A 126,150-nucleotide genomic window follows, 5' to 3' on the forward strand; every position below is an offset into this window, starting at 1 on the left:
CGGTTCAGACGGGATGCGGGTGGGATATTAAAGCAGCTTCTGAATGGTGATTGAGGTTCTATGGGAACCCCGGCAGATGACAGGATCTCAATTTGGTATTCTTATTGTTAATGGCGAGCAGCAGCAGAGATCGGATTCAGACACATTTTGTGCTACTTAAAAATTCCTGCGTAGGGGCCGAGATTTTTGTTTCCTTTCGGCCGGCCTCAATTGGAGGCGCAGATCGCGGCACGGCGCATTCAGCGGCCGTCTGAAGCCGCCTTTTAACCGGGCTCTCCCCCCGCAGCCCCCGGCGCATCTCTCGGTTCTTTCGGTTGACATGGTGCAAATAAAAGTCAGTCAACTTGTTGCTGAATTGCAATGTTTCGGTGTACCTTATAAATTCATACCTTTTCTCCCTCGATCGCCTCAGAATGAGCCCCTGACTCAATTCGATTTTCCTTGCTGCTGGGCACATTTAGGAGAGGGTCTATTTGTGAAGTTCATTTCTAGGCAAATGTATTCAAGAGCTGATTGGGATGAATAGGACCGTGTGTCAGCCGCCCCTAATTGGGATTAAAGCACTTCGGACCATATGCAGAGAGTGACAGAAATTCTCAGGTTTCATTGTGCTCAGACTTCCACCCGCCTGGACACTGCTCCGGGAAAAGCAGCGTTTGTGAGGGCTGCGGGGAGGAACTGGGAAGGGAAGGGAAGGGAAGGGAAGGGAAGGGAAGGGAAGGGAAGGGAAGGGAAGGGAAGGGAAGGGAAGGGAAGGGAAGGGAAGGGAAGGGAAGGGAAGGGAAGGGAAGGGAAAGGGAAGGGAAGGGAAGTATCCTACGCCAGGCACTGAAGTTCTAAACTCAGAGATGTCAAGGCCTATGCCCACTCGCCTTCAGCTCCACACAAGTGACCCTGCTGCTAAGTGCCCCATGCCGGCTGCAGCCCCAGAAGAAGCAGCAGTGAGCATTTATGAGCAGCCCACTGCGAGTGCCTTGAATGCGGCATAGATGCTTTCAGCATCACTCGGGTTAACGACTTAAAAACTCTGCCGTCGCTTATAAAAAAATATATCCTTAATCCCCGAGGATAGAACTCCAACTAGACGAGGAGCCCGGACCGCCGGCAGGACCTTTGTTCCCAAGGGCCGCTTAGTCCCGGGGAGGCACGGGAGCTGCCGCCCGTCACAGCCCCGGGCACAGAGGTGCGGTGCCACGCAGCGCCTTCCGTCCGTGCTGGACACGGGGTGTGGAGCTGCGGCTGCCCCGGTGGAGCTTTCCTGCACCGCCTCGGCCCTCCCTCCCGTCCTGCTGCACCGAAACCATCCCCCGGGGCACAACGCGAGGAGACGAGCTCCCCGTCCGTGCTCTTTGGTGAAGACGATGGTGGCACCAAACCGATCACACGGTTCTTCGGCCTTTGGGAAAGCGCTGAGCTTCCATTTCAGCATAGGCTATATTATTATTATTATCGTGATTATTATTATGAATTATTATCATTAAAATGGAAGCTCTGCGGTGCTCAGAGAAATCATCGGGAAGGAAGGGAGAGGGATGGGCTGCTGCGAGGAAGATGTCAGTGCAGCGGCACCAGGGAGCAGGGCAGGGCTGGCTGGTAGCGATGTACGCGAGAGGGAGATGGGCTCTGCCCGTGCGGAGGAGAAGGGCTGCGGGGGGAGCAGACTTCTTAATGAGAGCGTCTAATGCTGTAAAGGCTTTCATCATCTTCTGCATTTCGAGATACGACTCCGAGCAGAAAAAATATAGAACTTTAGCAAAGATGTGCCCATCAGAAAGTGTTGGTTACACTCTGATAAACATCCCCTCGTGGTGAAATTGGTGGTGAGGGAGAGAGGCGGGGGAAGAGAACCCATCTGCCCCCACGGTGTATGCAGCTCCTAATTAGTGCGTCTGACAGATTGAAATGTCTTCCCCTGGTGCCTGTTTCAAATGACTTCTTCCCAGTAAAGATATTCGAAAGTATATACAGAAGAGTGGAGCTTAAACTCACGCTCACATGGACTGATGTTAAAACACATCACGAAGTCCTTCTCTTCATTTCGGCACTGTATATTGCAAAGTCGAAATATGCGTCAGCTCTGACAGCTTCAGAGTTACGAAACCAAAGAAACGTGTAGGTGTCAGCTGTCGGAAATAATATTTTTTCGTTACAGTCTGTGGGTTTATTTTATTTTTTTCCTCTTCATTGTTTGTGCTATTAAAATAAAATCTAAATAAAATTATTCCGTATTTCTGCGCCGCTGCCGCTGAGCGCTGCCCTCGGCTCCCTCGGTGTCACCGGCTTTAGGGCTGAAAAATCAAAGAGTGCGTTTGAGAGAAGGCGATGCATTAACCTCAGAGTTTCCCTCTCGCAAGGAAAAAAAGGGGCCACACATATACGGAGGGGTTGTCTCTTCCCAAACTAGCAGGAAACACACTATTTCTATTTGAATATTTGTATCATGGATTTTTTTCTTTTTCTTCTTTTTTCTTCTTTTTTCTTCTTTCTTCTTCTTCTTCTTCTTTTTAAGGGAAAGACGGCATCTTTTTAATTAACTGACCTCTCTAAATCGTTCTCAAAATGAACTCTCCTAAAAAATCGGATTTGATTTAAGCCTCATCCAAAATATCAGAATGAAAGTAACTCCTTGTGATAAACTGCACAGCTATTTCTGCCCGAGAAAGGGCAATTGTCACCGTTGTGTTTAAACGCGTACCTCGAGGGGTTTGAAGCCAACCTCGGGCGCGCACATTCCGCTGCCTATGGGGAAGGGTTTCCCGCAGCCGCGTTGTCCCGAGCATCCCCCGGGCTTCGGGGCTCGCCATGAGCACGGATACCGCTGTCGGCTGCGTGCCGTGCCCGGACTGCGGGAAGCCCCTGGCACCCACCACGGCTCTTTCTGCAGCTTGAGCTGTGCCGAGGTTTACCGCTGATGCAAAAAAGAAAAGAAAAAAAAAAAAAAAAAAGGTGAGGGGGGGGGGGGGGGGGAGGGAGGGGGGAATTGAGAGAGACAGAGAGGCCGAGCACGCTTTTGAAATTCCGGGAGAGCAAAAATCCCTATGTCTCCGGGGCTGCGCTCCCGGGTGGGGCAATATCGGGGTTTTCGTCACAGAACACCTGAAGCTGTCACTCCGTACCGCTATGCGGCGAGCCCCGCTCCCTCCGGCCCTCATTTCCTAAAAGATCAACGTGATCGGCACTCAGCCCTGGGGGAAGCCGCCCCCAAGCTGCGCGCAGAGTTGCGCGGAGCGGCTGCGGGCTGCCGGCGGGGAGAGGGGAGCGGGCTGCGCACTGCGGGCGGCGGGCTGCGGGCTGCGGCCGCTCCGTCCCGTCCCTTCCCTCGGCTGGGACCTCGGAGGCGGATAGCGCATCGTCTGGGGCCAGTGGAAGGCAAACGGCTAAGTCTTCATTCAGGGGGTAGGCGTTTGGCGCCGGGAACTTGCTCCTCCCAGGAGGGAAAGCTCTCTCCGACGGGACGGGGACGGGTGTCCCTGCGAGCGAAGAGCCGACGGGTGCCCAGCCGGCAGCCCGCGCTCTTCACTCCCAGGGCAGCCCCGGGGACCACGCGAGCCGGGCTCCCGTGTGCGGCCCCGCACCGATCCCCTCGAGCCGCCGGGCCGAGGAGCTATCCCCAGGCGAGCATCAGCCCGACGTAAGGCTGATGCGATGCTCCGCGCCGCATATGTTCCCTCCGTGTGCGCTTTAGTGAGAGGAGGTGGGGTTAAACGCCGCGCGTTCGTGACCCAGAAATGGAAACCCCCTGCAATAACAGGCTGCTGTTGCTGCTGCTGCTTCTGCTGCCTGGGAGTGCGGGACGTTTTTTAAAATGATTTTACACGCAGGTGGCTCCAAAATTGCTGCCTTCACCAAGGAGCTCTCACCACGAAGCTGAGGGTTTTAATCATGACTGTCTCTTGTTTTTGCTTTTTTTTCCTTTATGTGGTGATCTTTTCATCATCTAATGAATTTATCCTGAATGTCTTCCAAACGAAATATTGAATAGCTGTCTTTGCTAGGTTCTCTTTTTCCCCTTCTGTGTCCATGTGTTGGGTGTGAGGGTGCTTCAAATAAAGGAGTCTTCCATATAAATCATTCTTGCCTAAAACTGCTGTTTAAAAAACGAAACAAAACAAAACAGGGTGTGTTACTGAGATGCTGAATTTTTGTTTCACAAATATATATATCTAAACATTATTCATGGATACTTACTACCGGTTTGACATGGGGTCACATCCAGAGCCAGCACTCAAGTCCACCTCCTTCACTGCAAAACATAGCCTAAAAGACCACCATTATTGGGAAAAATAGCAGACAACTGTCACATTACCTAACTTAGTGAAGTCGTAACAAAGGCTTCCATGAGAAGTGACATAACAGAAGCTGGAAGGGGTTTTCAATTCCACTTACACTTCTTTTGCAGTTTCCCTCTCCTTCCCCGCAATGTCTCACATTCTCGGCTTGTTCTGTGGAAGCTTTATTAAAGTCAGGAAAGCTGAGTACCACTCATTCATTTCCCGAGGGGGTATTAAACAGAAGAGGGCAGACACGAATGCTTATTGTCAGATCTGTGAGGAGATACAGACTGTTTTTAGTTATTACATGAATACATAAACATGTAGAAAATCCTGAGAGCATTGGTGACAATGTTTTTGTGTGTGTGCAACTAAGGGAAAGTGCTAAAGGAAATGCTGTGCTTTTTTTTTTTTTTTTTTTTTTTTTTTATTGTGGAGGAGGACTTGTAGAGTGGAAAGAAGTGCATCATCCTTCACTCATTTTTATGCTATTTACCACACATGGGTTGGAAGGAGCATGTATTCTGTCAGAAAAGAATCTACACAACTGTTCTGTGTATTTTTATATCCAGTGATGGACTAGTCAGCATATGCAATGTGTTTGTGATGGGCTTTATTCAGTGGGAAGGCAGGGAACAGATCAGCCAGAGCTGACAGATAATTTCATCTCACAAATACGACAAAGTATAATTTTACCTGCAGGTTCTTGGCTGTGCTTTCTTTCATCCCATGTCTGGCTGTCCCTCAGAGCAGCAGCCAGGTCGGGGGCTGAGCTGGAGACATCAGCACACACAGCAGCACTGCACGTCTGTTTCATGAAATCTTCGTTCTCCTGTTTTGACAGAAACACATGGAGAGGACATGGTAAATAATGTGATCTCCTAGAAGAGAAAGGCTGCAAAGCATTGTCCTGTCTGCCCCTCGCAATGTCCCTTCCCAGGCATGAACTTCCCAACTGGGCCTCCAGGCACACAAAGCAGTGTCAGCATCTGTCTCCTCCAAGAAACATGGATGGAAAACTGTATAGGGCTCTCAAGAGACTCTGCACCATGTTACATGGCCCCACAGCACCCATGCTGCTCTTCTGGGGTCTCCTGCATCTTTGGAGAGGGACACATTGGAGGGCTGGGAAGGGCACCTCTCAGCACTACGCTTGGTGCCATGCTTCATTGTGGTGGGATGTCCCTTTGTGGGGCACCGAGACAGAGGCTGAGTGGGGCTGCTCTCTGGGTCTGTGGGGCAGGGAGGGTTTGCTGCTCCATACCTCAGTGCTGACGTGGTTTGCTGCAGTGCTGTGAAATGGGGTCAGGCAATACAGTCTGTCCTGCTGAGAAAGGAAGACTGGTAGAAGGGCTGGCAAAGTGCTGCAGCACTCCTGTTCCTGCAAGCCCTGTGCAGTTAGGTACAGAGCAAGCAAAGCTGTCCTCTATGCCTGGGGTGCAGCATAGCAGTGATATTTATAACAGCTGTGGTAAGTCTTCTGCGCAGTCCCTACTGTTTATTTCCTGCAACATTGCAGCACATAGAAGCACAAATCACCACCATAAAGTGGCAAATCACAGGTATTGGAGCAGACTAAGAAAAAGGCAACCAGGCAGGTAGAGGATGGTGAGACAGAGATGCCTGCTTGATGTGAGAAGCAGCAGCATGAGTTCTGCTGCTATTTTTGTTACTTCAGTGTGTTGAGTGAAGCAATGGCAGGCTTCTCTCCGTGCTATCTCCTGGCTGCTGTGAAAGGTAGGTATGATGCAGCTGTAGGTGGCTGCAATCGAAAGGCGCATGCTGGTGCTGGCAGTCTGGTTTCCCTCTTTGCAGTTGTGGTGCTGGAACAGTGAAATAAGGGCTTTCCCATTTGCATTTTCACATCTTCAGCAGGCTCTGCAATGTCTGGCTGGCTTTTTTGAGAAAGCTGTAAAGTCAGAGAGCCTCTATAGAAAGCCTGTGGAGCTCAAGCTTCAGCTTTCCACTATGTCTGCTTACACAGTGAAGGGAGAAGGGAAATATAGCCAGGGCTGTATGCAAATTCTGCTTCCTTACCTAACTCCTCATCTCACATTCCTGCATTTAAATAATATCTCAATTCCAGATTCTTTCTGACGTATCTAGAAGCGTATCTAATTCCCCCATTGACGCCCAGAATTTGGAAACACTGCTGTCCTTGCAGAGTCACATGCACTGCCTTCCTCCACTTGGTAACTCCTCAAGGCACCTTCAGCACCTCAGCTATATACCAGCAGCAGAGCAGTGCACAGTCTGGTGAGCCTGGGCTTTCAGGGGTACTTGGTCAGTGTAGGGACAAACACTGAATTTGAATGAATAGGGCTATCCCCCAGATACTCAGAAACACATTTATTATATTCTCAATGATTTGCATATTGTGAAAAGTTTGTTACATTTCATTGAATGAAGCCATTTCCTGATGAAAGGTGGTGGTGCAGAGATGTTCTATGGCTCTGCAAACAGCCTCTCAGCTCAGGCTACCAGAGCTCAGGGAGACGTTTCAAGAGGTAGATGGAGATGGAAGAGAGTGCACAGCATGAAGAGAAGTCCTATGGTGTGCACACAGCCAAGGCAGACTTAATTTTTGGAACAAATAAGTTTTGTCAGACTGCACAAAGACAGCCTCCATGTGCTTATGGGTCCTGACAGCTGTTAGCAGCACAGAGGGCCAGCCAGGAGTTCACCCATCTTGCTGAGGCCCCTGACAGATGTTCTGCCAGCTTTTGTGGGCACACGGACAGGCTGAGGCTGCTGGTGGACCAGAGAGGCTCTCCCATGGCTGCTGCCAGCTGCTGTCCGTCTGTCTGGTGTCCAACCATCCTTCCCCCTTGCGCTCACCCTCAGCTTGCTCGGGCTTGCAGGAGGGACGAGTTTATACACAGGCAGACCCGCAAACTGGCTGGGTGCAGGAAATAAACCCCCCAAAACCTTCCAGGCTCTGAAATCATCGCTCCCTTCCCCTGAGGCCTCCACCACCGTACCCACGCGCAGGCCCAGGCCCAAACACACGCCCCACACCGGCCCGGTGCCGCCGGGCACGTTGGGGGCCTCCCAACGCTGCCCCGCCGGGCGGAACCCGCGTTCGGGGGAACGCTCCGCAGCACCGCGTGTTGCCGCCCGGCGGCGGCGGAGCGGGCACGGGGCGGCAGCGGCCGCCTCCTTCCTGGTGCCGGCGCGGGGGCGGCGGCGCGGCGGGGCCGGGGCAGCGCAGGGCCCGGGCGCCTCCCACGGCTCCTCATGGCCGGGAACTTCTGGCAGAGCTCGCACTAGTGGGTGCCGCGGCCGAGGGGCGGGCGGGGAGTTGCGCCGCGCCGCGTTTTGGCCGTTCGTTGCCCGGCCCGGGGATGCGGGGCCGTTGGGGGCCTGCGGGGCGGGCGGGAGCCCGGAGCCGGGCCCGGTTGTTGAGGCGCGGCGGTGAGCCCGGCCTGCGGCTGCGAGTAGCCTCGGCTGGAGGTGGGGGTGGCCTGGCTGGGTGGAGGTCAGCGACAGTGGTGTTGGAGCGGTGGTCGGTGCCAGCCGCGGGGTAGCTGGAGACGGCGGGTGGGATATATTTATCTTCAGTTGTGGCACACTGAGGGTTGGGCTGTGTCAGAGTACCGCATTCTGAGTGCGTTGGGCTTTAAATGGATGCCTGGGGTGGACTAAATATAGCATAAAGCTTGCAAGTAATCAGCAGTGCACAACTTCTCTGCAGTCGGTTTGATTCTCTAAAACTAAAGGCTGATCTCAGTCCGTGCTGGTGTTTTTGCAGATGCCTAACCTGTAAACCCCTAGGGATTATTTGCTTGTGGAGTTTGTCCGCGGCTTGGCTAAAGGTCACTGGGCCTTAGCCCCCAGCTGTAGTCTGTCGGTGCGGGAGGCAGTGTAGCATTGATAAAGAGTTACTGAAGTTATTTTCCTTCCCTTCAGTTTACAATGGATTTTGGATAAACAAGATCTATTGAAGGAACGCCAAAAAGACTTGAAATTTCTGACTGAAGAAGAATATTGGAAGCTACAAATATTTTTTACTAATGGTAAAATTGTTTTACTTTTATTTGTGCCATATTATTGTATAGTATCTGCTATGTCCAGATGTAAGTGGCTTAGAGGATGTGGTTTTCTTTACTACATTGCATATACTTTCACAATGTGTTTTAACAAAGGCTTGGAATGCCTACAGCATTTCTTGTTCAGTTAACTCTGTTAGCTCAGGAGGAATTACATATAACCTGGCTGCATATGTAATATGTTAACTTGTCGTAGGGCAAAACACAGTACAGTTCTGATTTTCAGGACTTTATAAAAAAAAAAACAAAACAACAACTAAGAGAAGAAAGGGGAAGCTGCTAAGCTAGCATATTAAAGGTTGTTGATGAACAGTAATAGTCAAGCTGTGATCTTCTGGGGGGGTTATGTAGTAAGTATTTTAGCCAATGTGTGCAGTCCTATTAAAAAACAAAGCTTGCAATCTTGTTGTGTTCACTTATACTCTTTGAAACCTGCACAGTAGCCCATGTTTTGGCCCATGTGGCTGATTCCTCAGTAGTGGGTGGCTCTCAAATTGCACAGTGTTGTCTGCAGCCTGTTCTTCTAAAGAGTTTGAGGCTTGTCTATGAAGTTATCTAAGACATGGTCCTGCAAAGCATTTAACCCTATGAATAGCTGTATTGTAGTTTATCAGGTTACACAGACAAACTCTTTCCTATGCAATTGTCTGACATTTAAGAAAGAAAAAAAATCTCCTTAGGAGAAGGATATTGCAAAGCACTAGTTTGCTTGCAAACAGCTATTTGAACACTTTTCATAGCTGTACATAGGAAGTGCAGAACGTTTATCTTTTCAGCTATCTAGTCAGGCATACTTTAGACAGAAAAGTTAGATGACTTTGCCAGAGCTACTGGAAGAACTTACCTATATACTGAACTGTAACTGTGAAAGACACTTAGCCCAGCCTCTTTCTTAGGTTAATGGTTTCTGCAATAATTGGGTATGCTCCAAATCTGATTTCTGTTGATATATTTTCATTATTGCTTATATAGCATCAGAAAGTCAAGCAAACAGTGATTTATCAGTTTGATCAATTCTTGATGTTCCTTGAGGTTAAAACAGTTTCATAGCTTCCTAATGCAAAAAGAAGGAATAGGATACTGATATTTTTAAAACTGTATTTGTGTTAATTTTCACTATCATTAATTATGGAATGTGCCCTTTTTTATGTTCAGCTTCAGTGATTTTCCCGAGTAAACACTTACAAACTGCATAGGTCACTCTGAAAGTGATATCTCCTATTTATTTCCACGGACACTACAATAGATACCAAGAGCACAATAACCCTATTTGATAGAGCAAATTCTCAGCTACAAAACACTGTTTTTCAATAGTCACCACTATTAGTTATGCATTTTCACCAGGGATCAACCAAAGCTGGATTGTCACACTTGTAAAAATCTGCACCAGCAGGATGACCCACTGTTTCACAGCTGCTATGATGGCATTGTTGCTAAGGAAAATGTTGCCCATGCAGTCCATCTTTCATCCATTTGAACAGGTGGAAATTAGAAGCTACGAAATCTGGACTATATAGTGACTGTTGTAGGACCGTCCAGTCAAGATGGCACTCCATAAAACTGGTATGGGACCTAGCATTATCATATTGCAAGAAAAAAATTGATTTCTTTGTCCTGACTATGGAAGTTTGAGCCTTCAGCTTAGTTAGCTCACAACATAGCAGTCAAAGGTGATGGTTTCTGCAGGAAATCCATGAAGATTACCCTTTTCCTATCCCAAAAGACAGTGCACATCTCTTTACCCATTGGCACTGTATCTTGAACTTTGATGGGGAATTCATATGTCACTGCATGGTAACTGCTGAGTCATGGCCTGAACCACTGATTGAGCACCTGGGGAAAGGACTGGTCAAGCCCTGGGCGGACAGGTGAAGGCAGTTCAGCTGTGTGACCAGAAGGGGTGGAGCCTGGCTGCACCTCTCTTAGACCTCATTTAAGGGCTGACTGCTACTGTGGAAGGACTTCTGGTTGGAGATTGCTCCCTTGTGGAGTTTCCTTTGTGAGCTTAGATCTTCAGAGATAGGTGAGCACTTTTTCTTTGTAACACCTTTTCATCATGTTTTTCATCATGTTGATCTTTTTGGTTGTTACAGTCACTATTCCATGGACTTCCTTGTTGACTGTGGCTTGTAGTGGTGACACCACATCTTGTTACCAGTAATGACGCAGTCTGGGAGATGGTCACCCTCAGCCTCATATTGATTCAGTACGTCCTAACAAACTTGCATAATGTGCTCTTTCTGCTCTTGTGTGAGAGCATTTGTGGGGTCTACCTGGTGCTAATTTTGTGATATTGCACCGTTGCTTCCAGTGCCTTGAAGCCAATATTCAGCTTTGTACACCATTCCCTCTTTGTAATCTGTCAGTTAATGCAAGTGTGCTGGTAGAGATGCTTTTCATTTTGTGGTGTGACAGCCGTACAAGGCAGTCTGGAACGTGGCTGGTCGTAGAATCATAGAATGGCTTGGTTTGGAAGGGACTTCAGATATCATCTAGTTCCCAACCTCCTGCTGGGGTAGGGCTGCCAGCTGTTAGATCAAGTAGTACATCCTGCATGTCACTGATGAAGTGCACCAGCCACTGCCACGCTGTGCTCACATCCAACATTTGTTCTCCATAAATGTTCAGCAAGTGTCAGTGAATGTCAGTGGGTGCCATTTTTTCTTCATGGAGGAATTCAGTTCCACACCTTTGCTTCATACGCACTTCCACGTCAGATGCCATTGTGTCAGACTGCCTCTCTGCTGCCATCTGTCACATGGCAACAACACGTAACAGAATATTGTTGGGAAGGTTCAACCTGTGGTATATCACTAATATCTACCTTAGATATCATAGGCCAATGTAATAAAATAGGAGAAGCAGCCCTCATAGATAAGTTGAATCGTTTGTGGTTCTCAGAATCTTTTTCCTTCGCTCTTCTTGCCTTCTCTAAAGGAAGGATCCTGACCCATGCTAGCTGGAAGAAGGCTTTGCTGCTGCCTGCCCTGTGCATGCCTGTATGTATGAACATGGCATGCCCTAGGGGCGATGGTGATGCTAAACTGTTGCCCCTTCTGTGACCTAGAGGCATACTTTCATGGAGAGGACAGTCTGGGGGTGTACTATGCTGATAGAAACTCATACAGCAGTTGCCATATTTGAGCTCTCAGTGTGTGTTGTGTTTCTTCACCTGTTTCTGAATTGGGGACCCTATTTTAGATATACTGAGCTTCTCTCCCATTCTGCATTATCTTGATATGGCTGTGAGTCTTGGCTGTGATATGTTGATTCTGCTTCAGGAGATGGTTGTTTCCCAAAGCAATCTGAAAATTACCTGAAGGGATAATTTCCTGCTGCCTCCCCATTTGAAAACAGTTGCTGTAGATCAGTAACTGATTGTGTGGCCATTAGAGCTATAGAAAGGGAAAACTATCATCTTCTAACTCAATTCAAACATGAGAAATTAATGTTGACTTCTTTCTTTAGATCACAGAGTTTTAATTGAGTTTTTGGAAGAAAAGCCTATTAAATGATTTCTCTTTCTGGTTTGGTGCAGAAGCTGTAATGTTTGCATTATGGGCTACTCAAGACTTTTGAATTGAAACCAACATTTTTTTTTAAAAACCAAACAAATAAAACCCCTGAAACTATGTATTTGGTAAACATGAGGGAATAAATAATCCGATGGCTTTTTTTTTTTTTTTTCCTAAAAATTTATTACAAGTACTGGAATTTTTCCTGGCATATAGAAGCTTCCATTTCATTTAATCTCTCTAGGCTTTTGTCCATTTTTTTTCCCTAAGCCTCACTTGATTTTTCTCTGACAGCAGATGGCCTAACTGCTCCTGAAAATCCCATGGGAACAAGAAACATATTTGGAGAATTCTGTTTAGCTTAATATTTGGATTATTCTGATGCCCTAGTAGTAGGACAGCTTTGTAGCCCCGTGGTCAAATCCAAGTGAAAAATCCTTTAAGACCTCCCAGGATACGCTGATAAGTATTTTAATATTTGTACAGGCATTCCATAGCGGACTTAACCTCCTTTCTGCAGTGTTGCTTGTGAGTCCTACTGTCAGTGGCAAGCTAGTCTCAATTTGGCATTCTTTATTTTTAGGAGAAGAGTGATATGACAATGAAAGGGACTTAAGTGGCTTTGAGTAATTATGGTGGGTAACAAATTAATTTTTGTGTTAAAAAAAAACACAAAAAAACAACAACAAAAAAAACCCAAACTGTGTTGCCAATAGTCAGTGTTAGTCAGGGTGGTTCTTCTCCTACATTGGTCCATTTTCTAGCCAACAATGTTCTCAGTATTTGCATGTTTTAAATTTCTGCAGTGCTCATTAAATGAGAGCACAGTGTGTACCAGGATATTCCCAAGGAGGAAACAGTGGGGGGGGTGGGAAAGGACTTCTAGGAGTTTTTGTATACTTAAGGGGAGACTATCTGTAGTGTTTATTGATAATGGAATTGTTGCTTTTTCCATCAGTGGTTGCTTCCTCGATGCTTGCATATACACTTGTATACTTGTATATTACTTGTACTTAAGTGTATATTCAAAGATTTTTTTTTTTTGGACGTTTCTGGTGAGGGAGGACAACAAGAGTCTTCACACAGCCAAGTCTTTCTCAGAGTAATGGCTATGAAAAAATATGGGAAAAATAACAAGTAACAACCTTGTGTTTGTCTGTGTTTCTCTCTGTCATTCTCTATATCCAGCCCCAGCTCTTAATCCCAGCTTGATGCATCTAATTTGCTTGGCACCTTTCCTTTGCCTGGGAGGCCAAACAAGAGCTACCTGCACAGATGACACCAGGATTGTTTCTTGGCCAACTGGCAGAGGACCACTATGATGGAGCAGCTGACTGCGTCCTCTGGTCTCCCACCCCCTCTCCCTAGACTAAATATGTCATTTCTTTAACACCTGCTGCCTCTGCCAAATTTAATGACCATGTTTGTGTTGGCAGCTTTAGTTGTTTGAAAAACACATCCATTTCGCATAGCCCTGAAAAGCCACAGACTTACGTTTCAAGTATTTGGATTTCTTTTGCTATGAAATGGAATACTCAATATTTTACCCTTTTAGATTTGCATTGCCATCTACTTAAAATTCATGCTCACTTTGTATACGATGAAGTCAAGTCACTTTTCCTTTTTTAAAGGTGTCCACAAGCTTCACGATGTGGTAGTACTTCTTCACCTGCAGGTCTGTAGGTTTGCAGCAACATATCGTCTCACCCGAGCAGTGTATCGGAACACAAGGAGAAGGCTGTGTTGCTGCTTCTTAGAATCCTCAGTACTATCCGTGTTTTGAAATCCTTTGCTGTTTGGTGTCGAATTTTTTGTAAAAACACAACTCAAGCTTTTTTTTTCTTTTAAGTTATCCAGGCTTTAGGTGAACATCTTAAATTAAGACAACAAGTTATTGCCACTGCTACAGTCTACTTCAAGAGATTCTATGCCAGGTAGGACTGTTTATTATGATGGTACAGGAATGAAACATGTCAGGCACATTTTGGTAGCCCTTTTAAATTTTGTATTAAAAAATAGTGCCACTTTTGTTTTCTGGATGGTGTAAAGCTTTTATGCTAGTAAAAGTTAACTTAAGATTTCAAAAGGAAGTGTGGTGCTCTTAATAGATTAATCGTTCTACGTGTGTGAAACAACATATTATAATTTTGTTGTAACATTTCAGATATTCCCTAAAAAGTATAGATCCAGTATTAATGGCTCCTACGTGTGTGTTTTTGGCATCCAAAGTAGAGGTATGAAGTATTACAATTTTTTAATGTGAAATTATGTGATGTATGAGAGTGGAAAAAACATTCAGGACTTGCAGAATTTTTTGTCATTCTTCATGCTGTGGGGGTTAAACCTTCTGGGTATTTTTTTGTATGGATTTCTATCGCAATTTAAGAAAAGGAGACAGAAGGCCTTCAAACATTTTATTTAATATTTGATCTTTCACATTTTTGTCTGAATTACTAACCCTAAAGAGCCTTTGGAAATTGGGAAGATTACTTTAAATGTGTGTTTTGCTGTCAGTGCTTACATATTTATGTACAGTGTATCTTAAATTGTGCAGTTTTTGCTTGAGTCTCCTTTCTCGTGTGGTTTTCCTTCTTATGCTTATTCAAATTTTAAAACAAATTTGATTTTTTTTTTCCTAATTATCTTTTCCTTTTCTTATAGTGAGGGATCTTCAGAGTTTACCACACTTTCATTACTTGAATTAAAAGCATGTTGTAGCTCACGTGCTGTGTTTGAGAAAGAACCGGTCCGTTAGGGATAGTGGTGAGAAAGCCTGAGTCCTCCACCAATGGAGATGAAGGTCCACTTTGAGGGTGGCTAAAAGTTAGCATCATCTAGGCCCTGTTCTAGTTTTCTAAGAAATGGGAGAAGCTTTTCAGCAATTTGAGGAGGGTCTGCATAATGGAAAAAAAAAATAAAAAAATCATATTGGCAAATCTGTGCTATATTAGCACATACGAATTTTACAGGAGGAACCCAAATACCTTGAAGTGGTCCTACTGAACTGATGTTTATGTGTGAGACTGTTATCTGTACAAAAGCTCTGATACCTTCCAGTGTTTGAAAGTCTCTTCCTTTGTCTCAAATGAAAGGAGAAAGACAGAACATTGGGGAAAGTATTTTTTTTTATCAACGTGTTGATTAAGCCTTTGATGAAGTCTACTTGCGTAAGGAAAATCTGTCCACTTATACTCTGTATTACAGCAACTATTAGAAGGCATTGCAGCCTTCCTGATGCTAAGGCTTCTGCATCTTCAGAAGGCAGATGTAGCGGTAATGATTCTGGTATGTGCATTTCCAAAAGGAAGTTCTAAGTAGAAATTTTTGACTTGCTATCTGCCTCAGTGGAGAACCCAAGGCTTCATGGAAACATAGAAAAGTTAGTTAACGACACCTTTATAAACGTGATTTTCTTTCCAGTTAGGCTAAAACCAGCACACCTTATTGAAGCTCTTTTGACTGTTTTATGTGTAGGTTGTTAGCAAACTAATCTTCAGGTATTGTGGCTGTAGTACCTTTCATATACGTTTACTATTCTTCATTCTTTATAACTCAAACAACAAAGTAATAAATGGAAAAAACTTTACCTAGATTATGTAATTTACTCTGTTTACTTTAATTAAAAAAAAAAGGGTGGGGAAAAAGGAAATACTGCATAAAGAAGCCCAATTTAGTAAGAGGCTATTTTAATTTAATAATAGTGTGGATAAGCAGTATTTCTGGTGGTTCACATCATTTAACCTTCTTTTTCTTCAGGAGTTTGGTGTTGTTTCAAATACAAGGTTGATTTCTGCTGCTACTTCTGTGTGTAAGTATTAGTGATTTTCATTCTACCATAGTTAGGTATCTCTTTAGGGAGGTTGGACTTTTTTTAATGATAGCTATTTTTATTAAGTCATGGGTGGTTACATGTTGGCTGCTTGAAGTCAGTTAAATCCATTTAGCATAAATAACTTCTGTTTTTAAATATGGAAACAGAAGACTCTCTCCTTTATTAGTTCTTGTTGATTCTGATACGAGCTTGTAAGAAACATAAGTAAAAATAAAAATTAAATACTGAGGCTTATAAATAGTCTAGGGTAGTGAATAGACTTCTGAGCTACTCAAAGATAGAACTAGGAACTTAGGTCTTTATTTGTTTATTCTATCAGGTATGTTTCCATGGAAGCACCTGTTTGTAGAAGTTTTGGTAGGCTTCATGCCTCCTAAGGTTTTTAATCCTTTTTTTCCCCCGTCATAAAATTAAATTTCACACAATATTTATTTCTAAATATATTTAATAACCTACGTATTGTTCACAAATAAAGATGCAACAAAATCACACTGTAGTTACTTTATTTTCTCTCTTTCTTGCTTGCCTTATATTTCTCATTTCCTGTAAATGTCATGTCAACCACCAAGGTCTTAAAGCAATGGCTTCCTTAACTAAATGCTGTAATTTGACCCAGAAGGTCCAGCTGCTCTCAAAAGGGAATTCCTCATTATGCTCTTCAAAATGTAGGTCAGTGCTTTCAAAATAGCTCTTAACTGCTGAGGGGACAGGTGACTGGCTGCATCTGTAGCCTCCACATGCGGTAACTATATCAATCCATGGGGCTGGCTGTATGACAATTCTACCACCAGAAACTGAAACATGTCTTCAGTGCCAGCCTGACCAAGACCAGTACTAGATTTAGCGAAGTGTTGCTATTTTTATAGCAGAAGCATCTCCAAGCACAGATCTGTGTGGCTATTTTGATGCATGAATGAGAAACTTAGATGGATTTTAGTCGATTTTACTTAGTCTTCTGCTGCTGAGCTGTGTTGTTTCTGAAAATTGCAAGGCTTGGAGTCCTGTAGAAGCTTATCCTCATGGTTTTTCCTTCAGACCTAGGATTCCTGTGTATCCTGATGGGCACTTGGTGTTTCTTGGAAGTGGGAACAAAAAAGCAACAGGCTTTATCCTTGCATTTTTGTGCTTTTATTCTACCTACTCTTCCTGTACTACAGCTGCTTCATCAGTACACATCCTTTTTTTTTTTTTTTTTTTAACAGAAAAGGAGTAAAAAGATGAGAATAGTCAAAGAAGGCTGTTTTCCCTTTTGCTAGCTTAGTTGAGGTTGACTTGCTTTTTGTTAGGTAAAAACATTGGAACTAGTAGCACAAGCTTCCTTTGTAAGGAAGATATCTCGAATTTCTTGCAAGTTCTTCAAAAGCTTTTCCCTCTGTTTATACAGCTGACTGAAAGGACAATTTCGTATGGTTGTATCTCCAGCTTGCTGTATGGGAAAAAAATGGAAACAAAGTAGTTTATTTTTCACTATTTATCTCTTTAACTTGCATGCTACTTGAGATTTCTGTTTTATTCATTCTTCTGTTATCTTGAAATAATGAAAATTTCCAACCAGTGGACTAGTCTTACTGCCCTACAGCAATTTTTCTAGTAAAGTCCACAACAGATCTACATGTTGAAGTTTTCCATCCAGAAGACTGATGTTATCTTCCAAAGTGAGTGGCATATGGATTCCCTGGAAGTAGCATCAATTCATAGTTCACTGTCTGTCACTAACATAAGCAGTACTGTCCATTTCCAGGATTTCCAGGACTTAAAACCTTTAAGTTTCACTTGTTGAAATCTCAAATCTACATCTTCAAGAGTACTTAATTTTCTTTGCTTGGTAATCTGATTTTACTCTGTTTTTACCACTTCAGATAATTCTTAATAGTGCACTGAATACCTATTCTTGTAAAATGTATGAGGTTACTTAAGTATCTAAATGATCTAAATTGGGGTTGATCATAAGCTAGAACACTGAGGATATAGATGTTTGGGCATTGTCTTGAAGGCACAAGCTTCTTGAATTGTCATATGCCTAACAGCTGCTTTTGAGTGGGAAAACTCAAGGAGAAAAACACTTGAAAAGTGATAGTCCAGTGCTTAAGGCATTTATCTGCAGTGTATGTTTAATTGGCTTTTTGATTTGAATTTGAGCCTGTTTTTTGCCTATGAACATCCTTCTACTAGGTGTTTACAAGATCTCTCTCGGCTGGGTTCTCTTTCTCCTTCCTTCTCCACACCCCATCTTACTTTCCGAAGACTTTGTCACATGATGTACAATCTTGCTTGTGGAAGGATCAAAAAAATTGCAAAGGAAAATTCCATTTGAATTTAGTTTTGGAGGAGGTGAGATCCTAAAGTGATCTTTAGATTGCAGTGACATTGGTGGGCAGGCAGCCCTGTGCGAATGGTAACTTGCAGGAAGTTAGTGAACTCATACGTCTAGTAGCAGTAGACCAGAAGATTTAATTGTGCCCAAAAATTAGACAAATGTCTGACTGAGTACCTGTGAAAATGTGGGTTTGAGATCTATTTCTCTTGTTCTTTCAGAACCTTAAATTTTATGACTAAATTTTTCTCTTTCAAAACCACATTTTTATATTGCAAGCAGTTGTGCTTCCAGGTGGATTTGAAGGGCTGGATTAATAGAATGGGAAAGAAGTTAAAGCGCATCATTTTTAACACGTTTTGTCTTTACTGTAGTGAAAACTAGGTTTTCATATGCCTTCCCGAAGGAGTTTCCTTATAGGATGAACCATGTAAGTATGCTGTACCAACTATAACTTGATCAAAATGGATTAAAACACCAGTAATTCTGAGGAAGAACTGTCCTTTTAAGTTCTGAGACAGAAATATTTTCACACTAATATATGGAGTTGCTTGTAATTAATTTTGGATAGATTATCAAGGAAGATATTGTAATAAATTCTGTATAACTTCCTTTCTTGAAATTGCTGAAAGGAACACCATAAAGTGAATAAGTGTTTAAATACCGATATCATACAGTGTGATGATAAGAGGTTTGGCCTTGCCTCCGCAAAATATTCTTGTTTACAAGTACACTGCTCCACAGAAGTTAAATAGTCCTTGCACCTGAGATACTTCCAAGCTTATATGCAGGAACAGTTGGCTTACAGGAAGCTGTTTTGTTTTTGCCTATAAAATATAATGTTTTTTAAAAAATAATTTTTTATCTATTATTCAAAATTTAGATTTACTAGTGGATTTCGAGGCATTTTCAGTCTCAGTACTAATGAATTCTATACAGCTTTTCTTGAAACCAATATTGATTTATGCCGTAGTGTTTGGGAAGAAAATACTTCTAATTATTCTTTAGATTGTGATAAATGCTACCTGTTTGTGATTTTTGCTTTTCATCCTATTTAGAAAGCCAAATAATGTATCAGGATATAAAATATTTTAACTGCTTTGAGTAAAACCACACTGCATTTTTACAGATGAAGGCAAATGGAAATATATTTTGGGATACTGCTTTCCCTTAGCAAAAACAGCCCCGTCTTTTGCTCACTGTCACTAACTCTTCACTGCCTCTATGGAAAAGTTTTTTTTAAAATTGCTACAATTGGACAGAATATTTCGTATGAAATTAAATATGAAAACATATGAAAAGGCCATTTGGCATGTTAGTAGCCTGCTGAAGAGACTCTAATTCTACAACAGGACTTCTTGTATTGCTGTTAAATATTATAAACTGTGAACAAATTTCTATCAGGTGTTAAAGCAAGTCAGACAACTATAGTCATTCACAGTAAACCGGATATGAAACATTCAAATGGATTGTTATTATGTCTGGGGTTCAGTTATAATGACAATGCATAATCATAATTTCATTTTGTTTGCTTTTGTATATTCAACACTCCTGAATGCACTTCATATGAAACTACAGGTGCTGAGAATTCCTTTGCATTCATGATGTTAAGCTAGATGCCAGTTAGTTCTTTCTACTGTCTGAAACATGCTGCTGTTTAATTGTGATTTTACTTCTTTGCAGATACTAGAATGTGAATTCTATCTCTTAGAATTAATGGTAGGTGAGTTTATTTGTTTTCACAGACACCTTGGTTTATTCTTTATTTAAAATGTTTTTAATTTTTTACTATGGAATGTGCATTATGCTGTCATCTTTTTTTCTTCCCTTTTCTTTTTAGAATGGTGCTCATGCAAGTCTAACATTTATAGCGTTCTGATGAAAATGTAATTGCTCAACAGAAATAATGCAGGTTGTAGTAGTGGGGATAGGAGTATGTATTGCTCATTTCTGGGAAGAGTAAAACATAAATTCTGTTTTCAGAACTGCTTTTTATATAAGAGAGGTAATTGTATATTATGAAGTCCTGGAACAGAGACCAAGGTGTTGGTGTCAGTATTTGCCTAGATGAATGGCAAGTCAAGAGCATAGAGTTGTATTCCTACTCTGCCCTCTTGCTTGGAGGGGAAAAAAAAAAAAGAGTTATGCAGGAGACCAGCTTCAGAAGAAGGTGTAGGCAGTTGCCACTCAGACTGGTCTATAACTTGGTATTCAGAGTAACCTGCTAGTAAGTCAGATGCGGGTTTGAATGTTGTGAGCAAGAAACTGAGTGTAGGTCCTCATGCTTTCTGAGGTGGTGCTGTACCTATTAGAGCAGTGTGTGAAAGGAGTACAGTACATTTTCTTGCAGGCACTTAAAAGGAAAGGAGCTATACCTGCTTTTAATAAGGGTTACTGTCCCACTGCTCTGTTTTATGGGAAAGCTGAAAGGATACGGCCCAGACTTAGGGGGCTCAGGTAAAGAAGCACCAAGTTTCCACAGTTGGATTTGAATGCATGCAGCTTTTCCCTGTAACGTGCATACAGTTGGCTGCTTTCAGTCAGGGTTATTCCTTCTTGCATACACCAACATGGACCCAGAAAGGAGGAATTCAGAGACCTGGAAAATTTTTTTCCGCTTTCCAAACTAGTGTCAATTATTTTGGCATGCTTTCCATGTATGGTATTTAGCGACAGACTGCTTTCTGGCAGTGTTTTGTATTTCCAAGTGGGAATTACGGGTTTGTAAGCAAATGAGGTTTCACTGTGCTGCAGATGTGGCTTTCTGTGTCTCTTGGGGAAAAGACATTGACAGACTGGCATCCATGCTGTGTAATGGTATTCTAGGGAGAACAGTGCCCTCATTATGGTAGGGTTAGGTGTCATAATGCTGCTTTAAAAGTACAGTAATTGATTTGTAAATCAAATGTTTTTAACATGATCCGACAACACATTCTGCATTGTAATTTAAGTTTTATCCTGACATTTTTCCTAGGACTGCTGTTTGATAGTGTATCATCCTTATAGACCTTTGCTCCAATATGTGCAAGATATGGGCCAAGAAGACATGCTGCTACCTCTTGCTTGGTAATGAAGACAGTGGTTGATTTTAGTGCTTCCTTTCAGCAAGAAAGCAAGTGTTTAACAGTTATGCCTCAGCGATGGCTAAGCAGGCTAAATAATACAAGGGGTATACGAGTTAACCTATGCACATATATGTCACTGGCTTAAATTATTGTTTTTAACCTGTAATGGTTTTTACTTCGAAATGCTCTAGTTTTTATTTTTAGAACAGCTCCAATAACACAGTTTTTTTACACTGTTACATGGTGACTTCGTATAGACATAGCTATTTTTCTGTTAACGTCAGCTTTTGGTAAAAGCAGTATGTAGTTTTGTTTCTTAGATTGGTTAAACAGAACTCCTTAAGCATTTTAATTGTTTCTCAAATACAGGCAATAAAAATACTACCTTTATTTTTGCTCTAACTTGCTTACTTATGAAACAGGGATACCTATTTTATGATGGAGGTGAACACATTGAAGGATTACATTGATGATGTTACAATATAGTGTTTCCAAACAGACTTCTGCTGTGACTACAAAGAAAACAATGATGTCTTTAATAGTTTTTTTTAATCTCTTCCTCTTTACTGAGGAAGACATCTTAGTTTCTCTATTTTTGCCCTGCAGGCTCGCAGTTCCTACCATTTGGGTAACTGATAAAATGTTCATAAACTGGCAGCAGTTTATGAATCATGTAGTCTAAAAGAAGTATTCTGCTTTCTTTGTTTCACACAGGAGGATAGTGAATGACACATATAGAACTGATCTTTGTCTGCTGTACCCTCCTTTCATGATAGCTCTAGGTAAGTAACAAAAGTATTGTCTCTGTCACCTTTAAAAAGATGCCTTCTGTACTTTGTCCCATCAACAAACATTCCTTAAAACACTCTCATAAGCTTCTCCAGTTTGTATTTCATACAGTACTGACAGCATAACTTCGCAACTTAGAAAGTCTTGAAGAAAAATCAGATTTATCTGTTGAGTACTGGCTGAGATTGTTTGCAGAGAAAAGTGAAGAACTCCAAACTCTATAGAAATTTGCCTGACTGACAAAAAATAGCGTTTCTAAATGTATGAAGAGCGAATCATTGAGCATCTCTATCACCTGATATTTGCAGCTTGCCTACACGTGGCCTGCGTTGTCCAGCAGAAGGATGCAAGGCAATGGTTTGCTGAGCTATCTGTTGATATGGAAAAGGTACTCTCATTTTACCTCCTGCCCTTTGCTATGGACTGACTAGAAATGTTAGCCGTGGTTAAAACCTGTTTTGCATGTGTGGAATACTGATTTGAACTTCATTCAGCACTTGTATTATGGACTATTAAAATTAGGTAGGAGAGAGGAAATGTCTTTCAGTGCAGGGTGATACCCAAATGACCTGACAAGACTGAACCTCTGCATAAGGGCAGAGCATTGCTGCTGTTGCCATTTTACAGACTGAAATAGAAAACAAATATCTTGTGTATTTTTTATTTGCCAGAAGAAAAGTAATTCCCAATATTTATCGTTCCAGATTGAACTATATTATAATTTTTAAATTTTCATGCACGTAATTTTCTGATTTGCCTTTCAGCATTGTGTCTATGAATTGTCCTTTTCTTCCTTTCATTGTATGTATAAAACATTGATGCTTTCAGGATGATGGGGACTATGACTTCATTCAATGTTAAGCAAGCAAGGGTATTCCAAGATCATTCAGATGAGTTCCCTGATCCTGCAAGTTGCATATCAAATAATCCACTTCATAAATGTATCAGATTTTAAAGTGCAGTTGTTCTCATACCAATAATCTTCTTCAACTTAACTACTTCCTTTTAAGACTTTGTTGACTTCCTGAATGCATACATCTATAACCTATGTTTTGCTCATGCAAGAAAGTCATACTCAATATATGCTCATTCTCATTCCCCTTATCACACTGTGTCACTCTGCACGTATTTTTCAGTCTAAGTTTACCTTTTTTGATCCCGAGTGTTCAAGATGGAATGGCAAATTTAAGAGAAGGTTTATGATTGCTCTCTGTGCCCTTAATTATTGCCCTTCATCTTACTGGTGATGTCCTGGCTTTGGATTTGTCTTCCAGAGGTTGCCTTGTATTGAAGTACAGTGTGAATGCTATGATGAATCAAATCTCTGTGAACTACACTGTCAGGCATGCAAAAGCAGAGTGGTAATAGATTGGCAGCACAGGAGAAACAACCTGTGTTTGACATGTAAGGTTATCATAAGCTTGATGTTGAATGTATTTGAACGTTTAAATGTCTCTATTCTCACAGCAGTGATTACAATCTAAGCTTGAATTTTATTATTTTTATATTATTATTATTATTAATGCTTAACACCATGGACCTCCTAGCCAAATGTAACTTCTGTTTCAAGGATATATGTTGTTCTAGCATTTGATCAAAATCCATAAACTGGAAAGAAATCTACTTCATTAACTTAGTAAGTGGTGAAACAAATAATGAAGCAAACATGGTTTGATTTTTTTGGGTGGTCCTGTATGAAGCTGGAGTTCAAGTTGATCCTTGTGGGTCCCTTCCAACTGAGGTTATTCTGTGTTTATCCACCTTCTATGTAAAATATTGCACTAGAAAATTAACAGGAAATTAACGTAGCCTCCAAACTGGTGGAGAATATTTACACTTCTGGAAATTGAATTTGAAAATTCAACAATTCTTATTACAAAGTGTTGAGACCCTCCTTCCCTCCTTCCCTCCTTCCCAAGAATTCAGAGCAGTGTTGGTTTCATTTGTTTTTTACACTGTGCCCCTGGTTGGTATAGAACACAGACAGTAATCAGTTACTTCATTTGTAATCCATGATCGTTTAGCTACAGACATGTTGCCAAGTGTCCTTGTTTTCCCAGCAGTATGAAGTATAAGCAGCCGTTCGGCTTTAGGAGGAGAAATGGTTGATACAGTGGGAGGGAAATGGAGTGGGAGAGAGAGAACGGTTCTGTTCAGGCTTCAGTTCAACAGTTAAACCAAAAAACTCTTTACAGAAATGATTGATTGCCAGACCGGATAATATGGGAGGCAGCTCTTTTCCAATGTGAAAATTGTGCTTCTTAATTTGAGGAATGGTGAATTAACTGTACACTGCAAATGATTATATAAATACAAAAATCACTCTTGTGATTGACCTAAAATCTACTTTCTTTCAAATCAGATTTTAGAAATAATCAGGGTTATTCTGAAGCTGTACGAGCAGTGGAAGAACTTTGATGAGAGGAAGGAGATGGCTACTATTCTTAGCAAAATGCCTAAACCAAAACCACCTCCAAACAGGTACTGTACCTCCATTACTTCACCTTTCATATGGAAAAAATAAAATACTATCTTATGTATGATGATATGTTTGAGGTATAGTGTATGACAGTGCACAGTCTGATTGTTCAGGAGGAGAATATTTGCTCTTTCATGGAAAGCATTAATGTAATTAGAATCTGATCAATGCAGTTTAAAAAGAGAGTGTCAGGTCCAATGACAGAGCCTGGTTCTTTAGAACAGTGCCTGTTTGATGTCATGTTTAATTACTGTGATTAATTATCAGTATTTGGAATCTGCACATGCAAATTCCTATGCACAAGCTTCTGTTATGGGAACTTTGAAATGTTGATTTCAGGAGTGAATTCAGGATGGAGCTGCATTGGAATATTTTGAAAATTACTGTTCAAATACACAAATGTTTTTCATTTGCAAAAGACAGAAATGCAGGATGGTGCTGTTGTTTTGAGATGTCTGTTTTTCTTCCCAACAGTGAAGGAGAACAGGGTCCAAATGGTAGCCAGAACTCTAGTTATAGCCAATCTTAAGACATTCCAAAGAATTTCTTTACGGACCACTTTGACTCGAGACATCCTGGGATCTTTCCTGTGTTCATGAAATGGACAGAATTTTTTAATAACATCTTTGACAAAGAACTTGAAAAGTAAATAGCTTGTTTGTGTCAAGCATTTTGGAAGTTTTTTCTTTAAAACTGCATCATTTTCTCTGACGCTGGAGCAAATGTACTAAGATTTCTCAGTGTAAGGAATCAAACGTTAAACCAAGCTGCAAAAGGGTAACACTATCCACTCAAAACAAATAGTTCATTACTGGTTTGGTTTGCTTTGAGAAAATTGTGGCTTGCCATTAAAAGTGACTTTTTTTTTTTTTTTTAAAGAGTGTTCTTGAAGCCTAAGTGTAACTATATTAATGACCTGTGTTGTCTTCATTTTGTTTGTGACTGAAGGAGGATAGTGCACTGTATGTTAAACCTATTAATTACCTAGGGTTTTGGTGATTTTTTTTTTTTTCCTAACATCTGGATTTTCTAACAAGTGAAATGGTCCTTCAGGAGCAAAGCACAGAAGAATCTGCAAAGAATGGTGGTAGAGTTTTAATGAAAACTGCAGGGAAGAAATTCAGTTCATTTTTGGGGGTTAGAAAAATGCTTGTTTTACTCAGTAGATGTACTTGGATGTTTTTGCCTTGAAGTCTAGAAGCCCAACTTACCAGAAAAGTGCAATATGTATAGTGATTCTGCAGTTTTCCTAAGCATTTCAAGCATTTGGAATTCAAAAAACAAAACACCAACAATTATTTTTTTTGCATGTACTGTGTAGTACAATTGGAGTATTTCACAAACAAATACAAATCTGGCTATGATTGGTATTTTTTTTGATTTTTTTCTTTTGTATAAAAGATATACACTGTTAGTCTGCCTTCACTGTTAGCGTGAATTTGTGTGGCTCGTTAAAGAGGTTATTTAAGAGGATCAAGCTTTTGGTGAGCTGGCTAATTTTAATTGTGATCTTAGGAGCAACTCTTTAGAATAACTGAAATGGGATTCCTTGGTTGACTGTGTGCTGGAGAAAATGAGATTCCTTCAAATAGAAGGCCATATCCTGTGTTCCTTACTCAGGCAGATATCCCACTGAAGTCAGGAATTGGCCTAAATTAAATGTTATGATTTTTAGATAACTTCATTTCTAAATAATTTCTGTACAACTTCATTTTCAATAAGAATGCTGATTTGCCCAAGTATAAAAATTGAACAATAAAATAAAGTGAAGTACCGTTGTTGTCCAGCTTCTCCTTTCCTCAAACACCGCATCTCACTGGTTTAAAAATGCCAGGAGGGTTCTACAAAAGATTTTGTGATGTTTTGACTCAAAAAAACGACTCGTTTAAAAAAAAAGTGAACTCTGTTTTTGTAGATAATATCCCTCTGCAATTTGCACCTCATTCACTGAAACAGAAGTGTATTTGTATGCAGCTGGCTAGGCTACTTGTGTTTAGTACTGTTCTAGTCGTTTTTGTAAAAGGTTAGGTTAGTAAAATCCAAACCACTTTAATAAAATAGAAAAAACACTGTGGCCTTTGCTACTGCTGTTGCCATTTAGCTGTACCTTTATAGACACCTAATTGATGAAGTGGGTTTGGATATTTGTCTTTGGTGCTCGAAGCCTAGAATGTTCTATTTGTAATGTGCACTTGGCAAGTAAAAATACATGCACATTGACTGCTGTATGGAGTTTGTAAATATGAGCTGTTCTTCAGTTAAACATCAGTCTTTTCACATCTATCACATATCCCTCAAGCTTTTTTATTTATTTATTTAATTGGGAATTTTATACAATTAAGAATGGTGGGCAGAGTGGTGAAAAGTTTTCTCACTGCCTTTGCAAACTTTTCTTCACAACTTTATTATCTATATGATCTAAATCTCAGAGCTAAAGTATTGGGCACTTCTTGATGATAACTAGAGGAATCTGAAGTAATTACTGCCAAGGTGACAATGGTATTGCCATTTCTGATGCCAATGTAAAAGGCAATAGAAAGGCAATAGAGTGAGGTCAAAGGGTCTGAATTCAGTGATGAGAATTACAAAAGCTGTTTAGATAGCTTGGAAACTGTTAGACTACAGAGAAAAAGGTTGGTAAATCTATTTCAGTATGTTAGTTGTATGTTTCATCCTTTTAAATTGCCTTTAAAAGGTGTTTAACAGTTGAAATAAAATCCACTACTAAGCATCAGAAAACTTATGTTAACATTTCTTAATGCACTGCATTAATTAATTCCACAAACCTCCCACTCGGTTTCTCATCGTCATCCAACGAGGCTGGATTCTGGGAAAGGCTTTCTTCAGGAGCAGAATGCTTCTGCCCTTTGTGCTCTGTCCCTGCCTGCAACTTAGTGAAGTAACAACGTACTGAAGAACTCCACTGTGCAGCTGCTAAAATGCCAACTGGTCTGTGCCAAAGAATGTGATTTTTTTTGTTTTTTTTTCCAGTTGGTAACAATTCTGCACTTACTAAGAGGTTTGTATTTCTTTTAGCCTCTTTCTTCCACAATTTAATTTCTTAATAGAATTTAGTTTTCTAAACCCAGAGAATATAGGTTCTCTTGTTATGATTGGTTTGGTTCCCAAACAAAATTTGAAGGTTTTACCATATATGGGATTGGCCAATAGCATATGAAGAGTCAAAAATTCTCAGAATTGTTTAAAGATGCCAGCTGGAACTGATCCTCTCATAACCGGCACATGAAAAGCTTTGGGGGATGGAAGGCACCCAAACTTGTCCACAACAAATTCCCTTCTAGGGAAATAGGATAAACAGTGCGGGTGGCAAAATGGTGCTTTGGGAAAGCTGAGTTAGAGTTTAGGTAACGAAAGGGGCCTCTTAACATAGGTAGAGTTCTGGTGTAGAACTACATTCAAGTATTACATATGTATGAATGTGCATTAATGAATCCCTGCGTAACTCTGTATTACCAACAGTTTCAGCAGGCTACTCTGAGTCATACAGAAGAAATTTGTAAACAGATGATGCTACATTGAACAAATGTAATTTACCCACATTTAGACACATACCTGTCACAGAGGTGTGGCAGTTTGTTGCTAATTCTCAGAGCAGAACCAGAAATCTTGCTCCCTTTTTCCAGACATCCCGCAGAGTCGTGGGCTTCTGTAGTTTTCTATAGGCTTTAATTCAGTTCAGAGTAATTCAGCTTTGCTAGTTCCCTTGAACTGCTAACAGCATTAAAACAAGCAAACAAAAAACCCCAATCCTTAGAATTATGACTATGCAACTTTATAGGTGGGGATGGGATGTTTTTTTTTAAACATTTCAGATATACAAATTAATACACAGAGAAGAAAGCAGGGAGTTAAGTAGCTTCCTTAGACACTTCACATTTTCCAGCTTAAGATGATTACATCTCCATAATAACAACTTCAAGTAAATATAGACAAGTTCTCACTTGATACTGAGCTGCTAAGGGAAAAGAACAAGTTGACTGAGTGCTATTGCATTTTGTGCTCAGAAGCAGACCTGTGGATATAAATGGACATACTTCTAAAATAAGGAATCACACATGTTTTGAACAGCAAGTCAGTTTCCCATTGTATGCTCTTGATAACATGGCAAAAACTTAAAAATATAGCTATACATGAAGAATAATACACCTGTGCTTAGGACACTTACACCAATTCCATTAAACTGCAGTTATTCTAAACAAGATACTCAATGAAGTTTTTTGGGAAGGATAATTTTATGCATACTATCACCATTTATTTAAAGTCATAAAGCAAATCATGCAAAAATCCTAGTAGCCAAAAACATTAAAATTCTTGTCACTTTCTTCCAGCAAATAACATAGTGTAAATTAAAGGCTGAACAAATTTAACATCTTCTGTTCATCTAGTAGTCCTCAATTTAAACAAAGCAGTTAATATGCATGGCTAATGAAAAGCCCATGAGGAAAGGGGAAAGGTTTGTATTCTGAAAGTGGAATGTGGGTAGTTCGAATGCTAAAATCTACAAAGCACTCTGAAGGTGGGGCAGGAGCTGGAGGATGTCATCTTCATTTTTTCTCTGGAGATTCATGTTTTGCCCAGTCCTCAAAGCCACCAGCATAGTGCTGAACTCTGAAAGTATGCAGAAGATAGATATCACAAAAGACTCTCCTTTATCAAGGTATGTAGGAAAAGATAGGAAAGAAAAGTCACAGAAAAAAAGCACAAAGAAATTATCTTAAACACACTTGTACGTTATACAATGAACCAGTCAGAAATAAGAGAAGTCAAACACTGCCTGCATCTAAACAGTATATTCTGTAAGCCATTTCTTCCAAATAATGTAATGCTGGAGATCAAACATCAAGCAAGTAGTAGCAGATGGATCAATTTTGCCAATGATCTCACTGTAATGGGACATTATGTAATATTATGCCTAATACTTCAGATGTCATGAAATAGAAGGACACAGGTCTTTAGTCTTTTGCAAACATACATGCTATACAGATCTGACATAATCCTGGGAAAAAACAGTCGTGATTAAAAAAGAAGCACTATGCAAAACAATATAGATTCCTTCAGTTAGGCAGTATGAAAAACAGGTGATAAAGGTTATTTTGCACTTATTTAAACCAACAGATTTATAAAACAAGAGCATGGATCCATACTTTTATGGTTCCATAACTGGCAGGGATGCTCCACTTCTTGAATTGCTGCTTAGTAAAAACATGGGCAAACAACCAATTTTTGAAATTTCTGCAGCCTTCAAGTCAGCGAGATGCCTTCTGTTGAGACCCTAACAATTCTACCAGTCAAATACTACTGTTTCTTTCACTCTGTCAATCTTGTCTTTTTCACTAGTCCCTTCACCTCTTTGTAAACAACACACTGCTTTACTGAAAGCAAAGTCATATTTTATCAGTGGTGAACTGTATAGATGGAACAGCAGTTTCACAAAGGATATGGTTTCATAAACTATCTAAGATTTTACTTCTATCAAAATAAAAACTATTCTACCTTTCCAGTCATCCTGCATGTGAAGATTAGCGTTTATGATGCTGTACAAGCGGCATCTCAGCAAGGAATAAGTAAGAAGTAAGAAGTCCTTCCAACACCAATGTGGTCCTGCAGCACATGGAATCACCTTCAGCATAAAAGCAAAGTTGCTGGGGGTTATTTTACAGGACATCTCACTTTGCTGTAACACCAAATACCATCTTTCAAGGTTCAGTGGGGACATGAAGAGGTACTGTTTGGCAGTTCTCCACCTATAAGATTAATCTCTTCATTCATGTTCCACGTTAAAATTATTACTCACATCCATTGGAAGTTGAGAGAGAGTTCTACTGTACTTACTGGGAGAGATCGTAGTAACTTCATCCTTATGCATGATTTCATGCTTACCTGCTGAAACCCAGGGATGCAGCAAAACTCAGTGCTTGTCTACTTCTTGTTCCTGCAAAGCAGGAGAAAACCACATGGTCTGACTTGGCAGGCATCTTCTGATTGTACTGCTCCTTAAAGTCTGCTGGATTCATCTGCAGAGCTTCCACTAATTCATTCACTAGGAAATACAAAAATAAAACAATACAGAAAGTCTCACTTATTCTCTGTCCAACAATAGATCTGCATTCTAACGTTTCAAATTCCTCTGGGAAGATCTGGACTCCACTGCTCAAGAAAGATGGGAATTTTCTAGACAGAATCCAGTGGAGGGCCACAAGATAATTATGGGCCTGGAGCACCTCCCTTATGAGGAAAGGCTGAGAGACCTGGGACTGTTCAGCCTGGAGAAGACTGAGAGGCAATCGTATCAACACTTACAAATATCTTAAGGGCAGGAAGCAAGAGGATGGGCCCAGGATCTTTTCAGTGGTGTCCAGCACAACTGGCACAAAACCAGAACACAGGAAGTTCCATAAAAATACGAGGAAAAATTCCATAACTGTGAGGGTGACAGCACTGGCACAGGCTGCTCAGAGTGGTTGTGGAGTCTGTTTCTCTGGAGAAATCCAAGATCCACCTGAACTCCTTCCAGTGCCACTTGCTGTAGGGAACCTACTTTAGTGGGAGTGAGACTAGATGATCTCTAGGTCTCTTCCAAACCCCGGGGTTCTGCAATCATGCGGCCATAGCCTTGCTCACCAGCTAAACTGCACCAACAAACATTTCCAGGCAGCAGTGCGAGTATCTTACATGGTATGTTGATGGACGCCGGGATTTTCCCATCTCTCTCAATCTCCCACCTCTCTCGAACATCGATGTGGAGGACGTTTGCTTTCTTCAGGTCCTTGAGCTCCTGGTAGGACACGCTACTCTCCCTCTTGGAGCAGAGGCTGGGGGAGGTGACATGTACCGCCCTCGGCTCTGTAAAAGCAGCACAGCCCGTGAGCCTACGCCGAGCTCCCCCCGGCTACCGGCAGCAACAAAGCGTGAAACACTCCCTCAAACTCCGCGCCTCGGCTGTCACCGGGCCCGGCCAGCCACCCCCGTCGCCCCGGTCCGGGCCCCTCAAGCCGCGCCCTGCCTCACCGGGTGCCGCCCCCCGCCGCCCCCAGTGGTTGCCGCCCGCCGCCCGCAGGGCCAGCGCCGCCCGGCACCGGCACCAGCCGCAGGCCGCCATCCGCCCGAAGATGGCGGCGACGCCGGCCCGCCCTGCTCTGCCCTGCCCTGCCCGCTCCGTGGGGCCCTCCCCGCCGGCGGCCACCACTTCAGAGTGAAGAGATGAGGGACTCCCTCTCCTTCCACGTGCCTTTCTATGTACACCCCATAGCGGTAGTGCCCGTCCTCAGAGGCAGGTGTGCTGATCATCCCCCTTCCTAAAAGAGGACTGTGTTTTGAGGGCTACAGTCTTCGCTAATGAGACTTTTCTTTTTCCAAATGAGAACAAAGTGTTCCTCAGAGCTGGAGAGTGTGACAGATCGAAGCTGGCACAAGAGCTGGTTCCCCAGCCGCCCTTCTGCCGCCTCCCATATGGCCCCGTGACGGGCATTCGCAAATGTCTCTTTGGAGCAGTATAGCTATCTGTGAGTTAAAGCTTTATGCGCTTTCCGTTTTTAACAGAATACGGGAGGATGGAACGCTTCCTCTTTCGAGTCTTGTTTCATGTGTGTTCTTCTAAAACAGCCACCCAGGTTTCTCTCTGTGTGTTGCAGTTAGGACCATAGGTACGAGTGGTGGTGCGTCAAAATGGTTTGCGCATGAGATACAAATCCGCATCAGGTTGTATTTGTATGTTAGTTTGTATGGCTTTAGCGTGACCCAGGATCACACACACAGAACACACTGCCCTGTGCAAAAGCTGGAACAACCCAGAAGCTGGCTTTTGAGGGGTTAGTTTGAAGTCAGAGTGGCTCGAGGCACTCATGTCCCATGGTTACTGAAGGGACAGGAGAGGGGATAGCAGTAGCCCAGCCGACGCTCTGTGCTGTGGTACTGCATGAATCACCATTTCCAATAACTTTTCCATCTTTTCTTCAAAAGCAGGTATTTATTGTCTTCTCACCTTCATGGTACTGCCATTAGCACGCACCCACCAAACTTACCCACCTTCCCACTCTCCTTAGCACCATAATCGTGCTTTACTGAGTGCTCTTGGCTTTCCCTCTCTGCTTTCTCTTTACTTTTCTCTCTGGCTCTGACGGATAGTGCTGTTCACATTTCATCCTTCCTCACCCCTGGCCTTTCGTTTTCCCTCACTACACGATATCTATAGCAAGTCTTCCTACTGCACAGCTGTAACTTACCCGTGTTTTTCCTGGGATGGGCATAAAGCCTTCTGACCTCACTGCACAGAGTTCAGTCTGTGCTTCCCTAACCATACCCTCAGCCTGTGTGCAACGCAGCCGCTGCAGGTCCTTGTTTTCGAAGAGCCCCACAGCGCAGTCCTTCCCCCCAGTGTTTCTAGAGCCATATTCCCTGCACGCTGCCCGCCCCAGGCCGGCTCCTGCCCCGCTCACCCAACACAGGGCCCGGCCCCTCTGGCGCAGGAGGCGGCCGGACCGGGTCCGGGGGCGGGCCGCGCCGGGCGGAGCGGAGCGGCGGGGCCCTGGCTGCGGCCCAGCTTCCTCCGCCGCTTCCTGCCGCCGCCGTGCCTGCGCGCCCGCCGCTCGGTGAGTGCGGGCCGCGGGGTGGCGGGGAGGCCGCCGGCCGAGCTCAGGAGGGCCGTGCCCGCGAGCGGCTCTTCCTGCCGAGCGGGTGGCGCGGGGCCACGGCGCGGGTGCGGACTAGGGCAGGCCGGGACCGATCCGTTCCGCCACGGCGGCGGCCGGCGCCGAGACCGCGGACTGGGGGAGGGGGAATCGCGGCCCGGGGAGACGAGGCGTCGGGTTCGCGCCGCGGGGCCGGGCCCGGACCCCAGGGCGGCCGGGCGGAGATCCCCGCTCCCGAGGTTCCGGGCGGCGCTGCCCGGCGCCACTCTCACGTAGCGGCGGAACGCGGCTGGTGTGGGCTCGTGCTGCCTCGCCAGCTGCCGGCTGCTGGTGTCCGCCAGCCGTCAGCGGCCCGAACGCGCTGAGCGTGCAGCGAGGTGAAAATAGCAGCATCGGGCCGGCCTGCCGACCTGCGGCTAGCTCCTCTGCGAGATGCCTGCGCGGTGAGAGGGAACCAGCCGCCGCGCAGTTGGTTGGGCTTAAGCATAAGCTGCGGTCACTTCGCATTAGGCGAGTGAGCGGGCGTGCTCCGCAAACGCGGCTGTGACATAGCGCTGCGGTCCCGTATCGCGATGCCGTCAGGCGGGCTGTGCGCGGCACTGACAGCGCGGCGTGTGCCGGCACGGGGGTGGCGGGGGGCGCACCGTCCCTGGCCGGGCCGCCTGGGCCGAGGTGGGCGCTGGGGGCCGGGCGGCAGCCTGCCGGTGCTCTTCGTTCGTCGGGGTTTTGGGGCTGCAGACTCGTAGCAACGGCTCTGCAGGGTGTATTTGGGTTCGCATGTCGATTTTTATTTATTTATTTATTTATTTATTTATTTATGCGTGGGTGTTTGCAAAACTTCAATCCTTTGTTGTCTGTAGGCTTTACTTCAGGACCTCATCCTGTTCTTGCTGTGGGAGTGTTGCCACTAATAGGATGTGCATGTGGCTGCATTTTAAGCACAGGAGCAAGAGAATAAACGTATGCAAAGTAGGAGCTGATAGCATTCACTTCAGGTGTACAGTGGCATGTTGTCTTTAGGTACAAGTGAATTCTATTAGACGAACCTTTAGTACATGAAGACTCAAACATTCCACCCCCCCAATTTTCTAGCATTTTAAATGGAAGGACGGTAGTGGCACACACATACACCAGACTGATGGCAGAGCATGCCTTGTAAAACTGTTCTGCAGCTTACTATGGTTGTAAATATTTTGTCAGATTTCTTCATGAAATATTGAAGAACTTGTATTCTTTAGTTTTGTTTCTGCCTGATTCGCAGAAATGCAGCTGGCATCGCACAGTTCTGCTGTGGTACATCAAGGACAAGTCGTTCTACTTTAGGTGTGTTAGCAAAACAAACTGGGGCAATTTGTCTGTAGGAGGGAAGTAGAATGAAATGCTTTGCTCTGTGCAGCAAGACTTTGACTTTCAAAGAGCTCAGACTAGTTTTTCATAGTCCTTTATGCTGTCTGTTCTACCACATCAATTAGCTCACTCCCACAACTTCCAAGGTAGATGCAAAGCTTTGCGTGGTCTTCGTCTTCCTGGGGCCTGCTCCAGCTCAGCCCTTTAGGCTGGGAGGCTGCATGGCTCTGTGATACCAAGGCCTCTCAGCTTGTAGTGTGGGCTTCAGCCTGCCCTCTCAGGCAGTGTACTACAGACACAATTCCTTTCTATTATGTGACTTTTTAAAAAATTATTTTTTAATTTTTCTAAGACTCCACAGACATTTCATCACAGTTCACCCTTTATTGGTATTGCCCTTCATTTTTTCTTTATTACATCTTGAACTACTTTTTTGCAGTTTTTGTCTCACAGCCCTGCCGGGGTGCCATGAGCTCCCTGCTGGTTCTCTGGTTGTTTTGGCTGTTATTCCTCATGTGTTTGTGATGACAGCACTGCTCACGTCGCTGCTCACACCACGTGGCTGCTGGGGCTGTCAGCGCTGCCAGCACACTGTTGCTTCACAGGGGAAGTTCTCTCTGGTCGGCCAGCATAATGACTTAGAAGCTACAGGTCTTGCTAAGATACTTATGTATTTCTGTTTCTCAAGGATATTCATGGATCTGTAGGAAAATCCATGTTAGGCACTGAACGTGTCAGCCCAGATGCTTTTCCCTCTTGGTGTATTCATTATGAGGCTGGATATTGGCAGGAATCCCTGATTTTTTTTTCTGTCAGACACTAGCAAAACTTTTGGTATAAAATGCTAGCAAAAATATGTCATCAAAGAACTGTTCCTTTTACTCACTCAGTCCTTTTATTTACTTGGGTCATAAGCCCAGTTTTTTTTGGGGCTCTTTCTGTTCCTGTTTCAGGGCACATCTTGTTTCTCTTCATCATTAAAAGCAGGTTTTTGGTTTTTTTTTTGTGGCAGTTAGATTTCAGTGGTGCATGCATGGAGGATTGTGTAGGAGGCAGACATGAACATTGACAGACTATGTTTGGCATGGACAGATGAATAAAAAAGATTAGTAAAAATAAGAAACGCCATGGGATTTTCACTCTCGCTTGGGAAGTTGTATCCAGTGGTCAGAAGGCTCTGTCCATCTGATGTGCAAAAAGTACATCTGTGTCTCACTCTATGAGGACTCCAATCTGGTGTCAGGACTGGCATTTGAGCTCCAGTGATGGTGTAGGATGTGTGATGTGCCTTTGGGCTAGGAATCTGGGAGATGACACTTTGAGAATTTCAAACGACGTTTTCCAGGGGAAGAAGTGTTGCTGCCACTACCAGTCAGCAGTTCTGGTCCTATTACTGATCCAGCAGGCAGTGAGGGCTTGTTTGCTGTGCAGGTTTTGGTGGCTGTCAGAATGCACAATGTCCTGGCGGCTGATTGATGGCACTGCCCAGTTGCTGACCGTGATGGATGCGGTTCTCGCTGCGAGTGGGTGACATTTGATCTAGCAGTGAGTGAGCCAAAATGCCACAGGTAATGCTCTGAACAGACATCCAAAATAGATCATCTTGCAGCTTGCATCAAAACATGTCGCAAATGTGCTCGCAGGGAATCTGGCATTACTGTCCTGGGCAAGTCAGTCATTTTACTGTTAGAAGGAAGCTTGTAAAGTGCCATTGCAAATGTGCTACAGAGCATCTTGACCTTTTGGTTTAATCTGATCAGCGGCCCCGTGCTTTGGTGATAGGCTGCTGTTGGCAGCTGTGCCATGAAAGCCCTCTGCTGATTTTTGGAATGCTATATTTAGTTCCTTTCCAGTATGATATAATGCTTTTTTTTGTGCTAGCAACATAAAATGATATAGTTTTAGTTGGTAAGTTTGAACACAAATGGTGAAGCGGTTGGCATTTAGGATACCTGAGATGAATTGAGGTCCCAGCTCGTTTGAATCCAGGTGCTCACTGTTTGGGTAATTCACTGTACTGGTTTCACAGTTAATGGCCATTTCTTCTGGGAGAGTCTTTGCCATATCCAGAATAGTACCTGTAAACCATCTGGAGACTCTTCGTTCTATTATATAAGTGTACTTAGACAAGCTGATGGTTATTAAGTCGTTTTTATCTTACTGTTTACATTCCAGATATGCAAGTGTTATTCTCCCAGGTAATCATGAAATAGGAGGAGTGTGGTGATAGGCTTTATGCAGATAAGAACACATAAATACAGCACTTGCCTGGAAGATCTGGCACACTAATTGTAAGATGGGAAAAAACGTAGATCTTGACAGATGGAATGGAACATTGGTATGGGAGCCGGCAGTGTGTCAGGCTATTGCTGACTTGCTGGTGTGCTTCAGGTTTCTTACAAATGCCATAGTGAAGGTACAGCGTAAGAAAACACACTACTAATGCAGTGAGTGAGTTTAGGAGCTGTGGGAGGAGATACTCAACTGCTAAGTACAGCGTGCAGGATAAGATGGGAGTAAGTTTTGAGGAGTATCAGCAATGAAGTTTGTATCTTCTCCTCTGTTACATAAAGATCTTGTGGAGAGGAATGACTAGTTTGTTTATTTTTTCCCAAAAGAGAAGTGGAACACTAGCCTGATAACATGTATTGGTCCTAGCTCTCTAGAGTTTCAATAAAACATAACGTTTAAAAAATAATATTTAGGAATTATATCCAACTCTTTGAAGTTTCTAAATATGTACTTCATTGAAAGGGCTATGCTAAATATAGACTATTTCAGGCATACCTTACATTAAAAATAATCTAGGCGTACCTGAAGTTTAAGTCAACAAATTTAGCACTGTTACCTTCTGTTGCTTGTTGGCACTTTATCAAATCTGAAGCTTTTAAAATTAGGCAGGCAGATTGTTCTGCTGCTTTTGAAGTGTTTTGATCTTTCTAGAAAGGTGGAAATTAGCAGTTAGAGCGAGGTGCTTTTGATCTTCATCAGCTTTTTGTAGGCAGACTGCTATTACGAGTCATTTTAAAAGTAAAAAGTAAACCAAGAATAGCAATGATGGTTACTCTTCAAACTCTTGTATGCTGAGCTCAAAGCGTCTGAGCAAGTTTGGCAAGAACTATTTCCTAGATTTGTGTGGAAAGATTATTGAAATGGAAGAAATTTGGCTCTTTCTGTATTTATTTTTTATTTTTCCACAAAACTGAATTATTTTTATTTAAAGAGGCTGGGTTGGAAAGAGGCAAATTGTGTGAATATTGCCAAGATTTTAATCCTCAGTGTATCTAATTCATTTTGTGTTTACTTCCCCCTTGCCTGCTTGTCTTGAATGGATTGTGCCTATGATCAAAAGAAAAGTAGAGAGTTTCTTTCTTGCTTTCTTCTTAGCTATATTTTTTTTGTTTTTTTTTTTTGAGGGGTTCTATTTTTGTTCAGGGTTTTCACTCCTATAAATTATCAATCTTTTGTTTCACATACATGGAATCATTTCTGAGGAATAATTTCTGAAGCACCTTACAACTCTTCTATCTCTCAACTAAATACAATAATCAAATTCCTTGCATAATCACTTTGGTCCTACATTGTTGGTTGCGATTTAAATTGTTATATTCAATTTTTTTCTTGTAATGTTTTTAGTCCCCAAACGTGTGGGAAGAGGTTGGGCAGTGCTGTGTATGTACTGTGCTACTTGCATCTCAGACACTTGCTGAACGGCTCCCTTTTCTTAGCCCTTCATCCCACTTCTGTGGGATGATTCAGAAATCAGACACAAGCCCTGTGTGGTCAAGTCCTGATACTCTGTGGCTTTTCCAAGAACTCTGGAGTCAGTAAACATTGTCTGATGGACGCCTCTCTGTTTGTGTTTGTGAAAACTGACTCATCTGCTCGTCCTTGTTACCTTTTGTTCTGCCTGCTCTTACTCAATGAAGGCAGAAGTGTCTCCAGATTGGTTGGTGGATTGCCAAAATGTGCACTGTCAGTGCTTAGATTTTATGTCAGCATTCGTTTCTGATACTACGTCGATTATATTTTGTCAGAAGTGCCTCCTTTCCAATTATTCCAGGTCTGATGCTCTTCCTTCCCCACATGTCCCAAAGGCCTGCTGAGATTGGGTTCCAGCAGCGAGCTGCTCCTGTCTGTTCCATGTGGTGTCCTCTGGCCTGTTGGCCGCAGAGGTTCAGAGGAGGAAGAGATGTGCTTGCATTTCAGCTAGTCAGGTGCATAATTGTTCTTTCATGAAGATATCTGGGGAGTTGAAATAGTCCAGTGTGAGCATGACCATCAGTTGGGTGAAATCTGTGGTTTGGGCAGTCTTAGGCAATCTGTCCAAACAGTTACAAGAAATTCTCATGCTGAAACAAAGCAGTAGATAATTACATCAATGTTGAATAACCGAAGCACAATTGTGTTCCTTTAGGGAAGACATCTTGTTGTCTTCATTATTGGCTCTTTACATAATGTAGTGTAAAATGATCAGTTTTCTGACAGCAGCTGTATCAGCCTTACTGCCTGATGAACGTCACGATGAACCTTGTGCTTGGTTAAGCCACACTGCAACTAGTGATGGTGTGCAGTTTCACATGAAGCTTGTTTGAGTATCAGACGATGACAAGGTAGAAATGCACACTTGAAGTTGCTTGGCTTGAAAGCACCTTTCTCTGTTCTGTGATACATGTGTTGATGTACATCAGGGATTTTAAATTTACTCAAGTATAAGTAGTCAAGAGCTGGAATAGTCAAATCTTTCTTACTGTGTGAGCACAAACTGCAAATCCGCCAAGCAACCTGAATTTAGTAGCACTGCTTACTTGAATGTCTAAGCATTTGAAGCTTAATATTGTTAGGTACAGAAAATTTAAAGATCTGTAATTTAAGGTCTTGATGGTATGAATTAAATGCCGTTATATATTATGGCCAATTACAAAAAAAAAAAAAAAAAGTGTTTTAACAGGCTAAAGAGATGTGAAGTTACCCGTGCAAGGAAGCAGAGAACAGAGGTTATTCTTACTCTGCAGAATCCCAATTCTTCCAAAATACTTCTGTAATTGGTAGTGAGATGTTTCTGCAGGAACCTAACAGTAGTGTTACATGCAGAAGTGTCTGTCCAGGTTTGTAGGAAGCCTGAAGAAGTAGCTCTAAGGCATACCTTGCCTACTTCACCCCAGTGAGGGCTGCTCACATGCTAACAGCAGTGAGTTCCAGTGGCTTTCAGGGTTGCAGAAGTACATAGAAGATTTAAAAACTTGATTAGACAATGGCAAACGTATCTACTAGATCTATAATGAGAATGTATCTTTTGCTGTCCCTAAATGTAAAGTGTTGCACAGGTTTATTACACATCAGTGTGGTAGCACAGCTAAAAAAATGTTTGGTATTGGTGGACCAAGTGACTTTATTAACCTGTATGTGGTACCACAACAAGATGTCATTGCTTTTCCAAGCAGAATGCCTCACAGATTTGCTGTGTTTGAGTATTTGACTGTCTCACATTGATATGTTTTTGTACATTTATGTACATAAATTTATTTGTTTTTATGAAGCATGTCATTAAAAGACATCCTGCAAATGAAACCACAGAAGCTGTGCGATGCACTGCCTTGCTGATTCATTGAATTAAGATTTGGATTTTGATTAAGTAGCTGGTACACTCCGATAAATTTATTGGTTTTCAAAGTTTAGTGTAAAATATTTATCATTCAGTTCTTTGTCTCTTAAGACTCTCTTATTAATTTCTGTGATTGTTCATTTGTGTGGATTCTCTAATGTTTAACAAGGGGGTCAGCTCACATTGTAGTTGATCCACGCTTACAGCTAATGACAGTTTTGTAAGAATTGGAAGACATTTGTCTTTTATTAAAACCATCTGAAATTGCTCAAAATGTTTTCAGGAACATGCACAGGTAAATGATGACAGAAGCCTTTCTTACAGGAGATACGTTATAGAAGAGATGTGTTAAGGAAGGAAGCTTTTCTGGTAAGATGTGAGCTGGGACTCTGTAGTTGTTTAAAATGGCAAAAATAAATAAATCTCGGTATCTCAGATATTTAACATTGCTGCCTGGAAGCGCATGTCCCCTGTAGCTACAGAGACAATTTATAACATCGTGTAATACAGCTGATCTTACAGCATTCCTTAGAGTTCATTCCTGACATATTCATGTTTTTTTATTGTCACAAAGTGGGTGACATTAGTCAAAGTCTAAAAACTATGTTCCCAAGGCTTGAATACATGACGTGCTCACATGCTAATAGAGGTTAAACTTAACAATATATTTAGACAATAAGTAATTCCTTTTTATCCTTTCTAGTAAGTAACAGATGCGGGTGAAAGATCCATCAAGAGCTAACCCTGAGAAAACGAAGAGAAGCAAAAGGCCTAACAGGCCACAGGATGAAGACTCTTCAGATGATATTGCAGGTAAATACATTAAGTGATGTTTTGCTCTAAGGTTGAGGGCTTGCAATTTCCATGTTGACTGATGAAAACCACAACTCATTGGTACCAGGAAGTACTTTTACTGCTTGAATTCATAACAGAGCATCTTCAATCAAGTCTTTACTTTATGGTTGTTACACTGCATGACTGTCCTGAAGGGTTGGTCTTCCATGACAATCATTTCAGAACACAGTGGCAGTCTTTTCCCATGCACGGAAGATCAGATGCACGGCAGGGGGATGTGTGGCTGAGCAGGAAGCTTCTGACTGAGCTGGGAGGCAAAGATGAAGCATAGAGAGAGTAGAAGCAGTTGAATTGCAATCTGAGGGGCTTTGGTTATGTAGGGATGAGATTGGGTAAGCCTACATTGGTTAGAGTTGAATCTGATGCAGGAAGTGATGGTTGAGAGGGGCTTCTTTTGGTATTGTGACATCAAAATGAAGGCTAAGGTGAGTGTGAATGTGCAGCTTGAGGGTGCAGGGCACCTAGGGACAAGGGACATGGAAGAAAACTGAGGAACTCAATCTTTTCTTTGCATGTCTTCACATGTAACAATGTCTGCACTCGATCTCCTCTGGTCTTGAGCCTAATGGCAGGCTCTGGATTGAAGTATTATCTGGAATAAAAGAGAGCTCTTAAGCAAATTGGACATACATGAGTCCATGGGATCAGGTGAAATGCATATGAAGCTGCTGAGAGCTGTATGATGTTCTTGTGAGGCTGCACTCATCTTCATAAATATCTTGACACCAAACTGGGGAGAGGAGTTGATATAATGGAGGGTAGGTCGTTTATTGAGATTGGCTTAGACTGCTGGAGAATTGAGCTGAGAGAAACTTCATGGAATTCAACAAAAGCAAGTGGAGAGTCCTGGGCCAAAATAATTGCATGTAATTACAGTGTGGGAACTTTTACTGTTGCTGAATTGTTAAAGATTGTGCTCCTTTAATGTACATATGCTCTCCTTCCTAACTGTTATTTTCAATTGCTCAAAGTGTCATTTTCTTTAGGCTTAACCTGCCAGCACGTGAGCCAAGCGGTGGATGTACACCATGTGAAGAGAGCGGTAGCTCAGAGCATTTGGTCAATATGTTCAGAGTGTCTGAAGGAAAGGCGGATGAGTGATGGTGAGCCTGTGGCACCTTCAGACATATGGCTGTGTCTCAAGTGTGGCTCTCAGGTAAGCACCTGTTCTGAACTCAAGGGTGGATAGGCCCTGATTTTCTGAAGGACATTACAGGTATGGATCCTGTTGGCATGGCATCTCATTACTTTCAGTGAAACAGTGCTACTTAAGTGCTTAGTTGTGAGAACTCATGCTCACATAGTTTTTTAAATAGACTGGGATGTGGCCTTGTGTTCTTTGCTGTTTTTTGGCAGTATTTTGGGGTAGCTTTATTTAGGTTCTGTAGTTCTGTACTTACAGATAGTAGTTCCACCTCTTCTCTGTACTTCCTCTGCGTGCTTTTGCCACGTATGGAAAATTAGCTCCAGGAACTGTACAGTTGCAAAATACATCAGTTGAGCTGGCTCATCTGGCAGAAGATAATGCAAATTCAAATGAATGAATAAGTGAATTTGCAAATTGCTGAATTGGTTTATAGTACAGACACTCAATTGCTAGATTTGATTGAACCCAAGAAGAAGGAACTGGCTGGAAGTGAGAATGCTGCTTTCTGTTAATTTTCTGTTTATGCTAATAGTATGGATCAGTTACAATGTCACATTGTGGCCTCAGAGTTTAAAAGTGAAGGTCCTGGCCCCAAGAGCTTGTCTAGGTTTCCGGCCTGTGACTGAAATAAAGGCTGATACTGAAAAATGGAGTTTACAAGCAACGTCATGCTTAGTTCAGCTGATAGTTGCCTAGAAAGAACATTTTACAATTGTGTTAAACAACCTACTTACAGATCTTTCTCTGAAGTAAAGCCAAATGCCAGCTTCTACCGGGATTATCTGAATAGATTTAATTTTGCAAAGAAGCATGCTATTACCAGGCTTTGGAAGGCAGTTAACTAGATCTGAGGAGGACCTGTAGATTATCTCTGAAAAACTGTAGCTAAGGACATCTTTTAAAGGAGTTAAATCAATGTGCTTGTTCATGTTTATGCAGTCAGTGGACTCTAAAATTCATGTCTTATTCAGAGACCAGTATTCCTCCTAAGTCTTCTAAGTTCCACTCTGTAGATACTTGAAAAACTACACATTTTCTCTTGAATTTGCTGTACATAAGTGTTTTATTCTGAGTAGTTTTTTAGTGGAAAAAAAAGACCGAAGAACAACACAACAATTTATATGTCTTTTGCATTTGCTGTTTGGAATGCATGAGCAATCTTGAGCAGTGAAGGTTACCTTGTTATTCCATGGACCAAATGAGCTACACAATTATTCACTTTTTTTTGGTAAACCTTTGTAAGTGGCATAATTGGCTTTATATTGACAATACTCATTCAGAAGATAGGAGTTATTTCTCTTAATTCAAAACAAGTTTAATAATTTTCCTAAGTAGAAAATATGAGATACTATTCTTGTGTTGTAATGAGTTTTCTTGTATTAGAAAAAAAAAAGTGTGCTTTTTTTTTTTTTTTTTCCAAAAATGATAATTATGTCTTTGTCATATTGGATTATTTTGAATGTTAAACCCTCTCAGTTGTTGAGAATGAATATTTTTATGCATTATAGCTTACTGCTTGATTTTGAAAAGTAAAGTTTTTGTAGTTTATTTAACAAATAATATACTCTTTTCCCACTTCTCTTTTGTTCTCACTATATTAATGTTTCCATTTTTAGGGATGTAGTAAGAACTCAGAAGGACAGCATTCTCTAAAACACTTCCAAACAGCACGCACAGAACCTCATTGCATTGTTATCAGTCTCAGTACTTGGATCATATGGTAAGAATGAGTAGGAAGGTGTTCATTTATGCTTGTATATAAGGGTTACTCCTAACTAAGAGCACTGTCTTTTCATTATAATGAATATTTCTGGAAGATAAAATAAGCTGTTTGTGTAGATCTCTGGAGAGCAAAGAAGCAGGTTTTCTGTACAGAAAATTAGTTTGTCCTTAGGTGTGTAGAGAGGTCACAAATCAAGTAAAATAGAAAACAGTTTTGGAAAGCTTCCTGCCTGCCTGTCCCATGAGAGCTGCTTTTTCTTTTTATCTTCTTAGTCCAAACACAGGTTTGTTCCTGTCAAGCGATATTCATCACATCACCCACCTTTTTCTTGTATGTCAGTTGTTTTTAAGTAGACAAAATGTCCATTGAGTTGTGGGCTGAGATGTGATTTTTGCAGTGGGCAGTGTACTTAATTGCCAAGAAGAAGATTACAGCGTACAGGCATAGTAGTTTGAGAGTCCATTGTGTTGTGTAGAGACGTGATTGATTTTAGGAGTTGGCTTTTCCTGCTTGTTTCTATCTGGCTGCTTGCAGGGTTTTTAACTGACATTAATTAAATCTGTTAATTTTGAAGTGAATTAGGACTGATCTAAAGATGAGTGTGTATGGGATGAGGGGATTTAATTTTACTTCTCTTTTTAGCATGAAGATTTGAGACCTAGAGCTTAAGTAATTTGTGTAAGATGTTTTTAAAGGTCAGTTAAAACTTAGAAGTGAATAAGATATCCTGAATTCCAGTGCATTTCCTCTTTTATTTAGGTGTTATGAATGTGATGAAGAGCTGTCAACACATTGCAACAAAAAGGCTTTGGCTCAGATAGTTGACTTTCTTCAGAAACATGGTTCCAGAGCTGAACCAAGTAAGTATACACAAATAACTGTATCTGGAACATCTGTGATGTACTGTCTCTAAAAATGAATATTTCAAATTTTGAGTCATATTAAACATTTAATTCAAAAAGTATGTATGAGTATGGGAGTATAATGCAATTTTTAACTGCACGACTATTTGGGCAAGTTATGCTTATCATAGTGATTTTTGTAAACAATTGAATTTCTTTTATTCAGCACAATTAATTTTTTCAAGTATTTTGGGCACTGTAGGATGGTTTTCCCAAGTTTTATCTTTAATGAAGAAGTACCAGTTGGTTGTAGAGAAAATATTATACCTTAAGTAAAATGCCATATGAATTAATGCACAAAAATTATCTGGAGGAATTAATGAATTGAATTTATACAGTGTGGATGTGTAACATCTGAATTTTTTTTCTGTTTCTGATCTGTTTTCTGTAGTTAAATAAATTTGTGTAAGGGCATCTTATAGTACTCTGTTGTTGAGTGTAATGCTTACTGTTCTTTGATGTAATTGGATTGTGATGCTTTTTTCTGTTAATAGAAAATTATGTTAAATTATTTTCTTACTTTAGGAACTTCCTATATCTATCAGTACATATGATTATAGATAGAACTTTGTATGTGTGGCCCTCAACTGTCTGCTCTTGAGAATCCCTATTGTTCATCCCTACCGTAACACACACTGGAGCATTTCTGGCTTTTGACTTATGAGAGACATCAGATTCCAGGTTATACACACAGACACACACACACACACCACACCACATCACACCACACCCCAGTCAACTGGTTGGAAATATGATTGGAAAAGAGTGCTTTACTGGATTGGACTGTATTCTTCTAGCTGCATGTGCACAAATCCTGCTAGTTCTAATGGGTGATAGGAATTCTGGAGGGAAAAAAGTCTAGGTGTCACTCAGAAATTCATATTTTGTATTTTGTCTGGTCACAAGTTTCTACGTTGAGTAATTTATTTGTAATAAATTTATGAATTGCTCCTTTTTGCATCATTTTGCCTGGAATGATGAAAATGCAGTGTGTGATTTCACTTTCACTCGTAGCTACAGTTTCAAGCTTTCATGTAGACATAAATTGGTGTTGCAGCTCTCTTGGAGAGTGAGTGTTTGTTTCAGTTAATTTAATGGAAACAACTTCATTCTAGCTTAGAGCTTCTGGGTAAGACTTTCAGAAGTGATAGGATTCTTTGTGCTTTGTGTTTTGGAATATTAATTTGTGAAATTCGAATATATCTAAAGCTTTCAGAGTTGGGGGCTTAGAAAATTACTTTTCTGTGAAATGTCTTAAATTAAGCAAGCACAATTCCAAACTAATTCAGAAGTAGGGTTGTCTTTACAATCAGGGGATTGTATTAGAGCATGGCAGAATGTATTTCCTTTCTATATGTATTTGTGTTTCATTTTGATACTCTGTTTTGTAGAAACATGTATTTCAGTTAAATACTTGCTAGAATAGATTTAAAGGAAATACATTTAAAGGAATCTGTGAAAGGAATAGATTTTTTTTTCCAATTTTTTTTCTGTTTGACTTAAACCAATTTTTTTTCCAGTTTCCTGAACCAGGGATTGAAATTAAGATCTAGCCATTGTCCAGCTTCAGTCTTTGGTTACATATGTTGTGACAGGATTGTACGGAGTCCTCCCTGCTTGCTCTAATGCCTTGAAACACAAGGTGCTGTGGCAGTGACTGCTGTGTAGCTCTAGTAATCAGTATGAGTGGTGAGGTCAGGCTGGCTCTCACTGTGAGCACAAGGCAGTGAGCGATGTAGTGCAGTTTTACATCATTGACAGCCTAATGAGTCTGCATTCCCGCTGCCTCACACCACGTCTGTGAGGTTTTTGTGTCAGTGCTGCCTCAGAAGCAAGACCCCACTGCTTGTTCCTGCTCCTCCTTTCCCAGTCTCCTTCGCTGGTCCAAGCCTAAAAGGTACAGGGAATTGGTGTAGAAAGCTGAGAGGGTCAGGATTTCTGCTGGCTTTGTTCTGGCCTGGGTCATTTCCCTGGTGTACCCCACTGTACATGCTCATTTCTGCAGCAAAAAGCTGCTCCATGTGTGGGGATGGCTGCTGCTGGAGGGCAGTCGTGTTGCCTGTGCTGTTCCAGACAGACTGAGGCTCACCTACAGTAAGCTGATGCAGAAGTAGGAAAATATGTGCTCTGAGCTGGGACGTTTGCAGCCTTCAGGAAGGTAGGAAGCGGCTGTGCCAAGCTGTTCAGTTTGAGCTCTGGCAGTATTGGCCCAAAGGTACGTTGTTGGGCTTCCTCAGGCGGCAATTAAAAGAGGAAGAAGCTGTTTGACTCGCATAGTTGGTTGTTTTGGTCCCAGCTACCCCTGGAAGATGCTAGGAAACACTGATGCATGGATGAATAAGTAATAGGTGTGTAAGCAGGAATTTCCTAACAGATCTGATGTTCTAGTTTTACTTCCATAAATTCAACAGCATTCTTTTACGTCACATAGTTAATCTGAAGCACTAGGTGCTTGCACTAGAGAAATGTAGCTTAAGAGTTATTTTTTTTTTAAAGCTAGAATACCTTCACAGAGTCACAGAATCACGAATATGTATTTTAGTAGAATCAGAAATCAAAGCATAACTTGTGCTGTTCAGAAAGCAAAGGACACAGCAGACAGCAGTGAAAATTAACTCTACCATTCACGACTTAGCTTTTATTTTGTTTTAGCATTTCATTTCATGTTACAGTGATATTTTCAGTGTAAGTTGTCCTTTAAATTCTTTTTGGTTTAGATTTAAAAAAAAAAAAATATATATATAAAAATATATAAATATATATATTTTGTATATTAGTCAATACTAAACTACTGATTTTAAACCTGGAAATACAAACTATTGTCAGTTTTACAGTGCTTGTTTCTCACAACTTTTTTTTCATTTATTTAAAATTAATCTGATGCTTCATCCCATTGCTTTTCTGTTTCTGCCTTCAATTAAAAAAGGCCTAATTGAACATATTTACTTGCTTTTCATACCCCAGTGTTGCACTGTAATAAAAATGCATCTTATATCTGGATTTCTTTATATTCTAATAACTGTTTGGCGGGGTGCTTCATTACAATTCAAGTAGCATTGTGTAGAAAATTCTACAGAAATGCAGTATGAGCATAGATATAAGTAACAGATGAAGGCTGGGGTATTTTTTTTTTTTTTTAATTCTTGAGAGCACGGGAGTCATTTAAAGATAAAAGAATCAGCTTCAGTGTGTAAGGGAGAGTTATATAGATTTCTTAATTAATGCAGCCTGGAAAATAAACAAAAGCAAAATGCTTGTCATTTGGTACTAATGTGGTGGAATAGTGTGGCAGCAGGATCCCTGCTTTTCACTCAGCCTCTCATAAAGATTCGACTTCACTTCAGCTGTAAAAATGTGCAAATTACATTACTACTACATGACTGACTTTTGTAATTACATTAAGCGATTGAGATAAATCCCAGTGCTGGGTTCCCAAAAGAATGCTTGCAGCTGTGTGATTTTCGCATCTGATCCTATGGTTTGTTGTACCCAGCCATGCCTGCTTTTTTTTTTTTCCTTTCCCTTTTTTCTTTTATTTTTCTCCCCCTCTCTGTAGAGGAGTTTGTTTGGTTAAGAGGTCATGTTGGGCACAAGATGGAAGAATAAAGCAAGATTGCTTTCTAGGGTGTACCACCCAGAAATTTGTTTTGTGGAAAAGGTTAGCAGGCCATGATGATTTTCACAGAAAGGCAGGTGCAGTATTGTCAGTGTGGCACACTTGTGAGCTTCACATGGACATAATGCACATGTAGTACACAGAAACCATGCTGAGACATTGCTAGCTGGGTGCCTGCTCATTTGCTGGAGAAAATAAATTGTTTTGAGATTTTAAAAATGCATATTTTCCTTTATAAAAGCCAAACTAGACATTGGTGAAGACATAGGATTGCATACTGAATTTCTTTATAAAGCAGTTAATTAAATTTGTTTGTGTGGCAATAGAATGAGAAGGAAGAATATCTGTTCTCAGATTCTGTAGTTAATTTTGTTGTTTGGAAGGTAAAGCAGAGGATTAAGATTTTGCTAGTAAGTTCAGCTGCCCAGCTTTTGCCAACAGATGAAAGCTGAAAACTTGGTTTTTGCTTTAGTGGATATAACTGATGGAAAAATTAAAAATACATAACTTTACAGTATGAGTACTGGGTGTTAACGTGCCTGGAAAAACGAATAGTATGAAAAAAATGTAACTAAATGTAACTAGCAAAATAATGCAGAATATGTTGACTATCTGAATTTGAAGTATACCTCAGCAAAAAGACATTTCTGTTGTCTGTCCTAATTTTTTCACATTTACTTAACTTGTTATAATAAAAAAAATTTTAGACATTGCCATTTTTAGCCGTAGGTTTTTCCCTTTCCTGTCTGTGTGTTTGCTTACTTGTTTAGCACCAGCCATCTGAGCACGGAGCATCAGCACTGATGGCTGAGTAGGTTACTCTTCCACTCTATGTGCATGAGTTTTTTAGTTCATAACAACCTGGCAGAATCACAGAAATAAAGTTGGTAGGACAGTAACCCCACAAGAGGAATCAGTCCTTTAGAACATGAATCTAGTGATCATTTATGATTAGTACAATGCTGTTTTTCTAAGGGTTGGATTCTCATTGTGGTACGGTGTTGGAAAAAAAACCAAAAATTTTAAATGAAAAAGGAATGCCAGACAATTTGGTAGCATTTTGTAAAACATGCATGAGGAGAACTTGGTAAAAGAAAGGAAATCTATTAACCTTGCTTTTGCTATGAAGACCTTCAACTGAAGTACTGCAGTTCTATTCAGTAAAAAAGGCTTGACCTTGGAATAAAAGTGCATATTCCTGGAACCCTCATTTTTAATTAAAAAAAAAACAACAACCAACAACGCAGCAACAGTTACATTGAAAAGATGAGCAAAAATGCTTACTCCCCCAGCTGAAAGAAACATTGGATGTCATTTATATTTTTGCTTGCATACCATCTGCACCCCTAGGCACGTTTCGCTTTCAGCAAGAGAGATATATAAAAGTCCACATAGGCTGCAAGTGTTTGTAGTGCTGGAGGACCACCGGTAAGTTTTCTGAACATCTTTTGCAAGTGATTGTGCCAGCACTATGTTGCTTTTGCACCTGGGTTGGTGACTTGTCATTTATGAGCTGAACTGTTCTCTGCATCAAGGTAGGGCTTGAGCTCTGTCACATACCTGTAAGGCCAGTGCTGTGCAGTTGTGATGTTGCCTTCTCTCAGAGCCTACAAGGTGAGATATAGATGAGCAGAGGGAGCTAGAAAAGCTGAAGAAAACAGTGGCACAATATTAATCGTCTGCAGTGCTGTAGGAGAGAAGCAGGTCCTGATGGCTGCTGGGGCCAATGCCCGCCCTGTCTGAGAAAGGCAAAGAGGCTGATGGCACCTGTGTGAACTCTAAAAGATGTGCTAGTGAATTGCATACAGAATACTTTTCATCCACCTTGCTCTTGGTAAGGCTGGCAGGAGTTCCTCTATAACAGTTACTGCTGCCCATGGCTGGGTGGATGGCAGTTCTTCCTTTCACAGAATGCAATTCAGCCAGGAGTTGTAGGTCCTCGTGTACAGCAATAGATTTTTTTGATAGAGTCCTTATCTTAAAATTCTTTTTATCTATACTGGCTTGAAAAATCACTTTTCATATCCCAGAGCACTTCTGTGAAAACATTACAGAATTGCAAGATTAGGTCAGGAGGAATCTGAAACAGTTCAGTGCAAATTCACTTTAAAAAATTACGTATTGGTCTTCTGATTAATAACAGGCTTGTAGCCGTGGGTTAATATTGCAGAAGGACCCTCCAGCCCCAAGCTGTAGAAGTACTAGCTATCGCAGGCATCACCAGCATCTTCTATTAAGACTGGCCAACTCATCACATGTCAACTAAACATTCAGCTTTAGGCCTGTCTGTCATCTATCCTCAAACAAGGGACGCTGAACTGAGTTCAATTAAAAACCGCTGTCCTTCCTCTGGCTCTTATGTCCCTAAAAACGTCTGTATGGAGTGAGCTAGATGGCAGATAGTGACTGTAATGGCAAAGCACTGTTTTTTTTCACAGATACAAAAATCTAGCGAAATACTGTGTGGAATTAGCTTGTAAAATGTACTGAAAAATGAAGAGATGATAATTAAAGCCTTTTTAATAAAAGGAGGTACCTAGATTTCTCTAACGACATACAGGCCTTTTCTTAATTTATTGCTCCTTCTCACCCCTGTGCTAATTATCCAGCTTTGTGACATCGTATGGCTGGTTCTCATGCACTGTGCTTTGCAATTGCGTTTTCTCTTAGCCCTTATCACAAAACTGGATGCTGTTGCTTTGTTTTCCCCCCTTAAATAATTCATATGTGAGATTCAGCAAATGGAGCCTTGCTACTTGTGTGAAGTTTCCATTTAACCATGAAGTGAAATGCTTTTATCGAGTTTGCCCTGCAGATATGGTCCGCTGTGGCAGTGCTGTCCATATTTGGTGGCTGTGCAAGGAGAGCCAGGTGGTGCTGCAAAGCGTAGCACAGTGAAGCGTGGACAGATCTAGGTTTGACATTTGTCATCCTGTACTGCTAAAGGGAAGAGAAAAATCTGCTTTTCCATATGCTTATGCTTTAATTTTTGCCTGCAGTTTTGTCCAGATGGCCTTGTGAACATTGTTTACTTTAAGATGCTGTCCCAGATGTTTTTGAATGCCGATGGATAAATGCAACAACTGTGGTATACTAATACACAAATTATTTACACAATTTTGGCTTTTTTTTTTTTTTTTTCTTTTTAACCATCTCTTCTCTCCAGCACTTCTCTGTGTCCACACTTTTCCAAAAGGAAGAAGTCTCCAATAATATTATCAAATTTCTGAGAGTGAGGAGTGCCTTCAAGCTGCATATACTTGGGGCTCCCTTTCTCCTTCTAAGATGCTTTTGGAGCTCTTTGTGGATGAAGGAACATCAGACATTGTAGAATAACCCCTTGCAATGTAAATTAAAAAGTGTTACTGCACACAGCCCATGAAACAGTGGCTGTTTTTGGGTGTGAGCAGCTTTCAAGCCGTTTGTTGTTTACTGCATTCAAAAACACGCTGCTTTTTCAAGGACAATTTAGTCTCTTTCTTTGCCCTTCTCTTGTGGAATGAAGAATATTTTAAAGCTGTGTAAGCAGTGTTACTGGGAACATTTAAAAATATCTTTAAACAGCAAAGCACCTCTTGCTGCATTTTGACAAACTCAGATGCAGTTCAGAGAAATAATTATGCCTTGATGGCGCTGCAGGGTGCAGGCAGACTGCATCAGAGGCTTGTTGCAGATAAAATATTTTAATGACTTGTTTTTTATTTAATTATATTTTTTCATCTTGTAAGCAAGAAACTATGCAGAACCTACGTTAAAGAACCTCTTGGCATGAGCATTTCATTAACGTAAATAGGCTGGTTAGTTATTTCCCAAGAACACTTTAATGAGATTTCGATGTGAAACTCATTAGAACAAATATATGAATTCATATGTCAAGGCATAGATTGCAGCATCACGGTTCTTGGCATCTATTAAGTCCATAACTCGTTTACATTGACATGCATTGTTAATCAATATTTAAGACACTGCAGATGTCAGTAATGTTCATATTTAGTCCTGCAACCATGACAATATGAAAGTTGCTAGTAGAATTCCAGGCTAAATATTGTTATCTCAAGTCTTTCTGTTACCTCTAGGCTACAAGTTAATGACTGTCTAACTTTGCTGCCCCAATCTATTTAAATAATAAGAGAAACAGGAAAATGCACGGATGTTATGCTGGTAGCATATTCCATTGCAGCTTTATCAAATTCTTGTGGTTTGAAATTAAAATAATGTTGTATCCATTTGGGTTTTACTAGCAACTCCCCAGGCTGTTACAAAGGGAGGTGGGTGCGGGAGCAAATGTAGCATTTGAGAAAAACTGATAACAACTCAAATTGAACTGCCTTGGCCAAGTTGTACCAGACAATTTAAGGAAAGCATAAAAATTGGTAAAGATGTGCAATATTCAGTTGGTAACCGTTGGTTAGCTCTCCATAAATGCACCAAAAAATAGCCCTTGTGTGGTGTTTCCAGTGCATCTAAAGAACATACCTTAAACTTCTTGTTGTTAATAGACTAACAGAACCTATTTTACTTCTTTATTTTTTACATAATGAAGAAGCTAAACTCTTAGGAGATGTTCGAATTATTGTGAAAGGCACTTGTTGGATATATGTAGTTGGGGGAATTTTTTTTCCCAGGGTTTTAACTGTTGATGTCTCATGTTTTTTAAAGACTTTATAAAGTGGCTTAGAGTGCCATTGGGATGTCTTTCAGCTCATGTCAAAAATAATAAACGTAATCCAAAGAAGGACTGAGTTGTTTTAACTATCCAGTTATCAAGTAATGCTAATCTGTAGTTTAATTACAGGTTCATCAAAAATCATACGACTCCGTGATGAAAGCAGTGAAACAAGTGAAATTCTGAAAGGGAAAAGTTCTGGTAATGGTACATCAGTTCCAGTTAAAGGAATAAATAATTTAGGAAATACGTGCTTTTTTAATGCTGTCATGCAGGTAAGATGGAATGCTCATACAGTTTTCTCTTTATAGACTTCAGAAACTTCAGGAATGTTAATTTTTATAAACCATGGGCTTTGTGAAAGGTTCTGAAGGTTACCACTTTTTGCTTTCAGGAGGCCCTTTTCAAATTCTTTCCACTCCTTTCTATCTAAGCAATATTTCCTTTTATTAAAAAAAAAAAAAAAAAAAAAAAAAAAAAAAAAAAAAGTTCCTGGATCAGTAGCATTTTTCAGAATATTGAGACAAATGAAAATGTCGTGTGTTATATGCTGCATATGTGTGTGGGTTGTACTCCAGCATATGGTTTTATTTGTAAGTTCAGCATCAGGCAGTCATGAGTAATGCTCGGTATTTAACGTACTTGTGGGTGTGAAAAATGGTACTTCATGCATATTTTTATTGATTATAGGTTTTTTTTTTCCTAACCAGAATGAACTATCTGAGTAAACTTTTATTGATTTGGATGTATAACAAATCCAACATCCTAAAAATAGCAACAGCTTTACTAGCTTTTATATTGGAACATCTTAATGCCCGCTGGTTGGACAGAGATATATATATATATATATATCTGCAGTCAGGAGTAAGCATATGAAATTAACTTGCTTCAAAGGTGTTCTGAACTGGCACACTTCACTTAACATTTATGATTGTGGCTATAAAAAGTAAATTTTTAAGTGTATAATTACTACAAATTGTTCTCTCAGCAGACATAGGGCTTTGAGGAAACCTAAGTCATCTGCAGCAAACATTAACCAAAATAAAAGAAAAAAAAAGCTATGGTGCTATTAGGAAGGCTGCAAATTTTAACAGAAACAAATGCTTTTTCTTACTAGTGTTCTCACCATCAAAGAAACAAAAGCAAAACAAACAAGCTAACAAAAATGTTGTTCAGCAATAACAATGTTATTAATAGGAAAATACTTGGAAATTGTAGGAACAGAATTAGATACAATTTTAGAAACAGTCTGAGATTAGTGATAGCTCTTGTAAGGGTGGCATCTGCTTTTTCTACTGATTTAAATCTCAGTTGCACATTATTAAATATGTCTGGTTTTGTCTAACCCTGAATATAGAATTTTTAACTAAAGAGAGCTGGGTAGTAAAAAAATGGGTGTGTTTTCTTGGATTTATTTTTTCTTTCAGAATTTGGCACAGACTCACATACTAAATGAACTGATGTATGAGATGAAGGAAAAAGGAACAAAGTTAAAAATCTGTCATACTTCAGACTCCCAGTTGGTAAGTATGCAGTGAGAAATACAGATTTGGGCAAATGTGGGAAGAAACTGGTGCAAGGAAATCACGTCTCTGCTAAAGATGAGCTCTTACTCTCCTGTTTCTTTTTGTCTTTGAATTGTAGACAAGATTGGCCATTGTCAGGGTGGTATGGCTATCTTTTAGTAGTTCAGCCAGTTTATGATGTCTGTGAATCATAATCTGTCACAAAACCAATTGTTGAGCCCTGAAAGAAGGAGAATAGTCACTTCCTGTCATATTTTCTAACACTGAAGTAGCAAATAATGCTTGACCCTAAGAAGAGTGGCTTATGTTTATTTCCCATTTTGTTTCTTCAACATATGTGTATAATACAGAATAGAGTATTTGTATAATACAGGATAGAGTATTTCTGGCTCTATAAAGTGTTGATGAAATATTTTATTCTGGCCTGCCTCAGCAGTACAGTGATGGGGCTTGTAAAATGTAATGCATGCTTCCCAGATGGAGTGTTAAACTGAGGGTAACAAGATTCTAGTGAAGACTAAACGTCTTGTCCTCAGAGGCCTATGGGAAAGAAACAATTGTCATTATGATCAACATGCTGTTGTTCCTTGTTGTTTCTTAGAGATGCTTATTTTCATAATATATTGTTGGCAGGTGGAGTAAGGATAGTATCCCTTTTCCTCTGGTAGTTAAATAAAGCAGTTTGCAGAGTTTTTTTTTTCTTTTTTTCTTTCTTTCTGCTGGTTGCTGGGAGCTTTCTGGTGGTGGTAAGGATTGAGAGGTGGGAATCTTTCAGACACTGCTGAAATTACAAAGATTTCTGTATATTGTTCTCAGTGGTGCTCATAGCTTCTCCAGGCGAGAGCAGTGTGAAATTCATTGCACTGTTATCTTTGTTACTGCTAATGGCAGTTCTGAACAGCAGCATGTTTCACCAAGTTATTCCCCAGCCACAACTGAAGTCTGGAGCTTGTTTGTGCCCGGAGGCTTAGAAAAGCAGTGGTATGTTGGCTTATGTGTGATGTGAACCTTACACAGCCATAAGGTTGAAAGATTTATTTTCTCTTTAATGACAGTGCTTACAAAGTAAGTAAGCTCTTTGGAGCACAGAATGTATTTTGTGGTCTGTGTACGTCAGCAGAGGATCAGAAGACTCCAGTAGCCTAACTGATTGTAATGGAGAAACTGCTAGCTTTGTGCTTGGTAAAGTTTTGACAGTGCATGTAATGTGATGCGCTTACTTTATGTTTGTGTGTATCTGTAGAGCTTATATTTTGTTCAGTTCTCTTTTTAGAAGAGGCACCCTCTCTAGTTGTTTGTCTGGAAATTGTAATCTGTTTTTGTGAGGATCAGGAGACCAGTAGACACTGGGACCAAGGATGAACCTAGGGGCATGTGAAGGAGTGCTGATGGCTTGCAGCTTTCTGAACACAAGTAGCCCCAAAGCAACTCAGAAGCATGTTTTGGTCTAAGACATGGCTGCAGGTCAGCTCCCTGCAGCCCTAGGACCTGCTGGGAGGTGTGAGTCTTAACCTGGAGAAGATGATGCCATGTCCTGTAGGTTGCCCCAAAAATGGCTGATCTGCACTGGTCTGCTGTCAACCTCTGCTTGTGAACTGCAGCCTGAGCCTTTCTGGTGCTCGGTTCCTGGGAGAGCAGGGTGGGATTCTGTGGCTGCTGGGTGTGTGAAAATTTCAGTATGCAGCTCTCAGCTCAGTACACGTGGGAAGAAGAGTAAAACAGATAAACCAAGGGGTATATGAGGCAAACTTCCACTTGGCATTTATATTCTGAAAAACAGATCGAATAAAATAAGATTTCATTATGTTTGTTACTAATTAGTTTCAGAGAAAAAATGGGAGAAAGTTCCCTTACGGATAGCTTTGATGAACCATAGCCTGGCAAAAAGACCTCACTGTATAAGAACTCATTACTCTTTCTGTAAGCACTCCTATATTTCACTTAATTCTGGGAATAACGGACATGGCTGTTCAAAACAATTACTGGTTAACAGCCATTTTGTTCGCTGAGAATTTCTTGGTATTGTTACTATTATGGTTTAGTTAATAAGTTTGCTCTTTCACTGTCCTTAGGTCACATCAAGCTTTCTTAAAAAGAGTGAAACCATCTAAGACTAAAAGTTACTTTGTTCTTTGTGATAAATGTATTAACCTGAAATAAGACTTGTGTGTCACTCATTTTGAAGTTGATGCATATTTTACTTTTACTTTGAAGGATCCTTTGGTGGTAAACCTCTCCAGCCCAGGACCCTTGACTTCAGCGATGTTCTTGTTCCTTCACAGCATGAGAGAAGCTGGAAGAGGTCCTCTTTCTCCCAAAGTACTGTTCAGCCAGCTTTGTCAGAAGTATGTATTGCTGGTATCTTGTCAAGATCTGTTTTTTTTCCCCTAAATTTACTAATTTACTATGATATGTTTCTAAGTGTACCATGTCTGTTATGCTTTCTGGTATGCTCTTGGCTTTTTACTGAGTGGTCCAGAGAATATCATCTTTGTGTTTTAAAGTTGCCGGATTCCTTGTTGCACTCCAAGTTGTAATTGCTTTTCATGAAATGTATGTCTCAGCCCTTAACTGCTGACGAGCAATGGGCTTCCACTGGGGTATAAAGAAGCAGAAGAAGACTTGCTAAAACAAAAGCTATTACCATTATCTTTCAGGTTTTTGTTGAAGGCTGTATATTAGATTGAAGTTGTGCTAGTACTGTGAGAAGTTCAGATGCTTTGGGGGAAAAAAAAAAAAAAAAGTCAACTTTTAAATGGGAAACCTCTGCTGTGATGTCTGTCCTTAGCATCATTTCAAAATTAAAAAGATTCTAACAAGTAAAGATGTAAAGCAGTACTGAAATGGCTTATGACTCCAAATTGCAAAGAGCTTAGAAGCCCTAAAGAAGCCCCTGTTTCTTGGTGTGAAAAATGCTTACAGTGGTGCTTTGTAGGTATCTTCAATTATGATGCAGAAAGTCTTGCTTTCTAAAACACCTGTGGAAGACTCATTTAAAAGCTTTTGCAAATATTTTAATATTGACTTTACAAGCAAAATAAGCTGTAAAAACAGCTTAAGCATAGCTGTGCAAACATGGGTTTAAAATATGCGATAAAGAAACATTAGCTTTTAGGCTGGAGTGGAGACCATTTAATACAGAAACAGAAATCACGTAATACGCTTAATTTATCCTCCTTAATATGATGCATTTTTTTTCTGTTGTACTTGACTTATTTTTGGTTCTTTTGAGTTGTAAAAGGAAGTGTATGTAAGATGTCCTTACAGTGGCTTTGAATCAAATAGTAGTGTTCTGTATTTAGCAGCATCTGCTTGAAAGAAAAATATACAAGGAAGTTAAGATATGTTCTTTGCTCTCATGTTTTGAGGATGACTCAAAAAAGTAATTATAAATACAAAACTTGGTAAAGAAGTGGAAGGGAAATTGTCAAATAGGAATAGTAGCTTTTTCTCTCTAAATACTCAAAGTAGAAGAACAATATTAAACATGTTTTGAAGACGAAGTCAGAAGACTGATTACGAAGTAATAACAATGCAGTGCACTTCAGATGACATTGCACTCTTGAAATCACAGCTGTTTTGTATTTGCCCTCTGTGTTTATATTTGTGTAGTCATCGGGTGATGAAACTGTTAAACTTTAGATATCTATTTTTTCTTTTATTCGATTATATTTTGATCTTTAAGATGAGCATACACTGACAGTGTGGTAAAAGTTCAATGTTTTTTATATGAGCAGCAGACATTTATGTTTAGATATCTATGTGTCAGCTTCTGCCATCTCATATTTTTATCCCTACTTCTTACTTTCATTAGCCTTGCAGAACAAACTGAAATGAGTCCTTTCCTGACTCATCTATCAGTAATGAAGGCCGCATCCTGTTAGCATGAAGTTAAGTGTACAGGAACTGTAAATGCCTGCTCGATTAGGATAGAAGGTTTTGATCTCTTGATTCTTTTGTTGTTGATGGTGGGCAAGAAAGAAGAAAGGGAGAATTTCAGCAAATTCAGCAGTCGGCATTGTTAGTAGCAGGAGAAATGGGAGTTTTTGCAAAATGAATACATTTACTGTCTATAACTAAAACAAGATGCATGCAGTGTTCTGTCATGCCATTTTTATGAAGTCTTTTTTTCATTTTTTGAAGTTTGGCTTGCTAAGGAGTGGAAAGAAATAGGATAGCAAAATGATGGGAGTCCTAGCTAGAAGGAATTCTGCATTGCTGCAGCATTCTCCTCAAGGTGCTTTCTGAATCCTGCTAAGACATTGTGTTAACAAAGCAATTTTAAAGACCTGCATTAGCACAAACTCTTTTTATTTAACAAGCAACTCTGTGAGCAGCAGTGTTGTCCTTCTGTGTGGATTCTCTGCTGTTTAGAAAGGTTCAACTTGCTAAAGGGACACATTATCTATACTTTCCCTTATATTACTAACTAGGCTCTTACTTTCATAAACTTTAAAGAAATATTTATAATTGTCATCAGTTTTGCTTGAATTCGTCTATTAGCCTCAAAAGTTATGAAGATCAGGTGAGGGGAGCATACATGGTGATCATGATGAAGATCAGGTGAGGGGTGCATGTTCTCACATGGATCCCCAGTCATGCATGTTAGAAAACCAAGTGCGTGGGTGAATGGATTGTCCTTTACTTCCTGCTTCTGACAGAATCCTTGACAATTCTCATTAGAAATATTATTTCTGTTGTTATTTAAATGTAATCCATTTGTCTTACAAAACTAAGGACTCAGGGAATATAGCCTGGTGTAGTGGTTGGTGGCCCTGGACATAGCAAGGGGGTTGAAACTAGATGATCATTGTGGTCCTTTTCAACCCACGCCATTCTATGATTCTGTGATTCCGTTTGGTCTAGAATTTAGGTTGGACTCTGAATTTTATCTCCCCTTTGACCACTTACAGTTCTTATATGGTGACTACTAGGTGAAATAATTTGAAGATTTCAGTAACAAGAGATTTTTACCTCATTTTTACTTTCTCTCTAAAAAATACCATCATTTGTACTTCTGCAGTTCTAGATAAAAAGTTCACGTGTTTCGTTTCAACTGAGATTTTTAAAAATGTTGTCTATTGTATTTCCAGCAACTTTCCATTTTCAGTTAGAATGACTTATGTCTGTACATCCTTAAAATAGGAGCAGGGGTTACATTTTGCATCTTAGAGCTAAAAGCTTCCAGGAAGGTAAAACCTCAAACAACATCTCTGCTAAAGAGACAAGAAGATGAATGTGAAAAGAGAATAACTGCATTGAAAAAATATATTGATATTTCAAAGAGAGTTGTCAGAGAAAGACACATCAGCTAATGCCAGGGGAGAAGAGCGCAAGTGAAGGACATCTAATGCTGTTGTTTTAGTTTTATATATTGCACATAGAAGATTTCTGAGTCCAATTGCAGCTTGGTTTCAGTTTTTTTCCCCATCAAATATCTAAATATCTCACTGTCGCAGTTTTACTATGCAGAATATGACCTTTCTTCAGTAAAGAGTTTATAAAATACATTAGAGAGAGTCTAAGATGCACTTGTCTGTGATAGTAGGAGTTGGAGTCAGTGACTGAGGAATTGTCTTTCCTGCCCTGTATTTGTTTTTACCATGACATTAGTTTGAGAAGTTGCTTATAGCATACAAAACAGGGAGACACACTGAGTGATTGTGCAGAGTTTAGACTTTTGAGTACGACAGTAATTTCCCAGTAACAATTTTATCATGTGTTGCAGAAGACTGGTCCTTCAAAAATGATTGCTTTTCCATAGTAGCACAATTTGGATATTTGTATTTATATATATATTATATATAAACACGCTAATTTATCTAGCTATCTAGATATCTCAGGTAAAGGACTACCGTGCCTGGAAGCTTGGAGAAGAAAAGCGTATTTCAAGCTTTTTTAAGCATATCTATATTTACATGTATTGAATAAATCTGATCTGATGGGTTTGGGATTTTTTTTTTTACACCCCTAGCAGAGTAATGACATATTTTCATGTTGGATCAATTGATGCGAGATAGAATCATAGAATCCTTAGAGTTGAAAGGGACCTTTGAAGGCCATCTCGTCCAATTCCCCTGCAATGAACAGGAACACCACAGCTAGACCAGGTTGCTCAGGGCCTGAGCCAGCCTCGCACTGAAAGTCTCAAGGGGTGAATCATCAACCACATCTCTGGGCAATCTGTGCCAGTGCCTCACTGCCCTCACTGTAAAATACTTTTTCCTTATATCTAACCTAAATCTACTCTCTTTAATCTTGAAAACATTTCCCCTTGTTCTATCACAACTTACTAAATAATCGGTCCCCTTCTTTTCTGTAGCTCCCTTTTAGATATAGAATGAAAAATAGAAGAGATACGGAAGCTGTATAGTTTAACACTTGACACCTGCCCTCATTTGCAGTTCAATTCCTGAAGAACTTCTGAATTTGGTATTTGGGGGGGGCACTTGTTCTTGTAGGATTTCAAGAGTTTGTCTGCTTCAGCTGTTCCAGAATGAGTTTGAATGCCAGCACTTGAGTTGGACATCCTTACTCAAATCATTTGAGATGTGCTCAGTGGGAAAAGAGCAAAGAAGCAGAGAAGGAAGGAAGAACATAAAGGAACAGGTGAAGTCACTTAGAAATGAGGCTAGGTATGGACAGGGAGCTTGTAAAGAAAGGGAGCAGATGCTGCCTTGTTCAGTTGACAGCCCTGTAATGACGCTGAGTGGAATCCCACAGCCCATAAATGGGAACACACTGCAAGTGGATGTATATTTTCTGCTCAAAAGAAGAGAACTGGGGACATAGTCCTTTCAGCTGCAAGCTGCGTCTTTAAGAGTCTAGGGAGATCGCAGAGTGAAGTTCATCATCTTGTGTATGAAAGGGTATTTATGGTGCGTTTTTTTTTTTTAATAACAAAGGAAAAAAATGATACTGAGTGTTAATTTTGTCAAGTGGTGGGGTAGCCAGGTTGAAGAAGAGGGGAAGAAGAAAAGAAATGGATGAGTCTTTCTATAGCAACTGTTTAGCGTCTGGTACTAATTCTTCCACTGTTAATTCTGTTAGTGTTGCAGCTGTCAGATGTTTTGCTAGGACAGATTGCGAACATAGCTACAGGGCCCTTCTGTTTGTTTTCCACTATTCTGAATATTAGGATTGCAGACTTCTGACTTATCTGGAGACTTAGTGACTAATGCAACATTTATGTATTAAGAGGACATAAATTTTATTTCCCTTATTTGTTATCAATAGGTACTTTTGTTGGTGGATGAAAGCGTCAATTTGTGTAGCAAGTAAATCTTGCAGTATATAAATTAATAGTCCAGGAAGGAGTTATATAATGTTAGAAAAGCTGCTTCAAATTAAATAGTTATTTATGGTACTATGGTACAATATTGCTGCATTAACACTGGGGAAAATATTTTCTTAACAGAGATTTTATTGGTGATGACTAAATCCACAGAAGTTTAGTTTTTAGTTACTTGTTTTTCCTGATGATTATTAATCATTCCTTCTCATGCACAGAAGATAGAGCTCATGGTTGAGGTTTATATGGAGCTGACGGAGCTGAGATCATAGGCATTTAGGACTATTGATTAGTTTTGGAGAGAAGCCTAAAAATGTTTGGCGCATTCCACATTTGTCATTTCTGAGCATTTCTGCTCAGAAGAAACAGGTAATTTTGTACCAGACTTTAGAAGTGAAGAAAAGGAGACTCACTATCTAGAAATCTTTTTGATACTTTTCTTTTAATACTGTTGCAGAGAAAAATATTTCTTAAAAAAATATGTCCAACTACTAATTTTGGCTATTTGACTTTTAACCCTTTAAAGGCAGTAGCAGCAGAACACCAGGTTCGTGTTTTCTTGACCAGTAGTGAAGCATGACTTTGGGTCCCAGTTGTACCATTGTGTTCCCTGCTGATAGTGCTGCCTCATGTTTCGGCTCTCTGACAGAGGGCCCTCTCTGACAGAGGAGTCTGCATTGCCTCCTACAGCAGAATGTGAGAGGTTGCACACTTTCAGTACAGTTTGTTGGTTTCCACAATTTCTGAACACATTAACAAGAGAACATGGATGAGATTTATGACTGCAGCATAGACTAATTGCGTAAGTAAGTCATGTGCATTGGTAGGATTCATCTGCTTTTGCTCTTCAGTTTTGAGTTTGCTTCTTCCATTCAGGAGGAAGAACTGTGCAGCATTTTGAACAGCAGAAGTGTTTGTATCTTGTGAGGTCTTGATGAACTAAGTAAGCACTGATTGTAGATACAGCAAAGAAGGAAAAGAATAATTTCGTTAGGTCTGCCAGAGGTGCATCTGCAGCTGGAACACGCATGTTAACCAGAACAGAACATTGCAAGATAAGGCCCTTCCAGAGCTTTATGGAGAGATGACAAAGATAGCAACACTTCAAGTGAATAGGGACTTAAATATCAGGAGATCAGATAGAAGAGGAAATTAAAAAATGTTACCGCAAGAGAACACAATAAATGATAGAAGATAAATTAGTGATACTTATTTAACTGCCCTCATAAGAGTTCAGGGAGCTGCATGAAACTGAAAGGCAACAGATTTAGAGCCAGAGGGGAAAAAAAAAAGTCTGTGGGTTTTTTTGTTTATTTGTTTTTTGTTTTTTAGGTGTTTTTTAAATTATTTTTTGATATATAACTAACCTGTACAATTTGCTATCATGGAATGCTATTAAAAATATCAGTAATTAAAGGAAGAAGTAAGAAGGGGATGTTTATATAAAGAGAACTTTTCTGTAAGGTCTTATAACTTTATGCGTGGACCTCGTGTACAGAGGCATTTACTTGGCTACCAGCTGGTAGACAAGAAGAAATTTCTACAGAAAAGGAAAAGAAATTTCCATTACTTGGTAAGAGGAACTGTATTTTCTCTCTGGTGGTCAAGTGGGAAATGGATCTGTTCTGGCATGTCAGCTATTCCCTCCATTCAAAGATAGCTGTAAGAAGTGCTTTTTGCTCATATATTGGAGTTCTTGGTACACTGTAGTAAGGGAATGATACTGCATTTCCTTTGAAGGGAACGTAAGGCAGAAAAAGATGAAGCAAGTCATGCAGTACATCAGAATGAGAGCTAAATCCTATCCATGCCATCAAGATGAGACAGGCACGTCTCTTGTTTTTTATCTGGGTTACATGTGCCAAGCCTGTGTTTTTTTTTTCCTGTGCAGCACCTCATGGTAGCAGAATGTTTGCAACTCTGTGTCAGATCGGAGATAATAACTTAATTTCCCTTAGCAGATAGAAGATAGGAATTAAAAGTATAAATATTTAGAGGACTTCACTTTTTTTTAGCTACGTATGTTGTGGTGTAGTTTTTGTTATTAAAAACGTTATAGGAAGTTAGATCATCATGAAAAATATTTTGGTAAGTAATAAGCAATTGTAACTTGTCTCCAGATGAGTAGTGAGAGGATAGATAAGTAGCATGTATGTGGATGTCACAGTTGTCCTTCAGCACTTATGGCCATTAGCAGGAGTTCAACCTGTTCTGTCATTATACTGCTGACACTGTACAACAGGTTGTATCGCATTGGCACTGGCTTCCATATGTCAGCACATCTGTGAGCGGTCAACTCAACCAACCATCTTAAAGTCCCCCACTTTTGCCAAGGATCTTGCTTGAAGCATATTTTCAAGGAGACAAGAGTGCACATCTTTTAGTTGTCAGATTTCTATGTATCAACATGGATTAATTCCTTTTTCCTCCCAAATACTAGTTTATAAATGTAGAAATTTTCCAGTAAATGCATTATGTCATATGAAATTTCCTCCCTTACACCTCTTGTTATTTTGTTTTTATTTTGTGGCTTCCTCCTGAAAACAAATTTACTAGCATGAAATGTTATTCTATGGAACATCGGATATTTAGAATTATATATGTTATGTAGAATTCAACAGACACTAATGACCAATTAGCTATATATCAGTACTAATAATGACATCATTTTTCAGTCAAAATGAAGGACTCATATCTTACATAGCTTCTTCACAATCACTTTCTCTGACATTTTAAGTGTCACTTACATTCCCATCATCCTGTCCCCATTAAAATCCAAGCATATAGATTTATGTGAGTCTGGATGAGGATTTAGTACAAGCACAGAGAATGTAAATAATCTTGCCCATTACAGATGCACTGTGTGCTAATAAAATGGAAGATTAACTAGTGGTGCTCCATTGAAAACAGCTGTAGTTGGGTTCATTTTTTTCCTTTCACTTACACTAATAAAACTGAATGGAATATACAGATAGACTATTTTGACTTCAAATATCATTGAGGAAAATACGAGAAACGAGAAAACTGTTGTAGTCAATTGAAAAGTTAAAAGTGTGCATGTTCCTTTAAATATGTGTGCAAGTTAATATCTCATTTAATTTTGTAATGTAAATTGAGTGTTTTATTGGATTCAGTATAAAAGTTTAGTGCTTTTCGGAATGTTTTGCTTTAATAATCAAATTAATTGGAAATAAAACATTTGATGTGAATGTTGTTTTGCATGTGCAAGACCAGATTTATTGCACTTAATTTTAGGCACTGAACTTAGATTCCTAGCCACCTTAGCTCCTTCTCCAGTTACTGTGCTTACACCGTGCTTACAGAGAGCGACTCAGGACTTGGACCCTTCTATCACTGTACTGCATGGAGCCTTAGTCTGCTACACTCCTAACATGACATCTTGCCCAGATTTAATTTTACTACTGTAGGCACATTGCAAGTCTGATGCAGTTTCATATGGTAGCCTTTAATTTCTGCTACCCACAAGCACGAATTTCCAAAGCCAACCTGAGTCTCTGTATCGTGTAAGTAGGAAAGAAGCCTCATCTGCAGGAATCCTAGAACAGCTAAAGAGCATGGCTGGGCAAGAAAGATTACTGTGTGTTGAGAAAATGCAGATAGATATTTACAGCTCAGTGCACTCGTTAGTCAGAGCATGCAATCTGGGGCTGAACGTGAAAACTGGCTCAAGATGCATTTCATAAAATTGAATAACCGAGTATGTGGTTGGTTTTTCTGTCCCCTCTGCCAGTTTGATAAAATTCCTGCTTGAGCTTTGCACAGCCAGTTGTCTCCTGTGCTAGATTTTGGAAGATTTTTAGCACATGGCTTAGCCTTCACATCTTCTTACTGTGCAGCAAGGGACGCAGCTGCCATTTGGTGGCATTACTGGAAATAAAACAGAAAAAAAAACCCCACTTTCAAATCCCATTTTAGATGAATCAATCCAAGACGTTAATTAAAAATCTGAGGAGTAACTAGTTTGGAAAGGCAGGCGTGTTTTGGCCAGTAAATCATTGTTACTGTAAATAATAGATTATTTATATGGAATATTTGCACAGTCTCATGAGGGATTGCAAGAAGCTGGAGATCCAAATCGCTGTGAGAAACTATTTTTGTCTCAGTACAGGTAACATCTGAAGTATCTATCCCCATACGCATAAGTGTATTGTATAATGTTTATGTATAATCGATACCTGCAAATTATGGTGCTTACAGTGTATTTAAATACTGTGAGCAGTACACAAGGAATCAGCAGTTTTGAATACTGGTGATGTAGACTACTGAATGCCTGTGTCACAAACGGGCACAACATCACCCCAGTGCAGTTGACTGGTGTGTTAGTAGAGTCTGAAACAGATGCTTTTTTCTCTTTTGCTTTATGAGAGCCATGTGGATGCTGCTGGTGGTCTTTTTTTTACTGGAATTGCCTTTGCTGTGTAGTCTTCAGTTTCTATGTGTCCGGCATAGTGACGTGCAACAGTAAATAACGGGCAAGTGCCAGTGCTCCTTCTGCGTCCGTGGGCTGACTGGCAAGCTGGCTGGCCTCTCTTGGTGCTGGTGCCAGGCACCATCAAGGAGGACAAGCTGCTCCAAGGACAGGGGAGGCTGAAGGAACAAGGGCAGCACCAGATGCTTGTTTTCTGGGGCATGTAGATCCTTTCTGTCAAGACTTTTAATTTCTAGAGATGAAACATACTGAAGTGCATATTTTTTAAGATGATTTGTTTTTCTGTTTAACCTGAGTAGTAAGTTTGTATTATTCTAGAAGGTGGGCTTGTGATCTGGACATTTCAGACAGTCAGTATCGTCAATCCAAAAGGTAGTGGTGTTATTATTTATTGAAAAGCAGCATCTTCATCAATTGCAGCTCTAATGCATTATAGCTAGTGGGGATTTCCAAAACAAAAAAAAAATCTTCATTTTGTCCAACTACAGTGTAGGAAGGAGGGCTGTAGCGCAGTTATACAAAAAGTGCTGTCATGCACCCCACAGACAAGATCTTAGGACAGCTGGAGAGTTGGAGCCCTGCAGCCTTCTGCTGTGAGCCCTGCAAATGCTCGGCCTGAGAGGCTGCTTGCTGCTGTGCTGGGGGGTGGCCACAAGGAGCTCCCCTGCAGGAACCAATTCTGGTGGGCTCAGGGCTAGCACATGTGCCATCCATGCTTACAGGTGCAGCATGGGAATGGGCTTTAAGGGGTTTTGTCAAAGGTTGTGAAGTACTAGAAGAATGTATCCCACTTTCTAAACTTGATTAACAGGAAGATAGAGAGCTTTGTATCATGATTTTCATTTTAATGCCAGCTATTCAGATTAATAAAGGAAACTGTGGGTGATAGGAAATACAGCAGCGTTAGTAAATGACAGTAACAACTTAGATTCTTCATGATCTTCCGTGGTTTGTATGTATAACTTCTTTGGTGCACTCAGGAATTGCAAAAGAGCTAAAATCTGTGATGTTTTTGTATTCAGTATGCAGTGGAAGCAAAATACACTTGGTTATTCTGATGGATGCTTAAGAAGGGTTCCTTTGAATTAGTGTAGGCTGGTGCAGTTTGAACCTCCGTCATCTCAGTGTTGGTTTTTTTTTTTGCTCTCAAAACCAGTTGGGTATACGATTCCTTAAACAGCTCTGGGGAAAATCATCAGGTGTGTACACTGGTTTATTGCCTGCTTTAGCAGACCTGATAATTTTTGGTACCTGGACTCAAATTTATTGTGTCAATCAAAAACTTTGAAGAGATTGTCCTGTCAGTGTCAGGCGTTTTCCATTTTAGGTCTGAAGCTATGCTTTATTTGCTCCTAGTTATGCTGTACATTTTAATGTAAGTTTCAGATATTAAGTATTGCAGTTTATTAGACTATAGAACAGAAGTTTGAATGTGGCTGTGGTGTGATTACTGTGGTATGTGGTTCGTGATGTTAATGGTCCTTGTGAAAACTTATGTGAAGCAAATATAAGAGAAACACCTAACGATATAAGAGCAGCTAACTCTTACGCAGGGAGTGTAAGCTACAGATTAATAAATTGGCTGGCTATGGAGCTGTTCTGAAGAGTTGGCTATAGATACTTTTGTTTAAGAAGTTAAGATTTATTTTTATTTGGATTCTGACCTGTGCATTTTGCTTGTCTGTGTGCAACCTTGTAACTTTTCTTGGATTTCAAGGTAATCTTTTTCCAGTTTAGATTATTGGGCTGCTTCTGTTTTGCTGTACGCAGACTTCATGCACATCTGCTGTGAGTTGTGAGATTCATGAGATAGCTGGAGTGTCCCATTAGGTCCAGTAAGGATTGCACTTGTTTGTACCTCAGCATCCAACAAGAACTTAACATAGATATTGTCCCTCTGTAACTGTAAATTCCTTACTGCTTCTGTTGCAGGGCCCCTCGATTTAAGGGATTCCAGCAGCAGGACAGCCAAGAGCTTCTGCACTATTTGCTGGATGCAATGAGGATTGAAGAAACAAAGGTAATGCCTTTGTGTGTGTTTTTAAAAAAATCAAGAAATACTTGACTGTACTGTAAACTAATCGTCATTCTTCAGTATTCTTTGTGTATTCTTTGTGTTTCCATTGTTCTTCATGTTTTAAAGATGTCCTTTATAGAGAAGGTGAGGCTATTTTTGTTATCTTGAGAAAAATAATGACTTTTTAGGAAGATGATATAATCGTGTTCATGTTGCTAACTTAAAATTGCTGATTGGGATGAAAGTTTCGATGAGCAATAGAAAGAGTGTGGCAAATAGATCATGATAACTTTGGGAGTGTGAATTGTTCTTCGTTTATTAAGAAAAGAACAAAAAAGCCCTTTCTGAGGATTCAAGAAAAATGCCTGTGAGGATAAAGCCTTGGGACAGAAATTAGCAGCTCCAAGAAGTGAGTCAGCCCACAATTTTCATAGAAGCTTATTTCACTGAAAAAAGTAGAACAAAAATAGAATCTTGCAGTTTATTTTATCTTAAGGTGTTAAGAACTACTTATTTTATAAATAACATGCTATGTTCTATTAAAATCTACATCTGAGTATACTAAATATATAACTAGTTCTATTAAATGAAAAATGTTCCCCCTGTATCTTTTTTCATGTTTCTTTCCCTTCATTGTTTTTGCCTCCTGCATTGTTGAATACAAGATAGTGTTTTTTTGCTTGCTTGAACTATTTTGATTGTATCTGATTTCATCTGCCTGACTTAGTTTTCCTTTCAGATGATATTGTGGTAAATAACCTTTTCTGAGTCTAGTCAAAAGAAGGTCCTTAAACATTGTACTGACCAGCGTGCTTCTCTTCCATCTCATTTCATAACACAGGGAATGTAATGATCCTAAGCTGAATTCTTCTGGAAACAAAATATAAAGCTGAAACAGAGCCTAGTTTGTGACACTAGAGTAACACTGAATGAACCCTGACATCAGTGTACTTAATAATAAGCAGAACTGAACTACAGGGAGAAAGACCTGACCCTTGACATTGTCATGGTTACAGGGTGGTGTGTCGGTATAGGCACACCGCAGAAGCAGGTGACTGCTGCTGCTTCTCCTATTCAGTAAGAGCAATAGCTGTGCTTTTACAGTAGAGGGAAACTCTTGCTGTTTGTTAATTTTCATGTAATAAGAGATGGAAGGTATATTTGCTTCACAATCGTGGATTTGCCAGAAGCAAGACCATTGCAGCCACTAAGCTGCTTCTCTAGTCACTGCTCTTTCCCCTGCCATCAATCTCTTGGCCCATCAGTGAATGTGCCATCATTACAATAACCTGTGTTTTCAGTTGTCTGTTGAGTCATCTGTTAGAGCTGGACAGCTATTGAAGCTACCATAGAAGGGTAAAGGGACATGCTGTGAATTTAAATGACGTTTTAGGCAGCAGAGTACGTCTGCCACCCTCAGCACTGGGCACATAAGGGCTGGTCCCACCCTTTTTGCAATTACACCCCTGTTTGCCTGCAGTGGTGCGTTACAGCAAACACTGACACCTCGGGCTGCTCACCACGGGTCACGACTAGTGAAAGCTCTGTCTTTTTTCTTCATCTTGCGTTTGGAGTCTGTAGATTGTGTGACGAACAGAGCGGGTCAGGGCACGTTTTGCTCTGTGCCAGTAGGGAGCGGCATTGTCAGCCTTGGGAACTCCGCAGCTGCCAGCTGCCCGCTGCCCAGCCCCACGCCCCCAGCCCACTGCTGGGGAAGGCTCACAGCATACTGCCTGCCACCAGAGCCAGAAGTGTGCCCAGCAACTGCCTGTTCTCTTGGGCACTGCTTGTAACGCTGTGCTCCAACAGAGGCATGCATAGGTGACAGCCTATGCTCTGTGCTCCACCTGCCAGAGGCCTGGCTGAGTGCTGCAGGCCGGCCGGTGCCCCTGCTGGGAGTCTTGCTTTGACTGCCAGAGCTCTGAGGAGAGATGTATATAGTACAGAGCATGACACGAGTTACAAAAACTTACATAGCTCTCACAAGTCACATTCCACTTTTGCCTTTTATCTGTGTTTTCCTGCTTCACGAAACAGCCTTGTCAGACCAGTGTTGAACTTTTTCCTGTCCCCATTAGTGTGTGTGTGTACACAAGTGGGTTTTTAAGATAAAAGGCTGTCGATACGACGATAAAAATTACATCCTGACCAGTGTACCCAGCAATGTGGGCTGGAGATTGTTTCACACCAGGGCCCGAAGTAGCTGAACCCTGCTGCTAATTGATTAATGTCTGCTGCCATTGTTGGCAGCACCCTGCCCATTCAAAGACTGTGTTTTTCTTTGACCTAAATAAATGGTTCAACGCACTAATCCCAACAAAAGGGTCGCTTATGGCCTTAGACCCATTTATGGTGTTCAACTTTGTGAATTATCTATTGATTAGCCCTTTTAGTATATTGTTGGCTTTAAGATGAACAAAGCTGAGCTTGGGGCAGCGGGAGTTAATTCACAAGCCGGGTCACATACTCATAAGGTAGGAGTATGACTTACCCTGATGGGTGCCTGAACTGGAAACCAGACCTCTGGGTTGCCTGCCATCGTCACGCTGTAATCGATGGCTTGAAAGTGCACTTTGCTGTCTGCAGACACAAGTTATTTGTTAGCTTTTTTCTGCTGGTGCACAGGTTTTGTGTTACTTGTGGAATGGTTGGTATCACCATTTGTTCCTGGAAGGGAGCTTTGCTCTCTAGTTGTAACTTCAATACTGTGTTTCATTGTAAATGTCATTTGCACCCTGACGTTGGAGGCTGTTAGTGGAGTTTCTGGATTGAAAAAGCAAGTACGTTTGCCAGGAGAGGAAAACCGAGGTCAGGTATGCTGCAGTGCTGGTGGTGGAGTCAGCACAGTCCTCTCCTTCCCTCTTCACAGCTCATCACAGGATGGGCAGAAGCACATTTCATATGAGCAGGTGCTAGCAGCATACACATCCACATGATTCATAAAAATACCTCTTTATCCCAGTTACAAATTGAGAAATATAGGGGAAGACTTCCCTATTTCAAGCTGCAACCACTGCTCACAAGTAAGGATATATTTCTTTCTGATTCTTTAAAGAATGTAACTTTCTGGGATTTTTTTTTTTAATAGTGTTGCTGAATTTTATATGGATTCATAGAAAGTTTTGTGTATCTTTTTTGAGATTTTCTGGCATATCTTTGAAATGTACAGTGTTAGAAAAAAAACAGAAGTAATAAATGGCTGAATAGAGTCACAGAAGACTGGCAATTGAAAGACTCTTAGCTGCCTTTAGCTACCTTCAAGTATTTTGTATCCCAGTCAGTCAGTATTAGACCATTTTTCTGGTAGTATGGTGTTGTTTTTTTCCCTAACTGTGGAAGAAATGAAAAGCATTTGTTCACTGAAAATCTTACTGTTTGTTGATAGCCTCTACAACTGCTCCTTTTTGTGGGGAGGAAATTTTGAAATGGTTACATACTGAAGCTAAGAAGCTTGTGTAGTTTTGACAGTGTTAATGAATACCAGTAGTAAGTTATGCTTCTTTTAATCATATATTAATCGTGTTTAGAACGTTTACACTGTAAGTACTTGCTAATTTTTTAAAAAATTCTTTTGCTATCTTTTAAATTACAGCGTATACAAACTGGTATCTTAAAAGCATTTAATAATCCAACAACTAAGACAGCAGATGAAGAAACTAGAAGAAAAGTCAAAGGTATGAAACACTTTACTGAATCACTTCTAAAATGTAGAAGTTTTAAAATACCATGTTCTTCAAAGCTAACTATAGCAAACAGTCTCAAAGTACTGTAGTGTTAAAATGTTTTATTATGTATTATTCTAGTGCCACCTAGCGCACATCTAAAGTATAGAGAGCTTCTTATGTACAGACTATAGCCAGAATAAAAGTTTCCACTGTATTAGTAATGCCTTCTGTAATGTTATATAGAATCTACTTTTGCTTTCTTAAATAGCCTGCTGTTTGTTTGTTACATAGCCACAGTTACTGTACTGCTCAGAGAGGCCAAAAGTTATTTCTATCAAGTGGCTGATACTGTGAGCACTTGAAATACGATCAGAAAACCAAAATGGGAAGGTGTTTCAAAAGAATGCTTGTTTTTTTTTAACAAGTTTAAAATTATTTTTCTTTTGCATATATTCAAAAAATGTAATAATTTTTGCTTAATTAAAGTCTAAATAATGATAAAGCTCTTTTGAATGTTGGCCTTCCCAAATCTGCAACAGTTGAGACATAGAACTGATGTTCTTTTTTTTTCTTTTTTTCTGTTTTTTATTGTTTTTTTTTTTTTTATAATTTTGAAGGCTGTTTAGAAAAATTGACAGCCTGTCTGCCTTTGTAGTGTCTATATCAAAGCAATACAATACTGTATATACACTATATATTAAAACTGAGATTATATTTAAAGGCTTTTTCTTGAGAGATAATGTATGATTATTTTGTTATAACAGATGGGGAAATGAATATGAAGAGAATTGTATCACTGAATAATAGATGTTTTTAAATACTGAAATACTGTATATGATAGCTTAGTTACTGTGTTGTGTTTAAAAACTTTTGAATATGTTTAATAATTGTGCTTTCAAAATAAATCTTAGAATTTTGTTGTACTTATAGTGTGGCATTGGATCTGTTATTTTTCACATTTAAAAAAAGGCAATGTTTTTTCAGCATATGGAAGAGAGGGTGTGAAGATGAACTTCATAGATAGGATCTTTGTTGGTGAATTGACTAGCACTGTCATGTGTGAGGAATGTGAAAATGTAGGTATTTTGGAATTTGGTTTGATGTGGAATAGATCACATACTGGTTTGATTACATTGTCTTGAAAGTATAAAATTGTATTGCCAATTTTATACTTGCTTGTTTGTCTGTAAAAGCAAGACTATTGACAGTTTCTCATTTATAATAATAACTTACTTACGCTTCCTTAAAGCATTATCCTCTGCAAACCTAAGAAGAGGGATCATTTGAATTCAAAGTGGTTTCAAACAGTGGGCTTTATTTTGCATCTAATTTAAGGCTGGAGGTTCCAAATTCTGTAATTACCTGTGTTACACTACAATTTTTATTTGATATTCCTAAAATCCTTACCTACCTTAAAATATCAAACCTCCTGCCTAGTCTTCTGGGATATGCCTGAAAATTGGGAAGTACTTGCTTTGAATTAGTATGAGTGGGGAAATGCTAAAATTACTTTCTTTTCTTTAAGTGTTTTTTAGAATTAACGTAATATCTCTAATGAACAGCATATTCCTTTCATAATTAATATTACTGACATTTCATCATAAATGCTTTCCATTATCCTTATGATTTTCTTTAACTTTGGAAAAGAAAAATCTTACTTGCATGACTTTTTAAAACTTAATATTACATTTGTGTTTGGTTTGGTTTAAAGCATTATATTTAATATTGTAGAGATTAAGTAAATCAGTCAATCTGAATACTTGAGCACAGTTCTGCAGTGCCAGGTAAACTTCCCTGTGTGTGATGTGCAGATTAAACTTCAATGTGCTTCTATTATCAATGAAGAACTTCAGCTGTGTACCAAATAGGCATCGTCTGTGTTTTGTGTGTACCATTTATTTTTGTTGGATTCTTACGTTCTGCCTGCACAGGACTCAGGGCTTGGCTAGTGGTAGCTGTATGAGGACAAGCTTAGCAGTTGCTTTCCTTTGCTTGCATTGGCAAATATCTTTCTGACTAGTGCTTGTTCCTGAAAAGTCAGTCTCTGGAGGAACCCTAGTTTGAATATTGCTCAACAGCCAGCAAGTCAACACAGTTAAGACAGTTCTAACCTCATTTATTGTTTTACTGGAATTTAAACCATGCTGAGTCCCTCACACAATGGATAAATGTAAGCTTTTTGTTAAGAGGAGCCTCTGGTCCTTGTGTCACACATGGAAGGTAGGGTCATAGGCATCAGAGAAGGGCAGCAATGGCAGTAACTGGAGGTATGACAGTGTTCAGTAATTATGTACACACTGTGATGTTCTTTTTAAAGGCTTTGCTTTTCAGTCTTTCATGAGGTAAGATAAATTAGTTTTGGAAGGAATGTGAGAATGGCAAGGGAGAGAGGTTAAGAAACAGGCTTGATCTGGATGTTGTAGTCAGAAAGTCATATTTCCAGTTTCAGCTTAGAATTTATGTGGTTTATAGGACAAAAAATAATACTGCCGAACAGACAATAAGGCATTTTGCTGAAAAGTACTGCTTTTCATTAATTGGCTTTATTGTAATAATTCCCAGTGTACGTTGCAATATAAACATTTCTAATAGAACTTCTGGCTGCAATCAATAAGCCTGACATCATCTTCCCTGTGAATGCGAGGTTACAGCTTGCCACCTAACTGCCATTAACCAGTTCTTGCTGCTGAACAGCATACAAGATCAGTGCCTGCACAGAAATGTCCACGTTCAGGACATGCATAATAGTTAGTTTTTCTTCAGAATTCTATGGGATTTGCTGTTTCTGCTGTCCAAAAAGTTGTGATCCATCTAGAAGACCCACATGAGTTGAAAATCTGTCTGGAGTTCAGAGAATCTGAGCACCGCAGTGCTTCTAGGTGTGGCTTGTGCCTAGAGGAATGGCCTTGCCTTTATGTCTGTGTGTTGGAATTCCATGCTGTGTTAGAAAGAAAATAAGAACTATTTTAAAATTCTAAAAGATAGGAAAAAAGCTTGTGGGAAGTTCTTCATTGTAGTTTGATACAGCTTGTAAGTGATTAGCTTGTTGTGTAGTTTCGGATAATAATTTGGTTGGAAAAAAAAAAGGTATGTGCTGAACCTGTGCATAGTTCTTTGCACTCAATATACTTTTTCTCTTTTTCTTCAAGATTTCAACAGTAAAAGAACCTTTCATTGATCTTTCACTTCCTATAATAGAGGAGAGGGTAAGATACAGAATACATAATAACTGTTGTTTTCACTGGATTGCTTTATGAAGATATTTCAGTATGCATATGTACAGTTTTGATTTCAAACCTAGAAATGCACGTTTGTCTATAAACGTGTGTGTACTGTCTGCTCATTATGTGATTTTTTATATACATATTTATAGAGAAGAAATCATTTTTTGATTAGACCAAACTTAGGACAAATGACAGTGTTATTTATAGTATATAGATCTGAGATCAGTTTAGTAGTACTTTTAGCATATAAATTGATTATAAAATTCTTTAGAAAGGTCCCAAAAGATAGATTCTAGCTTACTGGTTTGCAACTAGGGAGCTGAGGTGCAAGGTTCTGATGCACAGGACGTATGAGTTGGGGTGAAAATGGATAAACTTTGAAAATATTTGTTCTGGTGTTTTGTCATAAATAGTTTACAGAATGTCTTTGTTAGCTGCAGAGGGGCTGTATTCATTTTAGGATATAAACTTTGTTTTTGTGTGGGATTTGGAATTTTTATTTGGGAATAAGATGATGGATTGAGAGTAGTTCTTTCCCGTCCCTTTGCATGTCCACATACATTTAAGGAAGAATATTTAATGTAATATTTGGTCCTTCATAAAATGTACTTGTTTCCAAACACCAGTTTGGTTCATAGCAACATAGGTTACTGTTTTCTAATGTACAGAAAACAAACTCACCTACATTAATCTCTTCTGTGCCATAAAGGAATGAAAAATAGGCATATATCCTTTCCTAAATTCCTGTCTAATTTCTTAGGTTGCAAAACCTGTGCCTTTGGGAAGAACAAATAAAAGTAAAAGTGTGCATGAAGCAGATCTCGGACAGTATACCTGTTCTTCCATCAGTACACTGAATAATCAGCCCAAAATTGTCAAGAAACATGCTTCAACAAAAGATAAGGTAAGAACTTAAATACTCTAACTAGCCAGCCATTTTGAGTTTGTTCTGAAGTTTCTAGGGCAACAGGAGAAGGAATATTGATACCTGCAATCATTTGTTTGTTTACCTAGACGTCAACTACTGATGTATGTCAGCTACATGGATTGAGAAATATTTAGATAACTATTAGAAATGTGAGAGTGTAGTCATTGAGAACCATCAGATTTTCAATTACAAGATCGTGTTTGCAAGAAAAAAAAGATCTGCACGTTAATTTCAGTTGGTGTTGGTTTAGATTTTCTGTCCAGCCTTCTTTTTATTGTCCTCCTAATTTGTTTTCTGGCTGCAGCCCCATGAATTGTAACACTTGCTCAGAGGGCAGGCAGGTCTGTACTAGAGCCATTGGAGGGATTAACTTGCCAACAGGCACAACAAAAATAGTACCAGCTCCAGAGATTCTTGGAGGCTGAGAGTGGGATTTCCATGGAGCATTTGGCCTTCAGTAACCCAAGTGGTTCAGTTCAGCCTCTCAGTACAGTCCTTCCTGATGGCAGCAGAAGGGTTCTGCAAATACACTAGCTGAACAGAACTGTTTGTTTTACAGATTAAAATTAATCTGTAGTAGGTATTGTGCACTTTCATTGTTAATGAAAGTGGGGAGGGCTTTCAGTGTTTATTTATATATATATATATATATTTTTAATAAGCCTTATATTCCATATATGATTATGGACAAATAGATTCTATACTAGAGGAGACATGGAAAAATCCAAAATAGAATGAATAATAAAGTTATCGCTGTTGCATAAAAATGTGATTACTGGATGGCATCCAAAATTAAGAAAATAAAATATAGTTTGGATTCAACAAACTAGGCTAGACGATAAAATATAAAGGAGGAAACAGCTCTGCTTTCAGTAAGAATTGATAAAGTGATACATGAGATGGCTGTCTAACTAGTGATTCTGTGTTTCCCCCGTGTTTTTGGACATGTATTTGTCATGACTTTACTCATCTTTTGAAAGAATTTTATTGTAATAAAGTATTAAAATTTCGAATCTAAAACAAGCAGTGTTGAATTCAGTTAGCGTTTATTGATATTCTGTGACTTTTGTTAATTGGTCTGTAAGTTTGCTTGTGAAAATCCAAGTGTCCAGTGGGTGTTTGTGCAGTTAACAGAGTATCTGAACATTGGTTATGTTTTCTTCCTGAAGCGAGGAGCTGTACGATTTTAAAAGTTATAAGAGTTGTTTGTGTAATTCCCCTGAGCATTATCAGTAATTTCTGACAAGTTTCTCTCCCTCTTCTCTATAAAGAAAGCAAACACAGCTGAGACAAACAGTCCTAGCAGACAATCGTGTTTGGGGGTTTTAATGACTTCTTCATTTGGATTTTACTCTCTTTTGCTAAACAGTGGTACTTGTTTTTTAAGTTAAGGACTTGAATTATGAAGTTGTGTTCAGTGTGAAGTTAAGCCCTACTTGGGAAAATATTTACAAATATTATTTGCCTTTTATGTTGACTTCATTTGGACTTAGTTTTAGGCTTTAAGGATGAACTTAATTAACCGTTGAAGATTCCTTGTGAATATATTTAAGGAATAGTCTTAAGGTAAAGATCTTATAAGGCTTCAAGTTAGGCACTTAACTGTGGTGCCCAGTATGTTGGTACCTGTGAACTCAAAGTGGGATCTGAAACTTCAAGATTTACATATGTAGGTAACAAAGACAGTCCAGAAGTCCTCTCTACTAAATTGGAATATACCTGGCAACAATTTAAACTGAAAGAGTCAGTTTAGATTGTATATAAGGAAGACGTTTTTCACTCAGAAGGAGGTGAGGTGCTGGCACAGGCTGCCCAGAGAAGCTGTTGGTGCCCCATCCCTGGAGGCATTCAAGGCTGGCTGGGATGGGGCCCTGGGCAGCCTGATGGTAGTGATGTCCCTGCCCATAGCAGGGGATTGAAAATGGATGATCTTTAAGATCCTTTCCAACCCGAACGGTTCTGTGATTCTAAAGATAGTAGGAAATTCTAAATATAAAGTCATGTCTATAATTATATCTTTTCTGCTACTTAGGCCCATGACCAAGTGTGCAGAAGGTATTTCTGTCCACTTAGCCTCCTGTTATGGAAGCAGAACATGAAATTTACTTTCTGTTGTTTGTTCTATCTATGGAAGGCAATGTAAGGAAAAATGCTCATTTCTTTAGGAAACAAGCCAAATGAAAGAAAGAATTGCAAATAACTCAAGATTACGGCAGCTTAAAGTACTTTTAAATCTACAGTAGTATTTTTTTGACAGCAAAGCTTTTTCTTCTTGCAGTACAAAAAAAATCAGCTTCGGACAAAGTAAAACATACAAATAAAGAAACACATTGCTAGAGATTATTTAATTCTAAGACAAGTGTCTGCAAGGTGAAATGAATTTTCTTCTATAGGTGCTCATCAGCTAAGGCCTCTAATGGAAGGCAAGCTTAAACATGAGAACCTTTTAGAAGCTTAAGTTAGATTAAAGGAATACTGTTTCACATGTGCCATCCACAGCTGTCACTGTGATTGTAGGAGGTATTGATTTCACAGTAAGTATAATGGTCATAGTTGACTGATATGGAGGTTTCTAATCCTATATTAGTTTAAACGGATCTTAAGGAGATCAAGTAGCTTAAGCATGTGAAAGATGGAGAAGATAAAATACTAGATTTCATTTGCTTTGAATTTATCATCTCTTAAAAGTTGTTTTAGATCACAGGTATGTTTTCTGTGTCTGCTGTATACTACTAAAATGCCATAATTTACAGAATCAGTTGAACCAGGAGAGAAGGCTTGCCAGAAAAGCTTCCTCTAATGAAGAAGAAAGAAGCCCTGTTATCATTCAGGAAAGATCCAAAAAGCCAGAGCTGGAAGATAGCTCTAGTGTGCTGTACTCCAAAGACACAACTGTGGAATCTGCCATGAATGGGAGTCAGACAGAGGGCAGCGAGAAGGAAGCCAGCCGCTCTGAAAGTAGCTTTGATGCAGACAGTGAAGCCTCTGAAAGTGAAAGTGCTTCTAAGCAAACAGCTGTTAGCTCATGCAGCAACACATCTGCTTTGCATGTCAACCACATCAATGTTAAAATGCCACACACCAAACCAAGTGACAGTAACGATGAGAAGATTTCCAGTGCCATATCCAAACTCAGTTTCTGTGATACTATAAACGAAGATGAAAAGTCAAGCTTTGGTGATCCAGGTTTATCGAATAATTCCATGTTCTCAGCAGACAAGTCCTCGTTGTCCTCAAACCCTCAAAACGCTTTTCAGACGCTTTCCCAGAGCTATATAACTAGCTCCAAGGAGTGTTCTGTCCAGTCCTGCCTTTACCAATTTACCTCTGTAGAGCTGTTAATGGGAAACAACAAGCTTTTGTGTGAGAGCTGCACAGAAAGGAAACAGAAGTATCAGAAGAAATCCAACTCCTCAGGTAACATGCTAGTATATGAGCATTTCATGACCAGGTTGATTGGGCCCTGGGCAGCCTGGTCCTGTACCAGTTCTGGAGGTTGGTGGGCCTCCCTGTGGCAGGGGGGTTGGAACTTGATGATCTTCGAGGTCCCTTCCAACCCAAGCCATTCTATATTTCTATGATTCGCTGTACAACGTTTTCTGTCAAAACCTGTGCAACCTCTGATGTTTCATTTTTTCACCATGGGCTTCCCCCTTGTGGCTAAGCAGAAAATGCAAATATTAGAACATAACTGTAGATGTAATTTAGCATTTATTCTGCAGTTGAAATTTTACTTCAAGCATGTTAATTATTTTTTCAGGGGAAAAAAAAATGCTGGTGACATATTCTCTTCTTAATCCGTAGCTAACAGCAGAGCTACTTTCCGTAAGAGCCCCCATTTAGTTTCCACTGCAGCATAGGCCACAGTTGCCAATCCTATGTGGTCCAACCAGCAGGTTAGGAGGCATCCTGAAATGGACCTCCTCTCTTCAGGCCCTTCTCAAAGATGAGCACAAAATGTGTGCTTCCCATGAAGTAATCTCTAGCTTAGTGGCTAGCACGTTGGCATGGATGAAGAGACCTGTGCTTTGCATTTATTCTCCAGTGATTGTCTGTTCATTTCAGGTGAAATACTTTCCACAGGAAAGCTGTGGGATTATAGCAGCAGATGCTGTATCTCAGATCTCTACTGATCTAGGTACTGAACATGCTTCTGGTTTTTGGTCTGATTAGTGTCAGGCAGATCAAAGTAATGCTCAGGCTTGGTAGGTTTTTATATTGAAAACAAAAAGAATGAGAAAGTATTTTTCTGTTACTCCACAAAATTTCTGTTGGAAAACGTACACATGTACAAAGTCGTTGCAACATAGATCTGTTCTTCTGTCAGAAATTGAAAAAAAAAAAAAAAAGTTCTATGCGATTGTTCTCACTTCACAAATTCTTGTGATATTCATAAATACAGAAAAGAAAATGGAAGGTGTCTACACGAATGCTCGGAAACAGCTACTGATTTCTTCGGTTCCTGCTATTCTTATTCTCCATCTGAAAAGATTCCACCAGGTAAAATGCCCAAACCTCTTCTATTCCTCTGCTGTTCTGATGGATGAGCAACTATTTAAGTGTCATTGTGCATTTTAATGTTTGCTTTTCTTTATGAAGGACTGTTCTGAAACATATGGTTTTTTGAATCTCTGATACTTCAGAGTGCATTTAGCTATTCAGATGTATCCAGGGAAACCTTTTGTGTGTCTGTCATACTTTTGTGTAGCATGCAGTATATTAAAGACATAATGGAGAATGTTTCAATAAGTTCAAATCTGATTCTTGGTTTGGTTTATTTTAATAACATAATAATACATATCAGCTTTAAAAAGCTTGAAAGCATCTAAAGCTTTATCATACAGTCTTTTTTTCTCTTTGTTAAAGGCTGGTTTGAGTCTACGGAAAGTAAACAGGCACGTGGATTTCCCACTGATTTTAGACCTAGCACCATTTTGTTCTGCTTCTTGTAAGGTACGCATTTCAATCTCAATTTTTATTGTGCTTCTAACAGTTGCTATTTTCCCTGAACACAAGTTAACTGGATTGATTATAATGAAGATGATGGTGATGATTATTCCTTCCTTTCCCACAGAAATTACAGACAGTGTTTTCAAGCAGTGTACTCAGAATGTTAGCTGACTGAAATTCCATTCGTATCAATGAGTAGTATGAATGTTAACTAATGCTACTTAAGCTGTACTGCCCTGATGGTTTTAGTGTCTCTAATGGTGTTAAGGACAGATACTGCTGCTTCCATGGTAACTGAATTCCGTTAACAGACTCTTGAGTATTTTTAATAGATGTGTTTCATCACTGGAAATGCTGTAGATGTCTATCTGTTTTTTTAAAGTAATACTGTTGAAGGGTAATGAAGATATTTGTAAAATTTACTGTGAAATAATTAGTTGTTGTTTTCTGTGTTTCTGGGAATACAGAACGTTACAGATGGCGCAAGAGTGCTGTACAGCCTTTATGGAATAGTGGAGCACAGTGGGTCAATGAGAGGCGGTCATTATGCGGCTTATGTGAAAGTCAGAACGCCCTCCAAGAAATTACTGGAGCATATTTCCTCCACAAAAAACGTGCTAGGTATGTCCAACAGAACTTCCTTCCTCTATGAGTAAAGCCAAAAACAACCACTGGCTGCAGCTTCTTTTCGTTAGGATTTCGAACTGTTTTAGCTCAGAATGTTATTTTTTGGGCCCTATAAAAATAATTCTGTTTTTTTCTAGTACACACAATGCATGACCTGCTTCTATATTAAACCCACACACAGCTGAGTAACGACAGAATTTTGGTTCAGTTATTAAACAGAGAATTGATGGAAAATGCTCCTCTTCTTCCTAGTCAAAGCAGTACATTTGGAGGAATAGCACTGCCTTCTAATTTGTAAATATTTGGTAGATTTGGTATTTCTAGTCCAAGAGCTGAATCCACAACAATTTAATTTTTTTCAATATACATTTTTACTCATCTTACCCATCTGTTAAAAATTGGTATTTTTTAATGCTTAAAAATCTGGAATACTCCGATTAATGTGAAGAGCAAGATATCTTTTCTTGTAAGGCTTCTCGTGCTATTTGGCCAAGAGCGTGCCAGTTTTTTTTGATGCTTTGGTCATGCAGAGTGAAATAAGATTTTAGGATAGAACCTGTTAGCGAATGATTTGCAGAGGCAATGTTGAGTTATCAGAGTACGTTAAATGTATTTACTGTTTCCCTTCACGGGAGCAAGAACCAAGCATCCACTTTGTCTATCCTGGGTATTATCACTTTGCATTTGAAGCTCATTTCCCAGAAGCACAACGTTTTAAAATAATTTTTGGAACAAGTCTCCCTCAGTCTGAGGCTTCCCATGCAGTAATTACTAGAACTGATGATGTCTTTTCTGTGTTGTTAGTTTCACGCCGATCAGCTTTTGAAATGTGATTTTTTAATTGTTTTTTAAACATCCATTGCATTATTTGTTTGATGATGATGTGAAAGACAATGAATGTGACTTCCTTTGCTATTGCATTTCAGGTTTAAAAGAAGCCATGGGAGCATCAGCAGGACAGTGGGTGTATGTTAGCGATGCCCACGTTCAGATGGTTCCAGAATCACGAGTACTAAATGCACAAGCATATCTGCTTTTTTATGAAAGATTACTGATATAATTCTCAACAGTTTAATTAAAAAAAAAAAAAAGAAACTACTGTAGTGGTTATTTAGTTTCTCTTATTTAAAGTTGCAGTAGAAGGAGTACCTGTAAATATTGTGCCTTTATCTTGCAGAGAATTTACCATATGTTGACTCTGAAATTCAGTCAAGCTATTATAAATATCTGAATGGTTCCTTTAAAATATGCACTTTGTCACACATTTTAATTTTACAGTTAGAATGTAAGATGATGTTCTATCCTAGTGAAGTCAGTAGAAACTTTTGTTGTTGATTTTAACGAAGATAAGCTTTCACCCGTAGTTCCAGAACAGGTGAGAATAAAAATGCTGATAGTGTTAAGTGCCTGGATTTGCTGCTGTACAGTAACAATATAAAGTACTTGAACTGCTTTTCAGTTGAGACTTTATCCTTCCCATCCCTGGGTTGGATGTCTGCTGTTAGGATTTCTACAAACAAGTACATGTCAAAGCATGTAGCCTGCAGATGTAGTAATTTGGAAAGCAGTGTTTCCAGAACGGAACAACAATAGATGTCTCTGGGTAATGCTGCTGTGCACTTTCCCAGTATGTTGTTGGAAATAGGTTGGGAAAGTATTAAAATATTGCTTCTGCAGTGTGACAGTGTAGGTAGTTTACACCTGTTCAGCTGTCTCCAACAAGTGCTGGTATAGCCGTGTACTCCTGTCTTAATGTAAATATATACTGTGGTGTGCATGTATATATTCTCTAAGATAAATATATACATATATATATGCACACCATAAATCCATCAATATATGTTGTCATTTTACCTATTAGGATAGGAAGGAATTGCAAACACTTCTGTATTTAGTAAATTTTCAAATTCATGATTGTGACAGATGTACAGCGTATGATGAGCTTGTGTATGAATATGTATGGGGTTTAAGTGTAACTGGATAATTCTGTTACTTTTGGTTCCAAACATTAATTTGTTTATCTGTTCCTGAATATTTTTCTCATGGGGAGTAATAAACTATAAATTATTTTTGCACTGTGTGTGTGAGTTGGACAGTAAATGATGACTTGTGCCTTCTGATGCATCCCTGGACTTCCCTGTGCCATCCCTGGAGGGGATGGTTTCCTAGATGCAGGTTTCCTAGATGCAGAACTTGCTACTGTAGGCTGGCTTGTGTCCATTATTTTGACTGCCCAGTCTGTGATGTTACTTCTTTCAGTAATTTCTCATTTCCATCCCAGCTAGATACCCTCTAAGGTCAAAATCTGATGATGATTTTGAAGCTATGTAATTATTTACTCAATAAGCAGTTGCTTAAATACAATTTGCTTCTGTAATTATTGCATGTCTGGTTGAGCTTGCACTTTGGTAGAGAAAAACCTGCATTTATTTCTACTTACTGTTTTCATTTATAGAAATGTTTTGCTGTGAAAAAGCTTGCTGTTCCTTTTACCATCTCTGCTATGTTTTATCATACTCACATATCTTTTCTATTCTCTAGTTCTCTTTCAGAGCTGCATCCCACTTGCATTCACCTCTTTGCCCAAGAAGATAACAGATTTGCTCAATCAAAACTGCTGAGGTATATTTTATAACCACAGTTTTTTTGCAGGCATTAAGAGCTAACTGTCCAAACAGACAGAATGAGCTTCTGGTCATGCAGGCTTTCAAAGGAAGAGTTACTCTAGCTAGGTCAAAATTAGGCTATACATCTTGGTCAACTCAGTCATTTTTTTATCTTTACCAATTAAAATTGTCTCAATTTACCCAAAAGAGAAACTAAGCAGACAGGTTCAGCTATCTGTATTCCAACTAAACACATCTTAATCTGTGTCTTCACTAAAACAGAAAAACAAACAAACAAACAACACAACAAAGTTTAAACTGGAGTTGGTTAAAATGTTCTCTTTTACTTCTCTCTCTACCCACCTTCCCCCTCTTTTCCTAAAGTTGATTGAAACTCAGAAATATTTATGAGCAAGAATTGCAGCAACTAGAGGCTAAGTTTCACTTCGGTGACTCAGTCTTACTTAGAGACCACAGATGGAGTATATTTTACCCATCTTAAAGCAGGGATTGACTAGATGAGGCCCTGAACTTTGTGGTCTTGCTGACTTCTGACTATGTATAATTACCGAACTTAAATATGTACCTATACTAATGTCCTATTTTTTAGCCTAGAACTTGTTCCCTAGAGGGCAGAACTAAGAGAGAAGCAGAACAAGGTTTTCTTAGGCTGCATTCTCCTTTTTTGCTCTATTTTTGGAAAGCTCTCATTGAGGCAATCTTTGCTTCCCTTTAACCAAGGTTCACTGCTGTTTGAACTGATGAAATCTTCCCAAGTGATTAGGATGCCAGGAAGTATGGTGACAGGATGATTTCCTCAATAACATCTAGAGAACATTTTCTTTCTATTAGGGTATTTCATAGAACATGGTGGGAAAGAGACCAACCTTCCCTGATCTGGTATTAAATGGGGAGGTTGGTGGCCCTGCCTGTGGCATGGGGGTTGGAGATTCATGATCCTTGAGGTCCCTTCCAACCAGGGCCATTCTGTGATTCTGTGAGACATTAAAAAAATCCAGCACTTTTAACAAAGATGGCCATTGTTCTTGCTGTTGGATGAAGCTTTCTCAGTTGAAGAAAAAAGCACTTTTAGCAACAACTCTAGTCATTTCAGAGTGGGAACAAATGTGAAAATATTGTAGAAGAAAACATTCTGTAAAAATAAGTCAGTAGGTTTTAGAATGAAGAATTCATGACTCAAGAGAATGCTAGAGAATAGAAAAGATATGCGAGTTCATGTTCAAATCTTTGTTAGAGTATCATTCAAGACTATATGTGCTGGAATTTGGCTGCGTAGCAAATGGTTATACATAAATCAGCACTCTGAAGACCTGTTACAATTCTTCTTAGGAACTGCGGAAGTTCAGAGCTCTCCTGGAAAATGGAGACGGACATCCTATACTTATTAAAATGCTAAACATGATTGTAGTGCCTATTTTCAGAGCCTTGGAAACAGTTTCCTAAACCGACAGATGTGTGCACACTATTGAAAAGCCATAGGTTTTCAGAATTTAACTATTCCTTTCATGCAATCCTTTCCCGTTATGAGTCCAAAAAACCTTTTGAAGCCTCCAACATCTGCTCTTCTGGGAGATATAGCATACCTTTTTTTTTCTTTTTTTTTTTTCCTGGACACAGCAGTAGCCTGCTTCCTTATTTAGAATAGCTTACAAAGTTCTTTCTCTTTGTCTCACCCTTTCCTTTGTACCACTTCATCAGCTTCACTTATTATTTATATTTTGGCATTTCAATTAGCCTCTGCGTCAGTGACTTTTCCTTCATCCATCCCTAACCATAAAACAATGCTTCCTACTCATCACCTGGATACCTTGAATTAGCAAAACTCCTACTGGAAAAGGTACTCTTAACTCTGATCTTGCCTTCTCCCTACTGCTATACTGGCTCTATCTATAGGCAGCAGCACAGTTATCTGAGATAAGCTGACTCCCAAGCAGCTGACCACTCACACAACACTGCCTTCAAACCAGTGAGAAAGAAAGCAAAGTAAGTAACTGCCCACCCTTCAGTAAGGAAACTTACTTTATGAGGAATATGTGAGTTGCACTTGGAGCAACTGGAGCATCTACAAAAGTTTCTCCAGTGATCAGGCATCAATACAGACGTTGTCCTTGGCTCTGTATGCCATTTATACCATATTTGGCTAAAGGTGGCAAAAAGAATTACACTAACACCAATACATATACAGACATAATGTCTGTATTAGCCTGTTCTGAGAATGTCCTACAAATACACTCTGAAGGAAAAAAGAAAGGATGAGGGGAAAACAAACAAATAAAAAGCACTATGGTTCTGTGCCCAAGATACGTGCACTGTAATTGTCTTTGTTAAAAGATGAAATCCTTGCAGTCTGTCAAACCTCTTTTCCCTATTCCCATCTGCACCTTTCAGTGTGCATCAATGAAGTGCTCTTGCTTGTGGATTTCAAGTAGTAGCAGATGAGACTGGTTTATAAATTCATTAAAAGGCTAAGATGCCTGTGGACTTCTCTTTGGACTTCTTTTTTTCATACTAATACAAATTGAATCATAAAGGGACATGAAATTCATGCAACTGTTCTCAAGGTAATGTGTTACAAAATTCTTACTTGAACTTATTGGTAACAAACTGAGAAATTTCTTAGGAGATCATTTAAGATGTACTGAAGACATCTTAAAGGACAAAGCATTAGAATACAATTTCTATGTTAGCAAATATCAGCAAATCAAATTTTAATTAAAAATAAATGATAGCATACTTCACAAGACACTTTTACAGCAGGTTTGCTTTGCTATGCTTTTTACAGCAGGTTTTATATTCCTCAGTTGTCAGTAGCTGTTTTTTGCTAAGCCCTGTACACATATAAGTGTTTGTACAAAGACCTTCATAGAATCATAGAATGGGCTGGGTTGACAAGGACCACAATGATCATCCAGTTTCAACCCCCTGCTATGTGCAGGGTAACCAACCAGCAGACCAGGCTGCCCAGAGCCACATCCAGCCTGGCCTTGAATGCCTCCAGGGATGGAGCACAACCTCCTTGGGCAACCTGTTCAGCGTGTCACCACGCTCTGGGTGAAAAACTTCCTCCTAAGAGGAAACGAGAGCCAGATGAAGTAGAGGCCATTCATCTTCAACAGAATTGGTTCAGTCTCAGTGTTTTACAATGGATTATCCGCGTCTATTGACCATGTCTTCAGGTATCACTTTGCCACTTGTGTTAGCTCTTTTTACCTCTCGCTTTGGTGTATAAATAACCTGCAAAAAATGATAGGAAAGGGATTATTCAAGATGATTTGAAATTATTTTTTTCTTTTTGTGAGATTATTTTTTTCTAAAGTGAGATTATGAAATATATTTTCAGTCTGTTATTGCAAGTCAAAATGCTTCTTTGTGCAACGTTAAGGTGTCTACACGAATGGCCTTTTTCTAATAAACAATTGCAATTTAACTACTTTCAAACGACTTGGTATCAATTCTGTCTGTATAAAGCATGAGTACTTCTATGTTCACAACATTCATATAAAACCTACATTTTTTGAAGCGTCAAGACTGTTTCTTGCATCCGTTGCAGCCTCTGGTACATTTCTGGTACAAAACACGAAGACGCAGTACTGCTTTTAGGGAACAAAAGAGCATTTATTTTGAGTAGTTTAAGACCACCGCAGATCACCCCGTCCAACCCCAAAGCGCCGCTGTGGGGCCCAGGTCACGCAGCAGCACGGAGGAGGCTCCGCCCACCACCGCGGCTGCCATGGAGAGCGCCGAGCGGCAGGAAATAGCGTGCTGCCCTCGCTAAAGATGGCGGCGGCGCGGCGTCTCCCGAGGCCCGCCACTGTAAGAGGGCCGCGCCGTTCCGCCTGCCTGCCCTTAGCAAAGATGGCGGCGAGCGGAGTTCCCGTGCGCCCGGCACGGGTCAGCGCCGTGACGCGTTCTGCTTCCGGGGCAGCACCAGCAGGCGCCATATTGTCTTGTTCGTGAAGACGAGAAGTGAAAAGAGAGGAGAAAGCGGCGGCGGTCACGGCGGCGCCTGCGGCGGGAGGCGGGGGAGCGCGTAAGTAGCGGGGTGGGCAGCGCTCCCCGCGCTCCGGGACTGGCGGGTGCCGTACCGACCCCACCTTCCGCCGCGCACCTCCTCTCCGGGCCGCGCCGCGCCGAGCAGGGAGCGCGGGAGGGCGCAGAGCGGCGCGGCCGGAGCTTCCCCCGCTCTGAGGGGCCGCGGCTCCGCGTCGCCTCCGAGCGGAACCCGCCCGCCGAGCCCCTCACCCCGCGTCCTCCCCCCGCCGCCCGGGCGGCCGCTGCGCATGCGCGGGGGGGAGGGAGGGGGAGACGTGGGGAGCGGGGCGGAGGGCGGCCGCCGCTGGGGAGCCCGGTTACCCCGTGCCACGCATGCGTCGCCGCCCCGGAGGGTCCCCGGGGTCGGCGTTGGAGTGAACGGGGGGGTGGGGGGGGCGGCTCCTCGGGCCTGGGCGCTTGGAAAACGCGTCCGTGTGGAGCGCCCCGCGGCAGCCTTTGGCATTGCGCTCCGCCGGAGGGCCCCAGAGAATTCCCGTTAGCGGTACCGGTGCACGCGGCGGCGCTGGTAAGGTGCCTGAGCGCTGCCCGGTACCTGGGCGGGCGCTGGGCGCTCCCGAGCGGTCCCTGGTGCTGAGCCCGCAGCGGGTGCTCGCACGGGAACGCCTCGGGCGCCGCTCCGCACTGCACCGCAGCGCCTGGCGGCGGGCTGAGCGGGGTGGGGGGCCGGGCCTCGGGGCCGGCGGGGGCTGCCGTAGCTGGAACGGAGCCGAGCTCTGAGCGAGGGGCGGCCGTCTTCCTTTCTGCTGTAAGAATCACACTCGTACGTGGCTGCGTGCAAAACGCCTTCGCTGGACAGGGAGCTGAGTGCTAGCTGCCTTCTCGTGCTGCCTGGACACCGCTCCTGCTGTTGTCTCTCTCATCACGTACGTTCTCTGGGAGAGCGGTCCCTCTGCTGTGGGGCTCAGTAGTTTTGCAGAGCTTCACAGTCCCCACAGCTTGCCACGTCACCCGCAGTGTAGAGGAGACTTAACTGTGTTTGGCTGGCAGTGAGGCACGGCACTGTGCTGAGATAGCGCCGGTGCAGCAATACCCTCCCTGCTTGTCATGTCAGAGGTGTATGGCGGTCAGAAATCTGCCTTTGGCAACCAGTAACAGTGGCAGTGCATCTGTGGGCAGGGCATATTGGGTGTCGGTGCTTCCAGTACCAACTGACGTGTTCCCTTGAGCTGCAGTTATAATTTGGGATAAAATCCATTTGGGAGCAGCAGGGAATAGCTGCTTATCTGCTTAGCTCGTGATTTTGTTCATCAGTTGTTGATGCTATTTTTATACGGAATGCACTTAAAGGAGGAAGTTGCAAGTAGACTGTTTTATTCGGGGAAAAAAACAAGTGCTGTTGCATGGATACCTGAAAGTCTAGCATCAGGCCTCGTGGAATACGTGCAAAAAATAATCAGACTTTTTTCCGATCCCAGTTTACAACTCAAACAGTTTAAGTTGCTTTGGTGTTTCTGTAGCAGTGTTTTAGCAATGGTTTTCCTCCTCGTGATAATCAAGCACGTGTTTGTCCTTACGTCTTCAAAATGCAAAACATAAGTAAATGATACCTGAGCTGCCAACATGTGGTCCTTCTGCTCATTTAAAAGGGTTGGCTTCAGCTCAGTGGATATGTGGATTTAAGTTTAAAATAACAGCTTGGAAGCTACACTGCTTGAATGACTCACTGTAGAAGTTCTTGTACAACTTTTGATTTGTTTTATTTGGCCTTTGTTCAACTAACCTCATTTTAGTCGTGCTGTAAACGTTAGTCAGACATGCTGATGTGTGAAATGGGTCCTGGAAGACTTTGTAGGTACTGAGTGATCTGGTTTCATAATTCCTTTTGTGGTGTTGGGTCCTGGATCCTGGTGATGTCCTTGGAAAGCTTTTGTTCTTTGGACTGAGAAAGAATAGATCCTGAGTTAAAATTGGAGTGGAGCAAATGAATTGACATCCAGCATTCTCACGGTATGCAACTGTTAATGGGCTAGGAGTGTTATGCACATTTTTAACTGGCCGTTTTGGTAACAGATCTCAGGAGAAACATTGGGGGTAGTTTCTGATTCTCAGGAAGAGGAAAGATGCATAGTATCTGGCATTAAGTACTTGCAGCAGGTTAGGGTGGTGCTGTAGACTATGTCTTTGGCCAACTAAGAGGGAGATGAGTGGGAGTAAAAATCAAGACAGTTATTTTAACCTTTTTTTCTCAATTATTGCAATCTTAGCTTACTGCTTAAATATTTCATTTATAACTGGCAGTTAAATACAGCAGAGTGGCTATTTGTCCCAAAGTGGTCTGTTGTTGTGTCTGAATAATAATACACATGATGTCGTGAGCTTGTCAACTTGACTGAACAGAACAGACCCTATGTGAGAAAAAGGCTCTTGCACAAAAGATCATAGAATCATAGAATGGCTTGGGTTGGAAAGGACTTCAAGGATCATCAAGCTCCAACCCTTCTGCTGCATGCAGGGCCACCAACAAACTTCATATTTAATACTAGACCAGGCTGCCCAGGGCCCCATCCAACCTGGCCTTGAACATCTCTGAGGACAGAGCATCTGCAACCTCTCTGGGCAGGACAGTGATCAGGGCATTTGGGCTGCTGTTTTCCACGACCTTTGCTTCTAAGACCTGTTTTCCTTTAGGTCTCTCTCCAGAGCCTAAGGCTATATGGGAGATGAGATATCTTTTTTTTTTTTTCTTTCTTTTAACCTAGATATGTGACTGATGATTTGAATTTCAAAAAGGGCATGTCATCTTTAAGCTCTGCATTCAAAGACTGTATAGTGTAGGGATTCTCAAGCACGCAGCATGACCTGCAGTTTCAGCTCCTTTGCTTATTTAGGAAATGCATACTTCTTGGCTAAAATGCAGTGCCAGCCTGTGGGACCAGGTCTTTAGTCACCAAAAGAAGCTCTGCAGCTACATATTAGAGCTCAGATTGCAAGTAAAACTTGTCAGGCCTTCTCATGTTGTGTATGGACTTGTCATTCAGGGTTGATGAGTAACATTATCAGAAAGGTGATGCAGCAGCCTCTTTTCTGCATTAGAATGCACTTGATTATTGGGTATGGTTCCATAGGCTCCAGAATCATCTGCCTGTTCATGCTCTGGATATGTGGTCAAATGGTGTCCGGTGTAAGAATTTCTAACCTTGATCTCTTCAACTCATAAAGCAGCGTAAGTTGCCTGCCTCTTCCTCCTAAGGATAGCCTGAATCCTTGGTTGTTTCCTGATTTCTTGGATTTCAGGTAGTATTGTGTATTCTTTAATCTTTTAAGAAATAACCTCTTTGATGTCATCTTCCGAAGATCCATTTTTCTCTGCCGAGATATTTCAATTTGAGGAATGTCTTGGGACAAGCCATTAAGGATCCCCGGGTCTCTTTTCCTGCAGAAGCTGTTGATATATAAGGTGTTCTGTGTTGATATATAAGGTGTTCTGTGTCGTTAGGATGTTGCGTAATGTTCACGTGGGAGAAGAGCTTATATTCCCAGTGATGGGAGCCTCTTAGAAGAGGCGAGACAGTGTCTGCTAAGCGTGCTCTTTTGGCCACCTACATCTAGTTATCTTCCTGATGCTCTTCTGGAGTGCAGCTAACTTCATAAGCCCATGTGCTTCACACTTTGGACTGTCTACAATTCAGAATATCCATTAGCTCTGTTAAATTTTGTTTAGAGACAGGTCTTCCTTATCATTCTATATAAAAGTTCTTGGTATTTTCAGTTATACTGTATCCAGTGTATTAATGTATGCAATGAAGACAACCCATCTGTCAACCTGAAGGCACTTTGTGTTTTAACGTTCATGGGACTGAGCCTCACTCCCCAAGACTGCTGCTTTCCTTTGTTGAGTGGTCCAAGCAAGGATAACTGCACAAGTGCCCTACAGCTGTCAGTTCTGGGTGATGGATTTTATGAAACTTCTAAGGTAGAGAGTTGTCAAAGGGATCTGAGTGAGTTTCAGTTCAGTTGATTGCCTTGTTTAAAAAAAAATGGTCTCATCTTTGATGTCCAAGGGCAGTTGCCTGGAATGCCTCTTGGGCCTTCAGCAAGCACTGTGTCACTGGGAAACCATTCTGCACTCGACGCAGTGCAATTCCCATCGGTACGAAGGTCCCTAGCTTGCTGAAACATACCAGTGCTCTGAGGGGAGCGCTGGGGAGGAGTCTCCCAGAGGTAAAAGTGAGCATGAGTTACCACTCAGAGCCCTGATTGCTGGTAAGTACCTTCTCTTTGTGTCCAAACACATCACACAAACTGAAAAATAAACACAGTACATTATATCAGAAAACACCTTATTCTGTGGACAAATAAGCAAGGTGAAGAAGATGCCGTTTTTCCTAAAAGAACAGGTTAACATGTAGGTACTGCTAAAATTCACATTGCGATGGAAGAGAGGACTGAAAAGATACCTTCCAAAGTATCTGTCTTAAGCTAGCTTTTTTGTTGGATAAAATACAGAAGTGTAATAGAGTATTTGACAGCAGCTTTAAATTTTGCTGAGTGCTGTTGGCCCTTGAAGGTTATGCTGCTAGGGATCGAGGTAAGTCCTACATGTACCACTCTGCCAGCTTTTCTTGCTGGAAGAAAGGCTTTCACCAGCAGTACTCAAAGGTAACGCACTTTAGTGCTAGTACTAAAACATCAGCAGGGATCAGCCTTTGGCTCAAGTTCCAGCCTTAGAATAATTTTCTAAACATGCAACAGGATGAATTTTGGACTTTCTGCTTTTAAAACCTTTATCAAAATGTTGAGATATTAATGCTCCATAATCTTTTAAGTACACATGATTGTAATTAAATGTGAATTGACTGGCAATGTTTCTGTCATGTGATCATGTTTCTGTATAAAACAAAAAGAATCCTGAATTGGCTTCTGTCTCTACATTGGTAAACAGATTCAGGTTCCTGTTCTGTGATCTGACAGCAGGGAACAGTTCTTGGAGCGTCAATAAATGTTCTTTTGTTTATTTGTGTTTGCTGGAGAGAGAGCAAGCAGAAGGGCTATATTGAATTAAATTGTAGAGTAAAGCAGCTGACAAAAGGAATTTTCATCCATCCTCAGAAAGGAGGACAGTATGCACATCTACCTTTGCAAGTAGGTAGCCATAAAATCAATCAATTCTTTGAGCCTGTTTCCTTTTCAAAACTTGTGTCCACCGTTGACACTGGAACCAGTGTCTTAGTGACTTCTAGTTTGATCTACCCCCTCTGTTAGTAGGGAACTATTTTGCTAGTGGTTGATTCATCTGCTTATCAGCTTCCCCATTTTCAGCAGAAAACAGGGCTTGTGTTTCACTGCAGTTTGGTTGCTCTACTCTGTGTTTGGTTTGGTATCATGAGTGGGAAATAGGCTTAGATCTGTTGCTGTTAGATGAAGTCTTTCTTTCAAGCCATACTGATTTGAGTTTTCTGTAAGAAATTCAAATTTGCTTCTGATTTGTGAGGCAGCATTTGAAGAGGATATTGAGGATATTGATCCTCCTCTTTTTTTTTTTTTTAATCCCTTCATTATTGCTGCTTGAGGTGTCTCATGAAAAATGTTTGATTCTTGTCACGTGTATTTTGATGAATGGTTTAGGCTGTTTAAAGCCTTTAAGCTATTGACTTGGTGGAGGGGGAGACTGGTTCCCTCCTGCCTCAGTATTAGGGTTTGATACCTTGCAGTAAACGTAAAATTGCTGAAAACAGGTTGTGTTTTCTTTGGTGTGTATTGGGAGCTCATTTGGAAGTAGCTTGTGCTGTTTGCAATTTATGGCACTCGTGTTTAAGTGTCATTTTTGTTAACTCTGGCATCTGATTTTTCTCATTAAGAGAGGATGTCTTAGTCTGGATAGATATGTTTTATTTTTGATGTGTTTAAAACATGTCTAGCAAAGGAAAAGGCAAGGATGATGTCTGAGGCAATATTGAGTGTCTCTGAAAGACTTTGAATTGTAGTCTTCACAGTAGGTATGCAAGCAGCGTACAAAGTAATACCACTTTTATATAAAATCAGTAACATCAAGTAGTCTCTGTGCGTGTAACTTTATAGGTGTGTGCATCTAAGATTTATCTATCTATCAGAATTTGGTAACTTCCAACAAAGAGCTAAAGCCAATTCATTTGCCTCTGAAACGTAACAGAAGCTGAAGTCTTTAAATAAAGGAATACTTGGCAAAACAATTCACAAAGATGATAAACCACCTTTTTAAATGCCTATAAGTATGCAAGAAAACTTCTCATCATTTTGATTATCTTGTTTACTCTATGCCAGTAAGTGAAAACCTGGGAGAAGTTAAGGGAACCAAGCAGGGAGTAAAAAAGCAGAGAAGTCTTCCAGGAACAATATTAAGTGAAGATATTCTGCTGGTTCTGTTTCTTCAGTGGCTGTGAATTGTGCATATTAAAATATATCACCTTGTTTTAAATGCAAAAGTAATTTTTAAGTACTAAAAGGATTTGAACGCATTTGTATTTTCTTTTAACTGGTGTATTTAAAGATCAGTTTTATTACATATAAACGTTTTGAGATACTGATTTTTGGCCCTTGAGTTCAATTCCTGCCAGTCAAAAAACAATCAAACAAAGAAACCCAACAACCTGGCGCAAAGAAGATGAGCTGAAATTTATAGACACAGAAGAATCAGAGATGTTCTTTGGCCAACTTTCAGGTGATATTTGTGCTTTTGTGTGTGCATGCACAGATGCATAAAGAAAGTGATGCAATTGCTCAAACGTTTATGTAGTACATGATTCTGGTTGGTAGAGAAGCTTTTATGCTAAATTTGGTAATGAATGCTTACTTGAAACCGGGCATGTTTTACAGTTTCCCCTGTATGAAAGTGGACATTTCTCCAGGATAGCAGAGCAAGTACAAATGCAGTAATGCAATACAGTATAAATAACTTTCAGATGAGCTTGTAGACTAAAATGAGCAGTCTCAGATATGATTTTAACATCAGTCTACTCTGGTTGACATCACCTGAGCTAAACCAAGTACTGAAGTTCTTTGAAGTTACGTGCAGATGTTGCTGTCTGGGCATTCCATTTTGCATCGAAATGCCCTGCACTCTTGGTGTCTTGCTTTGCACTCCCCTACCTGATTTCTCTCCCCAGCATAGCAGCAGTGGGGTGAATAAGATCTCTGAAGAAAGCTGGAAATGCTGGGCCTTGCTAAGTTGCGGAACGATGGAGAAGATGCTGATAGATGAAACCTGCAGCCAGCTCAAGTCACAGAATTGTGGAGATTGGAAAGGACAGTGGAACTGGAGAACATAAAGTCCAGTTTTCCTGTGAAAGCAGGTTCTCTTGGTAGTTGCTGTGGTGGTTGCAGTCAGGAGTTGCTGTGTTGGTGACAGGTTATGCAGAGGAGGTAATACGGCGGTAGTCATACTTGTAGGAATTTGTTACCTTATGTCCTCTTACTCTACTAACTGGTGTTTCAGTTTGAGCTTAAAAGAAGGAGAATACTAAACAGCCTCTTCTGTGCAGAATTGTTCAGAAAAAGTTTTAAAAGGTACTTATGTTTATTGCAAACTAGTTCCAAAATCTACTGTGTCTGAGATCTTACGATCGTAGAATCGTGGAATCATAGAATGGCCTGGGTTGAAAAGGACCACAGTGATCATCGAGTTTCAACCCCCGTGCTATGTGCAGGGTCACCAACCACCAGATCAGGCTGCTCAGAGTCACATCCAGCCTGACCTTGAATGCCTCCAGGGATGGGGCATCCACAGCCTCTTTGAGCAACCTGTTCCAGTGTTTCACTATCCTCTGTGTGAAAAACTTCCTCCTAATATCTAACCTAAACCTCTCCTGTCTTAGTTTGAAACCATTCCCCCTTGTCCTATCCCTATCCAAATAGTGAATAGTGATATCCAACCAGGATAGAGGTAGATAGCAGTTGTAAATCTCATCTGTTCCTACAAAGCAAATACTTTGTGTAGATGTCTCCATTTCAGTTGAACTTATAGAGGTGTTCTTTCTACTAGTATTGCTATGCTTCCAAAAGAGAAGTTAATATTTCTTTGGAGTTGTAAAATTCAGTATTTTTTCCTGCAGTTAGATGCGAACCTCTCTCTTTTTTTTTTTTAATAAAATTAAAATTATTGATGAAACAACTTAATCTGAATATTTTACTGAATTTATTTTTAGTGAAACATTATTGTCTTTCTCCAAACTGGTGACACCAAAATTATTTAAATATTTTGTTGTTGTTCTTACCAGGTGGTTTAACAGCTGGGCACAAGCAGTAGGGACCCTGGAGCTGCTCAGTTCTTTAAAGGCTTGTGGTTAACTTGAGCCACAGTTGTTACAATTTAGTTTTGGTGTTCTTTTTGAGGATGAAAGCAATCTGGGTGGGAAAATCAGTTAAGAGGAAGAAGAAACTTTTTTTTTTTTATACTTACTCTAGGGTGAGTTACCTTACTTCAGGTATGTGAATTTTCTTTTCATGCTCAGTGTATGAAGTGTCTGTGTATGCATACTCCAAGAATTGTGTGTTGCAGGAGCAGCTTAAATGTTGCAGTAAGTAGCAGGATTGTTCCCTTGTTGGCCACTTCTTTGCATTCAACTGGTGTAAGAAAGCAGACTTCCTAGCACTGATCAAAATGTAACAAAAATCAAAATCCAAACAGCTTTCACCTTTTGAAAGTTTGAATGTGATAAAGATGGTGCTGAGAAGGAAAATATATATATATAAGTATATATATATATATATATGATTTAGCATGAAAATATAGGAAAAAAAAAAATATAGGAAAGGTGATGGTGTGCATTTTGCTTGGTGCTCTCCTGTTTCCAAGCTTGATCTGGTCTCATTTAAAGCCCCCCAGAGGCATTTGCAACTGGTTATGTTTCTAATCCATAGGTATGTAATTTTTATGCTGGCTCAAAACAAAGGTGACATACAGTTTTTCAGATTCATTGATAACCCTTGACAGAAGTATGTAAAATACCCACCTGCTACATTCATCTCAGCATGACCCATCGTCCCACAGTTTTGCCTACAGCTTTTTGTTGCTGTGTATTTTGGAAGCAGTCGCTCCCTTCCTGTGCAGTCATGCAGTTATTTGTGTGAGTGCTCAACCGCTAAGCACGAGCTCCCTTTGCAATAGGATCCCCTGTAATTGCTCTCTTTGTGCCTGCTGAAAGCTGGCTCTGTGTGGGGATGTGTGTTCATGTGGTCAAGGCTGGATTCCTGGCTGTCTGTCCCATGGCATTGGCTACGTTGAGCTCATTACTTCTGTGTCCATGTGTTCGTTATCGCACTTGGCTCTGAGCAGTGTCCAGGCCATATGTCCTGCTCCTCTGATCTCGGATTTTTTTTGTTTTAAGTTTGGAGTGTTTGAAACAGACTATGTGGGTACGCTTCAGAGCTGGAGAGGCTTTGGATGCCCACTATAGCTCATGTCTGTGGTTGGATCTACCTGTTGTCCAGCTCTGCCCTTCTGCTCAGTCTGGCTTTCCCTCTGATAGAGTTGCGATGTCCAACTCATGTATGGGCTGTGGGATGAGAGATAGGGGAGCAGCCCTGTAGAATTTAGTATTACTCTCTAGCAGCCCAAAGGGCCAGCCATCCAGCCATACTCTGAGGTGCATCAGGCCTAGCACTGCCACTGGGTGAGGGGAGGGGTTGTCCTGCTCTGTGCTGTGTAGCTGCGTCTCCAGCACTGGGTGCACTTCTGGGTGCCATCAAAGAAGAAGGACCAAAGAGCCTCCAAAGGAGGCCTACAAAGATGGGAAAGGGTTTAGAGGAAAAGATGTACGAGGAGCAGCTGAGGTCCCTTGGTTTGCTCAGCCCAGAGCAGAGGAGCTGAGGGGAGGCCTGATGGCGGCTGCAGCTCCTCACAGGGAGCAGAGGGGCAGCGCTAAGCTCTTCTCTGTGTGACAGCTACAGGGCCCGAGGGAACGGCATGGAGCTGTGCCAGAGGAGGGGCAGCTGGGGGTTAGGAAAGCAACAGGTTTGCCCTTGTAGACATCCCTCTCTGGCACACTGCTGCACTTTATCCACTCCTACTCCTGGCGGGTGGGGGCTGGCTCTTTGTGGGCATACAGCACTAGAGTGCTTCTGATGATTCTAGGGGCCTGTGGTCAACATGCACAGTGAGGCAGTGGTATTTTTTTCCTCTCAGATTTTAAGGCATATTTTACAATGCATAAAGTGGTTATGGACACCATCTTGAACCTGTTTAGTTCTCTAGCGTAATTTATGACTTTCTTCTACCTCACTTAACAGCCTTGCATGAATTAAACTTGTGTACAAAAATACACTTTTTTTCTCCCCTAAGATTCAGACAAGGATATCATTTAAATAATGTCTTATGTAGTTTCAATTTCTTTAAATTACATTTAGTGACATGTCATGTCTTTCCTAAAACTTCATTTCATAGTTGATTCTTTTTGAAAATAAAGAGAAAGCGTACTGGTCCTCTGAAATCTTACCTTGATATTTTTGAATGTTACTCTGAAGGATGAACCATTTTCTCCAGCTTAAAAAATTAAGCCAGCATTGCTTCAGCTTGCTTTGCAAGGCTTAAATATATCTGCAATTATGTAAGTTTCAGTTGTGTGATATTTCATGGGCATCTATTTAAACATACAACTGTTATTTTTAGTTGAAATATAGACTATATAAAGACTTAAAAGATGTGGGATCAACCTTGGCAGCAATGGCCTTTGAACCAACAGCAGTGGATGCAGTCATTTCAGCACCAGCAAGATCCAAGTAAGTATAGAGAAAGCTTTGGGGAATAAATTATTTTTATGCTGTAATTTATATTTTTGAATCTTTGTTACAGAGCATAACTGAAAGATGCTTTTTTAATCTGCTTTCAAGATAATATATTCATGTTGCTTTTCTGAACGAAATGAAAGAATAGCATTCAAACATTCCAAGTGTTTTGACGTCAATAGTACTTAATATGCACAATACAGGCAAGCAAATTGAATAATCCTGGACAAATTATCAACATTATACCAGTCACACAGATCTGCATCCGGGGCTCGCATACTTTTGCAGTATCCCTTTCAGTTCTTCAGCCAAGCTAAATCATGACAAATCTTTTTATTTGAGAAACTGCCCTTTTGTTCATTGTCTCTGTGGCTGAAGTATTCATGCAGGTGTATCCACAGAAAAAAATGTCACTGCAAAATTAGTATGTTACTTGTTTTAGGTTACAGCGGTGATGATCATGATCTGTTGCTTGAATTCCTCCAACTCCCATCCCATTAAAAAAGAGAAAACGAAACCACATTTTAAATAATAGAACATTAATTTGTTTAAATTGAGTGTGAGGTGACAGCAATTAAATGTATCCAGAGAAATGCAGCAATGGATATGAAAATACTTAATGCTCTTGGAGATTGACTGGTTTAACATTGTTTTTTGTCACTTACGTTTCTGCAACTTCACAAGAGAGATTTCTTGACTTGATGAGAAGAAGACAGAATGCTGTCTTCAGACAAGAGTGCCATTTGTTTAACTGCTGGTAGGAGAGATAGCAAAGGAAGAGAGGGGAGAGGACTGTAACATAAAATAGCATTCCAAAAACATGTTACATAAGAAGTATACATTGCAGAATGTATAGAATATATTAGTGCTTAGAATACTTGAATCCTTATGAATTTAGAATTAAGGCTATATACGTTTCTTTTAGACATCAGTAATATTTCACTTGTGGGGAAAAAAAAAACAACTCTATTACTACCACCTACTTAGTATTAATGAGAACCTAAAATAATTTGCCTTATTGTATTTTGAATGTGTGCAGGGAAACTACTTCAGCAAGTATGTGCATTTTGACACTTATTTTGTTTTACTGTACCCTGTAAATTAAGTTTTAATGGTGCTCAGGGGACTTGCTGAAGGTAAACGTAACCAGCTTCTCTTGAACAATGGCACGTGTAATTAAGAAACAGTGTTACATTTGAAAGATGGGAATGCTAACCTTTTCAACTTCCTCTGTTCATTTTAGGCCAGATTGACTGGGCTGCCTTAGCTCAAGCATGGATTGCTCAGCGGGAAGCCTCAGGGCAACAAAGTGTAGTGGAACAACAAGGAATGATGCCAAATGGACAGGATATTTCAGGAATAGAGTCTGGTTCAAACAATCATAATAATTTTCAGGGGGATCCCAACTTCAACAGAATGTGGCAGCCAGGTTTGCTATATTTCCCACTTGTTTCTTCATTCTTCATGTGATTAAATTTTATCTTTGTCAGGCATTTTTGTGTGTGAATATGCCCTGTCTCTCAGATATCAGCACCACCACTAGCATCATCTAATTTACTGAGTATCATAGCTGCTGCTTTTCAGTCTTCAAAAGAGAGATGGACATAATTTTGTGTGTAAAATGTTTTATATATCAGATTGTCGTGTATTTTTTTTCAGTTATTTTAAAAGTACAATTGATTAAAAAATTTCTGGTAATGTTGGCTGTATTGAGCTCCTTAGCACTTCTTCAAAACTGTAGTTTTGGCTCACTTTTTAAAAAAAATCTCCATAAAACAATAGTGAGTATTGGGTATTTTCAGCTAAGACTTATTCTTGAGGTTGTGTTCTGAAAATTATCTGAAGGGTTTTTTAATGTCTCTACAGTATAATATAATTTGAAATTTCTGAACAGTGCAGTTTGGAAGCCTGTATGCATACTTTCTCAGTGAAAACTTCATTTTGTACTTAATTGGCTTAATAATTGAAACAGACAAATCTGAATAGTCACAGCCAAAACTGAAATTATTACTAAGAGCAGGGTTTAGTAGAATTAGACTTAAAATGTCATTGGCAGTTCCTATGTGCCCATAACAAAAGGGAGGCAGACATCAGCTTTCACTTAAGTTTAACCTCTCTACTCTGGGCTATGTATTACTGTAATTTTAACTTCACTATGTGATGATAGAATATGTTCTAGCTATATTTCTGTGTTTCTATGTCCTTCTGCGTTTCTCTGTCAGTTTTGGATCTAAAAGTTTGGGGGTTTTTTTGCGTGTTACTTAGGGGCAAAATGGCAATTTGAAAGCCAACTGCATAACTAGCATTATGTGTCATAGGTGCCATGCTCCAGGAGAAAGTAAAAAATACAGTCTGTAAGCAGCTTTATAGTGAATATAATTTTTAAACTGATTTCCTAAGAAAATAGAGCTTGTAGCCACACAAGCTATTAATTCCTCAAAACCTCTGAATCTTGCAGGGGTCCCAGCATATGCTATGGCTATAAGCCTTCAAACTGAAATTAATCAATTGTGACTGCAGTTGGAAGGCTTAGGGTCGTGGATTCTACGTGCTAGGTGTTGGAGAATCCAGGGAGCCATTCATTATCAAGACGTGATCTTAGCAGGATTCAGTAGTTCTGCTGCACATATGTACTTTCACAGTAGGTTTTTCTAGGCCTATTATGCAAAGGAATCAAATAGCTCATTACTTTGAAAGCTGAAATGACACAAAAGTTGAAAAGCAAGAGCAGTTCTTTTAATAGTTGACACAATTTGTAAGTGCGAGGGTGTACTTGATATTACTGGAAATCTACAAAAATTCACAGTTTCTTCCCTCCCGCCTCCACACGTACATGTTCTGGTTCATCTACAGCTGTTTGTTTTTCCTTCCTTAGTTAAAGACATTATTGAGACAGTATAATACAGGCTATAGATTGATTATTTTCTTCACAACTTTATCCTCTGCATTGCTTTGAGGAAACTTCAGATAAGTAAAAACACAGAGAGATTTGTGACTGATACAAATCTTATTAACTTGTTATCAAATTGTATTCTAAATCCTAAACAGAATGGGGAATGCCTCACCAACCCCCTCACCCTCCTCCAGATCAGCAGTGGATGGCTCCAACCACAGGTCAAATGGAAATTGTTCCTCCATCTGAAGACAGCAACAGTCAGGACAGTGGGGAGTTTGCATCTGACAACAGGCATATATTTAACCAGAACAATCACAACTTTGGGGCACCTCCTGATAACTTTGCAATGGGGCCAGTGAACCAGTTTGACTATCAGGTGAAACATATTTGTTGCTTTTATATTGTAGACGTGCAGAGTCCCTTCCATGGATGTGTTCCTCTAATATCAACTAGCGGCGACTTTCATTCTTCAGTTCTACAAACTACAACAGAATCTGTTATCTGCTAAGATAGGTTTTTTTGTTGTTGTTGTTGATGCCAAATAATTCACAGAAAGACTTTAGTTTTCTCTTCTATTGAGGCCCGAGATGTTTTTTTTTCTAGACTAGTAATGAGAAGTGGCTGTTGACTACAGTATTAAAATAGATCACTGTTTTCCAGCATATGAACTAATGCTGAGGTGGTGTTTTGTTTGTTTTCCTGAAAAAAGAAAAAAGAAAAAAAAGCCAAAGTATTTAGTTAAATACGCTAGATAATGTACCATGGGGAACAGTCTTGTATTTGCAGGGAGATAGACTGGGTGATCCATTGATCTTTTCCATATCTATTGTGATTCTTTGAATAAACAATGGTATTTCTTAAAAATCCACATCCAGTTTTTTCATGGTTCTGGCATGTAAATTGTGTAGCATAATAAAATTGTAGGTGGCATTAGCACTAATAATAGAAGGGGGCATTGGACAAATCTTTAAACACAGAGCTTTTGGATCTTTCCCCACATTTCAGTTTATCTCAGAACTTCTGATATAAAGGACAGATGTTTCAAAAAGTATAGTTTACCTTTTGTTCATGAACAAACCCAAGGGAAGACTGGCAGAAACATTTCTAGCCTTTGGTCTACTTTTTTCTATGATTCATTTTTCGTGTAGAGCAATACTGATGGGAATTGAACCATTCACTTTCAAATACATCAGGTTATAATAATTCTGTTAACTAATGTGAGAATAAATCTTAAAATGAGTTTTTTAGATTCTTTAAATATCACAGGAAACTTGTTTTGCAGAAAACAGCACAGGACTGCTCAACCTAAAATTGTAGTAGAAGAATTCTTCTACTGCTATGGACTTATATAGTCAACGGAATATAATAATAATTTTAAGAAAATGATCTTGTAGCTTTCTTCCTAAACACTACCTCTTAAATAGTTTCATTAGGCTTTTGTGGGTACCAAATACTTTCGAAACAAAAAAGAAAGTGACAGAGAATCCCATTCATTTATGTCTCAGAACTTGTTACTTTTGGATTGTATACAGCTTGCTCAGAATCTAGGATCTGTACTAAATGCTTATATATGTGCATTTAATATTTTAATCTACCATACTAATAACATCTGTGAATGATGACTGGAAAAACACAGTGCAAAATTATTCTGTAATAAAAACTTGAGCTTTTTGTTTTTGTCCTCAGGTTGTAAGTACAGAGATACATTCCTAGCACAGCTAGAGTTTTAAACTGCATGCTCTGATGATAAGTTCGCAAGGAACTGCTGGAGAAAACTGGTTATTATAGGGCTTAATGTTTAATATACGAAAGGAAATTGATTGAAGTCTTTTCAACTTCACTAGTATACTTTCTAAACCCCAGTTTACTTGTTAAATATTTAAGGAAAACGTGTTTGTTGGGGACCACAGAAAAAGAGATGGAAAGATCCTGTAGCCTAGCAGTGGTGCTTGCAATCCCACTTGCATGGATTTCTGTAGACCAGCTTGTGCACATATACTGTGTTCAATGTGAGGAAAAATAAACTGCATTACTCTTTCAGCATGGGGCTGCTTTTGGTCCACCTCAAGGTGGATTTCATCCACCTTATTGGCAGCCAGGACCGCCAGGGCCACCAGGTCCACCAGCACCTTCTGCACCTCCTCAGAATCGAAGGGAAAGGCCCTCGTTCAGAGACCGACAGCGTTCGCCTATTGCGATGCCTGTGAAGCAGGAGCCTCCACAGATTGGTACATGTTAACCACTCCTTAATGAACAACATAAGAACTGTGTAGAAAAAGATCTTTTCAAAATGTGAAGACTTGTTTTATACTTAATAAGGAAGAAAGGGAAAGAAAAAAGCTATTCTATTCTAAATGGTTTTTCCCCACAACCACTTGTGTGAGTTGTTGGCTTGGGGTGGAGGATTTGATTGTGTGTGAGGTTGTGGGTTTTTTTGGTGTATTTTCTTCTTCTTTTGTGGTGGGGGGAATGGTTTCTTTCAGCTTACAGAACTGTAAACTACAGAACTGTAAACCTCACTTATGTAGATGCTGTGAAGCGTAGAACTCTGCCTGCCTGGATTCGGGAGGGTCTGGAAAAGATGGAACGAGAGAAACAGAAAAAATTGGAAAAAGAGAGGATGGAGCAGCAACGCTCGCAGATGTCTAAAAAGGAGAAAAAGGAAAACGATGAGGCTGAAGAAGGGGATGGCCCACGGTTGCCTCAGAAAAGCAAATTTGTAAGTAGAAAGGTTTGGTTTTTGTCAGGTTTGTATTTACTGAAAGTGTTAACTTTTTGATCTCCTCAAAAGAGAAACTTTGTATTTTGGGAACTTGATGCGGTCTTTGAAGGACATTTGAATTCTAAGTAAGTAGTTGAACAAGTTCACATATCTGTATTTTCTAAATTGGGACCATTTAAGAAGCCTTGTGTTCCACTTAGCCTGGCCATTATTTCAGCTGTTTGCAGTTCTGAGCATCTGTCTGATAGTGAACTGACAAGCAAGTATTTACTTCTTATGAGGTGAGAGGCGAATGTGTTCATTGCAAGAAGAGAAAAATTATAGGGTTTTACAGTAATGTTAATACAGATTTCAGTGCAAAGAGAAATCAAATTGTTTATCATAAGTAGAAACTGATGAGCTTTAAATCTGGTTTTGTTGTTTTTGTTTTTTTTTTCCTGAAATATATGATGCTTTTCTTGTAGGACAGTGATGAGGAAGATGAAGATGCTGAAAACACAGAAGCTGTAAGTGTTGGGAAAATCAGTAGGAGTCCATCGCCTGTTCCTCAAGAGGAGCAAAGCGAACCAGAAATGACAGAAGAAGAAAAGGAGTATCAAATGGTACTAGTGATGGAATTCTCACTAGCATTGGTTGTTTGCTGGTATTGTTTGGGCATAACAAAGTAAAATACTTTTTCTCTGCCTGATACTCTTGCATCATACAGTGAGGCAGTGTTAAATCTTCGTGTGTCTTTATAGTGCTGTCTTTCTCACATAGATGGTATATAGATCATAAAAATTTACTTTTAGCACAGTAAGGAAAGAATACAGTGAATATAGTCTTTACATGGACTGCTTTTAATTCTATATTTTTCCTTAATTGGACACAGTCTTGAAAACTTCAAGTGATTAAATATATCCATCTTAAATGTATGCTTCAGTCACAGTTCATGAGAAAGGGAACTTAAGAAATGTATCCTTGCAAGAAGTCTTCTACCAGTGACTGTTCCTCTGTGTCTGCAAAAATATTGTGCAGTCAGTGTACAATCATGATTTCAAAGTACAACTGAAACCTTGTTAATGAGGGTCATGGATTCTAAAACAAACTAAAGAAACAACAACAAACATTTTATCAGTGTATTTAAATTATTGTAATTTGTTCTGTAAAGCACATGGGCAGACTAAAGACCTTGAAGAACTAGCTACCAACATTTCATCTTTTTATAGCAAATAAAGACTAATGAAGTCCTATGCAAGTGACTTCTGGTGGTTTTTGCAGGACTGGAAGTCAGTGAGGCAGCATACCAGACAGAAATATAACTTTTCTTTTTAGAAAGTATATATGGGATCATCTAAGTACAGTTCTGATTTAAATATTGATTTTTGCATCATCTTTCACATTAGGAACCGGTGCCCTGCATAAGTGTGTTTAATACGTGTGGTTAGGATTTACAATCAAAATATAGACTGTTCTGAAAGTATTAGAGGTTTGGGTCAAACTTAAACAATCTTAAACTTAAGTTTTTCAGTCATGAATAATAAGAAATATGAAGGAAAGTATTTTCATAGCTATCAAAAGTTCTGTGAGGTTTTTGTCCTGTAATTTATTTTTAATACAACTTTCTTCAGATGATGCTGACAAAAATGATGCTGACAGAGATTCTTTTAGATGTCACAAATGAAGAAATTTACTACGTGGCCAAAGATGTACACCGTAAAGCAACTAAAGGTATGCTGATTCTTTTTTTTTTTTTTTTTTTAGTTTCTTCTGTGAATATTTTATATTTGCATGTCTAGAGAACATTTAACCTCCATAGCTGTTCCCCAAGAACAATTCCAGTATAATGCATCTGACTTGATAGAGTTCAAATCCAGTAGTCATATACTGTTGTCCTGTGCAGTGTATTGTGAGTTACTTCAGTTATTCCATTTCTTTCATACGATTCATTTATCTATTTAAAATGGTACCTGAGTGTCAATGGCTCTTCAGTTGTAGCTGTTTCTTAATGCTATCGTTTTTTATCTTGAGTTCTTAGCTGTTCAGAAGTGAAAAGAAACAAACTTTGAGTCCTCGATTAGTAATCCATTTGCTTTCATTATTAACGTGTTACTGTACTTGCATAATGTATTTTGTAATGTAACTAAATATGTAACTACTGAAGCTTGAAAATGCTGTGCAGATGCTGTAACTTGGAAAGTGATTTACGAGTATATATTTGTTCTTTTTCTCTTCACTAATAATTTGCAGTTGTAAGTCTTCGTGGTCAGAAAATCTAGAATTGGTTTTAAATGGATGATACGTTTTTAATGTTTCTTCTCTCCCTCCAAAGAACAGCAATAGTAGTAGATTTAACAATACCATAGACTCATGACTATGAAATCGTGGCTATTTGTGTTAACATGTTGTTCCTGTTGTTGATGTGATACAAAGCTCCTGCAAAACAGCTGGCACAGTCCAGTGCACTGGCTTCTCTCACTGGACTCGGTAAGTGCGTTCCTTATTTTTGAAAGGGCTTGAGGGAGGGGTTTCACTCTTGCCTTGCATTTCTAGAAACTGCATTTTGATACTAGATTTTAATTGCCTGAGAGTATGGGTTGCTTTCCAGTAACTTTATCAGCACCTCTGTTTGTTCCACAGGTGATCCTAGGATAGGTTTTGGAGTAAAGGCCTAGTCAGTGTGAGTTAGTGTGTGGGAATTTTGCTCTGATTTTGAAAAATATGTAAAAACATTACATGAATTTGCTTTCAAAATATGATTGTTTCAAGAGCACACTGAAGTCTTCAGAGAGGGGAATACTGTTTTATTTTCTTTCTTGTTTTGATCCATCCAAACAACAAGGGAGAATTGAGAGAACAGTAATACAGACGCTCGTATATAAGTGTTACTGATATTGGAACTTTTATTTAATTGGAAAGCTATGTGAGCACAGAGGCTCCCATATCATTATTACCAGAATCAATGGAGGAAAAAGAAATTCCATCTTGAGATGTAACAGCAAAAGATCTTTCCCAACATGCTTTTTATCATCTAAAACATGTTGAGCTGGTGTCAGTGATCAGTTATGTGCTTGTTACGTGGAATTCTGATGAATTTGACTGATTGTTATATCACAAATGTTCAAACTTAATAACCTCAAGCCGAAAGAAGGTAAAATATCTCCACGTCACATGTTTAAATTGACTTTGTTTCTTATCAGCCCAGTAATTATTAATACCTCAAAGGGAGAAGAAAGTCCATTTCTACTCTGTCTCTGTACCTGTCAAAGTGCAGTGCTCTGTAAATCAGTGTAGAAAAATTCCATATGACGTTCAGAATTTCTGTAGCTTTGGACTGCGGAGGAGGCTGAAGTTACTTCTGTGTTCACTTCTGGGAAAGATCCCAGGCATTTCACTTTTTCCCATCTGGTTGCTGATGGAAAGGAAGGCAATGTTCCTATCTTCACAGAGAGGTTTTTTGCCCTTCCGTGCAGTGGAAAAAGTATTGTGGTCACAGTGGTTATGTGATGAAAATAGACGAGGTGTTCCAGAAGGAGTAGAACCGGACAGTAAGCATCAATGCAGATATGGGGGCCTTGATCACATCAATCAAACACCACAGGCACTTAACAGAATAAAGTAACTTCTGCAGAGAGGAGGAAGTGAAGGAAGGGCAATGTTACTCTCCTCTTTGCCCAAAGAAATATTAAGAATGAAGCATAATCTTTCCTCGTGATAGACTGGACTTTATGCACGCAGGTGGACTGGGTGGTTATGGATCAGGAGACAGCGAAGATGAGAGGAGTGACAGAGGCTCTGAATCGTCTGATACTGATGATGAGGAACTGCGACACAGAATCAGGCAAAAACAGGAAGCATTTTGGAGAAAAGAGAGAGAACAGCAAATATTACTAGAAAAACAGCTAGAAGGTAAATAACATCATGTCTTCTTATCATACTTGATGTGTAGGAGAGAATATGCATTTTAAGCAAAAAAAAAAAGTCTAATTTAGAAATAATGTTCTTTAATTACAATGTATTAACAAAAGAGACTTTTTTTGAACAATTTGATCAGAATTAGGCTTTCTTTCATACCAAAGAGCCCCCTTCTAGTGCTTTCCATATAAACTCTTTGACCTCAGTGAAAAAAAGATTATAGATGCATGCTATGGATATTATATACTACATAAATAATAGTATCTCTTCATAAAATGCTTGTGTGGGTATTTATTTACACAAACACACACTTAAATCTTTTGGAACCTCAGTTGTGACTGGGGGATAAATTTTACCCCTCTGCACCAGTCTGTGTTTATATAAACTTAATTCTTAATATTCTTAATAAACTTAATTCTTAAGGTAAACTTAAAGCTAAATGAAGCACATTTAACTTCCTCCCCGAAACTTGCTTTTGTATTACATAAGTTTGTGCAGTGTGTCTTTTGCAATGGACAGCTGTAGGCTACAGTTCTTTGAACAGTGTTCTTAGTTGTAATTATGACTTGTGTCCATATGCCGTGTCCTCATTACAAGATTTCTGGACCCAGTGCTGGGAACAGATCAGTGAACCCAGTCAGTTCAGATTTAGCCTCTGAGAAGGTGGCAAGGTTGATTTTTAATATGCAAATAAATCTGTGATTTACTTCTGCTCCTCCCTGTAAGGCAAAGCTTATCCTTAAAAGAGTAAGTAAAAGAGTATTGCAGTCACCTTGCACTGCTGAACAAGCAATCTAGAGAGACAGATGAATACAGTGGTAAGAAATCCATGTAATTCGTAGCCTAATTTTAGTTGGAGGAAGAAGAATGTGCTATTGTGATAATTTGGCTGTTTGGTTTTTTTTTTAGTTTAAATATGGATGATTTCATCCTTTTACTACTTATTTGAAAGACCTAGTACTAGACATGGATCTAGTACTACATGGATAGCTAAACGTTTGGTTTCCTTAATGTTCCTGTCTCTCTCTGCGTGTCTTAAGATTTATGCATAAAAGGAGTATAGGGTGTGACTGAGTTGTTGTCTGTGACCTCTGCCTACTTAGTCAAGATGCCAGGTCAGAGACACCTGTGTTGGGTTGTTGACAGAAATCTAAATCTAGAATGAAAAAGCTGATTCTGTGAAGTCCAGAATAGTGAAGTCAGGGTCCCATTTGTAGAGGCCTCTAGAAAAGACACATTTTTATATGCTGTAGCATCTCCTAAGCTACACCGGTTTTTGCTGTCTGTATTGCTTACTATCTTCAGGGACCAGATGGAATTGTTTTCTGGGTTATATTTGATCACGAGTTGCTTTTTGTAGTACTCTGTATTCCTGCATGCAGTTTTATTCCTTGAATTAATTATGGAATTTACGGCACACATCAAAAGCCATTTTTTTGGCTGTCTGTTCTTTTTTTTTTTTGGAGGGGGGACTCAATTAAAAACGAGGAGGGGTAGTGAACTTGGATGCTGGTGCAAAGATCCTATGTAAAACAAAAATTAGTAGAACTTCCTTAAAGTTGGAAACTTCTGGAAAATACTCAGACAGTCTGAATTTCTTCATTTGCTACACTGAAAATTTTGGCCTCTGTATTCAAGGCCAGGCTGGATGTGGCTCTGGGCAGCCTGGTTTAGTGGCTGGAGACCCTGCTCACAGCAAGGGGTTGAAACTAGATGATTGTTGTGGTCCTTTTCGACCCATGCCATTCTATGATTATGTTACTTTCAAGAAATGTATTTTTACTTCTGCAGTTTTCTCCTTAGCATATTTGCTAACTATTAGGCTTACATATAATCACATCTGCTGTTAAGTCCTAAGAACATTGTCATCTGTCTGTAGTAAATACTCTGGTCTTTACTTCTTAGCTGAGTCTTAAGTAATTAATTGTCTACACGTCCCCTCTTTGTATTGTTCCTCCCTTCCTTTGAATTCCTTGGCTAGAAAAATATAAAAACAAGGAAAAATGTAAACTGCATGTACCAGTCAACGTTTAGAACTGATCCTTCCCCTAATAAAGCCATGATCTGAATGTTTTCTTCCAAAAAAAAAGAAAACAAGCACGTGTTACTATGGCAGAAAGTAGTTTCTCCATGATCTTTTTGGTTAACAAGGCCCACAAAACATTCAAGCAGGTACGGCCGACACGACACTGTTCTGAGATTCAGGGGCAATGCATGCACTGTTTGGGAAATAAACTTTCTTTAAACTAGCCAGTGATCACTCAGCCCCACATGAACAGAACTGAAAGGGAGGAAGGAGGCTCAGGTATAGCTAGGGCAGTACTATATGAAGCCAAAAAGGAGATTCTGGTATGTAGAATGGCTGCAGGAGGAAAATGTAGGTGTGTATAAATGGATTTGGGAGTTCTTGTGGCTGATGGTAGTTATTTGAGAACTTTGTCTTAAGCCGTTGAAATGTTGAAATGACATCAAGTACTTCTGAAAGTTCATTCTTTCTTCTGTCTGTTTTTTTAGAAGAAAGGCTACAAATTGATAAAGTTTCAAAGGAGATGAATGAATATATGAACAAAGAACAAAACAGCATTTTGACATCACAGGAGACAAAAGAAATTGAAGCAGATTTGGTTCATGACAAGAAAAGATCTCCAAATGCAATCGCACCCGATATAGAGCCCAAAAAAGAGGGTAAAGAAAAAGAGAGGACAGGAAGGAGTAGGTCAAGAACCTCGAGCAGCGGTAGCACTAGCAGCAATAGCAGAAGCAGTAGCAGTAGCAGCACTGTATCTAGTTCTTCATATAGCACCAGCTCAGGTAGCAGTCGCAGTTCTTCACGTTCTTCCTCTCCTAAAAGGAAGAAGAGGCACAGTCGCAGTAGAACACCTTCACACAAAGTTAGGCGCAGCAGAAGCAGGAGCTACTCTCACAGAAATAGAAGAGAGAGGAGTAGAAGCAGGGAAAAAATAAGGGAAAGGAGAAGATCCAGTAGAAATCAGAGCGCTGAGAGAGGGGAGAGGCGGAGAATTCAGAGCCCTTCTCAAGAGAGGAGCTGGGATAGACGTAGGAGTAGTAGCTCAAGAGACAGGAGAGTTGGCCGTGCCAGTCGCAGCAGGAGCAGGGATAGGCGCAAACCCGAAGACCAGCATAGAAGTCCTCCTGGAAATAGGCACAAACACAAAAGCGATGGTAAAGATCAAGAGAGGAAGAAAGAGCACGGTGGAACTGTAGACAAAGACAGAAAAAAGAACAGAGAAAGGGAGAGAGATCAGGAAAAAAGAAAAGATAAACCTAAAAAGGAGGAAAAAGAAAGCAAGGCTGGTAATCACGATGATAATAGATTGAAGAGAAAAAGAGACAGTGAAAGAATTTTCCCTCGCAGTGAGACAATATCTGTGAAAATAATAAGACAGGATTCCAGACCAGACAGCAAAAGAGTTACTACCAAAGATAGTAGGAAGCAGTCAGGCTCTGAATCTAGTGCAAGGAGTAGTTCTGAATCACCAGGAAGCAGTAAGGAAAAGAAGGCTAAGAAATCGAAGCATATTCGGTCATGCTCCATGGAGAAATCTCAAAGGTCTGGTAAGAAGGCAAGCCGCAAACACAAGTCTAAGTCACGATCAAGGTAGTATACTTTTTAAGTATTTTGTCTGCTTTTTTATTTATTTTATTTTTTTTTTTTGCTATTCGTCTTCATGTGTACGGCATATGAACTTTTAAAATAAAGTATGGTATTTATTGAATTTTTGTAGGCAAAAGTAACTTTGGAAAATCTTTTAAAGCTATTAATTGTTAAGCCTAAAGTGTGTGTGGGTTTGGGGGTCTTCTGTTTTTTCCAGTTAACTTTTTCCCCCTTTTTTCCTCTATTTTTCAGATCAACAACTCCTCCTCGTCGTAAACGCTGAGCAATTAATGGCACCAGTGCTATGATGTTTAAAAATTCCATGAGTTATAAAAGGCTTGTCTCATTATAGAGGCACATTGTGGCTATGTAGGTGAAACCAGAACCCTTTTTTTAATGTGTAAATAGGTGTATTTTTTTCCAAATGCTGCTCTGAATTAAATACCTAATAGGATTTCTTTGTATTACATTTTTTCAAGAACGGTAGTGCTTAATAAGAATATAAAACAAAACATACCATTCTCTTTCAGCTGTAATGTTCTTAAAATTACTATTGAATGTACTGTGATGTCAATAAAGCTCTTTAGTTCTTTTTTTGTTTAAAGTTCTTGCACCTGGATTTTGTGTTAAATTGTAGAAAATACTTCAGAAAAAGGCAGCTTTTTTGGTATAACAAATTTTTAAAGTACTTGAGAAAAGATTTTAACTTGTCACAGTATGTTACCCATGGATTCAATGAGATTCATCTGTTGGGTGGGGGATGTGGAAGAACAGAGTGTAGACATCTTCCTTTAGGTGTGTAATAGATTTCTAACCTCCTTTTTATTTGGACTCTCGAGTAACATATGCTGTGTGTGTAAAATATGGGTCACTGTAATACGAGCGGTACTTAGACTGAGCCCCATTAGGAATATGTGCAACGAACTGATGTTGTGTGACAGTGCTCTGGAACTCTATTCCTCACCCAATTTCCAGAGAAAACTCTGTGGACGTTCAGGGACATTGCAGGAATGAGACTCAGTGTGTTAGATGTTTGATGAAATATACTTCTATACTTCTAAATGCACTCAGTGTGCATTAGGAAACTGACAATAGATAAACATGGCATTTTGGCACATGCTCTAAATGTATAGTGAACATTAAAACTGGTTATTTATGCTATTGTTACGAGAACTGTGATTCCTGTAAAGTGAACACATTGGCTAGACAGCAACTTAACTAAATGTAAGTACAGAGATAGATTTTTATCGCCATAAAGTGAAAGAGATCACTGATTACATCTTTTGGGAAATGAACTGTGAAATCATACTACTTTAAAAACAAAGAAACAAAGCCCGCACAACCCCAGGCCTCTGCCTGTTACAGAAGGCACGTCGTTTCAGGAAAAGGTTGGAGGTCTGTGCCCAGAAGGTCTGCTCTCATACCGATGGTGGAAAAGATAAAAGGCTCAGCATCAAAGTGAGAGCTCTTTGATGGCTGTGTCTTCTAGGGAAAAAATTGCACCAGTGCAGCAACTCGCAAAGCATGTCTTCTTAAACAGATTAATCCATTTAACTACAGGTAGAATGCAGCTATGTAACATTTTTGCCAATATATGTTTTTCATAATTAGATGCAGAAGCAAGCTGCTTCACTGCAAAGAATCACATTTTACCTATACGTTTATTAAGCAGTTTAATGGCTGTCATGTACACGCATGTTTACCAGAACCCTGTTACGGATACATAATTAGTTAATTCACTTATAAATAATATGCACTCAAAATTTATATAGCGTAGAGTAAGCAATCATACCGAGCAGCAAAATAAGACATAAGTTTGTAAGGCACTGCTTTTATTGGTATAAATAATAGTACATTGATCCAAGCTCATTACGCTGTTGGCTTTTGGTAGAAGTGAGAGTTTGTGCAGAGTAGGTAGTGTGGCAGATTTGGTATCTTAGGAGGACTTGGAGAGAGAGAAGAAAATTAAAAGGAAATTGAAGAAAAGCTGCTGAGGAATACAGTTTCCATAGTGCATTGAATTTGATTTTCAGTTCAGATTTTCTATTATCTGTCTAACAATAAAAGAAAGACTGTATGAAAAGCTTGATATGCTCTGCCAGCAACTGGAATTCTGTCACTTCCTGTAAATATGAAAACTATTTTTTTGGACACAAATGCACTTCTATGGGTAGTGACTGTATGCCAATAAAAGAGCATACGATCTCCGAACTGCTGGGGGAACCTTACTGAGCAGCATACCTGGCCTGCCTGTCATTAAACGCACGTTGGTACTATGGCAACACCACAGCCATCAGGCTCCTTCCTGTTTAGTAACTCCCTTATGCGTGTTTTGTCAAGCACTGAGGCAAAATAACATCCAGTCCTAATTCCATACATTTGAAATGTTCTTAAAACGTGTAAATATATACTGCAAAAATGGGGATGTGTCGTTCTGGAAAAGTCCAGATTGGATTGTTACTCTATTTTTACCTTTCTAAAGCAACCTTTTAAAATGCTTCCGTACTTGTGCAGTCTAGGAGGTGGAGGCATGCAATTTTGAATGCCATGCAGCAATTCTGGGGGGGGTTCCCTTGAAATATTTGTGAGTCAAGGACAGCATAGAGTCAAGTGAGAGCTGGTTTCCATGCAAATGCTGCTTTGAAGGCAAATACAACAAAAATATCATGAGTATGTACACAAAGGCACCTGTTTTGCAGTCCGGGAACAGGCTGCTGCCATGGCCAGGCCAAACAGCAGTAGACTAACAGAGTCTAAAGGTTCAGCAGTTACAAACTTTTTGAATTATGGCATAATTTGTGGTTTGGGAGAAAAATCTGTTGTGCCTTTGAGGGTTTCTTTTAAGGGAGAGGGCAGAGACCGGGCTGCTGCTCTTAAATGCTGTTGTCTTAAAATCTGCTGTTAATGATGGAATGCAATAATGGAATGGCTGCCTCCAGGTTAGAACCAGCTTATCCTGTTACGTAAAACACATGCCAGTGTGTGTGTATTTAATTACTTGTCACTATTTTTTTTCTTCAAATAGAAACTATAAAAGCAATGGCAGCGTGTATATTGGCTCTCTCGTTCCAGATTGTGCCTTTGTTCTGCTAAGCGAATCACAGAATCATTCAGGTCGGAAACGATCTCTCAGATCTCGTAGTCCAGCTATCAGCCCATCCCGGCCATGCAAAGATCACCGTGCGTTTAGCCACGGCAGACACCGTTTGGGCCGCAGCGGTTGCTGCGCACCGCGAAGCAGCCGGCTCTGTGTGCGGGCACGGCGGCTCTCCCGGGCCTTCCCTCCGTGGAAGGGCTGGAAGACCCCCCTACAGCTGTTAGAACAGCGAAATCCCCGCACCGCGTCGCTGCAGGGGAAACGCACGGACAGCGCGCCCGGACTCCGACGCGGCGTTTTAAACCCGACGGGGAGAGTGGAGTTGGGGGGGGGGAGGAGGATCGGCCCGGCGGAACGGAAAGCAGCGGAACGCCGCGGCGCCGTCCCCGTTGCCGGCGGACGCGCGGAGCGCGAGGCCCGGAGCGCGGCCATGGTGGGCGGCGGGGGGACGATCCGCGCCTTTGTCCGCGCCCTGAGCGGCTGGCGGGCGGCGGCGGCCGGTGAGAGGGAAAGGGTTGAAGGGGGGGGCGAGCGGGCGGGGCCCGGCCTGGCGGTAGGGTCTGCCGCCCCGCGGTGCCGCCAGCCCGGGCTCCTTCAGGGCCGCTGCGGTGGGGCCGGGAGGCGATTTGGAGAGGGCCGGGGAACGCGGCGGCCTCGGCCAGGCTGTGCCCCGCCCGGCCGGGTTTCGCGCAGGCGTTTCTCGGCCGGTGCCCGTGTGCGGGAGCTGCAACGGAGCTTGCAGCCGTGCCGTGAATCGGGGATGGGAGCCGTGGGGTTGTTTTATCCAGAAGCTTGTTTGTGCAGGCACGGTCAAAATAAACTGCTTTCCTTTTTCTAACGCAGCAATAACCAGTAGGTATTCAAACTGCGCATTGATGGGGTACGCGTAGGAGTCCCAGTGCAGCGGTGACAGGCCGGGTTGCTTCCTGCCTGCGAGCTGCAGAGTCGGTGTGTGCCGCTCAGTGCCCAAATCTGTGTCTGCAGGTGGCCGCGGCCAGCCGTCCTGCTGCACGCACCCCACCAGAGCTCTCCTGAACCGTAACGGCAAAGTTTGGCTGAATCCCAGCAGCGCTCTGACTGACCCAAACGGCAGCATGTAAGGAATGGGGCTGTACTTGTGCTGTGTGATAGGGAATGGCATCACCTGAAGGCATTTCTAAATACCACAAATACTGAGAGTTTGATGAAGGCTCTTTTTCTCTTTTTTTTTTTTTTCCCATCCTCTGATTATGGAGAATGTGTTTTCTCACCATATTTCAGGTATTAGTTTCATGACACAGCTTTCGTTGCTCAGGGTCACCGTGAGGAGGCTGCTCAGCGCCTCGCAGTCATCGGTGGATCCAAAGGAATTGAGGAAATTCCAGCTCCTGGCACACAGGTGGTGGGATGAGCAAGGAGAGTACTCAGCCCTGCATTCCATGAATGACATCAGAGTGCCGTTTATTAGGTGTGGGTTTGAAGACAGGTGGTTTTATGGGTACTGTTTCTCTGCAACATAAGAAAACACGGAGAATGTATAACCATTACCCACGCGTAAGTTAATTGCATGTTGCATTTCCTGAACCACACTGTGTGTTTGCCCCTTTCTGCCAGAGACACTGTGCTGAACATGGGCAACACCTACCAGCGGGGAAGCCCACTTTCTGGGATCAAGATTCTGGATGTTGGCTGTGGCGGTGGACTGCTGAGTGAGGTAAGAAACCGTGTGCTCCCGTTTTTCCTGTTAAAAAGCACGTGTATTTTTTCTGTTAACTTTGATGCTGTTCCATTTCTAATCCTCAGAGGAGGAGCTCTTCTCTTCCAGTGATACCTTAGTTAGCAGAACAGACACTGTGGGCTCCTGAGCGGTCTGCAGAACCTGCAGGCTGAGATGTGGGACCAAATGGTGCCCAGGCTCTGAGCAGCGCTGCGTCTCATCAGTAGACCAAGGGTGGTTTGTAGCTTCAGCATTACAGGTGTGGCCGAGTGATCCTGGGAACTTCATTAGCATTTGAGAAGTGTTGCAAATAATCTCTCCCCATTTCTTTTTTTCTTTTTTTTTTTTTTTCCCCTAATTCATTCTGAGCAAAATCCTGTGGTCTAATGAGTGCCTGCTCTCTGACAGGACGTGCAGAACCAGTGTGCTGCCTGGCTTTCTTAGGCTAATAACTGGTGGATTTCGGGTTGGAATAACATACATGTGGTCATGTTCAGCAGCCTGTTTCAGTTTCAGAAGAGGTGATGACTGAGGTGTTAACCTATGAGTAAGAAGACACTGGAGGAGTTTGAGTGACAGCCAAGCCTGCTGCTATCCTAGCAAGCATCAGTGTTCAGTTCTCAGCAGTGAGAAAGCCCCAGATATAATCACGTATTAAGTAACCATTAAAAAGATATGAGGATTTGCCGTTACAGATGGATGTTGAAGAAAGTAATGACAGTAATTAAATAAGGCATTGTTTTCTCCCTTTACATACTGTGTTGATTTTCCTCCTTTGTTTTTCCTCTACCTGAGGGTAATGTTGGAGGAAATCTTTATTTGGGACAACAAAGTGGATTCAGAAGTTTTTCTGAAAAACACTGTATATTCTGGTATTCAGTTTTCTGTCGGAGAAAATTATTGCTCCCATGCAGCTAAAGCTAAATGTTTTTATTTTCCCCTTAATTAACATGTAAAATAAAACTGCTGGGCCAGAGCTCATCATTTATTGGCGTTTGCCTTGTTTCCTGCATCACTTACGGACATTGTGAAATTGAAGGCACCTTTAATTAAAAAAAAAAAAAAAACACACCTCTGCTTTCACACGGAGAATAAATTACACTTTGTATTCTTAGCCTCTAGGCAGACTGGGAGCTTCAGTTACTGGAATTGATCCTCTGGAAGAAAACATCAGAGTGGCGGATCAGCACAAGTCATTTGATCCAGTTCTGGCCAAGAGAATACAGTACAAGTCTAGCTCACTGGAGGAGATTGTGGAGGAGTCTGTGGAAATGTTTGATGTAATTGTAGCTTCTGAAGTCGTGGAGCATGTGGCTGACCTTGAAATGTTTATCAAGTGTTGCTGTCAGGTGTTAAAGGTAAGAGAGTTCTTTTGTTATTGGAAATACTCTCTAAAGAATTATGGAGGTTTTCATTTGAAGGTATGTGAGAATGCCTCCATCTGCATCCCTTTCTCCACCTGGGTGCGTGACTGCTGAGCCATGCTCCAAAGGTGTGAGTACATCTTCCCACTTTCAGAACCTGAAATTGGAGGATATTTATTTCCCCTGCCCTGCCTTAGGAAAGTGTTAGTGGCATTACCTACTGTTGAGATAGATATAGCTTTGCATCATAAATCTGGTTGCATCCCATTTCATCTAGGTAAAACAAGTCAGTGCTGTTGGTGATTTAAACTGACTGTAATAACATTTCTGGTTCAGAAGAAGCTCCTGAGTCCCTTATAAAGGGTGATAGTGATCCTCTGAGATAATCAGGTGTTTTATTCCTTTTGATATCTTTGCAAAGAAGGTTGGTAGGCCTGGTGCGCAAGCAGCATCTCTCTAATCTCGTGATGTTTCTTTCTGGTCATCAGAAGGAATAATAGATTATTTGAATGGAATTCTTAACTAATTTTCAGCCATTTGGGGACGTAGAAATTATCCTTTTTTTTTTTTTTTTTCTACCAAAAAGTCTCTTAAATACTTAGAATTCATTCATGGCTTTGGATTTTGTCATCATTAATGTAAGCACTATCTTCAGCAGTCTGGTAAGTTGAGCAGTATTGCATGTAGTACTAAAGCTTTAATTTAAAAACAAACAAACAAAAAAACCTAACATAACACATCTTTGTTTTTACAACAGGTATTGTATTGACTTTACGCTTTTCTTTTATCCTTTTCCTGGGTAATATTATAACTGACTTTGTTAGATGGTTTCTGTGCAAGGAAGTGGTTTTCAGACCCTTCTGATTACGGTTATCTCACCTTGTAGCGTATGGGCTTGTAGATAGACAGCTTAAGCTTTAATGAGAGTGAATTTAAAGTGTATTTTCAAATAAATGTTTTTCTGATTTAACATTTTAATATTTTAACTAGCCTGGAGGTTCTTTGTTCGTTACTACAATCAATAAAACTCAGTTGTCTTATATCCTGGGAATTGTGGTTGCAGAAAAAATAGCAGGCATTGTACCAGAAGGAACACATGACTGGGAGAAGTTTGTTCCCCCAGAGGAGCTGGAGCAGCTCTTGGAAGCGAGTGAGTACTGGGCTGGGTGATGGGAGTATGGGGAGAGACTCAGTGCTTGCTGTAGGAATGGCGAGGGGATAGGAGAGCTAGGGTGACTGCTGTTGGCAGTACACAGCTTTTCCTCTGTGAGTTACCAGTCAGCTGTTAAATACCATTTCTGGGTTAGAGACGCTGCTGCTCGCTGGCTATTGTATAAACTAAATGGAGTTGTACGAATGCAGAGATTACTCAAACAAAATCACCATTACAGCTGCCCTACTGTTGGACAGCTGAAGCAAGAAGGCCAAAGTTTTCCATCCTGTTCTGGTGGCAGGATGCATACTCTGAAGTGGTTCATATCTTCTAGGTCAGGTTTCAGGAAATAACAATGTTGGCACTCCAGAGCTGCCCTGCTGCACTGCTTTGTTTGTCATCTTCCTGCTGGGAGGTGCTTTATTTTTGGTTGTGGCCCCATGTTCTTTATGAATATTATGTTACTAAAAGATTCCTTTAAGATTGTGAAGGTAAAATCTACCATAAGTACAGCAGTCAGTTCTTGAGAAGCGGTACCATGCTGATTTGATCAAATCAGCTGTGGTTTGATTGCTTTTACAAGAGAAAAAGTACTGAGCTGGAAGGAGCTCTGCTTCATTGTCCTCCTTCTCTAAACATGCTTTAAAACCCTCTCACCAAATATTTCACTCTCCTTTAGTTCACTGTAGGGAACCTGATGTATGAGTATTCTTTTGGTAAGGCCTTTGCACAGCACCTTCCAGAGGTGCCATCAGGATCACAGCCTGACTCAACATGCTGGTGCTTGTTGCTATTCACTCCTGAAAAGGAGAAGCAGGTGCAGTGGAGTGATTTGTTTTGACTAGCTGTTTGTTTTCTGCCTTGTCTGCTGCATCCTACTGGGACATGGCAGAGGCATGCAGTGAACTGAGAGCTGCTCAACAGGGAGTGCTAAATCACTCCTTGCTTTTGCCAAGTTTTTGATTGCACTCTTCTGCCTTTCTTATATTTCCTCTGCTTAGGGGGATCTGCAAAGTCCTTCCAAAGACATGCTCATGTTTTGATTTTGAAGCATCTGGTGTCAGTCTGAAGGATCTGTCTATCTGTCTATAAAAAAAAAAAAAAACATTTTATCATTCACCCAGATGTGGTTGTTTGTAGTGTATCTCTTTGCAGTGGCTTAGATATAGTGTGGTAATGGTGTGGTCACTGCTGCTGGTGGTGTCTGACAAAAGCAGGCTTGTGAAGCACAATTCCATAAGTGGAAGAAGCGTATTTCGGACTTGCTGTTCTAAAGTGTTTGATGTGGCAGTGACTCAGAAAGAAAATGTTTCTTTATGCCTTCTTGCTTTTCTAGATGGCTTCTCTGTCAAGACTGTGAATGGGATACTGTACAACCCCCTCACCGGGTCCTGGAGCTGGATTGAAAGCACAAGCATTAACTATGCCCTGCACGCTGTGAAATCTGGGAGTCAGGCAGAGACAAGCCAAACAGAGCCTCTCTCAGAGATGGAAAGTGAACAGTGCTCGGCCACAGCTGGCACCAACGTGTGACCAGCTGAGATACATGCTGATGGACTGCCACCAGGAACAGAAAAGGTTTTACACAGACAGGCACAATAAAGCCTTTTGTAACAACAAGCTTGCTGTTTGCATTAATAATGTTGGTGCCATTTTTGGCCAAATATTTTTGGGCAGTCTCAGGAAAAATAAGTGCCCGTTATCTCAGGAATCCTTTAAGATCGAAATGAGCAAAGCTCTGGAAGAAGTCTTTTTATGAAAAAAAAAGTAGTTTCAAATTGTTCCCTCGATAGCTTTGAAAAGGCTCTTTCTTTGGATGATGGTTGTGTCATCTGAGGAAAACTCGTCTCTCCATAGAACGATAGCTGAAATGCAGGATGAGTTGGAAAGCACAATGTATGAGAAGTAAAATGCTTTGGATATTTCAGTTACTCGTGTATAAAGTAATTCATGTTAAAATACGTGCACATTTAAAAACCACCAAACCACAATCACCACTTGTTTCCACACTGCGCCTTCTCCCTGAATGGAGAAGGATGCTGAAAGAAGAGTAGCAACCCTTTGCTGCTGGGTTGTGCTATTTCTACAGCTGGTCACTGCAGTGGAAGGGGAGAGTCTTACAGCCCAGAGCGCCTCTGCTGCCAGAAGCCTTATCACCATAAGGTGACTTTATCTGTGCCTATTTTAACCTTCTCCCTGTACCTGAATAAAGGACAATAAAGCTGCAAGTAGAACTTTACTAAGCAACTGGAGCTTTTTGCTAGATGCACATTGCATTAGTGGTCTGTCCTAGAATTGAAATGCCGTGCTTAGTTGCTTGTGAAGTTCTTGTGCCAGCACAAGGAAAAGTGTTTATTGAAATAGGACTTTCTAAATAAAATGTCTCTTTATGGTTGTATCTCTCCTTCTCTCCTTTGCTTTCCCTTGGCTTATATAGAGGCAAAGAAGTGGCTTGGCTGTGTTTTTTAATTTTCATCCCTGCAAACTGAAAATGAAACTTCTCTTGGGTATTTCACCTGTTGCAGAGGTTTAGTGGGCTAAATTACTGTATTACATATTTGTATTGCTGCTTTCTTCCATGGTACCTCAGAATCAAAGTGTTGGATCTGATGATGTATATAAGAACGTAGTTAATTACTAAGGGAAGCAATAGTAGTTCATAGATACTAAATCTGAAAGGATTCTCTACTGTGAATGTTTGTGTGACATAAGTTCTGCTTTGTAGTATCTATGCTATAGTTTTGCTTTTGGGAAGAAAAACTATCTTGATGTGAAGAGTGATGTAGAAGGCAGTATATAGGGCTCATTTACCTTGGCATGGGTACCTCATCTACTGTTGCTACACGTGTATAGAAACCCTGTCAAATGTGAGCTTAAGTGGGTGGCACGGACCTTGTAGCCTGTTGCTGTGAAAATGCAGTAGGTGCTATTGAAGTGGACAGAAGTTAAGTCAAATAAACTTGCAAGCCTTTGGCTTTTCTGTTGCAAGTTGTTTCTAAATATGGAGCCATAGTTTTGAGGCTTACAAGAGTAGAGGTAGGAGGAGGCTGAAAAAAAGAGAAATGTTATAGCAGCAGGTAAGCAGCTGGGACTAGGGGTGAGGAAGAGTGATTCTTGCCATGAGATTGGGGAAAAAGGTCTTTTTGTTTTTTTCGGCTTCTATATTTATTTGTTACCCCTTGAACCTCCTGTTCCCAGCCATCTGTTTCTGCAACACAGCAAATCAGAGCAAAGATCTGATCTGTCTAAAAGGTGCGACAGAGCAAACTCTGTTGTTCTGGCCAGTCTCAGCTATTAACTCTGATTTGGCTCCTATGTCTGAGCTCTCCCACCCTGGTCCACGCACTACATTAACGAGTCTGAAGCTTGTCCAAGTTGTTTGCACTCTGATTCAGCTTACTTGCCCAATAAATAATTGTTTTCTTAGTTCTTTTTTGGGGGGCAGTGGTTGTGTTGTTCTGGGAGATGAATTTTCCCATTGCTGAGGACTTACAGCAGCCACATGGAGAGAGAAGGGTGGGGCAGGATGGCCCCTCAAGGGGCAGGATGCTTCCAGCAAGATGAACCTCCCTCCTAAAACTGCACTTTCAGATAATAATTCAGATGTTAATTGCTCTTGTGTTTGCAAACACCCTGCATTAATTCCCTAGGGAATGGAAGAAAAAGGGAGTAAGTAGTGGGAACTGAAAAAGGTTGTGGCTGAGAAGGGAAAGGAGAAGCTGATTTCAGAAAAACTTTCTGCAAGATGGTCTCAATTCTGAAGTTCTTTCATTATGTTGAAACCTCAGCTTTAATCTTTTAAATAAAGAAAAAGATTTCTCCAAGCGCTTCTAAGAAATGCTTGAAAGAAATAATGGCATGCAGTTGAGATGTTCAGAGGCCAACGGGCCCAGCTTCTGTAATTAACCAGTTTGATGAAGAAGGCTGGAGGATAAGTGAAACAAAAAGAGGAACCACCATCAAAGCGTTGATTATGAGGCTGCGGTGCTTTGAGAGGATCTCAGTTCCACCTGAATCTTCTCATATTAACCCTGGTGCCTTGTTTCAAATACCTGCCCCATCACCAAGCTCCTGGGAAGGAAAGTTGGGCTCCTCTGGCTTCAAATTAACGTTGGTCACTTATCACTCATGAGGAGCTGCTAGATCCTCGCTTATGGTGTTATGTTTAATCAGTCTTGTACTCTGATGCTTCCAGGTGGAATCCCACAATAGATCTTTGTGCCCATATCCCCTTTATTGGAAACATACACTGTCACAATACTTCCTTCTTTGCTGTGTATTCCAAGATGATGAAGGCTCTAGAGGAGATGATGTACAAGGGGTGGTTGAGATCCTTTGGTTTGCTCAGCCCAGAGCAGAGGAGCTGAGGGGAGGCCTGATGGCGGCTGCAGCTCCTCACGGGCAGCGGAGGAGCAGCGCTGAGCTCTGCTCTCTGTAACAGCTGTGCCAAGGCAGGGCTCTCTGCTCTGACCTCCAGAACCCTCTGCCAGGCTTTGTTGAGTCCACAGAGATAGCAGCACTTAGCACACAGCTGCCCATCAGCGTCTCTAAAGAAGCTTTTGTGGTTTATTTCTTCACTGCCTTGGAATAACTTTCTACTTTTTCCACCCACTGTGGATTTTATTGCACTGTCTCCTGCTTCGTGATGGGATGAGTGACTAAAAAATTGTTCCTGTTATGTAATGCATATCTTGCCATCATAATCACATATTTTTCCCCATCTCCAATGGAAGGTAGAATATTGTTTTTATAACCTTTTCAAAATCAATTAATTCTGCTCAGACGGAATGCTACCATAAATTTCAACAAAAATATAATTCTTTTCAGATCATTTTTTGTGATAAAAATCAACTTGTATTTCCCATGCTTCCTTCAGGCTATAGGATAAATCTCTGACCATTTAATATTCTCACCAACGTTTGTATCACAGTGACCGTTGTATCCCCACACATCACCATTTTCTTGAAGCAACATAAAATGATGTCATATTTGACCCTAGCTAGAATGGCTAGGTTTTTGTCTGGGATGTAAAACCACCCGACCTGTCATGACTTTCACACGTTGCACAGCCACCTCTCCTGATGACATCAGTGCATTAGGAGCTCAGGATATATATTTGATTTGCATTTTATCGTGTTTTTATTCCCACGTGGAGTCACTCCAGTGATGTAATCAATATTCACCGACTCTAAAAAACACATTTTTTCTTCTTAAAAGGATTGTGAAGGTCATTACTGTTCCATTAATAAATTTGAAACCTCTTGTGTCCTCATGAGTTGGGCCAACTGAAAAAACAAACCCGAAATAGCTGAAATTAAAATGTAAATATGGCCTTAAAATAAAGCAACTGTATCATATAAACTTGTAATAGAAGTTATAGGAAAAGATTTGAGGTGTTTATTCTCCTGAATGAGAATATGCAGATACTGAGGTCATGGAAGCGTGAGTCTGATTTCCTCTGATGGGAGGATGCTGTTGCCAGTTGATACCTGAAAAGGAGGGAAGCTGGGAATCATCGCCCTGAGCAGCAACTGCAGTGGGTTCCTGGAACTGTTCTGCTCTGGGAAAGATGAAAGATCCGACCACAGAAGTGTTCAACTTGCCAGCTGTTCAGAAAGCTCACATCGTAATACAATTAAAAATGACTGAGGGAACCACGAGACTGGTCTGCCAACTAGCTTTTTTTTTCAGTTTACCTAGTTCATAAAATAGAATCAAGGAACCATTAAGGTTGGAAAAGACCACTAAGATCATATAGTCCAACCAATATAAATAATTTACGAACGTGGCCAGCTTAGCACTGAGCTGCCAGCCAGAGCACTGGCATTTGCAGAAAGCAGGAGGCTTCTTGCATAGTCTTTTTTCTTTTTTCGTTTTTTTTTTTTTTTTGGTGCAGAAGGAAGGAACACTGAGCTATTTTCATCATCTGGGGCAGTCTCATGGTGTGAGTCACCTATGAAAGTGGCCTTGTTTATCAGAAGGTGCGAGGTAAACTGGGACTTACATACAGGTCCTTCCATACAGAAGAGAAGTATTTAGATTCTGGCTGTTCTACACTTTCTGTGTATCTTTAGGCTTGTATTTTATCAAAGTTCTCACCAACTCCTTTTCTGCATACGAATGGAAATGTAGCATGAACGCTTTATAGCTATACCTTGGCTATTTTTATCTGAATAATTAAAGAGTTGTGTATATGAAACCCAAGCTGCCCAGAGAGATCATTAATATTACAACAAAACAAACCCTGGCAGCAACCAGTGACTGTTTCAAAAGGAACTTGCAGAGCCTCCTGGCTATGATGAACTTTTTTTCACATTCTCAAATTCAATCAAATGAGGTCTTCTGCAAGCAAGGGCTCAGTAAATTTGAGCTGTTTCAAGCAGAAGAAAAACATTTCTGTGCCCCCCCCCAAGCCCTCCCAGAGGATGCTCTGCCAGCACACATCATGGGATCCTACCTGAGTGGCAGTGTCACTGGGGCTGGCAGGTCTCCACACATTGGCACTGCGGGGTGGTTTCTCTTTGGACAGAGCATCTCTGGGCAGTGCTTACAGGAGAGTTTCTTCTAAGCATCCAGAGAGAAGGAGGATCACTTTATGCCATGTTGCCTTGGGACTAAGCAGGAAACAATCTGTATCAACTAATGGAGCTGTTAAAGCATTACTTTGCCCAAGCTCTGGCCGCTTGGAAGAAGGAGACGGCAGGAGCTGTGGGGTGGTGAGATCAGCAGCAAATGAGTGGTCCTTTTTCTTGAAGATCTGCTCTCCAAAACCAACCAACAGCTGCAGAGGAAAGCAAACCTCAGGTGAGGCATCCACAATACCCAACTCAGAA

General features: G+C 40.4%; 5 protein-coding genes and 1 long non-coding RNA gene across 14 annotated transcripts; 4 read left to right on the top strand and 2 right to left on the bottom strand.

Moving 5' to 3' along the window:
- The first annotated feature begins 7,349 nt into the window (after positions 1-7,349).
- Positions 7,350-26,088, top strand: CCNC (cyclin C). Of its 2 annotated transcripts, XM_085217587.1 has the most exons (13): positions 7,350-7,540; positions 8,181-8,287; positions 13,685-13,769; positions 14,000-14,069; positions 15,040-15,120; positions 15,592-15,643; positions 18,356-18,411; positions 19,665-19,700; positions 20,956-21,047; positions 21,761-21,828; positions 22,144-22,223; positions 24,198-24,316; positions 24,789-26,088. In XM_085217587.1, the coding sequence occupies exons 1-13, from the start codon at positions 7,509-7,511 to the stop codon at positions 24,841-24,843; spliced, it is 933 nt and encodes a 310-aa protein (XP_085073713.1). In that variant the 5' UTR covers positions 7,350-7,508; the 3' UTR covers positions 24,844-26,088. The 2 variants fall into 2 exon arrangements, with proteins under 2 accessions (XP_085073713.1, XP_085073714.1); XM_085217588.1 differs by lacking the exon at positions 15,040-15,120 and having other exon boundaries at positions 7,365-7,540.
- Positions 26,089-28,091: 2,003 nt separating this feature from the next.
- On the bottom strand, positions 28,092-31,505 carry TSTD1 (thiosulfate sulfurtransferase like domain containing 1). Of its 3 annotated transcripts, XM_085217589.1 has the most exons (5): positions 31,344-31,505; positions 31,008-31,178; positions 30,216-30,375; positions 29,829-29,936; positions 28,092-28,943 (listed from the first exon to the last, which is right to left on the bottom strand). In XM_085217589.1, exons 1-4 carry the CDS (start codon positions 31,432-31,434, stop codon positions 29,855-29,857), a joined length of 504 nt encoding a protein of 167 aa, XP_085073715.1. In that variant the 5' UTR covers positions 31,435-31,505; the 3' UTR covers positions 28,092-28,943; positions 29,829-29,854. The 3 variants fall into 3 exon arrangements, with proteins under 3 accessions (XP_085073715.1, XP_085073716.1, XP_085073717.1); XM_085217590.1 differs by lacking the exon at positions 29,829-29,936; XM_085217591.1 differs by lacking the exon at positions 28,092-28,943 and having other exon boundaries at positions 29,829-29,955.
- Positions 31,506-32,764: 1,259 nt separating this feature from the next.
- On the top strand, positions 32,765-83,581 carry USP45 (ubiquitin specific peptidase 45). 4 transcript variants are annotated; one of them, XM_085217593.1, is made up of 18 exons: positions 32,765-32,923; positions 40,618-40,727; positions 41,741-41,925; positions 43,533-43,636; positions 44,399-44,499; positions 52,953-53,098; positions 54,251-54,346; positions 56,564-56,694; positions 68,023-68,110; positions 71,700-71,781; positions 72,757-72,848; positions 74,922-74,978; positions 75,757-75,900; positions 78,678-79,341; positions 80,327-80,424; positions 80,791-80,877; positions 81,342-81,495; positions 82,428-83,581. In XM_085217593.1, exons 2-18 carry the CDS (start codon positions 40,628-40,630, stop codon positions 82,559-82,561), a joined length of 2,463 nt encoding a protein of 820 aa, XP_085073719.1. In that variant the 5' UTR covers positions 32,765-32,923; positions 40,618-40,627; the 3' UTR covers positions 82,562-83,581. The 4 variants fall into 4 exon arrangements, with proteins under 4 accessions (XP_085073719.1, XP_085073721.1, XP_085073720.1 ...); XM_085217595.1 differs by having other exon boundaries at positions 41,756-41,925; XM_085217594.1 differs by lacking the exon at positions 32,765-32,923 and adding an exon at positions 38,373-38,526.
- Positions 83,582-86,803: 3,222 nt separating this feature from the next.
- LOC146545016 (uncharacterized) lies at positions 86,804-87,883 on the bottom strand. The gene is made up of 2 exons (XR_014881462.1): positions 87,638-87,883; positions 86,804-87,362 (listed from the first exon to the last, which is right to left on the bottom strand). It is a non-coding gene; the product is annotated as an uncharacterized LOC146545016 (long non-coding RNA).
- A 139-nt stretch (positions 87,884-88,022) lies between these two features.
- PNISR (PNN interacting serine and arginine rich protein) lies at positions 88,023-112,611 on the top strand. The gene is made up of 12 exons (XM_010707571.4): positions 88,023-88,158; positions 98,764-98,873; positions 100,123-100,308; positions 101,928-102,151; positions 103,817-104,003; positions 104,304-104,494; positions 104,962-105,099; positions 106,108-106,207; positions 106,910-106,963; positions 108,215-108,385; positions 110,906-112,010; positions 112,260-112,611. The coding sequence occupies exons 2-12, from the start codon at positions 98,795-98,797 to the stop codon at positions 112,288-112,290; spliced, it is 2,466 nt and encodes an 821-aa protein (XP_010705873.2). The 5' UTR covers positions 88,023-88,158; positions 98,764-98,794; the 3' UTR covers positions 112,291-112,611.
- A 150-nt stretch (positions 112,612-112,761) lies between these two features.
- On the top strand, positions 112,762-120,937 carry COQ3 (coenzyme Q3, methyltransferase). 3 transcript variants are annotated; one of them, XM_085217597.1, is made up of 7 exons: positions 112,762-115,604; positions 116,089-116,200; positions 116,399-116,581; positions 116,698-116,797; positions 117,916-118,158; positions 119,155-119,314; positions 120,654-120,937. In XM_085217597.1, the coding sequence occupies exons 1-7, from the start codon at positions 114,980-114,982 to the stop codon at positions 120,848-120,850; spliced, it is 1,620 nt and encodes a 539-aa protein (XP_085073723.1). In that variant the 5' UTR covers positions 112,762-114,979; the 3' UTR covers positions 120,851-120,937. The 3 variants fall into 3 exon arrangements, with proteins under 3 accessions (XP_085073723.1, XP_085073724.1, XP_085073725.1); XM_085217598.1 differs by having other exon boundaries at positions 116,399-116,551; XM_085217599.1 differs by lacking the exon at positions 116,399-116,581.
- The last annotated feature ends 5,213 nt before the right edge of the window (positions 120,938-126,150 follow it).

The sequence above is a fragment of the Meleagris gallopavo genome, chromosome 2, assembly GCF_905368555.1.
Source record: "Meleagris gallopavo chromosome 2, MGAL_WU_HG_1.1, whole genome shotgun sequence".
Lineage (NCBI taxonomy): Eukaryota > Metazoa > Chordata > Aves > Galliformes > Phasianidae > Meleagris > Meleagris gallopavo.

Bases quoted from the DNA above. Each gene is read 5' to 3' on its own strand.
- CCNC (XM_085217587.1), top strand. From the start codon at position 7,509: ATGGCCGGGAACTTCTGGCAGAGCTCGCACTA. The intron at 21,048-21,760 runs GTAATGAAGACA...TGTTTCACACAG, and splicing joins ATGCTGCTACCTCTTGCTTG to GAGGATAGTGAATGACACAT. The intron at 21,829-22,143 runs GTAAGTAACAAA...TGATATTTGCAG, and splicing joins TCCTTTCATGATAGCTCTAG to CTTGCCTACACGTGGCCTGC.
- TSTD1 (XM_085217589.1), bottom strand. From the start codon at position 31,434: ATGGCGGCCTGCGGCTGGTGCCGGTGCCGGGCGGCGCTGGCCCTGCGG. The intron at 31,179-31,343 runs GTGAGGCAGGGC...CTGCTTTTACAG, and splicing joins GCGGCGGGGGGCGGCACCCG to AGCCGAGGGCGGTACATGTC. The intron at 30,376-31,007 runs GTAAGATACTCG...TGTATTTCCTAG, and splicing joins GGCGTCCATCAACATACCAT to TGAATGAATTAGTGGAAGCT.
- USP45 (XM_085217593.1), top strand. From the start codon at position 40,628: ATGCGGGTGAAAGATCCATCAAGAGCTAACCCTGAGAAAACGAAGAGA. The intron at 53,099-54,250 runs GTAAGATGGAAT...TTTTTCTTTCAG, and splicing joins TTTTTAATGCTGTCATGCAG to AATTTGGCACAGACTCACAT. The intron at 71,782-72,756 runs GTATGAAACACT...ATGTTTTTTCAG, and splicing joins AACTAGAAGAAAAGTCAAAG to CATATGGAAGAGAGGGTGTG.
- PNISR (XM_010707571.4), top strand. From the start codon at position 98,795: ATGTGGGATCAACCTTGGCAGCAATGGCCTTTGAACCAACAGCAGTGG. The intron at 98,874-100,122 runs GTAAGTATAGAG...TGTTCATTTTAG, and splicing joins TCAGCACCAGCAAGATCCAA to GCCAGATTGACTGGGCTGCC. The intron at 104,495-104,961 runs GTAAGTAGAAAG...CTTTTCTTGTAG, and splicing joins TGCCTCAGAAAAGCAAATTT to GACAGTGATGAGGAAGATGA.
- COQ3 (XM_085217597.1), top strand. From the start codon at position 114,980: ATGCCAGTGTGTGTGTATTTAATTACTTGTCACTATTTTTTTTCTTCA. The intron at 115,605-116,088 runs GTGAGAGGGAAA...CTGTGTCTGCAG, and splicing joins CTGGCGGGCGGCGGCGGCCG to GTGGCCGCGGCCAGCCGTCC. The intron at 119,315-120,653 runs GTGAGTACTGGG...TTGCTTTTCTAG, and splicing joins GGAGCAGCTCTTGGAAGCGA to ATGGCTTCTCTGTCAAGACT.